This window comes from Vicugna pacos, unplaced genomic scaffold, assembly GCF_048564905.1.
Source record: "Vicugna pacos unplaced genomic scaffold, VicPac4 scaffold_19, whole genome shotgun sequence".
Classification (NCBI taxonomy): Eukaryota; Metazoa; Chordata; class Mammalia; order Artiodactyla; family Camelidae; genus Vicugna; species Vicugna pacos.
This window is the reverse complement of record NW_027328740.1, coordinates 37359910-37504088: the sequence shown is the minus strand read 5'-3', so window position 1 is coordinate 37504088 and position 144179 is coordinate 37359910. Positions and strand designations below refer to the sequence as shown.

Genomic DNA, 144179 nt, shown 5'->3' with positions numbered 1-144179 from the left:
TCGATGCCCAGTTGACAGAGAAGCAGTGCAACCTGCGCTCACTCGCTCCCATGAACACAGCAATGGAAACATCCACTCACCCAGCCCTTGGCCCAGGACACTTGCCGAAGAGAGGTCTGTTACTTCCAAAGACAGGATGAGGCCTCAGAACACCTGGAAGCAGGAGGAGGAAAAGCAGGGAATGGATACCAGTGCATGGTCTGAGCCCTGTTGATGGAGCAGTAAAGGTGAAACTCTCTTTAACTTGGACGCACACTCTCAAGCGGACAGGAGACATGGGACTGAAGGTGATGCGCTGAGTGTTAGAAGAGTGCACAGCAGATGCTTGGCTGACAGAACTCAAAGAATCCAGTGCAAATATCCCCACGGTTGATTCTGAGACCAAGCTCCGAGCTGCCAAATTTGAGGTAGCAGAGGCAGCGTTCAGGGAGGGATAGGGCTACGGATGGTGGCACACGCTGAGTCTCAGGGATCTGGAGTGCGTTGTGGGATGTGGTGGGTCCTATCAAGAGAGCAAACAGTCCTGGGACCCCAATGAGCAGGCAACCACCCTGGCGCGCGCAGTTGAAATTATCGATATGTCCCATGGCCACACCCAGTGCATCTGCAGGACCAGAGACCAATTTGGCATTTTGCCAATAGAGCATGTGTGGGGCTGAATCAGAGATATTGTGCATCGGGTCTGAGGGATCCAGGGGGCCTTGGGTTTGAATTCAGAATGAAAAGCCTTAGGATCTGCTACATTCATAACCTGGGCTGTGATTATGGTTTGGTTTGAGGCACAGGATGTGCAGCAATTCTGTGGTTGCCTTCGTGCACCCGTGCCACAAGGATGAGAGGACAAGGAAGTGTGGTCCAAGACCACAGCGTGAGAAGAGGAAGGATTTCCTTCAGTTTATCTCTCAAAAGCGGATGCTACATTTTGGATGGCACCGGCACGGTTCGGCAGCGAGGACACCAAGTTCGGGCTGCGGGATCATTCCAGCAGGCCCTGATGTGTGGCATCCATAGATATGCTTCCACTGGTGTTTCTGTAGACAGAGAAGCTCTTGGAAGAACTGGTTTCATTGGGACATTCCCGTGGCAATACAAAGCACAAGCGCACTCACACTCTGCTCTTCTGGAAACACTCCAAAATAACATAGAGTAGAATGCAGAGCTGAGAACCTTTAGAAGCTCCATTTCCACCAGAGGAAGTGTCCTGTGCTCTTTCAGATTTGTGAGATAAGCGTAATCAAAGTGAGGTTATCTAAATCGAAATAGTATGGGGTGTTCATCACAACAAAGGCACCACCAGCAATTGGAAATAGACCAGACAGCACACAAAGGAACAGGACATGGCATCAATGTCTAGGAAAATTTGTCCTCACAGAAATCCCATGCAATTGTGTAGAGCCAAGAGTCTAAAGATTTCACTTAACCAAGCCCTAGAAGTCTACATTAGATACCTGAAATTACCTGACCAGTAGAGATGAAGAAATACAGTAAAAGGAAAAGGAAGTACCATTTTCAGTTCCAAAGAGATTGAAGGCCCTAAAGATAAGCTTTCAGACAACTAGACTGCAAAACGCTCTCCAGAGCAAGTATTGAAAATGGAGGTGAGGGAAACACTGAACAACAACAGTCTCTCAGAATCACAAAAGGCAGAATACCAGAAAAGGGGAAGAGAAAGCCTAAAGACGAGCCAAATAATCTCAGAAAACTCAGTGGATGAGAAAATATCAGGGCTAACATTCCGTCCTAAGCAGACGAGATATTGCAGAGGGACGCGTGAATGACTTTGAAGACAGGGGAACAGAAATCCCTCGGTCAGAAGCACACATAGCAAAGCAAGTGCAAACCAATGAAAACATTGCTGTTGAATCCTGGTTGAAGACAAGGCATGAAAGACTAAAATTCGAAAGAGTCCCAGATGGAAAAGCAAGAGATAAAGAAACAAACAATGTTTGAAAAGTTATGTGTAGAAAAATCAGACTGAAACTTGCTGAAAGCCAAGATAGAATCATCTAGGCGAATTCAGGAAGTACACAGCGTCCAAAAGAGGTGGAATCCCAATAGACTTAGCAGCAGCTGTATGATCCAAATCAACAAAGTTCATGAGCATCCCAGTGATTTAAAATGCGCCTGGAGGAAAGCAACATAGTCACAAGAGAACCTCCAGAGGGGTTTCAGCTGCTATCTCAGCAGCAATATTGCAGGACAGGGAGGAGTGCCAGGACATAGACCATAGCTTGAATGGCAAAATGCTGCCATCTAGGGTAGCCTATGCCACAAGACCACCATTTCTAATAACAGCAGAGCTAGAGAATGCCACAGACCTGCAAATCTTAAAAGAATTCACCAGTTCGAAACTTATCCTAAAAGAAAGGTTGAGAATTCTCCCCTGAAGGGATAAGCAGCAAGATGAAATGGAAAGAAGAAAACCCTTATTGGAAATGCAAGAAGAGCATGAGTGGAAAAGAAGAAACAAGAAGAAAGCAAGGAGGACATCAAAACCCTAAAGATGGGAGAGGGAAGCAGGAAATCATAGGGGATTGGAAGCACTATCTTAAGGGAGTCAGCTTATATGACTCTCTGTTGGAAGCAAACGGAGAGATGCATGGCCTGACGTGTTTGCAAAGCAAACGAGAAGCAGACCAAGAAAGAATCAAACAAACAAACAACACCAAAAGGGTAGGGTAACATGAATATTCAAAAGAAATTACTCAAGGTGATGTCAAGGATCATTCAGTACGCATCGACCCAGTATCGCGGCTTGAATGTACTCAGCACACCTGTATTCGGAAATCAGAGGCGTGCATTTATATTCGTAAATATTGATTCATATGAGCATATCGTGACCTAACCCAAATGCCGATTTGGAATCCAATGGATTCCTAGTCCGTGATATAGACTTGCAAGTCTTCCAACAGGATGAATGAATGCCATCTTCTACACTACGTCGAGAAGAAATGGCACAAGCCTATAACAAGGAAAAGTAGCTCCGCAAAAGTGTACTAAGATCAAAAGAGACAGGCAGTAAAGTGCACATTGGGGATTGTATCATTCCTAGGAATTTCAGCCCCCTTGAAACAAATGGATAGATGTCCCGTGAATGCGGGTGTTTCAGCAGAAATCAACCGACGGCTATGTATTGCGGGTGTGCCCATATTACAGGAACAATAGTTTCCCTTAGTGGGTCTCTGCGTACTGTGAACTGTTAGAAAGTTTAAAGACGTGTGAAACATTCAACTGAAAATGGACACACTTCCCTCCGTTGCTACAGTGCATACAGATCTGAACAAAAGGAAAGAGGGAAGAACAAAGGCCCATGGGACGCTAGTGGGTAGAATCACTTTTACCTTAGGAACCTCTCGTCGGATGCAGCCCCTCCCCCAACACTGACAAGATGCAGCAGCCATTGGGGATGGCAGTTAGCGGTTGGATTCCAGGTGGAATGTTGGTGTGTACCGCGAGGCTTGTTGTGGCTGGTGGATCCTAGGTAACCGGGCAGAGTTCTGTGGGTGGATCAGTGCGATGGAGGGGCTGCCGCCCTCTGTGGAGCTTGGCTTAGGTCTTTGGTCCGGGAAGCTGTGTCAGTTCGAGATACTGCTGCTGCCCAAAGACCTGAGTTCACGGGTCAGTTTCCAGAACCTGAAAGGGCAGACAGTGGAAGATCTGCCTGTCTTCAGCTTACTGGAGAGGCTCCGAGGTCCTTTCAGACTTGCCCAGTCCTGTTGAAGTCGACTTTATGGGAGACACGAAGAGAAGCTGGCCGAAAACATGGCTGCACGGATTGAGGAGAGATGCGAACACATTGATGAGAGATGTTCTGCTACAATAGAGAATACTGGCCTGGAGACAGCTGTAGAGGATAGCAGGCTCGAAAGGCATTCATGAGACATATTGAACCTCGCTGATACTAGCAGAAACCTACGGAGGGCCACCGTGGACTGGAGGAAGTTCCTCAATTCTCTGCTCCAAGAACGGGTCCAAGATCCCTGACGTCTAAAGAGAAGAGATGGCAGAGATGATAAAAACGCTCATGTTCTTGAAAGAGGTCAGATAATCCACACGACCCAAGGGGCAATTCCAAGCCATTCAGATCAAAGTGCACCAAGCCCAGGTAAGCCTTTTCCCAGGTTTGGGCCTAGCTATCAAGCACTTGCTCTTCCCTCCCCTCCACTCAGGCATCCATTTTGAGGGATCAGTACCTGAGCTGCAATGAAGCCAGTAAGAGAAGAGCAAGCCCCTCCTAGAATCAGAGTTCCTCTAGCTTCATCCTCTGTGAACAACAGGGAACCCCATAAAGGTCAAATACTCTCGTATGAAATAGATAGGAATTGAATACTTAGCTCCCACAAAGAAACGATGGCCTTCCGCTAGATTCAGCAAATGCTGGGTTTATGTCTTCTCTGGGGTGAAGGGAGTGTGGTAAGTGAGGGGAATCTTTGACTGAACTTGAATCTGTATTAGGCCTCCGTTTTTCAAGACAGTCTAGGTAAATATTCGAAGTCAGATAGTGAACGGAACTGTAAAAGTCGCCAATGACATGAAAGACACAGCTTATGTGGACCGTCTTTCAATTGAGTCAAGCCCCCGGGGGCAATCTATCATGGGGGTGCAGACTTGGTTGCATTCAAGTGCTTTACCCAACATGATCGGATGATTAAGCGTTCTCATCACTGATAGAAGAACACCTGGTTCTCAGTAGCCTAGCATAGCTGCAGCAGGGTTCTCATAGCTATAATGCCTCTAGGTTCTTTGGATTCAAAGCTAAATGTATATATTTAGTTCGTTTCCTCTTGTATTTTCCTTGAGAGGGATGTTACACCTTGAAATGCCAACATTGAGCAGTAGGTGTCATCGGGAGTAAAGGGCACCACATGCACAAGTGAATCCAAGCTTGGGGGTTATTTCATGTTTTCATTAGTTATTTCATGGTTCCTGTTGGTTTCGGAGGCTTCAACAGTAAAGAGCTGACATGACCCCTTTAACAGTTCGGACTGCTACTTTGCATTCTATCTGTCTATGTTTTCCTTAGAGCTGACAAAATGTTACCAAAATTGACAAGTCTGGCTTCTAGGTCGATTTAGTATGTTTCAGAAACTAACTTCATTTTCGTATAACTCCCAAAACATTTCTATAAATTCTATTAAATTTTTCAAGACTGCAAATGAGATATCAACACAATGTCAAAACTGGAGTCTTCGGACAATCCCTCCCACCACGGCTGTATAGAAACAAAGAGATAAAAAAAAATCACATTTCTGTGAAATGTATCTGGAAAGTGTTGATTCATCGATGCCCAGTTGACAGAGAAGCAGTGCAACCTGCGCTCACTCGCTCCCATGAACACAGCAATGGAAACATCCACTCACCCAGCCCTTGGCACAGGACACTTGCCGAAGAGAGGTCTGTTACTTCCAAAGACAGGATGAGGCCTCAGAACACCTGGAAGCAGGAGAAGGAAAAGCAGGGAATGGATACCAGTGCATGGTCTGAGCCCTGTTGATGGAGCAGTAAAGGTGAAACTCTCTTTACCTTGGACGCACACTCTCAAGCGGACAGGAGACATGGGACTGAAGGTGATGTGCTGACTGTTAGAAGAGTGCACAGCAGATGCTTGGCTGACAGAACTCAAAGAATCCAGTGCAAATATCCCCACGGTTGATTCTGAGACCAAGCTCCGAGCTGCCAAATTTGAGGTAGCAGAGGCAGCGTTCAGGGAGGGATAGGGCTACGGATGGTGGCACACGCTGAGTCTCAGGGATCTGGAGTGCGTTGTGGGATGTGGTGGGTCCTATCAAGAGAGCAAACAGTCCTGGGACCCCAATGAGCAGGCAACCACCCTGGCGCGCGCAGTTGAAATTATCGATATGTCCCATGGCCACACCCAGTGCATCTGCAGGACCAGAGACCAATTTGGCATTTTGCCAATAGAGCATGTGTGGGGCTGAATCAGAGATATTGTGCATCGGGTCTGAGGGATCCAGGGGGCCTTGGGTTTGAATTCAGAATGAAAAGCCTTAGGATCTGCTACATTCATAACCTGGGCTGTGATTATGGTTTGGTTTGAGGCACAGGATGTGCAACAGCTCTGTGGTTGCCTTCGTGCACCCGTGCCACAAGGATGAGAGGACAAGGAAGTGTGGTCCAAGACCACAGCGTGAGAAGAGGAAGGATATCCTTCAGTTTATCTCTCAAAAGCGGATGCTACATTTTGGATGGCACCGGCACGGTTCGGCAGCGAGGACACCAAGTTCGGGCTGCGGGATCATTCCAGCAGGCCCTGATGTGTGACATCCATAGATATGCTTCCACTGGTGTTTCTGTAGACAGAGAAGCTCTTGGAAGAACTGGTTTCAGTGGGACATTCCCGTGGCACTACAAAGCACAAGCGCACTCACACTCTGCTCTTCTGGAAACACTCCAAAATAACATAGAGTAGAATGCAGAGCTGAGAAGCTTTAGAAGCTCCATTTCCACCAGAGGAAGTGTCCTGTGCTCTTTCAGATTTGTGAGATAAGCGTAATCAAAGTGAGGTTATCTAAATCGAAATAGTATGGGGTGTTCATCACAACAAAGGCACCACCAGCAATTGGAAATAGACCAGACAGCACACAAAGGAACAGGACATGGCATCAATGTCTAGGAAAATTTGTCCTCACAGAAATCCCATGCAATTGTGTAGAGCCAAGAGTCTAAAGATTTCACTTAACAAAGCCCTAGAAGTCTACATTAGATACCTGAAATTACCTGACCAGTAGAGATGAAGAAATACAGTAAAAGGAAAAGGAAGTACCATTTTCAGTTCCAAAGAGATTGAAGGCCCTAAAGATAAGCTTTCAGACAACTAGACTGCAAAACGCTCTCCAGAGCAAGTATTGAAAATGGAGGTGAGGGAAACACTGAAGAACAACAGTGTCTCAGAATCACAAAAGGCAGAATACCAGAAAAGGGGAAGAGAAAGCCTAAAGACGAGCCAAATAATATCAGAAAACTCAGTGGATGAGAAAATATCAGGGCTAACATTCCGTCCTAAGCAGACGAGATATTGCAGAGGGACGCGTGAATGACTTTGAAGACAGGGGAACAGAAATCCCTCGGTCAGAAGCACACATAGCAAAGCAAGTGCAAACCAATGAAAACATTGCTGTTGAATCCTGGTTGAAGACAAGGCATGAAAGACTAAAATTCGAAAGAGTCCCAGATGGAAAAGCAAGAGATAAAGAAACAAACAATGTTTGAAAAGTTATGTGTAGAAAAATCAGACTGAAACTTGCTGAAAGCCAAGATAGAATCATCTAGGCGAATTCAGGAAGTACACAGCGTCCAAAAGAGGTGGAATCCCAATAGACTTAGCAGCAGCTGTATGATCCAAATCAACAAAGTTCATGAGCATCCCAGTGATTTAAAATGCGCCTGGAGGAAAGCAACATAGTCACAAGAGAACCTCCAGAGGGGTTTCAGCTGCTATCTCAGCAGCAATATTGCAGGACAGGGAGGAGTGCCAGGACATAGACCATAGCTTGAATGGCAAAATGCTGCCATCTAGGGTAGCCTATGCCACATGACCACCATTTCTAATAACAGCAGAGCTAGAGAATGCCACAGACCTGCAAATCTTAAAAGAATTCAGCAGTTCGAAACTTATCCTAAAAGAAAGGTTGAGAATTCTCCCCTGAAGGGATAAGCAGCAAGATGAAATGGAAAGAAGAAAACCCTTATTGGAAATGCAAGAAGAGCATGAGTGGAAAAGAAGAAACAAGAAGAAAGCAAGGAGGACATCAAAACCCTAAAGATGGGAGAGGGAAGCAGGAAATCATAGGGGATTGGAAGCACTATCTTAAGGGAGTCAGCTTATATGACTCTCTGTTGGAAGCAAACGGAGAGATGCATGGCCTGACGTGTTTGCAAAGCAAACGAGAAGCAGACCAAGAAAGAATCAAACAAACAAACAACACCAAAAGGGTAGGGTAACATGAATATTCAAAAGAAATTACTCAAGGTGATGTCAAGGATCATTCAGTACGCATCGACCCAGTATCGCGGCTTGAATGTACTCAGCACACCTGTATTCGGAAATCAGAGGCGTGCATTTATATTCGTAAATATTGATTCATATGAGCATATCGTGACCTAACCCAAATGCCGATTTGGAATCCAATGGATTCCTAGTCCGTGATATAGACTTGCAAGTCTTCCAACAGGATGAATGAATGCCATCTTCTACACTACGTCGAGAAGAAATGGCACAAGCCTATAACAAGGAAAAGTAGCTCCGCAAAAGTGTACTAAGATCAAAAGAGACAGGCAGTAAAGTGCACATTGGGGATTGTATCATTCCTAGGAATTTCAGCCCCCTTGAAACAAATGGATAGATGTCCCGTGAATGCGGGTGTTTCAGCAGAAATCAACCGACGGCTATGTATTGCGGGTGTGCCCATATTACAGGAACAATAGTTTCCCTTAGTGGGTCTCTGCGTACTGTGAACTGTTAGAAAGTTTAAAGACGTGTGAAACATTCAACTGAAAATGGACACACTTCCCTCCGTTGCTACAGTGCATACAGATCTGAACAAAAGGAAAGAGGGAAGAACAAAGGCCCATGGGACGCTAGTGGGTAGAATCACTTTTACCTTAGGAACCTCTCGTCGGATGCAGCCCCTCCCCCAACACTGACAAGATGCAGCAGCCATTGGGGATGGCAGTTAGCGGTTGGATTCCAGGTGGAATGTTGGTGTGTACCGCGAGGCTTGTTGTGGCTGGTGGATCCTAGGTAACCGGGCAGAGTTCTGTGGGTGGATCAGTGCGATGGAGGGGCTGCCGCCCTCTGTGGAGCTTGGCTTAGGTCTTTGGTCCGGGAAGCTGTGTCAGTTCGAGATACTGCTGCTGCCCAAAGACCTGAGTTCACGGGTCAGTTTCCAGAACCTGAAAGGGCAGACAGTGGAAGATCTGCCTGTCTTCAGCTTACTGGAGAGGCTCCGAGGTCCTTTCAGACTTGCCCAGTCCTGTTGAAGTCGACTTTATGGGAGACACGAAGAGAAGCTGGCCGAAAACATGGCTGCACGGATTGAGGAGAGATGCGAACACATTGATGAGAGATGTTCTGCTACAATAGAGAATACTGGCCTGGAGACAGCTGTAGAGGATAGCAGGCTCGAAAGGCATTCATGAGACATATTGAACCTCGCTGATACTAGCAGAAACCTACGGAGGGCCACCGTGGACTGGAGGAAGTTCCTCAATTCTCTGCTCCAAGAACGGGTCCAAGATCCCTGACGTCTAAAGAGAAGAGATGGCAGAGATGATAAAAACGCTCATGTTCTTGAAAGAGGTCAGATAATCCACACGACCCAAGGGGCAATTCCAAGCCATTCAGATCAAAGTGCACCAAGCCCAGGTAAGCCTTTTCCCAGGTTTGGGCCTAGCTATCAAGCACTTGCTCTTCCCTCCCCTCCACTCAGGCATCCATTTTGAGGGATCAGTACCTGAGCTGCAATGAAGCCAGTAAGAGAAGAGCAAGCCCCTCCTAGAATCAGAGTTCCTCTAGCTTCATCCTCTGTGAACAACAGGGAACCCCATAAAGGTCAAATACTCTCGTATGAAATAGATAGGAATTGAATACTTAGCTCCCACAAAGAAACGATGGCCTTCCGCTAGATTCAGCAAATGCTGGGTTTATGTCTTCTCTGGGGTGAAGGGAGTGTGGTAAGTGAGGGGAATCTTTGACTCAACTTGAATCTGTATTAGGCCTCCGTTTTTCAAGACAGTCTAGGTAAATATTCGAAGTCAGATAGTGAACGGAACTGTAAAAGTCGCCAATGACATGAAAGACACAGCTTATGTGGACCGTCTTTCAATTGAGTCAAGCCCCCGGGGGCAATCTATCATGGGGGTGCAGACTTGGTTGCATTCAAGTGCTTTACCCAACATGATCGGATGATTAAGCGTTCTCATCACTGATAGAAGAACACCTGGTTCTCAGTAGCCTAGCATAGCTGCAGCAGGGTTCTCATAGCTATAATGCCTCTAGGTTCTTTGGATTCAAAGCTAAATGTATATATTTAGTTCGTTTCCTCTTGTATTTTCCTTGAGAGGGATGTTACACCTTGAAATGCCAACATTGAGCAGTAGGTGTCATCGGGAGTAAAGGGCACCACATGCACAAGTGAATCCAAGCTTGGGGGTTATTTCATGTTTTCATTAGTTATTTCATGGTTCCTGTTGGTTTCGGAGGCTTCAACAGTAAAGAGCTGACATGACCCCTTTAACAGTTCGGACTGCTACTTTGCATTCTATCTGTCTATGTTTTCCTTAGAGCTGACAAAATGTTACCAAAATTGACAAGTCTGGCTTCTAGGTCGATTTAGTATGTTTCAGAAACTAACTTCATTTTCGTATAACTCCCAAAACATTTCTATAAATTCTATTAAATTTTTCAAGACTGCAAATGAGATATCAACACAATGTCAAAACTGGAGTCTTCGGACAATCCCTCCCACCACGGCTGTATAGAAACAAAGAGATAAAAAAAAATCACATTTCTGTGAAATGTATCTGGAAAGTGTTGATTCATCGATGCCCAGTTGACAGAGAAGCAGTGCAACCTGCGCTCACTCGCTCCCATGAACACAGCAATGGAAACATCCACTCACCCAGCCCTTGGCACAGGACACTTGCCGAAGAGAGGTCTGTTACTTCCAAAGACAGGATGAGGCCTCAGAACACCTGGAAGCAGGAGAAGGAAAAGCAGGGAATGGATACCAGTGCATGGTCTGAGCCCTGTTGATGGAGCAGTAAAGGTGAAACTCTCTTTACCTTGGACGCACACTCTCAAGCGGACAGGAGACATGGGACTGAAGGTGATGTGCTGAGTGTTAGAAGAGTGCACAGCAGATGCTTGGCTGACAGAACTCAAAGAATCCAGTGCAAATATCCCCACGGTTGATTCTGAGACCAAGCTCCGAGCTGCCAAATTTGAGGTAGCAGAGGCAGCGTTCAGGGAGGGATAGGGCTACGGATGGTGGCACACGCTGAGTCTCAGGGATCTGGAGTGCGTTGTGGGATGTGGTGGGTCCTATCAAGAGAGCAAACAGTCCTGGGACCCCAATGAGCAGGCAACCACCCTGGCGCGCGCAGTTGAAATTATCGATATGTCCCATGGCCACACCCAGTGCATCTGCAGGACCAGAGACCAATTTGGCATTTTGCCAATAGAGCATGTGTGGGGCTGAATCAGAGATATTGTGCATCGGGTCTGAGGGATCCAGGGGGCCTTGGGTTTGAATTCAGAATGAAAAGCCTTAGGATCTGCTACATTCATAACCTGGGCTGTGATTATGGTTTGGTTTGAGGCACAGGATGTGCAACAGCTCTGTGGTTGCCTTCGTGCACCCGTGCCACAAGGATGAGAGGACAAGGAAGTGTGGTCCAAGACCACAGCGTGAGAAGAGGAAGGATTTCCTTCAGTTTATCTCTCAAAAGCGGATGCTACATTTTGGATGGCACCGGCACGGTTCGGCAGCGAGGACACCAAGTTCGGGCTGCGGGATCATTCCAGCAGGCCCTGATGTGTGACATCCATAGATATGCTTCCACTGGTGTTTCTGTAGACAGAGAAGCTCTTGGAAGAACTGGTTTCAGTGGGACATTCCCGTGGCACTACAAAGCACAAGCGCACTCACACTCTGCTCTTCTGGAAACACTCCAAAATAACATAGAGTAGAATGCAGAGCTGAGAACCTTTAGAAGCTCCATTTCCACCAGAGGAAGTGTCCTGTGCTCTTTCAGATTTGTGAGATAAGCGTAATCAAAGTGAGGTTATCTAAATCGAAATAGTATGGGGTGTTCATCACAACAAAGGCACCACCAGCAATTGGAAATAGACCAGACAGCACACAAAGGAACAGGACATGGCATCAATGTCTAGGAAAATTTGTCCTCACAGAAATCCCATGCAATTGTGTAGAGCCAAGAGTCTAAAGATTTCACTTAACAAAGCCCTAGAAGTCTACATTAGATACCTGAAATTACCTGACCAGTAGAGATGAAGAAATACAGTAAAAGGAAAAGGAAGTACCATTTTCAGTTCCAAAGAGATTGAAGGCCCTAAAGATAAGCTTTCAGACAACTAGACTGCAAAACGCTCTCCAGAGCAAGTATTGAAAATGGAGGTGAGGGAAACACTGAAGAACAACAGTGTCTCAGAATCACAAAAGGCAGAATACCAGAAAAGGGGAAGAGAAAGCCTAAAGACGAGCCAAATAATATCAGAAAACTCAGTGGATGAGAAAATATCAGGGCTAACATTCCGTCCTAAGCAGACGAGATATTGCAGAGGGACGCGTGAATGACTTTGAAGACAGGGGAACAGAAATCCCTCGGTCAGAAGCACACATAGCAAAGCAAGTGCAAACCAATGAAAACATTGCTGTTGAATCCTGGTTGAAGACAAGGCATGAAAGACTAAAATTCGAAAGAGTCCCAGATGGAAAAGCAAGAGATAAAGAAACAAACAATGTTTGAAAAGTTATGTGTAGAAAAATCAGACTGAAACTTGCTGAAAGCCAAGATAGAATCATCTAGGCGAATTCAGGAAGTACACAGCGTCCAAAAGAGGTGGAATCCCAATAGACTTAGCAGCAGCTGTATGATCCAAATCAACAAAGTTCATGAGCATCCCAGTGATTTAAAATGCGCCTGGAGGAAAGCAACATAGTCACAAGAGAACCTCCAGAGGGGTTTCAGCTGCTATCTCAGCAGCAATATTGCAGGACAGGGAGGAGTGCCAGGACATAGACCATAGCTTGAATGGCAAAATGCTGCCATCTAGGGTAGCCTATGCCACATGACCACCATTTCTAATAACAGCAGAGCTAGAGAATGCCACAGACCTGCAAATCTTAAAAGAATTCAGCAGTTCGAAACTTATCCTAAAAGAAAGGTTGAGAATTCTCCCCTGAAGGGATAAGCAGCAAGATGAAATGGAAAGAAGAAAACCCTTATTGGAAATGCAAGAAGAGCATGAGTGGAAAAGAAGAAACAAGAAGAAAGCAAGGAGGACATCAAAACCCTAAAGATGGGAGAGGGAAGCAGGAAATCATAGGGGATTGGAAGCACTATCTTAAGGGAGTCAGCTTATATGACTCTCTGTTGGAAGCAAACGGAGAGATGCATGGCCTGACGTGTTTGCAAAGCAAACGAGAAGCAGACCAAGAAAGAATCAAACAAACAAACAACACCAAAAGGGTAGGGTAACATGAATATTCAAAAGAAATTACTCAAGGTGATGTCAAGGATCATTCAGTACGCATCGACCCAGTATCGCGGCTAGAATGTACTCAGCACACCTGTATTCGGAAATCAGAGGCGTGCATTTATATTCGTAAATATTGATTCATATGAGCATATCGTGACCTAACCCAAATGCCGATTTGGAATCCAATGGATTCCTAGTCCGTGATATAGACTTGCAAGTCTTCCAACAGGATGAATGAATGCCATCTTCTACACTACGTCGAGAAGAAATGGCACAAGCCTATAACAAGGAAAAGTAGCTCCGCAAAAGTGTACTAAGATCAAAAGAGACAGGCAGTAAAGTGCACATTGGGGATTGTATCATTCCTAGGAATTTCAGCCCCCTTGAAACAAATGGATAGATGTCCCGTGAATGCGGGTGTTTCAGCAGAAATCAACCGACGGCTATGTATTGCGGGTGTGCCCATATTACAGGAACAATAGTTTCCCTTAGTGGGTCTCTGCGTACTGTGAACTGTTAGAAAGTTTAAAGACGTGTGAAACATTCAACTGAAAATGGACACACTTCCCTCTGTTGCTACAGTGCATACAGACCTGAACAAAAGGAAAGAGGGAAGAACAAAGGCCCATGGGACGCTAGTGGGTAGAATCACTTTTACCTTAGGAACCTCTCGTCGGATGCAGCCCCTCCCCCAACACTGACAAGATGCAGCAGCCATTGGGGATGGCAGTTAGCGGTTGGATTCCAGGTGGAATGTTGGTGTGTACCGCGAGGCTTGTTGTGGCTGGTGGATCCTAGGTAACCGGGCAGAGTTCTGTGGGTGGATGAGTGCGATGGCGGGGCTGCCGCCCACTGTGGAGCTTGGCTTAGGTCTTTGGTCCGGGAAGCTGTGTCAGTTCGAGATACTGCTGCTGCCCAAAGACCTGAGTTCACGGGTCAGTTTCCAGAACCTGAAAGGGCAGACAGTGGAAGATCTGCCTGTCTTCAGCTTACTGGAGAGGCTCCGAGGTCCTTTCAGACTTGCCCAGTCCTGTTGAAGTCGACTTTATGGGAGACACGAAGAGAAGCTGGCCGAAAACATGGCTGCACGGATTGAGGAGAGATGCGAACACATTGATGAGAGATGTTCTGCTACAATAGAGAATACTGGCCTGGAGACAGCTGTAGAGGATAGCAGGCTCGAAAGGCATTCATGAGACATATTGAACCTCGCTGATACTAGCAGAAACCTACGGAGGGCCACCGTGGACTGGAGGAAGTTCCTCAATTCTCTGCTCCAAGAACGGGTCCAAGATCCCTGACGTCTAAAGAGAAGAGATGGCAGAGATGATAAAAACGCTCATGTTCTTGAAGGAGGTCAGATAATCCACACGACCCAAGGGGCAATTCCAAGCCATTCAGATCAAAGTGCACCAAGCCCAGGTAAGCCTTTTCCCAGGTTTGGGCCTAGCTATCAAGCACTTGCTCTTCCCTCCCCTCCACTCAGGCATCCATTTTGAGGGATCAGTACCTGAGCTGCAATGAAGCCAGTAAGAGAAGAGCAAGCCCCTCCTAGAATCAGAGTTCCTCTAGCTTCATCCTCTGTGAACAACAGGGAACCCCATAAAGGTCAAATACTCTCGTATGAAATAGATAGGAATTGAATACTTAGCTCCCACAAAGAAAAGATGGCCTTCCGCTAGATTCAGCAAATGCTGGGTTTATGTCTTCTCTGGGGTGAAGGGAGTGTGGTAAGTGAGGGGAATCTTTGACTCAACTTGAATCTGTATTAGGCCTCCGTTTTTCAAGACAGTCTAGGTAAATATTCGAAGTCAGATAGTGAACGGAACTGTAAAAGTCGCCAATGACATGAAAGACACAGCTTATGTGGACCGTCTTTCAATTGAGTCAAGCCCCCGGGGGCAATCTATCATGGGGGTGCAGACTTGGTTGCATTCAAGTGCTTTACCCAACATGATCGGATGATTAAGCGTTCTCATCACTGATAGAAGAACACCTGGTTCTCAGTAGCCTAGCATAGCTGTAGCAGGGTTCTCATAGCTATAATGCCTCTAGGTTCTTTGGATTCAAAGCTAAATGTATATATTTAGTTCGTTTCCTCTTGTATTTTCCTTGAGAGGGATGTTACACCTTGAAATGCCAACATTGAGCAGTTGGTGTCATCGGGAGTAAAGGGCACCACATGCACAAGTGAATCCAAGCTTGGGGGTTATTTCATGTTTCCATTAGTTATTTCATGGTTCCTGTTGGTTTCGGAGGCTTCAACAGTAAAGAGCTGACATGACCCCTTTAACAGTTCGGACTGCTAGTTTGCATTCTATCTGTCTATGTTTTCCTTAGAGCTGACAAAATGTTACCGAAATTGACAAGTCTGGCTTCTAGGTCGATTTAGTATGTTTCAGAAACTAACTTCATTTTCGTATAACTCCCAAAACATTTCTATAAATTCTATTAAATTTTTCAAGACTGCAAATGAGATATCAACACAATGTCAAAACTGGAGTCTTCGGACAATCCCTCCCACCACGGCTGTATAGAAACAAAGAGATAAAAAAAAATCACATTTCTGTGAAATGTATCTGGAAAGTGTTGATTCATCGATGCCCAGTTGACAGAGAAGCAGTGCAACCTGCGCTCACTCGCTCCCATGAACACAGCAATGGAAACATCCACTCACCCAGCCCTTGGCCCAGGACACTTGCCGAAGAGAGGTCTGTTACTTCCAAAGACAGGATGAGGCCTCAGAACACCTGGAAGCAGGAGAAGGAAAAGCAGGGAATGGATACCAGTGCATGGTCTGAGCCCTGTTGATGGAGCAGTAAAGGTGAAACTCTCTTTAACTTGGACGCACACTCTCAAGCGGACAGGAGACATGGGATTGAAGGTGATGCGCTGAGTGTTAGAAGAGTGCACAGCAGATGCTTGGCTGACAGAACTCAAAGAATCCAGTGCAAATATCCCCACAGTTGATTCTGAGACCAAGCTCCGAGCTGCCAAATTTGAGGTAGCAGAGGCAGCGTTCAGGGAGGGATAGGGCTACGGATGGTGGCACACGCTGAGTCTCAGGGATCTGGAGTGCGTTGTGGGATGTGGTGGGTCCTATCAAGAGAGCAAACCGACCTGGGACCCCAATGAGCAGGCAACCACCCTGGCGCGCGCAGTTGAAATTATCGATATGTCCCATGGCCACACCCAGTGCATCTGCAGGACCAGAGACCAATTTGGCATTTTGCCAATAGAGCATGTGTGGGGCTGAATCAGAGATATTGTGCATCAGGTCTGAGGGATCCAGGGGGCCTTGGGTTTGAATTCAGAATGAAAAGCCTTAGGATCTGCTACATTCATAACCTGGGCTGTGATTATGGTTTGGTTTGAGGCACAGGATGTGCAACAGCTCTGTGGTTGCCTTCGTGCACCCGTGCCACAAGGATGAGAGGACAAGGAAGTGTGGTCCAAGACCACAGCGTGAGAAGAGGAAGGATTTCCTTCAGTTTATCTCTCAAAAGCGGATGCTACATTTTGGATGGCACCGGCACGGTTCGGCAGCGAGGACACCAAGTTAGGGCTGCGGGATCATTCCAGCAGGCCCTGATGTGTGGCATCCATAGATATGCTTCCACTGGTGTTTCTGTAGACAGAGAAGCTCTTGGAAGAACTGGTTTCAGTGGGACATTCCCGTGGCACTACAAAGCACAAGCGCACTCACACTCTGCTCTTCTGGAAACACTCCAAAATAACATAGAGTAGAATGCAGAGCTGAGAAGCTTTAGAAGCTCCATTTCCACCAGAGGAAGTGTCCTGTGCTCTTTCAGATTTGTGAGATAAGCGTAATCAAAGTGAGGTTATCTAAATCGAAATAGTATGGGGGGTTCATCACAACAAAGGCAACACCAGCAATTGGAGATAGACCAGACAGCACACACAGGAACAGGACATGGCATCAATGTCTGGGAAAATTTGTCCTCACAGAAATCCCATGCAATTGTGTAGAGCCAAGAGTCTAAAGTTTTCACTTAAGCAAGCCCTAGAAGTCTACATTAGATACCTGAAATTACCTGACCAGTAGAGATGAAGAAATACAGTAAAAGGAAAAGGAAGTACCATTTTCAGTTCCAAAGAGATTGAAGGCCCTAAAGATAAGCTTTCAGACAACTAGACTGCAAAACGCTCTCCAGAGCAAGTATTGAAAATGGAGGTGAGGGAAACACTGAAGAACAGCAGTGTCTCAGAATCACAAAAGGCAGAATACCAGAAAAGGGGAAGAGAAAGCCTAAAGACGAGCCAAATAATATCAGGAAACTCAGTGGATGAGAAAATATCAGGGCTAACATTCCGTCCTAAGCAGACGAGATATTGCAGAGGGACGCGTGAAAGACTTTGAAGACAGGGGAACAGAAATCCCTCGGTCAGAAGCACACATATTAAAGCAAGTGCAAACCAATGAAAACATTGCTGTTGAATCCTGGTTGAAGACAAGGCATGAAAGACTAAAATTCGAAAGAGTCCCAGATGGAAAAGCAAGAGATAAAGAAACAAACAATGTTTGAAAAGTTATGTGTAGAAAAATCAGACTGAAACTTGCTGAAAGCCAAGATAGAATCATCTAGGTGAATTCAGGAAGTACACAGCGTCCAAAAGAGGTGGAATCCCAATAGACTTAGCAGCAGCTGTATGATCCAAATCAACAAAGTTCATGAGCATCCCAGTGATTTAAAATGCGCCTGGAGGAAAGCAACATAGTCACAAGAGAACCTCCAGAGGGGTTTCAGCTGCTATCTCAGCAGCAATATTGCAGGACAGGGAGGAGTGCCAGGACATAGACCATAGCTTGAATGGCAAAATGCTGCCATCTAGGGTAGCCTATGCCACATGACCACCATTTCTAATAACAGCAGAACTAGAGAATGCCACAGACCTGCAAATCTTAAAAGAATTCAGCAGTTCGAAACTTATCCTAAAAGAAAGGTTGAGAATTCTCCCCTGAAGGGATAAGCAGCAAGATGAAATGGAAAGAAGAAAACCCTTATTGGAAATGCAAGAAGAGCATGAGTGGAAAAGAAGAAACAAGAAGAAAGCAAGGAGGACATCAAAACCCTAAAGATGGGAGAGGGAAGCAGGAAATCATAGGGGATTGGAAGCACTATCTTAAGGGAGTCAGCTTATATGACTCTCTGTTGGAAGCAAACGGAGAGATGCATGGCCTGACGTGTTTGCAAAGCAAACGAGAAGCAGACCAAGAAAGAATCAAACAAACAAACAACACCAAAAGGGTAGGGTAACATGAATATTCAAAAGAAATTACTCAAGGTGATGTCAAGGATCATTCAGTACGCATCGACCCAGTATCACGGCTTGAATGTACTCAGCACACCTGTATTCGGAAATCAGAGGCGTGCATTTATATTCGTAAATATTGATTCATATGAGCATATCGTGACCTAACCCAAATGCCGATTTGGAATCCAATGGATTCCTAGTCCGTGATATAGACTTGCAAGTCTTCCAACAGGATGAATGAATGCCATCTTCTACACTACGTCGAGAAGAAATGGCACAAGCCTATAACAAGGAAAAGTAGCTCCGCAAAAGTGTACTAAGATCAAAAGAGACAGGCAGTAAAGTGCACATTGGGGATTGTATCATTCCTAGGAATTTCAGCCCCCTTGAAACAAATGGATAGATGTCCCGTGAATGCGGGTGTTTCAGCAGAAATCAACCGACGGCTATGTATTGCGGGTGTGCCCATATTACAGGAACAATAGTTTCCCTTAGTGGGTCTCTGCGTACTGTGAACTGTTAGAAAGTTTAAAGACGTGTGAAACATTCAACTGAAAATGGACACACTTCCCTCCGTTGCTACAGTGCATACAGATCTGAACAAAAGGAAAGAGGGAAGAACAAAGGCCCATGGGACGCTAGTGGGTAGAATCACTTTTACCTTAGGAACCTCTCGTCGGATGCAGCCCCTCCCCCAACACTGACAAGATGCAGCAGCCATTGGGGATGGCAGTTAGCGGTTGGATTCCAGGTGGAATGTTGGTGTGTACCGCGAGGCTTGTTGTGGCTGGTGGATCCTAGGTAACCGGGCAGAGTTCTGTGGGTGGATCAGTGCGATGGAGGGGCTGCCGCCCTCTGTGGAGCTTGGCTTAGGTCTTTGGTACGGGAAGCTGTGTCAGTTCGAGATACTGCTGCTGCCCAAAGACCTGAGTTCACGGGTCAGTTTCCAGAACCTGAAAGGGCAGACAGTGGAAGATCTGCCTGTCTTCAGCTTACTGGAGAGGCTCCGAGGTCCTTTCAGACTTGCCCAGTCCTGTTGAAGTCGACTTTATGGGAGACACGAAGAGAAGCTGGCCGAAAACATGGCTGCACGGATTGAGGAGAGATGCGAACACATTGATGAGAGATGTTCTGCTACAATAGAGAATACTGGCCTGGAGACAGCTGTAGAGGATAGCAGGCTCGAAAGGCATTCATGAGACATATTGAACCTCGCTGATACTAGCAGAAACCTACGGAGGGCCACCGTGGACTGGAGGAAGTTCCTCAATTCTCTGCTCCAAGAACGGGTCCAAGATCCCTGACGACTAAAGAGAAGAGATGGCAGAGATGATAAAAACGCTCATGTTCTTGAAAGAGGTCAGATAATCCACACGACCCAAGGGGCAATTCCAAGCCATTCAGATCAAAGTGCACCAAGCCCAGGTAAGCCTTTTCCCTGGTTTGGGCCTAGCTATCAAGCACTTGCTCTTCCCTCCCCTCCACTCAGGCATCCATTTTGAGGGATCAGTACCTGAGCTGCAATGAAGCCAGTAAGAGAAGAGCAAGCCCCTCCTAGAATCAGAGTTCCTCTAGCTTCATCCTCTGTGAACAACAGGGAACCCCATAAAGGTCAAATACTCTCGTATGAAATAGATAGGAATTGAATACTTAGCTCCCACAAAGAAACGATGGCCTTCCGCTAGATTCAGCAAATGCTGGGTTTATGTCTTCTCTGGGGTGAAGGGAGTGTGGTAAGTGAGGGGAATCTTTGACTCAACTTGAATCTGTATTAGGCCTCCGTTTTTCAAGACAGTCTAGGTAAATATTAGAAGTCAGATAGTGAACGGAACAGTAAAAGTCGCCAATGACATGAAAGACACAGCTTATGTGGACCGTCTTTCAATTGAGTCAAGCCCCCGGGGGCAATCTATCATGGGGGTGCAGACTTGGTTGCATTCAAGTGCTTTACCCAACATGATCGGATGATTAAGCGTTCTCATCACTGATAGAAGAACACCTGGTTCTCAGTAGCCTAGCATAGCTGCAGCAGGGTTCTCATAGCTATAATGCCTCTAGGTTCTTTGGATTCAAAGCTAAATGTATATATTTAGTTCGTTTCCTCTTGTATTTTCCTTGAGAGGGATGTTACACCTTGAAATGCCAACATTGAGCAGTAGGTGTCATCGGGAGTAAAGGGCACCACATGCACAAGTGAATCCAAGCTTGGGGGTTATTTCATGTTTCCATTAGTTATTTCATGGTTCCTGTTGGTTTCGGAGGCTTCAACAGTAAAGAGCTGACATGACCCCTTTAACAGTTCGGACTGCTAGTTTGCATTCTATCTGTCTATGTTTCCCTTAGAGCTGACAAAATGTTACCGAAATTGACAAGTCTGGCTTCTAGGTCGATTTAGTATGTTTCAGAAACTAACTTCATTTTCGTATAACTCCCAAAACATTTCTATAAATTCTATTAAATTTTTCAAGACTGCAAATGAGATATCAACACAATGTCAAAACTGGAGTCTTCGGACAATCCCTCCCACCACGGCTGTATAGAAACAAAGAGATAAAAAAAAATCACATTTCTGTGAAATGTATCTGGAAAGTGTTGATTCATTGATGCCCAGTTGACAGAGAAGCAGTGCAACCTGCGCTCACTCGCTCCCATGAACACAGCAATGGAAACATCCACTCACCCAGCCCTTGGCACAGGACACTTGCCGAAGAGAGGTCTGTTACTTCCAAAGACAGGATGAGGCCTCAGAACACCTGGAAGCAGGAGAAGGAAAAGCAGGGAATGGATACCAGTGCATGGTCTGAGCCCTGTTGATGGAGCAGTAAGGGTGAAACTCTCTTTACCTTGGACGCACACTCTCAAGCGGACAGGAGACATGGGACTGAAGGTGATGCGCTGAGTGTTAGAAGAGTGCACAGCAGATGCTTGGCTGACAGAACTCAAAGAATCCAGTGCAAATATCCCCACGGTTGATTCTGAGACCAAGCTCCGAGCTGCCAAATTTGAGGTAGCAGAGGCAGCGTTCAGGGAGGGATAGGGCTACGGATGGTGGCACACGCTGAGTCTCAGGGATCTGGAGTGCGTTGTGGGATGTGGTGGGTCCTATCAAGAGAGCAAACAGTCCTGGGACCCCAATGAGCAGGCAACCACCCTGGCGCGCGCAGTTGAAATTATCGATATGTCCCATGGCCACACCCAGTGCATCTGCAGGACCAGAGACCAATTTGGCATTTTGCCAATAGAGCATGTGTGGGGCTGAATCAGAGATATTGTGCATCGGGTCTGAGGGATCCAGGGGGCCTTGGGTTTGAATTCAGAATGAAAAGCCTTAGGATCTGCTACATTCATAACCTGGGCTGTGATTATGGTTTGGTTTGAGGCACAGGATGTGCAACAGCTCTGTGGTTGCCTTCGTGCACCCGTGCCACAAGGATGAGAGGACAAGGAAGTGTGGTCCAAGACCACAGCGTGAGAAGAGGAAGGATTTCCTTCAGTTTATCTCTCAAAAGCGGATGCTACATTTTGGATGGCACCGGCACGGTTCGGCAGCGAGGACACCAAGTTCGGGCTGCGGGATCATTCCAGCAGGCCCTGATGTGTGACATCCATAGATATGCTTCCACTGGTGTTTCTGTAGACAGAGAAGCTCTTGGAAGAACTGGTTTCAGTGGGACATTCCCGTGGCACTACAAAGCACAAGCGCACTCACACTCTGCCCTTCTGGAAACACTCCAAAATAACATAGAGTAGAATGCAGAGCTGAGAACCTTTAGAAGCTCCATTTCCACCAGAGGAAGTGTCCTGTGCTCTTTCAGATTTGTGAGATAAGCGTAATCAAAGTGAGGTTATCTAAATCGAAATAGTATGGGGTGTTCATCACAACAAAGGCACCACCAGCAATTGGAAATAGACCAGACAGCACACAAAGGAACAGGACATGGCATCAATGTCTAGGAAAATTTGTCCTCACAGAAATCCCATGCAATTGTGTAGAGCCAAGAGTCTAAAGATTTCACTTAAGCAAGCCCTAGAAGTCTACATTAGATACCTGAAATTACCTGACCAGTAGAGATGAAGAAATACAGTAAAAGGAAAAGGAAGTACCATTTTCAGTTCCAAAGAGATTGAAGGCCCTAAAGATAAGCTTTCAGACAACTAGACTGCAAAACGCTCTCCAGAGCAAGTATTGAAAATGGAGGTGAGGGAAACACTGAAGAACAACAGTGTCTCAGAATCACAAAAGGCAGAATACCAGAAAAGGGGAAGAGAAAGCCTAAAGACGAGCCAAATAATATCAGAAAACTCAGTGGATGAGAAAATATCAGGGCTAACATTCCGTCCTAAGCAGACGAGATATTGCAGAGGGACGCGTGAATGACTTTGAAGACAGGGGAACAGAAATCCCTCGGTCAGAAGCACACATAGCAAAGCAAGTGCAAACCAATGAAAACATTGCTGTTGAATCCTGGTTGAAGACAAGGCATGAAAGACTAAAATTCGAAAGAGTCCCAGATGGAAAAGCAAGAGATAAAGAAACAAACAATGTTTGAAAAGTTATGTGTAGAAAAATCAGACTGAAACTTGCTGAAAGCCAAGATAGAATCATCTAGGCGAATTCAGGAAGTACACAGCGTCCAAAAGAGGTGGAATCCCAATAGACTTAGCAGCAGCTGTATGATCCAAATCAACAAAGTTCATGAGCATCCCAGTGATTTAAAATGCGCCTGGAGGAAAGCAACATAGTCACAAGAGAACCTCCAGAGGGGTTTCAGCTGCTATCTCAGCAGCAATATTGCAGGACAGGGAGGAGTGCCAGGACATAGACCATAGCTTGAATGGCAAAATGCTGCCATCTAGGGTAGCCTATGCCACATGACCACCATTTCTAATAACAGCAGAACTAGAGAATGCCACAGACCTGCAAATCTTAAAAGAATTCAGCAGTTCGAAACTTATCCTAAAAGAAAGGTTGAGAATTCTCCCCTGAAGGGATAAGCAGCAAGATGAAATGGAAAGAAGAAAACCCTTATTGGAAATGCAAGAAGAGCATGAGTGGAAAAGAAGAAACAAGAAGAAAGCAAGGAGGACATCAAAACCCTAAAGATGGGAGAGGGAAGCAGGAAATCATAGGGGATTGGAAGCACTATCTTAAGGGAGTCAGCTTATATGACTCTCTGTTGGAAGCAAACGGAGAGATGCATGGCCTGACGTGTTTGCAAAGCAAACGAGAAGCAGACCAAGAAAGAATCAAACAAACAAACAACACCAAAAGGGTAGGGTAACATGAATATTCAAAAGAAATTACTCAAGGTGATGTCAAGGATCATTCAGTACGCATCGACCCAGTATCGCGGCTTGAATGTACTCAGCACACCTGTATTCGGAAATCAGAGGCGTGCATTTATATTCGTAAATATTGATTCATATGAGCATATCGTGACCTAACCCAAATGCCGATTTGGAATCCAATGGATTCCTAGTCCGTGATATAGACTTGCAAGTCTTCCAACAGGATGAATGAATGCCATCTTCTACACTACGTCGAGAAGAAATGGCACAAGCCTATAACAAGGAAAAGTAGCTCCGCAAAAGTGTACTAAGATCAAAAGAGACAGGCAGTAAAGTGCACATTGGGGATTGTATCATTCCTAGGAATTTCAGCCCCCTTGAAACAAATGGATAGATGTCCCGTGAATGCGGGTGTTTCAGCAGAAATCAACCGACGGATATGTATTGCGGGTGTGCCCATATTACAGGAACAATAGTTTCCCTTAGTGGGTCTCTGCGTACTGTGAACTGTTAGAAAGTTTAAAGACGTGTGAAACATTCAACTGAAAATGGACACACTTCCCTCCGTTGCTACAGTGCATACAGATCTGAACAAAAGGAAAGAGGGAAGAACAAAGGCCCATGGGACGCTAGTGGGTAGAATCACTTTTACCTTAGGAACCTCTCGTCGGATGCAGCCCCTCCCCCAACACTGACAAGATGCAGCAGCCATTGGGGATGGCAGTTAGCGGTTGGATTCCAGGTGGAATGTTGGTGTGTACCGCGAGGCTTGTTGTGGCTGGTGGATCCTAGGTAACCGGGCAGAGTTCTGTGGGTGGATCAGTGCGATGGAGGGGCTGCCGCCCTCTGTGGAGCTTGGCTTAGGTCTTTGGTCCGGGAAGCTGTGTCAGTTCGAGATACTGCTGCTGCCCAAAGACCTGAGTTCACGGGTCAGTTTCCAGAACCTGAAAGGGCAGACAGTGGAAGATCTGCCTGTCTTCAGCTTACTGGAGAGGCTCCGAGGTCCTTTCAGACTTGCCCAGTCCTGTTGAAGTCGACTTTATGGGAGACACGAAGAGAAGCTGGCCGAAAACATGGCTGCACGGATTGAGGAGAGATGCGAACACATTGATGAGAGATGTTCTGCTACAATAGAGAATACTGGCCTGGAGACAGCTGTAGAGGATAGCAGGCTCGAAAGGCATTCATGAGACATATTGAACCTCGCTGATACTAGCAGAAACCTACGGAGGGCCACCGTGGACTGGAGGAAGTTCCTCAATTCTCTGCTCCAAGAACGGGTCCAAGATCCCTGACGTCTAAAGAGAAGAGATGGCAGAGATGATAAAAACGCTCATGTTCTTGAAGGAGGTCAGATAATCCACACGACCCAAGGGGCAATTCCAAGCCATTCAGATCAAAGTGCACCAAGCCCAGGTAAGCCTTTTCCCAGGTTTGGGCCTAGCTATCAAGCACTTGCTCTTCCCTCCCCTCCACTCAGGCATCCATTTTGAGGGATCAGTACCTGAGCTGCAATGAAGCCAGTAAGAGAAGAGCAAGCCCCTCCTAGAATCAGAGTTCCTCTAGCTTCATCCTCTGTGAACAACAGGGAACCCCATAAAGGTCAAATACTCTCGTATTAAATAGATAGGAACTGAATACTTAGCTCCCAAAAAGAAAAGATGGCCTTCCGCTAGATTCAGCAAATGCTGGGTTTATGTCTTCTCTGGGGTGAAGGGAGTGTGGTAAGTGAGGGGAATCTTTGACTCAACTTGAATCTGTATTAGGCCTCCGTTTTTCAAGACAGTCTAGGTAAATATTCGAAGTCAGATAGTGAACGGAACTGTAAAAGTCGCCAATGACATGAAAGACACAGCTTATGTGGACCGTCTTTCAATTGAGTCAAGCCCCCGGGGGCAATCTATCATGGGGGTGCAGACTTGGTTGCATTCAAGTGCTTTACCCAACATGATCGGATGATTAAGCGTTCTCATCACTGATAGAAGAACACCTGGTTCTCAGTAGCCTAGCATAGCTGCAGCAGGGTTCTCATAGCTATAATGCCTCTAGGTTCTTTGGATTCAAAGCTAAATGTATATATTTAGTTCGTTTCCTCTTGTATTTTCCTTGAGAGGGATGTTACACCTTGAAATGCCAACATTGAGCAGTAGGTGTCATCGGGAGTAAAGGGCACCACATGCACAAGTGAATCCAAGCTTGGGGGTTATTTCATGTTTCCATTAGTTATTTCATGGTTCCTGTTGGTTTCGGAGGCTTCAACAGTAAAGAGCTGACATGACCCCTTTAACAGTTCGGACTGCTAGTTTGCATTCTATCTGTCTATGTTTCCCTTAGAGCTGACAAAATGTTACCGAAATTGACAAGTCTGGCTTCTAGGTCGATTTAGTATGTTTCAGAAACTAACTTCATTTTCGTATAACTCCCAAAACATTTCTATAAATTCTATTAAATTTTTCAAGACTGCAAATGAGATATCAACACAATGTCAAAACTGGAGTCTTCGGACAATCCCTCCCACCACGGCTGTATAGAAACAAAGAGATAAAAAAAAATCACATTTCTGTGAAATGTATCTGGAAAGTGTTGATTCATTGATGCCCAGTTGACAGAGAAGCAGTGCAACCTGCGCTCACTCGCTCCCATGAACACAGCAATGGAAACATCCACTCACCCAGCCCTTGGCACAGGACACTTGCCGAAGAGAGGTCTGTTACTTCCAAAGACAGGATGAGGCCTCAGAACACCTGGAAGCAGGAGAAGGAAAAGCAGGGAATGGATACCAGTGCATGGTCTGAGCCCTGTTGATGGAGCAGTAAGGGTGAAACTCTCTTTACCTTGGACGCACACTCTCAAGCGGACAGGAGACATGGGACTGAAGGTGATGCGCTGAGTGTTAGAAGAGTGCACAGCAGATGCTTGGCTGACAGAACTCAAAGAATCCAGTGCAAATATCCCCACGGTTGATTCTGAGACCAAGCTCCGAGCTGCCAAATTTGAGGTAGCAGAGGCAGCGTTCAGGGAGGGATAGGGCTACGGATGGTGGCACACGCTGAGTCTCAGGGATCTGGAGTGCGTTGTGGGATGTGGTGGGTCCTATCAAGAGAGCAAACAGTCCTGGGACCCCAATGAGCAGGCAACCACCCTGGCGCGCGCAGTTGAAATTATCGATATGTCCCATGGCCACACCCAGTGCATCTGCAGGACCAGAGACCAATTTGGCATTTTGCCAATAGAGCATGTGTGGGGCTGAATCAGAGATATTGTGCATCGGGTCTGAGGGATCCAGGGGGCCTTGGGTTTGAATTCAGAATGAAAAGCCTTAGGATCTGCTACATTCATAACCTGGGCTGTGATTATGGTTTGGTTTGAGGCACAGGATGTGCAACAGCTCTGTGGTTGCCTTCGTGCACCCGTGCCACAAGGATGAGAGGACAAGGAAGTGTGGTCCAAGACCACAGCGTGAGAAGAGGAAGGATTTCCTTCAGTTTATCTCTCAAAAGCGGATGCTACATTTTGGATGGCACCGGCACGGTTCGGCAGCGAGGACACCAAGTTCGGGCTGCGGGATCATTCCAGCAGGCCCTGATGTGTGACATCCATAGATATGCTTCCACTGGTGTTTCTGTAGACAGAGAAGCTCTTGGAAGAACTGGTTTCAGTGGGACATTCCCGTGGCACTACAAAGCACAAGCGCACTCACACTCTGCCCTTCTGGAAACACTCCAAAATAACATAGAGTAGAATGCAGAGCTGAGAACCTTTAGAAGCTCCATTTCCACCAGAGGAAGTGTCCTGTGCTCTTTCAGATTTGTGAGATAAGCGTAATCAAAGTGAGGTTATCTAAATCGAAATAGTATGGGGTGTTCATCACAACAAAGGCACCACCAGCAATTGGAAATAGACCAGACAGCACACAAAGGAACAGGACATGGCATCAATGTCTAGGAAAATTTGTCCTCACAGAAATCCCATGCAATTGTGTAGAGCCAAGAGTCTAAAGATTTCACTTAAGCAAGCCCTAGAAGTCTACATTAGATACCTGAAATTACCTGACCAGTAGAGATGAAGAAATACAGTAAAAGGAAAAGGAAGTACCATTTTCAGTTCCAAAGAGATTGAAGGCCCTAAAGATAAGCTTTCAGACAACTAGACTGCAAAACGCTCTCCAGAGCAAGTATTGAAAATGGAGGTGAGGGAAACACTGAAGAACAACAGTGTCTCAGAATCACAAAAGGCAGAATACCAGAAAAGGGGAAGAGAAAGCCTAAAGACGAGCCAAATAATATCAGAAAACTCAGTGGATGAGAAAATATCAGGGCTAACATTCCGTCCTAAGCAGACGAGATATTGCAGAGGGACGCGTGAATGACTTTGAAGACAGGGGAACAGAAATCCCTCGGTCAGAAGCACACATAGCAAAGCAAGTGCAAACCAATGAAAACATTGCTGTTGAATCCTGGTTGAAGACAAGGCATGAAAGACTAAAATTCGAAAGAGTCCCAGATGGAAAAGCAAGAGATAAAGAAACAAACAATGTTTGAAAAGTTATGTGTAGAAAAATCAGACTGAAACTTGCTGAAAGCCAAGATAGAATCATCTAGGCGAATTCAGGAAGTACACAGCGTCCAAAAGAGGTGGAATCCCAATAGACTTAGCAGCAGCTGTATGATCCAAATCAACAAAGTTCATGAGCATCCCAGTGATTTAAAATGCGCCTGGAGGAAAGCAACATAGTCACAAGAGAACCTCCAGAGGGGTTTCAGCTGCTATCTCAGCAGCAATATTGCAGGACAGGGAGGAGTGCCAGGACATAGACCATAGCTTGAATGGCAAAATGCTGCCATCTAGGGTAGCCTATGCCACATGACCACCATTTCTAATAACAGCAGAACTAGAGAATGCCACAGACCTGCAAATCTTAAAAGAATTCAGCAGTTCGAAACTTATCCTAAAAGAAAGGTTGAGAATTCTCCCCTGAAGGGATAAGCAGCAAGATGAAATGGAAAGAAGAAAACCCTTATTGGAAATGCAAGAAGAGCATGAGTGGAAAAGAAGAAACAAGAAGAAAGCAAGGAGGACATCAAAACCCTAAAGATGGGAGAGGGAAGCAGGAAATCATAGGGGATTGGAAGCACTATCTTAAGGGAGTCAGCTTATATGACTCTCTGTTGGAAGCAAACGGAGAGATGCATGGCCTGACGTGTTTGCAAAGCAAACGAGAAGCAGACCAAGAAAGAATCAAACAAACAAACAACACCAAAAGGGTAGGGTAACATGAATATTCAAAAGAAATTACTCAAGGTGATGTCAAGGATCATTCAGTACGCATCGACCCAGTATCGCGGCTTGAATGTACTCAGCACACCTGTATTCGGAAATCAGAGGCGTGCATTTATATTCGTAAATATTGATTCATATGAGCATATCGTGACCTAACCCAAATGCCGATTTGGAATCCAATGGATTCCTAGTCCGTGATATAGACTTGCAAGTCTTCCAACAGGATGAATGAATGCCATCTTCTACACTACGTCGAGAAGAAATGGCACAAGCCTATAACAAGGAAAAGTAGCTCCGCAAAAGTGTACTAAGATCAAAAGAGACAGGCAGTAAAGTGCACATTGGGGATTGTATCATTCCTAGGAATTTCAGCCCCCTTGAAACAAATGGATAGATGTCCCGTGAATGCGGGTGTTTCAGCAGAAATCAACCGACGGCTATGTATTGCGGGTGTGCCCATATTACAGGAACAATAGTTTCCCTTAGTGGGTCTCTGCGTACTGTGAACTGTTAGAAAGTTTAAAGACGTGTGAAACATTCAACTGAAAATGGACACACTTCCCTCCGTTGCTACAGTGCATACAGATCTGAACAAAAGGAAAGAGGGAAGAACAAAGGCCCATGGGACGCTAGTGGGTAGAATCACTTTTACCTTAGGAACCTCTCGTCGGATGCAGCCCCTCCCCCAACACTGACAAGATGCAGCAGCCATTGGGGATGGCAGTTAGCGGTTGGATTCCAGGTGGAATGTTGGTGTGTACCGCGAGGCTTGTTGTGGCTGGTGGATCCTAGGTAACCGGGCAGAGTTCTGTGGGTGGATCAGTGCGATGGAGGGGCTGCCGCCCTCTGTGGAGCTTGGCTTAGGTCTTTGGTCCGGGAAGCTGTGTCAGTTCGAGATACTGCTGCTGCCCAAAGACCTGAGTTCACGGGTCAGTTTCCAGAACCTGAAAGGGCAGACAGTGGAAGATCTGCCTGTCTTCAGCTTACTGGAGAGGCTCCGAGGTCCTTTCAGACTTGCCCAGTCCTGTTGAAGTCGACTTTATGGGAGACACGAAGAGAAGCTGGCCGAAAACATGGCTGCACGGATTGAGGAGAGATGCGAACACATTGATGAGAGATGTTCTGCTACAATAGAGAATACTGGCCTGGAGACAGCTGTAGAGGATAGCAGGCTCGAAAGGCATTCATGAGACATATTGAACCTCGCTGATACTAGCAGAAACCTACGGAGGGCCACCGTGGACTGGAGGAAGTTCCTCAATTCTCTGCTCCAAGAACGGGTCCAAGATCCCTGACGTCTAAAGAGAAGAGATGGCAGAGATGATAAAAACGCTCATGTTCTTGAAGGAGGTCAGATAATCCACACGACCCAAGGGGCAATTCCAAGCCATTCAGATCAAAGTGCACCAAGCCCAGGTAAGCCTTTTCCCAGGTTTGGGCCTAGCTATCAAGCACTTGCTCTTCCCTCCCCTCCACTCAGGCATCCATTTTGAGGGATCAGTACCTGAGCTGCAATGAAGCCAGTAAGAGAAGAGCAAGCCCCTCCTAGAATCAGAGTTCCTCTAGCTTCATCCTCTGTGAACAACAGGGAACCCCATAAAGGTCAAATACTCTCGTATTAAATAGATAGGAACTGAATACTTAGCTCCCACAAAGAAACGATGGCCTTCCGCTAGATTCAGCAAATGCTGGGTTTATGTCTTCTCTGGGGTGAAGGGAGTGTGGTAAGTGAGGGGAATCTTTGACTCAACTTGAATCTGTATTAGGCCTCCGTTTTTCAAGACAGTCTAGGTAAATATTCGAAGTCAGATAGTGAACGGAACTGTAAAAGTCGCCAATGACATGAAAGACACAGCTTATGTGGACCGTCTTTCAATTGAGTCAAGCCCCCGGGGGCAATCTATCATGGGGGTGCAGACTTGGTTGCATTCAAGTGCTTTACCCAACATGATCGGATGATTAAGCGTTCTCATCACTGATAGAAGAACACCTGGTTCTCAGTAGCCTAGCATAGCTGCAGCAGGGTTCTCATAGCTATAATGCCTCTAGGTTCTTTGGATTCAAAGCTAAATGTATATATTTAGTTCGTTTCCTCTTGTATTTTCCTTGAGAGGGATGTTACACCTTGAAATGCCAACATTGAGCAGTAGGTGTCATCGGGAGTAAAGGGCACCACATGCACAAGTGAATCCAAGCTTGGGGGTTATTTCATGTTTCCATTAGTTATTTCATGGTTCCTGTTGGTTTCGGAGGCTTCAACAGTAAAGAGCTGACATGACCCCTTTAACAGTTCGGACTGCTAGTTTGCATTCTATCTGTCTATGTTTTCCTTAGAGCTGACAAAATGTTACCGAAATTGACAAGTCTGGCTTCTAGGTCGATTTAGTATGTTTCAGAAACTAACTTCATTTTCGTATAACTCCCAAAACATTTCTATAAATTCTATTAAATTTTTAAAGACTGCAAATGAGATATCAACACAATGTCAAAACTGGAGTCTTCGGACAATCCCTCCCACCACGGCTGTATAGAAACAAAGAGATAAAAAAAAATCACATTTCTGTGAAATGTATCTGGAAAGTGTTGATTCATCGATGCCCAGTTGACAGAGAAGCAGTGCAACCTGCGCTCACTCGCTCCCATGAACACAGCAATGGAAACATCCACTCACCCAGCCCTTGGCACAGGACACTTGCCGAAGAGAGGTCTGTTACTTCCAAAGACAGGATGAGGCCTCAGAACACCTGGAAGCAGGAGAAGGAAAAGCAGGGAATGGATACCAGTGCATGGTCTGAGCCCTGTTGATGGAGCAGTAAAGGTGAAACTCTCTTTAACTTGGACGCACACTCTCAAGCGGACAGGAGACATGGGATTGAAGGTGATGCGCTGAGTGTTAGAAGAGTGCACAGCAGATGCTTGGCTGACAGAACTCAAAGAATCCAGTGCAAATATCCCCACAGTTGATTCTGAGACCAAGCTCCGAGCTGCCAAATTTGAGGTAGCAGAGGCAGCGTTCAGGGAGGGATAGGGCTACGGATGGTGGCACACGCTGAGTCTCAGGGATCTGGAGTGCGTTGTGGGATGTGGTGGGTCCTATCAAGAGAGCAAACCGACCTGGGACCCCAATGAGCAGGCAACCACCCTGGCGCGCGCAGTTGAAATTATCGATATGTCCCATGGCCACACCCAGTGCATCTGCAGGACCAGAGACCAATTTGGCATTTTGCCAATAGAGCATGTGTGGGGCTGAATCAGAGATATTGTGCATCAGGTCTGAGGGATCCAGGGGGCCTTGGGTTTGAATTCAGAATGAAAAGCCTTAGGATCTGCTACATTCATAACCTGGGCTGTGATTATGGTTTGGTTTGAGGCACAGGATGTGCAACAGCTCTGTGGTTGCCTTCGTGCACCCGTGCCACAAGGATGAGAGGACAAGGAAGTGTGGTCCAAGACCACAGCGTGAGAAGAGGAAGGATTTCCTTCAGTTTATCTCTCAAAAGCGGATGCTACATTTTGGATGGCACCGGCACGGTTCGGCAGCGAGGACACCAAGTTCGGGCTGCGGGATCATTCCAGCAGGCCCTGATGTGTGGCATCCATAGATATGCTTCCACTGGTGTTTCTGTAGACAGAGAAGCTCTTGGAAGAACTGGTTTCAGTGGGACATTCCCGTGGCACTACAAAGCACAAGCGCACTCACACTCTGCTCTTCTGGAAACACTCCAAAATAACATAGAGTAGAATGCAGAGCTGAGAAGCTTTAGAAGCTCCATTTCCACCAGAGGAAGTGTCCTGTGCTCTTTCAGATTTGTGAGATAAGCGTAATCAAAGTGAGGTTATCTAAATCGAAATAGTATGGGGGGTTCATCACAACAAAGGCAACACCAGCAATTGGAGATAGACCAGACAGCACACACAGGAACAGGACATGGCATCAATGTCTGGGAAAATTTGTCCTCACAGAAATCCCATGCAATTGTGTAGAGCCAAGAGTCTAAAGATTTCACTTAAGCAAGCCCTAGAAGTCTACATTAGATACCTGAAATTACCTGACCAGTAGAGATGAAGAAATACAGTAAAAGGAAAAGGAAGTACCATTTTCAGTTCCAAAGAGATTGAAGGCCCTAAAGATAAGCTTTCAGACAACTAGACTGCAAAACGCTCTCCAGAGCAAGTATTGAAAATGGAGTTGAGGGAAACACTGAAGAACAACAGTGTCTCAGAATCACAAAAGGCAGAATACCAGAAAAGGGGAAGAGAAAGCCTAAAGACGAGCCAAATAATATCAGAAAACTCAGTGGATGAGAAAATATCAGGGCTAACATTCCGTCCTAAGCAGACGAGATATTGCAGAGGGACGCGTGAATGACTATGAAGACAGGGGAACAGAAATCCCTCGGTCAGAAGCACACATAGGAAAGCAAGTGCAAACCAATGAAAACATTGCTGTTGAATCCTGGTTGAAGACAAGGCATGAAAGACTAAAATTCGAAAGAGTCCCAGATGGAAAAGCACGAGATAAAGAAACAAACAATGTTTGAAAAGTTATGTGTAGAAAAATCAGACTGAAACTTGCTGAAAGCCAAGATAGAATCATCTAGGCGAATTCAGGAAGTACACAGCGTCCAAAAGAGGTGGAATCCCAATAGACTTAGCAGCAGCTGTATGATCCAAATCAACAAAGTTCATGAGCATCCCAGTGATTTAAAATGCTCCTGGAGGAAAGCAACATAGTCACAAGAGAACCTCCAGAGGGGTTTCAGCTGCTATCTCAGCAGCAATATTGCAGGACAGGGAGGAGTGCCAGGACATAGACCATAGCTTGAATGGCAAAATGCTGCCATCTAGGGTAGCCTATGCCACATGACCACCATTTCTAATAACAGCAGAGCTAGAGAATGCCACAGACCTGCAAATCTTAAAAGAATTCACCAGTTCGAAACTTATCCTAAAAGAAAGGTTGAGAATTCTCCCCTGAAGGGATAAGCAGCAAGATGTAATGGAAAGAAGAAAACCCTTATTGGAAATGCAAGAAGAGCATGAGTGGAAAAGAAGAAACAAGAAGAAAGCAAGGAGGACATCAAAACCCTAAAGATGGGAGAGGGAAGCAGGAAATCATAGGGGATTGGAAGCACTATCTTAAGGGAGTCAGCTTATATGACTCTCTGTTGGAAGCAAACGGAGAGATGCATGGCCTGACGTGTTTGCAAAGCAATGGAGAAGCAGACCAAGAAAGAATCAAACAAACAAACAACACAAAAAGTGTAGGGTAACATGAATATTCAAAAGAAATTACTCAAGGTGATGTCAAGGATCATTCAGTACGCATTGACCCAGTATCGCGGCTTGAATGTACTCAGCACACCTGTATTCGGAAATCAGAGGCGTGCATTTATATTCGTAAATATTGATTCATATGAGCATATCGTGACCTAACCCAAATGCCGATTTGGAATCCAATGGATTCCTAGTCCGTGATATAGACTTGCAAGTCTTCCAACAGGATGAATGAATGCCATCTTCTACACTACGTCGAGAAGAAATGGCACAAGCCTATAACAAGGAAAAGAAGCTCCACAAAAGTGTACTAAGATCAAAAGAGACAGGCAGTAAAGTGCACATTGGGGATTGTTTCATTCCTAGGAATTTCAGCCCCCTTGAAACAAATAGATAGATGTCCCGTGAATGCGGGTGTTTCAGCAGAAATCAACCGACGGCTATGTATTGCGGGTGTGCCCATATTACAGGAACAATAGTTTCCCTTAGTGGGTCTCTGCGTACTGTGAACTGTTAGAAAGTTTAAAGACGTGTGAAACATTCAACTGAAAATGGACACACTTCCCTCCGTTGCTACAGTGCATGCAGATCTGAACAAAAGGAAAGAGGGAAGAACAAAGGCCCATGGGACCCTAGTGTGTAGAATCACATTTAACTTAGGAACCTCTCGTCGGATGCAGCCCCTCCCCCAACACTGACAAGATGCAGCAGCCATTGGGGATGGCAGTTAGCCGTTGGATTCCAGGTGGAATGTTGGTGTGTACCGCGAGGCTTGTTGTGGCTGGTGGATCCTAGGTAACCGGGCAGAGTTCTGTTTGTGGATGAGTGCGATGGAGGGGCTGCCGCCCTCTGTGGAGCTTGGCTTATGTCTTTGGTCGGGGAAGCTTTGTCAGTTCGAGATACTGCTGCTGCCCAAAGACCTGAGTTCACGGGTCAGTTTCCAGAACCTGAAAGGGCAGACAGTGGAAGACCTGCCTGTCTTCAGCTTACTGGAGAGGTTCCGAGGTCCTTTCAGACTTGCCCAGTCCTGTTGAAGTCGACTTTATGGGAGACACGAAGAGAAGCTGGCCGAAAACATGGCTGCACGGATTGAGGAGAGATGCGAACACCTTGATGAGAGATGTTCTGCTACAATAGAGAATACTGGCCTGGAGACAGCTGTAGAGGATAGCAGGCTCGAAAGGCATTCATGAGACATATTGAACCTCGCTGATACTAGCAGAAACCTACGGAGGGCCACCGTGGACTGGAGGAAGTTCCTCAATTCTCTGCTCCAAGAACGGGTCCAAGATCCCTGACGTCTAAAGAGAAGAGATGGCAGAGATGATAAAAACGCTCATGTTCTTGAAAGAGGTCAGATAATCCACACGACCCAAGGGGCAATTCCAAGCCATTCAGATCAAAGTGCACCAAGCCCAGGTAAGCCTTTTCCCAGGTTTGGGCCTAGCTATCAAGCACTTGCTCTTCCCTCCCCTCCACTCAGGCATCCATTTTGAGGGATCAGTACCTGAGCTGCAATGAAGCCAGTAAGAGAAGAGCAAGCCCCTCCTAGAATCAGAGTTCCTCTAGCTTCATCCTCTGTGAACAACAGGGAACCCCATAAAGGTCAAATACTCTCGTATTAAATAGATAGGAACTGAATACTTAGCTCCCACAAAGAAAAGATGGCCTTCCGCTAGATTCAGCAAATGCTGGGTTTATGTCTTCTCTGGGGTGAAGGGAGTGTGGTAAGTGAGGGGAATCTTTGACTCAACTTGAATCTGTATTAGGCCTCCGTTTTTCAAGACAGTCTAGGTAAATATTCGAAGTCAGATAGTGAACGGAACTGTAAAAGTCGCCAATGACATGAAAGACACAGCTTATGTGGACCGTCTTTCAATTGAGTCAAGCCCCCGGGGGCAATCTATCATGGGGGTGCAGACTTGGTTGCATTCAAGTGCTTTACCCAACATGATCGGATGATTAAGCGTTCTCATCACTGATAGAAGAACACCTGGTTCTCAGTAGCCTAGCATAGCTGCAGCAGGGTTCTCATAGCTATAATGCCTCTAGGTTCTTTGGATTCAAAGCTAAATGTATATATTTAGTTCGTTTCCTCTTGTATTTTCCTTGAGAGGGATGTTACACCTTGAAATGCCAACATTGAGCAGTAGGTGTCATCGGGAGTAAAGGGCACCACATGCACAAGTGAATCCAAGCTTGGGGGTTATTTCATGTTTCCATTAGTTATTTCATGGTTCCTGTTGGTTTCGGAGGCTTCAACAGTAAAGAGCTGACATGACCCCTTTAACAGTTCGGACTGCTAGTTTGCATTCTATCTGTCTATGTTTTCCTTAGAGCTGACAAAATGTTACCGAAATTGACAAGTCTGGCTTCTAGGTCGATTTAGTATGTTTCAGAAACTAACTTCATTTTCGTATAACTCCCAAAACATTTCTATAAATTCTATTAAATTTTTAAAGACTGCAAATGAGATATCAACACAATGTCAAAACTGGAGTCTTCGGACAATCCCTCCCACCACGGCTGTATAGAAACAAAGAGATAAAAAAAAATCACATTTCTGTGAAATGTATCTGGAAAGTGTTGATTCATCGATGCCCAGTTGACAGAGAAGCAGTGCAACCTGCGCTCACTCGCTCCCATGAACACAGCAATGGAAACATCCACTCACCCAGCCCTTGGCACAGGACACTTGCCGAAGAGAGGTCTGTTACTTCCAAAGACAGGATGAGGCCTCAGAACACCTGGAAGCAGGAGAAGGAAAAGCAGGGAATGGATACCAGTGCATGGTCTGAGCCCTGTTGATGGAGCAGTAAAGGTGAAACTCTCTTTAACTTGGACGCACACTCTCAAGCGGACAGGAGACATGGGATTGAAGGTGATGCGCTGAGTGTTAGAAGAGTGCACAGCAGATGCTTGGCTGACAGAACTCAAAGAATCCAGTGCAAATATCCCCACAGTTGATTCTGAGACCAAGCTCCGAGCTGCCAAATTTGAGGTAGCAGAGGCAGCGTTCAGGGAGGGATAGGGCTACGGATGGTGGCACACGCTGAGTCTCAGGGATCTGGAGTGCGTTGTGGGATGTGGTGGGTCCTATCAAGAGAGCAAACCGACCTGGGACCCCAATGAGCAGGCAACCACCCTGGCGCGCGCAGTTGAAATTATCGATATGTCCCATGGCCACACCCAGTGCATCTGCAGGACCAGAGACCAATTTGGCATTTTGCCAATAGAGCATGTGTGGGGCTGAATCAGAGATATTGTGCATCAGGTCTGAGGGATCCAGGGGGCCTTGGGTTTGAATTCAGAATGAAAAGCCTTAGGATCTGCTACATTCATAACCTGGGCTGTGATTATGGTTTGGTTTGAGGCACAGGATGTGCAACAGCTCTGTGGTTGCCTTCGTGCACCCGTGCCACAAGGATGAGAGGACAAGGAAGTGTGGTCCAAGACCACAGCGTGAGAAGAGGAAGGATTTCCTTCAGTTTATCTCTCAAAAGCGGATGCTACATTTTGGATGGCACCGGCACGGTTCGGCAGCGAGGACACCAAGTTCGGGCTGCGGGATCATTCCAGCAGGCCCTGATGTGTGGCATCCATAGATATGCTTCCACTGGTGTTTCTGTAGACAGAGAAGCTCTTGGAAGAACTGGTTTCAGTGGGACATTCCCGTGGCACTACAAAGCACAAGCGCACTCACACTCTGCTCTTCTGGAAACACTCCAAAATAACATAGAGTAGAATGCAGAGCTGAGAAGCTTTAGAAGCTCCATTTCCACCAGAGGAAGTGTCCTGTGCTCTTTCAGATTTGTGAGATAAGCGTAATCAAAGTGAGGTTATCTAAATCGAAATAGTATGGGGGGTTCATCACAACAAAGGCAACACCAGCAATTGGAGATAGACCAGACAGCACACACAGGAACAGGACATGGCATCAATGTCTGGGAAAATTTGTCCTCACAGAAATCCCATGCAATTGTGTAGAGCCAAGAGTCTAAAGATTTCACTTAAGCAAGCCCTAGAAGTCTACATTAGATACCTGAAATTACCTGACCAGTAGAGATGAAGAAATACAGTAAAAGGAAAAGGAAGTACCATTTTCAGTTCCAAAGAGATTGAAGGCCCTAAAGATAAGCTTTCAGACAACTAGACTGCAAAACGCTCTCCAGAGCAAGTATTGAAAATGGAGTTGAGGGAAACACTGAAGAACAACAGTGTCTCAGAATCACAAAAGGCAGAATACCAGAAAAGGGGAAGAGAAAGCCTAAAGACGAGCCAAATAATATCAGAAAACTCAGTGGATGAGAAAATATCAGGGCTAACATTCCGTCCTAAGCAGACGAGATATTGCAGAGGGACGCGTGAATGACTATGAAGACAGGGGAACAGAAATCCCTCGGTCAGAAGCACACATAGGAAAGCAAGTGCAAACCAATGAAAACATTGCTGTTGAATCCTGGTTGAAGACAAGGCATGAAAGACTAAAATTCGAAAGAGTCCCAGATGGAAAAGCACGAGATAAAGAAACAAACAATGTTTGAAAAGTTATGTGTAGAAAAATCAGACTGAAACTTGCTGAAAGCCAAGATAGAATCATCTAGGCGAATTCAGGAAGTACACAGCGTCCAAAAGAGGTGGAATCCCAATGGACTTAGCAGCAGCTGTATGATCCAAATCAACAAAGTTCATGAGCATCCCAGTGATTTAAAATGCTCCTGGAGGAAAGCAACATAGTCACAAGAGAACCTCCAGAGGGGTTTCAGCTGCTATCTCAGCAGCAATATTGCAGGACAGGGAGGAGTGCCAGGACATAGACCATAGCTTGAATGGCAAAATGCTGCCATCTAGGGTAGCCTATGCCACATGACCACCATTTCTAATAACAGCAGAGCTAGAGAATGCCACAGACCTGCAAATCTTAAAAGAATTCACCAGTTCGAAACTTATCCTAAAAGAAAGGTTGAGAATTCTCCCCTGAAGGGATAAGCAGCAAGATGTAATGGAAAGAAGAAAACCCTTATTGGAAATGCAAGAAGAGCATGAGTGGAAAAGAAGAAACAAGAAGAAAGCAAGGAGGACATCAAAACCCTAAAGATGGGAGAGGGAAGCAGGAAATCATAGGGGATTGGAAGCACTATCTTAAGGGAGTCAGCTTATATGACTCTCTGTTGGAAGCAAACGGAGAGATGCATGGCCTGACGTGTTTGCAAAGCAATGGAGAAGCAGACCAAGAAAGAATCAAACAAACAAACAACACAAAAAGGGTAGGGTAACATGAATATTCAAAAGAAATTACTCAAGGTGATGTCAAGGATCATTCAGTACGCATTGACCCAGTATCGCGGCTTGAATGTACTCAGCACACCTGTATTCGGAAATCAGAGGCGTGCATTTATATTCGTAAATATTGATTCATATGAGCATATCGTGACCTAACCCAAATGCCGATTTGGAATCCAATGGATTCCTAGTCCGTGATATAGACTTGCAAGTCTTCCAACAGGATGAATGAATGCCATCTTCTACACTACGTCGAGAAGAAATGGCACAAGCCTATAACAAGGAAAAGTAGCTCCACAAAAGTGTACTAAGATCAGAAGAGACAGGCAGTAAAGTGCACATTGGGGATTGTTTCATTCCTAGGAATTTCAGCCCCCTTGAAACAAATAGATAGATGTCCCGTGAATGCGGGTGTTTCAGCAGAAATCAACCGACGGCTATGTATTGCGGGTGTGCCCATATTACAGGAACAATAGTTTCCCTTAGTGGGTCTCTGCGTACTGTGAACTGTTAGAAAGTTTAAAGACGTGTGAAACATTCAACTGAAAATGGACACACTTCCCTCCGTTGCTACAGTGCATGCAGATCTGAACAAAAGGAAAGAGGGAAGAACAAAGGCCCATGGGACCCTAGTGTGTAGAATCACATTTAACTTAGGAACCTCTCGTCGGATGCAGCCCCTCCCCCAACACTGACAAGATGCAGCAGCCATTGGGGATGGCAGTTAGCCGTTGGATTCCAGGTGGAATGTTGGTGTGTACCGCGAGGCTTGTTGTGGCTGGTGGATCCTAGGTAACCGGGCAGAGTTCTGTTTGTGGATGAGTGCGATGGAGGGGCTGCCGCCCTCTGTGGAGCTTGGCTTATGTCTTTGGTCGGGGAAGCTTTGTCAGTTCGAGATACTGCTGCTGCCCAAAGACCTGAGTTCACGGGTCAGTTTCCAGAACCTGAAAGGGCAGACAGTGGAAGACCTGCCTGTCTTCAGCTTACTGGAGAGGTTCCGAGGTCCTTTCAGACTTGCCCAGTCCTGTTGAAGTCGACTTTATGGGAGACACGAAGAGAAGCTGGCCGAAAACATGGCTGCACGGATTGAGGAGAGATGCGAACACCTTGATGAGAGATGTTCTGCTACAATAGAGAATACTGGCCTGGAGACAGCTGTAGAGGATAGCAGGCTCGAAAGGCATTCATGAGACATATTGAACCTCGCTGATACTAGCAGAAACCTACGGAGGGCCACCGTGGACTGGAGGAAGTTCCTCAATTCTCTGCTCCAAGAACGGGTCCAAGATCCCTGACGTCTAAAGAGAAGAGATGGCAGAGATGATAAAAACGCTCATGTTCTTGAAAGAGGTCAGATAATCCACACGACCCAAGGGGCAATTCCAAGCCATTCAGATCAAAGTGCACCAAGCCCAGGTAAGCCTTTTCCCAGGTTTGGGCCTAGCTATCAAGCACTTGCTCTTCCCTCCCTTCCACTCAGGCATCCATTTTGAGGGATCAGTACCTGAGCTGCAATGAAGCCAGTAAGAGAAGAGCAAGCCCCTCCTAGAATCAGAGTTCCTCTAGCTTCATCCTCTGTGAACAACAGGGAACCCCATAAAGGTCAAATACTCTCGTATGAAATAGATAGGAATTGAATACTTAGCTCCCACAAAGAAAAGATGGCCTTCCGCTAGATTCAGCAAATGCTGGGTTTATGTCTTCTCTGGGGTGAAGGGAGTGTGGTAAGTGAGGGGAATCTTTGACTCAACTTGAATCTGTATTAGGCCTCCGTTTTTCAAGACAGTCTAGGTAAATATTCGAAGTCAGATAGTGAACGGAACTGTAAAAGTCGCCAATGACATGAAAGACACAGCTTATGTGGACCGTCTTTCAATTGAGTCAAGCCCCCGGGGGCAATCTATCATGGGGGTGCAGACTTGGTTGCATTCAAGTGCTTTACCCAACATGATCGGATGATTAAGCGTTCTCATCACTGATAGAAGAACACCTGGTTCTCAGTAGCCTAGCATAGCTGCAGCAGGGTTCTCATAGCTATAATGCCTCTAGGTTCTTTGGATTCAAAGCTAAATGTATATATTTAGTTCGTTTCCTCTTGTATTTTCCTTGAGAGGGATGTTACACCTTGAAATGCCAACATTGAGCAGTAGGTGTCATCGGGAGTAAAGGCACCACATGCACAAGTGAATCCTAGCTTGGGGGTTATTTCATGTTTCCATTAGTTATTTCATGGTTCCTGTTGGTTTCGGAGGCTTCAACAGTAAAGAGCTGACATGACCCCTTTAACAGTTCGGACTGCTAGTTTGCATTCTATCTGTCTATGTTTTCCTTAGAGCTGACAAAATGTTACCGAAATTGACAAGTCTGGCTTCTAGGTCGATTTAGTATGTTTCAGAAACTAACTTCATTTTCGTATAACTCCCAAAACATTTCTATAAATTCTATTAAATTTTTCAAGACTGCAAATGAGATATCAACACAATGTCAAAACTGGAGTCTTCGGACAATCCCTCCCACCACGGCTGTATAGAAACAAAGAGATAAAAAAAAATCACATTTCTGTGAAATGTATCTGGAAAGTGTTGATTCATCGATGCCCAGTTGACAGAGAAGCAGTGCAACCTGCGCTCACTCGCTCCCATGAACACAGCAATGGAAACATCCACTCACCCAGCCCTTGGCCCAGGACACTTGCCGAAGAGAGGTCTGTTACTTCCAAAGACAGGATGAGGCCTCAGAACACCTGGAAGCAGGAGAAGGAAAAGCAGGGAATGGATACCAGTGCATGGTCTGAGCCCTGTTGATGGAGCAGTAAAGGTGAAACTCTCTTTAACTTGGACGCACACTCTCAAGCGGACAGGAGACATGGGACTGAAGGTGATGCGCTGAGTGTTAGAAGAGTGCACAGCAGATGCTTGGCTGACAGAACTCAAAGAATCCAGTGCAAAATATCCCCACAGTTGATTCTGAGACCAAGCTCCGAGCTGCCAAATTTGAGGTAGCAGAGGCAGCGTTCAGGGAGGGATAGGGCTACGGATGGTGGCACACGCTGAGTCTCAGGGATCTGGAGTGCGTTGTGGGATGTGGTCGGTCCTATCAAGAGAGCAAACAGACCTGGGACCCCAATGAGCAGGCAACCACCCTGGCGCGCGCAGTTGAAATTATCGATATGTCCCATGGCCACACCCAGTGCATCTGCAGGACCAGAGACCAATTTGGCATTTTGCCAATAGAGCATGTGTGGGGCTGAATCAGAGATATTGTGCATCGGGTCTGAGGGATCCAGGGGGCCTTGGGTTTGAATTCAGAATGAAAAGCCTTAGGATCTGCTACATTCATAACCTGGGCTGTGATTATGGTATGGTTTGAGGCACAGGATGTGCAACAGCTCTGTGGTTGCCTTCGTGCACCCGTGCCACAAGGATGAGAGGACAAGGAAGTGTGGTCCAAGACCACAGCGTGAGAAGAGGAAGGATTTCCTTCAGTTTATCTCTCAAAAGCGGATGCTACATTTTGGATGGCACCGGCATGGTTCGGCAGCGAGGACACCAAGTTCGGGCTGCGGGATCATTCCAGCAGGCCCTGATGTGTGACATCCATAGATATGCTTCCACTGGTGTTTCTGTAGACAGAGAAGCTCTTGGAAGAACTGGTTTCAGTGGGACATTCCCGTGGCACTACAAAGCACAAGCGCACTCACACTCTGCTCTTCTGGAAACACTCCAAAATAACATAGAGTAGAATGCAGAGCTGAGAACCTTTAGAAGCTCCATTTCCACCAGAGGAAGTGTCCTGTGCTCTTTCAGATTTGTGAGATAAGCGTAATCAAAGTGAGGTTATCCTAATCGAAATAGTATGGGGTGTTCATCACAACAAAGGCACCACCAGCAATTGGAGATAGACCAGACAACACACACAGGAACAGGACATGGCATCAATGTCTAAGAAAATTTGTCCTCACAGAAATCCCATGCAATTGTGTAGAGCCAAGAGTCTAAAGTTTTCACTTAAGCAAGCCCTAGAAGTCTACATTAGATACCTGAAATTACCTGACCAGTAGAGATGAAGAAATACAGTAAAAGGAAAAGGAAGTACCATTTTCAGTTCCAAAGAGATTGAAGGCCCTAAAGATAAGCTTTCAGACAACTAGACTGCAAAACGCTCTCCAGAGCAAGTATTGAAAATGGAGGTGAGGGAAACACTGAAGAACAGCAGTGTCTCAGAATCACAAAAGGCAGAATACCAGAAAAGGGGAAGAGAAAGCCTAAAGACGAGCCAAATAATATCAGGAAACTCAGTGGATGAGAAAATATCAGGGCTAACATTCCGTCCTAAGCAGACGAGATATTGCAGAGGGACGCGTGAAAGACTTTGAAGACAGGGGAACAGAAATCCCTCGGTCAGAAGCACACATATTAAAGCAAGTGCAAACCAATGAAAACATTGCTGTTGAATCCTGGTTGAAGACAAGGCATGAAAGACTAAAATTCGAAAGAGTCCCAGATGGAAAAGCAAGAGATAAAGAAACAAACAATGTTTGAAAAGTTATGTGTAGAAAAATCAGACTGAAACTTGCTGAAAGCCAAGATAGAATCATCTAGGCGAATTCAGGAAGTACACAGCGTCCAAAAGAGGTGGAATCCCAATAGACTTAGCAGCAGCTGTATGATCCAAATCAACAAAGTTCATGAGCATCCCAGTGATTTAAAATGCGCCTGGAGGAAAGCAACATAGTCACAAGAGAACCTCCAGAGGGGTTTCAGCTGCTATCTCAGCAGCAATATTGCAGGACAGGGAGGAGTGCCAGGACAGAGACCATAGCTTGAATGGCAAAATGCTGCCATCTAGGGTAGCCTATGCCACATGACCACCATTTCTAATAACAGCAGAGCTAGAGAATGCCACAGACCTGCAAATCTTAAAAGAATTCAGCAGTTCGAAACTTATCCTAAAAGAAAGGTTGAGAATTCTCCCCTGAAGGGATAAGCAGCAAGATGAAATGGAAAGAAGAAAACCCTTATTGGAAATGCAAGAAGAGCATGAGTGGAAAAGAAGAAACAAGAAGAAGGCAAGGAGGACATCAAAACCCTAAAGATGGGAGAGGGAAGCAGGAAATCATAGGGGATTGGAAGCACAATCTTAAGGGAGTCAGCTTATATGACTCTCTGTTGGAAGCAAACGGAGAGATGCATGGCCTGACGTGTTTGCAAAGCAAACGAGAAGCAGACCAAGAAAGAATCAAACAAACAAACAACACAAAAAGGGTAGGGTAACATGAATATTCAAAAGAAATTACTCAAGGTGATGTCAAGGATCATTCAGTACGCATTGACCCAGTATCGCGGCTTGAATGTACTCAGCACACCTGTATTCGGAAATCAGAGGCGTGCATTTATATTCGTAAATATTGATTCATATGAGCATATCGTGACCTAACCCAAATGCCGATTTGGAATCCAATGGATTCCTAGTCCGTGATATAGACATGCAAGTCTTCCAACAGGATGAATGAATGCCATATTCTACACTACGTCGAGATGAAATGGCACTAGCCTATAACAAGGAAAAGTAGCTCCACAAAAGTGTACTAAGATCAAAAGAGACAGGCAGCAAAGTGCACATTGGGGATTGTATCATTCCTAGGAATTTCAGCCCCCTTGAAACAAATGGATAGATGTACCGTGCATGCGGGTGTTTCAGCAGAAATCAACCGACGGCTATGTATTGCGGGTGTGCCCATTTTACAGGAACAATAGTTTCCCTTAGTGGGTCTCTGTGTACTGTGAACTGTTAGAAAGTTTAAAGACGTGTGAAACATTCAACTGAAAATGGACACACTTCCCTCCGTTGCTACAGTGCATACAGATCTGAACAAAAGGAAAGAGGGAAGAACAAAGGCCCATGGGACGCTAGTGGGTAGAATCACATTTACCTTAGGAACCTCTCGTCGGATGCAGCCCCTCCCCCAACACTGACAAGATGCAGCAGCCATTGGGGATGGCAGTTAGCCGTTGGATTCCAGGTGGAATGTTGGTGTGTACCGCGAGGCTTGTTGTGGCTGGTGGATCCTAGGTAACCGGGCAGAGTTCTGTTTGTGGATGAGTGCGATGGAGGGGCTGCCGCCCTCTGTGGAGCTTGGCTTAGGTCTTTGGTCCGGAAAGCTGTGTCAGTTCGAGATACTGCTGCTGCCCAAAGACCTGAGTTCACGGGTCAGTTTCCAGAACCTGAAAGGGCAGACAGTGGAAGACCTGCCTGTCTTCAGCTTACTGGAGAGGCTCCGAGGTCCTTTCAGACTTGCCCAGTCCTGTTGAAGTCGACTTTATGGGAGACACGAAGAGAAGCTGGCCGAAAACATGGCTGCACGGATTGAGGAGAGATGCGAACACATTGATGAGAGATGTTCTGCTACAATAGAGAATACTGGCCTGGAGACAGCTGTAGAGGATAGCAGGCTCGAAAGGCATTCATGAGACATATTGAACCTCGCTGATACTAGCAGAAACCTACTGAGGGCCACCGTGGACTGGAGGAAGTTCCTCAATTCTCTGCTCCAAGAACGGGTCCAAGATCCCTGACGTCTAAAGAGAAGAGATGGCAGAGATGATAAAAACGCTCATGTTCTTGAAAGAGGTCAGATAATCCACACGACCCAAGGGGCAATTCCAAGCCATTCAGATCAAAGTGCACCAAGCCCAGGTAAGCCTTTTCCCAGGTTTGGGCCTAGCTATCAAGCACTTGCTCTTCCCTCCCCTCCACTCAGGCATCCATTTTGAGGGATCAGTACCTGAGCTGCAATGAAGCCAGTAAGAGAAGAGCAAGCCCCTCCTAGAATCAGAGTTCCTCTAGCTTCCATCCTCTGTGAACAACAGGGAACCCCATAAAAGTCAAATACTCTCGTATGAAATAGATAGGAATTGAATACTTAGCTCCCACAAAGAAACGATGGCCTTCCGCTAGATTCAGCAAATGCTGGGTTTATGTCTTCTCTGGGGTGAAGGGAGTGTGGTAAGTGAGGGGAATCTTTGACTGAACTTGAATCTGTATTAGGCCTCCGTTTTTCAAGACAGTCTAGGTAAATATTAGAAGTCAGATAGTGAACGGAACTGTAAAAGTCGCCAATGACATGAAAGACACAGCTTATGTGGACCGTCTTTCAATTGAGTCAAGCCCCCGGGGGCAATCTATCATGGGGGTGCAGACTTGGTTGCATTCAAGTGCTTTACCCAACATGATCGGATGATTAAGCGTTCTCATCACTGATAGAAGAACACCTGGTTCTCAGTAGCCTAGCATAGCTTCAGCAGGGTTCTCATAGCTATAATGCCTCTAGGTTCTTTGGATTCAAAGCTAAATGTATATATTTAGTTCGTTTCCTCTTGTATTTTCCTTGAGAGGGATGTTACACCTTGAAATGCCAACATTGAGCAGTAGGTGTCATCGGGAGTAAAGGGCACCACATGCACAAGTGAATCCAAGCTTGGGGGTTATTTCATGTTTCCATTAGTTATTTCATGGTTCCTGTTGGTTTCGGAGGCTTCAACAGTAAAGAGCTGACATGACTCCTTTAACAGTTCGGACTGCTAGTTTGCATTCTATCTGTCTATGTTTTCCTTAGAGCTGACAAAATGTTACCGAAATTGACAAGTCTGGCTTCTAGGTCGATTTAGTATGTTTCAGAAACTAACTTCATTTTCGTATAACTCCCAAAACATTTCTATAAATTCTATTAAATTTTTCAAGACTGCAAATGAGATATCAACACAATGTCAAAACTGGAGTCTTCGGACAATCCCTCCCACCACGGCTGTATAGAAACAAAGAGATAAAAAAAAATCACATTTCTGTGAAATGTATCTGGAAAGTGTTGATTCATCGATGCCCAGTTGACAGAGAAGCAGTGCAACCTGCGCTCACTCGCTCCCATGAACACAGCAATGGAAACATCCACTCACCCAGCCCTTGGCCCAGGACACTTGCCGAAGAGAGGTCTGTTACTTCCAAAGACAGGATGAGGCCTCAGAACACCTGGAAGCAGGAGAAGGAAAAGCAGGGAATGGATACCAGTGCATGGTCTGAGCCCTGTTGATGGAGCAGTAAAGGTGAAACTCTCTTTAACTTGGACGCACACTCTCAAGCGGACAGGAGACATGGGACTGAAGGTGATGCGCTGAGTGTTAGAAGAGTGCACAGCAGATGCTTGGCTGACAGAACTCAAAGAATCCAGTGCAAAATATCCCCACAGTTGATTCTGAGACCAAGCTCCGAGCTGCCAAATTTGAGGTAGCAGAGGCAGCGTTCAGGGAGGGATAGGGCTACGGATGGTGGCACACGCTGAGTCTCAGGGATCTGGAGTGCGTTGTGGGATGTGGTCGGTCCTATCAAGAGAGCAAACAGACCTGGGACCCCAATGAGCAGGCAACCACCCTGGCGCGCGCAGTTGAAATTATCGATATGTCCCATGGCCACACCCAGTGCATCTGCAGGACCAGAGACCAATTTGGCATTTTGCCAATAGAGCATGTGTGGGGCTGAATCAGAGATATTGTGCATCGGGTCTGAGGGATCCAGGGGGCCTTGGGTTTGAATTCAGAATGAAAAGCCTTAGGATCTGCTACATTCATAACCTGGGCTGTGATTATGGTATGGTTTGAGGCACAGGATGTGCAACAGCTCTGTGGTTGCCTTCGTGCACCCGTGCCACAAGGATGAGAGGACAAGGAAGTGTGGTCCAAGACCACAGCGTGAGAAGAGGAAGGATTTCCTTCAGTTTATCTCTCAAAAGCGGATGCTACATTTTGGATGGCACCGGCACGGTTCAGCAGCGAGGACACCAAGTTCGGGCTGCGGGATCATTCCAGCAGGCCCTGATGTGTGACATCCATAGATATGCTTCCACTGGTGTTTCTGTAGACAGAGAAGCTCTTGGAAGAACTGGTTTCAGTGGGACATTCCCGTGGCACTACAAAGCACAAGCGCACTCACACTCTGCTCTTCTGGAAACACTCCAAAATAACATAGAGTAGAATGCAGAGCTGAGAACCTTTAGAAGCTCCATTTCCACCAGAGGAAGTGTCCTGTGCTCTTTCAGATTTGTGAGATAAGCGTAATCAAAGTGAGGTTATCCTAATCGAAATAGTATGGGGTGTTCATCACAACAAAGGCACCACCAGCAATTGGAGATAGACCAGACAACACACACAGGAACAGGACATGGCATCAATGTCTAAGAAAATTTGTCCTCACAGAAATCCCATGCAATTGTGTAGAGCCAAGAGTCTAAAGTTTTCACTTAAGCAAGCCCTAGAAGTCTACATTAGATACCTGAAATTACCTGACCAGTAGAGATGAAGAAATACAGTAAAAGGAAAAGGAAGTACCATTTTCAGTTCCAAAGAGATTGAAGGCCCTAAAGATAAGCTTTCAGACAACTAGACTGCAAAACGCTCTCCAGAGCAAGTATTGAAAATGGAGGTGAGGGAAACACTGAAGAACAGCAGTGTCTCAGAATCACAAAAGGCAGAATACCAGAAAAGGGGAAGAGAAAGCCTAAAGACGAGCCAAATAATATCAGGAAACTCAGTGGATGAGAAAATATCAGGGCTAACATTCCGTCCTAAGCAGACGAGATATTGCAGAGGGACGCGTGAAAGACTTTGAAGACAGGGGAACAGAAATCCCTCGGTCAGAAGCACACATATTAAAGCAAGTGCAAACCAATGAAAACATTGCTGTTGAATCCTGGTTGAAGACAAGGCATGAAAGACTAAAATTCGAAAGAGTCCCAGATGGAAAAGCAAGAGATAAAGAAACAAACAATGTTTGAAAAGTTATGTGTAGAAAAATCAGACTGAAACTTGCTGAAAGCCAAGATAGAATCATCTAGGCGAATTCAGGAAGTACACAGCGTCCAAAAGAGGTGGAATCCCAATAGACTTAGCAGCAGCTGTATGATCCAAATCAACAAAGTTCATGAGCATCCCAGTGATTTAAAATGCGCCTGGAGGAAAGCAACATAGTCACAAGAGAACCTCCAGAGGGGTTTCAGCTGCTATCTCAGCAGCAATATTGCAGGACAGGGAGGAGTGCCAGGACAGAGACCATAGCTTGAATGGCAAAATGCTGCCATCTAGGGTAGCCTATGCCACATGACCACCATTTCTAATAACAGCAGAGCTAGAGAATGCCACAGACCTGCAAATCTTAAAAGAATTCAGCAGTTCGAAACTTATCCTAAAAGAAAGGTTGAGAATTCTCCCCTGAAGGGATAAGCAGCAAGATGAAATGGAAAGAAGAAAACCCTTATTGGAAATGCAAGAAGAGCATGAGTGGAAAAGAAGAAACAAGAAGAAGGCAAGGAGGACATCAAAACCCTAAAGATGGGAGAGGGAAGCAGGAAATCATAGGGGATTGGAAGCACTATCTTAAGGGAGTCAGCTTATATGACTCTCTGTTGGAAGCAAACGGAGAGATGCATGGCCTGACGTATTTGCAAAGCAAACGAGAAGCAGACCAAGAAAGAATCAAACAAACAAACAACACAAAAAGGGTAGGGTAACATGAATATTCAAAAGAAATTACTCAAGGTGATGTCAAGGATCATTCAGTACGCATTGACCCAGTATCGCGGCTTGAATGTACTCAGCACACCTGTATTCGGAAATCAGAGGCGTGCATTTATATTCGTAAATATTGATTCATATGAGCATATCGTGACCTAACCCAAATGCCGATTTGGAATCCAATGGATTCCTAGTCCGTGATATAGACATGCAAGTCTTCCAACAGGATGAATGAATGCCATATTCTACACTACGTCGAGATGAAATGGCACTAGCCTATAACAAGGAAAAGTAGCTCCACAAAAGTGTACTAAGATCAAAAGAGACAGGCAGCAAAGTGCACATTGGGGATTGTATCATTCCTAGGAATTTCAGCCCCCTTGAAACAAATGGATAGATGTACCGTGCATGCGGGTGTTTCAGCAGAAATCAACCGACGGCTATGTATTGCGGGTGTGCCCATTTTACAGGAACAATAGTTTCCCTTAGTGGGTCTCTGTGTACTGTGAACTGTTAGAAAGTTTAAAGACGTGTGAAACATTCAACTGAAAATGGACACACTTCCCTCCGTTGCTACAGTGCATACAGATCTGAACAAAAGGAAAGAGGGAAGAACAAAGGCCCATGGGACGCTAGTGGGTAGAATCACATTTACCTTAGGAACCTCTCGTCGGATGCAGCCCCTCCCCCAACACTGACAAGATGCAGCAGCCATTGGGGATGGCAGTTAGCCGTTGGATTCCAGGTGGAATGTTGGTGTGTACCGCGAGGCTTGTTGTGGCTGGTGGATCCTAGGTAACCGGGCAGAGTTCTGTTTGTGGATGAGTGCGATGGAGGGGCTGCCGCCCTCTGTGGAGCTTGGCTTAGGTCTTTGGTCCGGAAAGCTGTGTCAGTTCGAGATACTGCTGCTGCCCAAAGACCTGAGTTCACGGGTCAGTTTCCAGAACCTGAAAGGGCAGACAGTGGAAGACCTGCCTGTCTTCAGCTTACTGGAGAGGCTCCGAGGTCCTTTCAGACTTGCCCAGTCCTGTTGAAGTCGACTTTATGGGAGACACGAAGAGAAGCTGGCCGAAAACATGGCTGCACGGATTGAGGAGAGATGCGAACACATTGATGAGAGATGTTCTGCTACAATAGAGAATACTGGCCTGGAGACAGCTGTAGAGGATAGCAGGCTCGAAAGGCATTCATGAGACATATTGAACCTCGCTGATACTAGCAGAAACCTACTGAGGGCCACCGTGGACTGGAGGAAGTTCCTCAATTCTCTGCTCCAAGAACGGGTCCAAGATCCCTGACGTCTAAAGAGAAGAGATGGCAGAGATGATAAAAACGCTCATGTTCTTGAAAGAGGTCAGATAATCCACACGACCCAAGGGGCAATTCCAAGCCATTCAGATCAAAGTGCACCAAGCCCAGGTAAGCCTTTTCCCAGGTTTGGGCCTAGCTATCAAGCACTTGCTCTTCCCTCCCCTCCACTCAGGCATCCATTTTGAGGGATCAGTACCTGAGCTGCAATGAAGCCAGTAACAGAAGAGCAAGCCCCTCCTAGAATCAGAGTTCCTCTAGCTTCCATCCTCTGTGAACAACAGGGAACCCCATAAAGGTCAAATACTCTCGTATGAAATAGATAGGAATTGAATACTTAGCTCCCACAAAGAAACGATGGCCTTCCGCTAGATTCAGCAAATGCTGGGTTTATGTCTTCTCTGGGGTGAAGGGAGTGTGGTAAGTGAGGGGAATCTTTGACTGAACTTGAATCTGTATTAGGCCTCCGTTTTTCAAGACAGTCTAGGTAAATATTAGAAGTCAGATAGTGAACGGAACTGTAAAAGTCGCCAATGACATGAAAGACACAGCTTATGTGGACCGTCTTTCAATTGAGTCAAGCCCCCGGGGGCAATCTATCATGGGGGTGCAGACTTGGTTGCATTCAAGTGCTTTACCCAACATGATCGGATGATTAAGCGTTCTCATCACTGATAGAAGAACACCTGGTTCTCAGTAGCCTAGCATAGCTGCAGCAGGGTTCTCATAGCTATAATGCCTCTAGGTTCTTTGGATTCAAAGCTAAATGTATATATTTAGTTCGTTTCCTCTTGTATTTTCCTTGAGAGGGATGTTACACCTTGAAATGCCAACATTGAGCAGTAGGTGTCATCGGGAGTAAAGGGCACCACATGCACAAGTGAATCCAAGCTTGGGGGTTATTTCATGTTTCCATTAGTTATTTCATGGTTCCTGTTGGTTTCGGAGGCTTCAACAGTAAAGAGCTGACATGACCCCTTTAACAGTTCGGACTGCTAGTTTGCATTCTATCTGTCTATGTTTTCCTTAGAGCTGACAAAATGTTACCGAAATTGACAAGTCTGGCTTCTAGGTCGATTTAGTATGTTTCAGAAACTAACTTCATTTTCGTATAACTCCCAAAACATTTCTATAAATTCTATTAAATTTTTCAAGACTGCAAATGAGATATCAACACAATGTCAAAACTGGAGTCTTCGGACAATCCCTCCCACCACGGCTGTATAGAAACAAAGAGATAAAAAAAAATCACATTTCTGTGAAATATATCTGGAAAGTGTTGATTCATCGATGCCCAGTTGACAGAGAAGCAGTGCAACCTGCGCTCACTCGCTCCCATGAACACAGCAATGGAAACATCCACTCACCCAGCCCTTGGCCCAGGACACTTGCCGAAGAGAGGTCTGTTACTTCCAAAGACAGGATGAGGCCTCAGAACACCTGGAAGCAGGAGAAGGAAAAGCAGGGAATGGATACCAGTGCATGGTCTGAGCCCTGTTGATGGAGCAGTAAAGGTGAAACTCTCTTTAACTTGGACGCACACTCTCAAGCGGACAGGAGACATGGGACTGAAGGTGATGCGCTGAGTGTTAGAAGAGTGCACAGCAGATGCTTGGCTGACAGAACTCAAAGAATCCAGTGCAAAATATCCCCACAGTTGATTCTGAGACCAAGCTCCGAGCTGCCAAATTTGAGGTAGCAGAGGCAGCGTTCAGGGAGGGATAGGGCTACGGATGGTGGCACACGCTGAGTCTCAGGGATCTGGAGTGCGTTGTGGGATGTGGTCGGTCCTATCAAGAGAGCAAACAGACCTGGGACCCCAATGAGCAGGCAACCACCCTGGCGCGCGCAGTTGAAATTATCGATATGTCCCATGGCCACACCCAGTGCATCTGCAGGACCAGAGACCAATTTGGCATTTTGCCAATAGAGCATGTGTGGGGCTGAATCAGAGATATTGTGCATCGGGTCTGAGGGATCCAGGGGGCCTTGGGTTTGAATTCAGAATGAAAAGCCTTAGGATCTGCTACATTCATAACCTGGGCTGTGATTATGGTATGGTTTGAGGCACAGGATGTGCAACAGCTCTGTGGTTGCCTTCGTGCACCCGTGCCACAAGGATGAGAGGACAAGGAAGTGTGGTCCAAGACCACAGCGTGAGAAGAGGAAGGATTTCCTTCAGTTTATCTCTCAAAAGCGGATGCTACATTTTGGATGGCACCGGCACGGTTCAGCAGCGAGGACACCAAGTTCGGGCTGCGGGATCATTCCAGCAGGCCCTGATGTGTGACATCCATAGATATGCTTCCACTGGTGTTTCTGTAGACAGAGAAGCTCTTGGAAGAACTGGTTTCAGTGGGACATTCCCGTGGCACTACAAAGCACAAGCGCACTCACACTCTGCTCTTCTGGAAACACTCCAAAATAACATAGAGTAGAATGCAGAGCTGAGAACCTTTAGAAGCTCCATTTCCACCAGAGGAAGTGTCCTGTGCTCTTTCAGATTTGTGAGATAAGCGTAATCAAAGTGAGGTTATCCTAATCGAAATAGTATGGGGTGTTCATCACAACAAAGGCACCACCAGCAATTGGAGATAGACCAGACAACACACACAGGAACAGGACATGGCATCAATGTCTAAGAAAATTTGTCCTCACAGAAATCCCATGCAATTGTGTAGAGCCAAGAGTCTAAAGTTTTCACTTAAGCAAGCCCTAGAAGTCTACATTAGATACCTGAAATTACCTGACCAGTAGAGATGAAGAAATACAGTAAAAGGAAAAGGAAGTACCATTTTCAGTTCCAAAGAGATTGAAGGCCCTAAAGATAAGCTTTCAGACAACTAGACTGCAAAACGCTCTCCAGAGCAAGTATTGAAAATGGAGGTGAGGGAAACACTGAAGAACAGCAGTGTCTCAGAATCACAAAAGGCAGAATACCAGAAAAGGGGAAGAGAAAGCCTAAAGACGAGCCAAATAATATCAGGAAACTCAGTGGATGAGAAAATATCAGGGCTAACATTCCGTCCTAAGCAGACGAGATATTGCAGAGGGACGCGTGAAAGACTTTGAAGACAGGGGAACAGAAATCCCTCGGTCAGAAGCACACATATTAAAGCAAGTGCAAACCAATGAAAACATTGCTGTTGAATCCTGGTTGAAGACAAGGCATGAAAGACTAAAATTCGAAAGAGTCCCAGATGGAAAAGCAAGAGATAAAGAAACAAACAATGTTTGAAAAGTTATGTGTAGAAAAATCAGACTGAAACTTGCTGAAAGCCAAGATAGAATCATCTAGGCGAATTCAGGAAGTACACAGCGTCCAAAAGAGGTGGAATCCCAATAGACTTAGCAGCAGCTGTATGATCCAAATCAACAAAGTTCATGAGCATCCCAGTGATTTAAAATGCGCCTGGAGGAAAGCAACATAGTCACAAGAGAACCTCCAGAGGGGTTTCAGCTGCTATCTCAGCAGCAATATTGCAGGACAGGGAGGAGTGCCAGGACAGAGACCATAGCTTGAATGGCAAAATGCTGCCATCTAGGGTAGCCTATGCCACATGACCACCATTTCTAATAACAGCAGAGCTAGAGAATGCCACAGACCTGCAAATCTTAAAAGAATTCAGCAGTTCGAAACTTATCCTAAAAGAAAGGTTGAGAATTCTCCCCTGAAGGGATAAGCAGCAAGATGAAATGGAAAGAAGAAAACCCTTATTGGAAATGCAAGAAGAGCATGAGTGGAAAAGAAGAAACAAGAAGAAGGCAAGGAGGACATCAAAACCCTAAAGATGGGAGAGGGAAGCAGGAAATCATAGGGGATTGGAAGCACTATCTTAAGGAAGTCAGCTTATATGACTCTCTGTTGGAAGCAAACGGAGAGATGCATGGCCTGACGTATTTGCAAAGCAAACGAGAAGCAGACCAAGAAAGAATCAAACAAACAAACAACACAAAAAGGGTAGGGTAACATGAATATTCAAAAGAAATTACTCAAGGTGATGTCAAGGATCATTCAGTACGCATTGACCCAGTATCGCGGCTTGAATGTACTCAGCACACCTGTATTCGGAAATCAGAGGCGTGCATTTATATTCGTAAATATTGATTCATATGAGCATATCGTGACCTAACCCAAATGCCGATTTGGAATCCAATGGATTCCTAGTCCGTGATATAGACATGCAATTCTTCCAACAGGATGAATGAATGCCATATTCTACACTACGTCGAGATGAAATGGCACTAGCCTATAACAAGGAAAAGTAGCTCCACAAAAGTGTACTAAGATCAAAAGAGACAGGCAGCAAAGTGCACATTGGGGATTGTATCATTCCTAGGAATTTCAGCCCCCTTGAAACAAATGGATAGATGTACCGTGCATGCGGGTGTTTCAGCAGAAATCAACCGACGGCTATGTATTGCGGGTGTGCCCATTTTACAGAAACAATAGTTTCCCTTAGTGGGTCTCTGTGTACTGTGAACTGTTAGAAAGTTTAAAGACGTGTGAAACATTCAACTGAAAATGGACACACTTCCCTCCGTTGCTACAGTGCATACAGATCTGAACAAAAGGAAAGAGGGAAGAACAAAGGCCCATGGGACGCTAGTGGGTAGAATCACATTTACCTTAGGAACCTCTCGTCGGATGCAGCCCCTCCCCCAACACTGACAAGATGCAGCAGCCATTGGGGATGGCAGTTAGCCGTTGGATTCCAGGTGGAATGTTGGTGTGTACCGCGAGGCTTGTTGTGGCTGGTGGATCCTAGGTAACCGGGCAGAGTTCTGTTTGTGGATGAGTGCGATGGAGGGGCTGCCGCCCTCTGTGGAGCTTGGCTTAGGTCTTTGGTCCGGAAAGCTGTGTCAGTTCGAGATACTGCTGCTGCCCAAAGACCTGAGTTCACGGGTCAGTTTCCAGAACCTGAAAGGGCAGACAGTGGAAGACCTGCCTGTCTTCAGCTTACTGGAGAGGCTCCGAGGTCCTTTCAGACTTGCCCAGTCCTGTTGAAGTCGACTTTATGGGAGACACGAAGAGAAGCTGGCCGAAAACATGGCTGCACGGATTGAGGAGAGATGCGAACACATTGATGAGAGATGTTCTGCTACAATAGAGAATACTGGCCTGGAGACAGCTGTAGAGGATAGCAGGCTCAAAAGGCATTCATGAGACATATTGAACCTCGCTGATACTAGCAGAAACCTACTGAGGGCCACCGTGGACTGGAGGAAGTTCCTCAATTCTCTGCTCCAAGAACGGGTCCAAGATCCCTGACGTCTAAAGAGAAGAGATGGCAGAGATGATAAAAACGCTCATGTTCTTGAAAGAGGTCAGATAATCCACACGACCCAAGGGGCAATTCCAAGCCATTCAGATCAAAGTGCACCAAGCCCAGGTAAGCCTTTTCCCAGGTTTGGGCCTAGCTATCAAGCACTTGCTCTTCCCTCCCCTCCACTCAGGCATCCATTTTGAGGGATCAGTACCTGAGCTGCAATGAAGCCAGTAAGAGAAGAGCAAGCCCCTCCTAGAATCAGAGTTCCTCTAGCTTCCATCCTCTGTGAACAACAGGGAACCCCATAAAAGTCAAATACTCTCGTATGAAATAGATAGGAATTGAATACTTAGCTCCCACAAAGAAACGATGGCCTTCCGCTAGATTCAGCAAATGCTGGGTTTATGTCTTCTCTGGGGTGAAGGGAGTGTGGTAAGTGAGGGGAATCTTTGACTGAACTTGAATCTGTATTAGGCCTCCGTTTTTCAAGACAGTCTAGGTAAATATTAGAAGTCAGATAGTGAACGGAACTGTAAAAGTCGCCAATGACATGAAAGACACAGCTTATGTGGACCGTCTTTCAATTGAGTCAAGCCCCCGGGGGCAATCTATCATGGGGGTGCAGACTTGGTTGCATTCAAGTGCTTTACCCAACATGATCGGATGATTAAGCGTTCTCATCACTGATAGAAGAACACCTGGTTCTCAGTAGCCTAGCATAGCTGCAGCAGGGTTCTCATAGCTATAATGCCTCTAGGTTCTTTGGATTCAAAGCTAAATGTATATATTTAGTTCGTTTCCTCTTGTATTTTCCTTGAGAGGGATGTTACACCTTGAAATGCCAACATTGAGCAGTAGGTGTCATCGGGAGTAAAGGGCACCACATGCACAAGTGAATCCAAGCTTGGGGGTTATTTCATGTTTCCATTAGTTATTTCATGGTTCCTGTTGGTTTCGGAGGCTTCAACAGTAAAGAGCTGACATGACCCCTTTAACAGTTCGGACTGCTAGTTTGCATTCTATCTGTCTATGTTTTCCTTAGAGCTGACAAAATGTTACCGAAATTGACAAGTCTGGCTTCTAGGTCGATTTAGTATGTTTCAGAAACTAACTTCATTTTCGTATAACTCCCAAAACATTTCTATAAATTCTATTAAATTTTTAAAGACTGCAAATGAGATATCAACACAATGTCAAAACTGGAGTCTTCGGACAATCCCTCCCACCACGGCTGTATAGAAACAAAGAGATAAAAAAAAATCACATTTCTGTGAAATGTATCTGGAAAGTGTTGATTCATCGATGCCCAGTTGACAGAGAAGCAGTGCAACCTGCGCTCACTCGCTCCCATGGACACAGCAATGGAAACATCCACTCACCCAGCCCTTGGCCCAGGACACTTGCCGAAGAGAGGTCTGTTACTTCCAAAGACAGGATGAGGCCTCAGAACACCTGGAAGCAGGAGAAGGAAAAGCAGGGAATGGATACCAGTGCATGGTCTGAGCCCTGTTGATGGAGCAGTAAAGGTGAAACTCTCTTTAACTTGGACGCACACTCTCAAGCGGACAGGAGACATGGGACTGAAGGTGATGCGCTGAGTGTTAGAAGAGTGCACAGAAGATGCTTGGCTGACAGAACTCAAAGAATCCAGTGCAAAATATCCCCACAGTTGATTCTGAGACCAAGCTCCGAGCTGCCAAATTTGAGGTAGCAGAGGCAGCGTTCAGGGAGGGATAGGGCTACGGATGGTGGCACACGCTGAGTCTCAGGGATCTGGAGTGCGTTGTGGGATGTGGTCGGTCCTATCAAGAGAGCAAACAGACCTGGGACCCCAATGAGCAGGCAACCACCCTGGCGCGCGCAGTTGAAATTATCGAAATGTCCCATGGCCACACCCAGTGCATCTGCAGGACCAGAGACCAATTTGGCATTTTGCCAATAGAGCATGTGTGGGGCTGAATCAGAGATATTGTGCATCGGGTCTGAGGGATCCAGGGGGCCTTGGGTTTGAATTCAGAATGAAAAGCCTTAGGATCTGCTACATTCATAACCTGGGCTGTGATTATGGTATGGTTTGAGGCACAGGATGTGCAACAGCTCTGTGGTTGCCTTCGTGCACCCGTGCCACAAGGATGAGAGGACAAGGAAGTGTGGTCCAAGACCACAGCGTGAGAAGAGGAAGGATTTCCTTCAGTTTATCTCTCAAAAGCGGATGCTACATTTTGGATGGCACCGGCACGGTTCGGCAGCGAGGACACCAAGTTCGGGCTGCGGGATCATTCCAGCAGGCCCTGATGTGTGACATCCATAGATATGCTTCCACTGGTGTTTCTGTAGACAGAGAAGCTCTTGGAAGAACTGGTTTCAGTGGGACATTCCCGTGGCACTACAAAGCACAAGCGCACTCACACTCTGCTCTTCTGGAAACACTCCAAAATAACATAGAGTAGAATGCAGAGCTGAGAACCTTTAGAAGCTCCATTTCCACCAGAGGAAGTGTCCTGTGCTCTTTCAGATTTGTGAGATAAGCGTAATCAAAGTGAGGTTATCCTAATCGAAATAGTATGGGGTGTTCATCACAACAAAGGCACCACCAGCAATTGGAGATAGACCAGACAACACACACAGGAACAGGACATGGCATCAATGTCTAAGAAAATTTGTCCTCACAGAAATCCCATGCAATTGTGTAGAGCCAAGAGTCTAAAGTTTTCACTTAAGCAAGCCCTAGAAGTCTACATTAGATACCTGAAATTACCTGACCAGTAGAGATGAAGAAATACAGTAAAAGGAAAAGGAAGTACCATTTTCAGTTCCAAAGAGATTGAAGGCCCTAAAGATAAGCTTTCAGACAACTAGACTGCAAAACGCTCTCCAGAGCAAGTATTGAAAATGGAGGTGAGGGAAACACTGAAGAACAACAGTGTCTCAGAATCACAAAAGGCAGAATACCAGAAAAGGGGAAGAGAAAGCCTAAAGACGAGCCAAATAATATCAGGAAACTCAGTGGATGAGAAAATATCAGGGCTAACATTCCGTCCTAAGCAGACGAGTTATTGCAGAGGGACGCATGAAAGACTTTGAAGACAGGGGAACAGAAATCCCTCGGTCAGAAGCACACATATTAAAGCAAGTGCAAACCAATGAAAACATTGCTGTTGAATCCTGGTTGAAGACAAGGCATGAAAGACTAAAATTCGAAAGAGTCCCAGATGGAAAAGCAAGAGATAAAGAAACAAACAATGTTTGAAAAGTTATGTGTAGAAAAATCAGACTGAAACTTGCTGAAAGCCAAGATAGAATCATCTAGGCGAATTCAGGAAGTACACAGCGTCCAAAAGAGGTGGAATCCCAATAGACTTAGCAGCAGCTGTATGATCCAAATCAACAAAGTTCATGAGCATCCCAGTGATTTAAAATGCGCCTGGAGGAAAGCAACATAGTCACAAGAGAACCTCCAGAGGGGTTTCAGCTGCTATCTCAGCAGCAATATTGCAGGACAGGGAGGAGTGCCAGGACATAGACCATAGCTTGAATGGCAAAATGCTGCCATCTAGGGTAGCCTATGCCACATGACCACCATTTCTAATAACAGCAGAGCTAGAGAATGCCACAGACCTGCAAATCTTAAAAGAATTCAGCAGTTCGAAACTTATCCTAAAAGAAAGGTTGAGAATTCTCCCCTGAAGGGATAAGCAGCAAGATGAAATGGAAAGAAGAAAACCCTTATTGGAAATGCAAGAAGAGCATGAGTGGAAAAGAAGAAACAAGAAGAAGGCAAGGAGGACATCAAAACCCTAAAGATGGGAGAGGGAAGCAGGAAATCATAGGGGATTGGAAGCACTATCTTAAGGGAGTCAGCTTATATGACTCTCTGTTGGAAGCAAACGGAGAGATGCATGGCCTGACGTGTTTGCAAAGCAAAGGAGAAGCAGACCAAGAAAGAATCAAACAAACAAACAACACAAAAAGGGTAGGGTAACATGAATATTCAAAAGAAATTACTCAAGGTGATGTCAAGGATCATTCAGTACGCATTGACCCAGTATCGCGGCTTGAATGTACTCAGCACACCTGTATTCGGAAATCAGAGGCGTGCATTTATATTCGTAAATATTGATTCATATGAGCATATCGTGACCTAACCCAAATGCCGATTTGGAATCCAATGGATTCCTAGTCCGTGATATAGACATGCAAGTCTTCCAACAGGATGAATGAATGCCATATTCTACACTACGTCGAGATGAAATGGCACTAGCCTATAACAAGGAAAAGTAGCTCCACAAAAGTGTACTAAGATCAAAAGAGACAGGCAGCAAAGTGCACATTGGGGATTGTATCATTCCTAGGAATTTCAGCCCCCTTGAAACAAATGGATAGATGTACCGTGCATGCGGGTGTTTCAGCAGAAATCAACCGACGGCTATGTATTGCGGGTGTGCCCATTTTACAGGAACAATAGTTTCCCTTAGTGGGTCTCTGTGTACTGTGAACTGTTAGAAAGTTTAAAGACGTGTGAAACATTCAACTGAAAATGGACACACTTCCCTCCGTTGCTACAGTGCATACAGATCTGAACAAAAGGAAAGAGGGAAGAACAAAGGCCCATGGGACGCTAGTGGGTAGAATCACATTTACCTTAGGAACCTCTCGTCGGATGCAGCCCCTCCCCCAACACTGACAAGATGCAGCAGCCATTGGGGATGGCAGTTAGCCGTTGGATTCCAGGTGGAATGTTGGTGTGTACCGCGAGGCTTGTTGTGGCTGGTGGATCCTAGGTAACCGGGCAGAGTTCTGTTTGTGGATGAGTGCGATGGAGGGGCTGCCGCCCTCTGTGGAGCTTGGCTTAAGTCTTTGGTCCGGAAAGCTGTGTCAGTTCGAGATACTGCTGCTGCCCAAAGACCTGAGTTCACGGGTCAGTTTCCAGAACCTGAAAGGGCAGACAGTGGAAGATCTGCCTGTCTTCAGCTTACTGGAGAGGCTCCGAGGCCCTTTCAGACTTGCCCAGTCGTGTTGAAGTCGACTTTATGGGAGACACGAAGAGAAGCTGGCCGAAAACATGGCTGCACGGATTGAGGAGAGATGCGAACACATTGATGAGAGATGTTCTGCTACAATAGAGAATACTGGCCTGGAGACAGCTGTAGAGGATAGCAGGCTCGAAAGGCATTCATGAGACATATTGAACCTCGCTGATACTAGCAGAAACCTACGGAGGGCCACCGTGGACTGGAGGAAGTTCCTCAATTCTCTGCTCCAAGAACGGGTCCAAGATCCCTGACGTCTAAAGAGAAGAGATGGCAGAGATGATAAAAACGCTCATGTTCTTGAAAGAGGTCAGATAATCCACACGACCCAAGGGGCAATTCCAAGCCATTCAGATCAAAGTGCACCAAGCCCAGGTAAGCCTTTTCCCAGGTTTGGGCCTAGCTATCAAGCACTTGCTCTTCCCTCCCCTCCACTCAGGCATCCATTTTGAGGGATCAGTACCTGAGCTGCAATGAAGCCAGTAACAGAAGAGCAAGCCCCTCCTAGAATCAGAGTTCCTCTAGCTTCCATCCTCTGTGAACAACAGGGAACCCCATAAAGGTCAAATACTCTCGTATGAAATAGATAGGAATTGAATACTTAGCTCCCACAAAGAAACGATGGCCTTCCGCTAGATTCAGCAAATGCTGGGTTTATGTCTTCTCTGGGGTGAAGGGAGTGTGGTAAGTGAGGGGAATCTTTGACTGAACTTGAATCTGTATTAGGCCTCCGTTTTTCAAGACAGTCTAGGTAAATATTAGAAGTCAGATAGTGAACGGAACTGTAAAAGTCGCCAATGACATGAAAGACACAGCTTATGTGGACCGTCTTTCAATTGAGTCAAGCCCCTGGGGGCAATCTATCATGGGGGTGCAGACTTGGTTGCATTCAAGTGCTTTACCCAACATGATCGGATGATTAAGCGTTCTCATCACTGATAGAAGAACACCTGGTTCTCAGTAGCCTAGCATAGCTGCAGCAGGGTTCTCATAGCTATAATGCCTCTAGGTTCTTTGGATTCAAAGCTAAATGTATATATTTAGTTCGTTTCCTCTTGTATTTTCCTTGAGAGGGATGTTACACCTTGAAATGCCAACATTGAGCAGTAGGTGTCATCGGGAGTAAAGGGCACCACATGCACAAGTGAATCCAAGCTTGGGGGTTATTTCATGTTTCCATTAGTTATTTCATGGTTCCTGTTGGTTTCGGAGGCTTCAACAGTAAAGAGCTGACATGACCCCTTTAACAGTTCGGACTGCTAGTTTGCATTCTATCTGTCTATGTTTTCCTTAGAGCTGACAAAATGTTACCGAAATTGACAAGTCTGGCTTCTAGGTCGATTTAGTATGTTTCAGAAACTAACTTCATTTTCGTATAACTCCCAAAACATTTCTATAAATTCTATTAAATTTTTCAAGACTGCAAATGAGATATCAACACAATGTCAAAACTGGAGTCTTCGGACAATCCCTCCCACCACGGCTGTATAGAAACAAAGAGATAAAAAAAAATCACATTTCTGTGAAATGTATCTGGAAAGTGTTGATTCATCGATGCCCAGTTGACAGAGAAGCAGTGCAACCTGCGCTCACTCGCTCCCATGAACACAGCAATGGAAACATCCACTCACCCAGCCCTTGGCCCAGGACACTTGCCGAAGAGAGGTCTGTTACTTCCAAAGACAGGATGAGGCCTCAGAACACCTGGAAGCAGGAGAAGGAAAAGCAGGGAATGGATACCAGTGCATGGTCTGAGCCCTGTTGATGGAGCAGTAAAGGTGAAACTCTCTTTAACTTGGACGCACACTCTCAAGCGGACAGGAGACATGGGACTGAAGGTGATGCGCTGAGTGTTAGAAGAGTGCACAGCAGATGCTTGGCTGACAGAACTCAAAGAATCCAGTGCAAAATATCCCCACAGTTGATTCTGAGACCAAGATCCAAGCTGCCAAATTTGAGGTAGCAGAGGCAGCGTTCAGGGAGGGATAGGGCTACGGATGGTGGCACACGCTGAGTCTCAGGGATCTGGAGTGCGTTGTGGGATGTGGTGGGTCCTATCAAGAGAGCAAACCGACCTGGGACCCCAATGAGCAAGCAACCACCCTGGCGCGCGCAGTTGAAGTTATCGATATGTCCCATGGCCACACCCAGTGCATCTGCAGGACCAGAGACCAATTTGGCATTTTGCCAATAGAGCATGTGTGGGGCTGAATCAGAGATATTGTGCATCGGGTCTGAGGGATCCAGGGGGCCTTGGGTTTGAATTCAGAATGAAAAGCCTTAGGATCTGCTACATTCATAACCTGGGCTGTGATTATGGTTTGGTTTGAGGCACAGGATGTGCAACAGCTCTGTGGTTGCCTTCGTGCACCCGTGCCACAAGGATGAGAGGACAAGGAAGTGTGGTCCAAGACCACAGCGTGAGAAGAGGAAGGATGTCCTTCAGTTTATCTCTCAAAAGCGGATGCTACATTTTGGATGTCACTGGCACGGTTCGGCAGCGAGGACACCAAGTTCGGGCTGCGGGATCATTCCAGAAGGCCCTGATGTGTGACATCCATAGATATGCTTCCACTGGTGTTTCTGTAGACAGAGAAGCTCTTGGAAGAACTGGTTTCAGTGGGACATTCCCGTGGCACTACAAAGCACAAGCGCACTCACACTCTGCTCTTCTGGAAACACTCCAAAATAACATAGAGTAGAATGCAGAGCTGAGAACCTTTAGAAGCTCCATTTCCACCAGAGGAAGTGTCCTGTGCTCTTTCAGATTTGTGAGATAAGCGTAATCAAAGTGAGGTTATCTAATTCGAAATAGTATGGGGTGTTCATCACAACAAAGGCACCACCAGCAATTGGAGATAGACCAGACAGCACACAAAGGAACAGGACATGGCATCAATGTCTAGGAAAATTTGTCCTCACAGAAATCCCATGCAATTGTGTAGAGCCAAGAGTCTAAAGTTTTCACTTAACCAAGCCCTAGAAGTCTACATTAGATACCTGAAATAACCTGACCAGTAGAGATGAAGAAATACAGTAAAAGGAAAAGGAAGTACCATTTTCAGTTCCAAAGAGATTGAAGGCCCTAAAGATAAGCTTTCAGACAACTAGACTGCAAAACGCTCTCCAGAGCAAGTATTGAAAATGGAGGTGAGGGAAACACTGAAGATCAACAGTGTCTCAGAATCACAAAAGGCAGAATACCAGAAAAGGGGAAGAGAAAGCCTAAAGACGAGCCAAATAATCTCAGAAATCTCAGTGGATGAGAAAATATCAGGGCTAACATTCCGTCCTAAGCAGACGAGATATTGCAGAGGGACGCGTGAATGACTTTGAAGACAGGGGAACAGAAATCCCTCGGTCAGAAGCACACATAGGAAAGCAAGTGCAAACCAATGAAAACATTGCTGTTGAATCCTGGTTGAAGACAAGGCATGAAAGACTAAAATTCGAAAGAGTCCCAGATGGAAAAGCAAGAGATAAAGAAACAAACAATGTTTGAAAAGTTATGTGTAGAAAAATCAGACTGAAACTTGCTGAAAGCCAAGATAGAATCATCTAGGCGAATTCAGGAAGTACACAGCGTCCAAAAGAGGTGGAATCCCAATAGACTTAGCAGCAGCTGTATGATCCAAATCAACAAAGTTCATGAGCATCCCAGTGATTTAAAATGCGCCTGGAGGAAAGCAACATAGTCACAAGAGAACCTCCAGAGGGGTTTCAGCTGCTATCTCAGCAGCAATATTGCAGGACAGGGAGGAGTGCCAGGACATAGACCATAGCTTGAATGGCAAAATGCTGCCATCTAGGGTAGCCTATGCCACATGACCACCATTTCTAATAACAGCAGAGCTAGAGAATGCCACAGACCTGCAAATCTTAAAAGAATTCACCAGTTCGAAACTTAACCTAAAAGAAAGGTTGAGAATTCTCCCCTGAAGGGATAAGCAGCAAGATGAAATGGAAAGAAGAAAACCCTTATTGGAAATGCAAGAAGAGCATGAGTGGAAAAGAAGAAACAAGGAGAAAGCAAGGAGGACATCAAAACCCTAAAGATGGGAGAGGGAAGCAGGAAATCATAGGGGATTGGAAGCACTATCTTAAGGGAGTCAGCTTATATGACTCTCTGTTGGAAGCAAACGGAGAGATGCATGGCCTGACGTGTATGCAAAGCAAACGAGAAGCAGACCAAGAAAGAATCAAACAAACAAACAACACAAAAAGTGTAGGGTAACATGAATATTCAAAAGAAATTACTCAAGGTGATGTCAAGGATCATTCAGTACGCATCGACCCAGTATCGCGGCTTGAATGTACTCAGCACACCTGTATTCGGAAATCAGAGGCGTGCATTTATATTCGTAAATATTGATTCATATGAGCATATCGTGACCTAACCCAAGTGCCGATTTGGAATCCAATGGATTCCTAGTCCGTGATATAGACATGCAAGTCTTCCAACAGGATGAATGAATGCCATATTCTACACAACGTCGAGAAGAAATGGCACTAGCCTATAACAAGGAAATGTAGCTCCACAAAAGTGTACTAAGTTCAAAAGAGACAGGCAGCAAAGTGCACATTGGGGATTGTATCATTCCTAGGAATTTCAGCCCCCTTGAAACAAATGGATAGATGTACCGTGCATGCGGGTGTTTCAGCAGAAATCAACCGACGGCTATGTATTGCGGGTGTGCCCATTTTACAGGAACAATAGTTTCCCTTAGTGGGTCTCTGTGTACTGTGAACTGTTAGAAAGTTTAAAGACGTGTGAAACATTCAACTGAAAATGGACACACTTCCCTCCGTTGCTACAATGCATACAGATCTGAACAAAAGGAAAGAGGGAAGAACAAAGGCCCATGGGACGCTAGTGGGTAGAATCACATTTACCATAAGAACCTCTCGTCGGATGCAGCCCCTCCCCCAACACTGACAAGATGCAGCAGCCATTGGGGATGGCAGTTAGCCGTTGGATTCCAGGTGGAATGTTGGTGTGTACCGCGAGGCTTGCTGTGGCTGGTGGATCCTAGGTAACCGGGCAGAGTTCTGTGGGTGGATGAGTGCGATGGAGGGGCTGCCGCCCTCTGTGGAGCTTGGCTTAGGTCTTTGGTCCGGGAAGCTGTGTCAGTTCGAGATACTGCTGCTGCCCAAAGACCTGAGTTCACGGGTCAGTTTCCAGAACCTAAAAGGGCAGACAGTGGAAGATCTGCCTGTCTTCATCTTACTGGAGAGGCTCCGAGGTCCTTTCAGACTTGCCCAGTCCTGTTGAAGTCGACTTTATGGGAGACACGAAGAGAAGCTGGCCGAAAACATGGCTGCACGGATTGAGGAGAGATGCGAACACATTGATGAGAGATGTTCTGCTACAATAGAGAATACTGGCCTGGAGACAGCTGTAGAGGATAGCAGGCTCGAAAGGCATTCATGAGACATATTGAACCTCGCTGATACTAGCAGAAACCTACGGAGGGCCACCGTGGACTGGAGGAAGTTCCTCAATTCTCTGCTCCAAGAACGGGTCCAAGATCCCTGACGTCTAAAGAGAAGAGATGGCAGAGATGATAAAAACGCTCATGTTCTTGAAAGAGGTCAGATAATCCACACGACCCAAGGGGCAATTCCAAGCCATTCAGATCAAAGTGCACCAAGCCCAGGTAAGCCTTTTCCCAGGTTTGGGCCTAGCTATCAAGCACTTGCTCTTCCCTCCCCTCCACTCAGGCATCCATTTTGAGGGATCAGTACCTGAGCTGCAATGAAGCCAGTAACAGAAGAGCAAGCCCCTCCTAGAATCAGAGTTCCTCTAGCTTCCATCCTCTGTGAACAACAGGGAACCCCATAAAGGTCAAATACTCTCGTATGAAATAGATAGGAATTGAATACTTAGCTCCCACAAAGAAACGATGGCCTTCCGCTAGATTCAGCAAATGCTGGGTTTATGTCTTCTCTGGGGTGAAGGGAGTGTGGTAAGTGAGGGGAATCTTTGACTGAACTTGAATCTGTATTAGGCCTCCGTTTTTCAAGACAGTCTAGGTAAATATTAGAAGTCAGATAGTGAACGGAACTGTAAAAGTCGCCAATGACATGAAAGACACAGCTTATCTGGACCGTCTTTCAATTGAGTCAAGCCCCCGGGGGCAATCTATCATGGGGGTGCAGACTTGGTTGCATTCAAGTGCTTTACCCAACATGATCGGATGATTAAGCGTTCTCATCACTGATAGAAGAACACCTGGTTCTCAGTAGCCTAGCATAGCTGCAGCAGGGTTCTCATAGCTATAATGCCTCTAGGTTCTTTGGATTCAAAGCTAAATGTATATATTTAGTTCGTTTCCTCTTGTATTTTCCTTGAGAGGGATGTTACACCTTGAAATGCCAACATTGAGCAGTAGGTGTCATCGGGAGTAAAGGGCACCACATGCACAAGTGAATCCAAGCTTGGGGGTTATTTCATGTTTCCATTAGTTATTTCATGGTTCCTGTTGGTTTCGGAGGCTTCAACAGTAAAGAGCTGACATGACCCCTTTAACAGTTCGGACTGCTAGTTTGCATTCTATCTGTCTATGTTTTCCTTAGAGCTGACAAAATGTTACCGAAATTGACAAGTCTGGCTTCTAGGTCGATTTAGTATGTTTCAGAAACTAACTTCATTTTCGTATAACTCCCAAAACATTTCTATAAATTCTATTAAATTTTTCAAGACTGCAAATGAGATATCAACACAATGTCAAAACTGGAGTCTTCGGACAATCCCTCCCACCACGGCTGTATAGAAACAAAGAGATAAAAAAAAATCACATTTCTGTGAAATGTATCTGGAAAGTGTTGATTCATCGATGCCCAGTTGACAGAGAAGCAGTGCAACCTGCGCTCACTCGCTCCCATGGACACAGCAATGGAAACATCCACTCACCCAGCCCTTGGCCCAGGACACTTGCCGAAGAGAGGTCTGTTACTTCCAAAGACAGGATGAGGCCTCAGAACACCTGGAAGCAGGAGAAGGAAAAGCAGGGAATGGATACCAGTGCATGGTCTGAGCCCTGTTGATGGAGCAGTAAAGGTGAAACTCTCTTTAACTTGGACGCACACTCTCAAGCGGACAGGAGACATGGGACTGAAGGTGATGCGCTGAGTGTTAGAAGAGTGCACAGCAGATGCTTGGCTGACAGAACTCAAAGAATCCAGTGCAAAATATCCCCACAGTTGATTCTGAGACCAAGATCAAAGCTGCCAAATTTGAGGTAGCAGAGGCAGCGTTCAGGGGGGGATACGGCTACGGATGGTGGCACACGCTGAGTCTCAGGGATCTGGAGTGCGTTGTGGGATGTGGTGGGTCCTATCAAGAGAGCAAACCGACCTGGGACCCCAATGACCAAGCAACCACCCTGGCGCGCGCAATTGAAGTTATCGATATGTCCCATGGCCACACCCAGTGCATCTGCAGGACCAGAGACCAATTTGGCATTTTACCAATAGAGCATGTGTGGGGCTGAATCAGAGATATTGTGCATCGGGTCTGAGGGATCCAGGGGGCCTTGGGTTTGAATACAGAATGAAAAGCCTTAGGATCTGCTACATTCATAACCTGGGCTGTGATTATGGTTTGGTTTGAGGCACAGGATGTACAACAGCTCTGTGGTTGCCTTCGTGCACCCGTGCCACAAGGATGAGAGGACAAGGAAGTGTGGTCCAAGATCACAGCGTGAGAAGAGGAAGGATGTCCTTCAGTTTATCTCTCAAAAGCGGATGCTACATTTTGGATGGCATCGGCACGGTTCGGCAGCGAGGACACCAAGTTCGGGCTGCGGGATCATTCCAGCAGGCCCTGATGTGTGACATCCATAGATATGCTTCCACTGGTGTTTCTGTAGACAGAGAAGCTCTTGGAAGAACTGGTTTCAGTGGGACATTCCCGTGGCACTACAAAGCACAAGCGCACTCACACTCTGCTCTTCTGGAAACACTCCAAAATAACATAGAGTAGAATGCAGAGCTGAGAACCTTTAGAAGCTCCATTTCCACCAGAGGAAGTGTCCTGTGCTCTTTCAGATTTGTGAGATAAGCGTAATCAAAGTGAGGTTATCCTAATCGAAATAGTATGGGGTGTTCATCACAACAAAGGCAACACCAGCAATTGGAGATAGACCAGACAGCACACACAGGAACAGGACATGGCATCAATGTCTAAGAAAATTTGTCCTCACAGAAGTCCCATGCAATTGTGTAGAGCCAAGAGTCTAAAGATTTCACTTAAGCAAGCCCTAGAAGTCTACATTAGATACCTGAAATTACCTGACCAGTAGAGATGAAGAAATACAGTAAAAGGAAAAGGAAGTACCATTTTCAGTTCCAAAGAGATTGAAGGCCCTAAAGATAAGCTTTCAGACAACTAGACTGCAAAACGCTCTCCAGAGCAAGTATTGAAAATGGAGGTGAGGGAAACACTGAAGAACAACAGTGTCTCAGAATCACAAAAGGCAGAATACCAGAAAAGGGGAAGAGAAAGCCTAAAGACAAGCCAAATAATATCAGAAAACTCAGTGGATGAGAAAATATCAGGGCTAACATTCCGTCCTAAGCAGACGAGATATTGCAGAGGGACGCGTGAAAGACTTTGAAGACAGGGGAACAGAAATCCCTCGTTCAGAAGCACACATATTAAAGCAAGTGCAAACCAATGAAAACATTGCTGTTGAATCCTGGTTGAAGACAAGGCATGAAAGACTAAAATTCGAAAGAGTCCCAGATGGAAAAGCAAGAGATAAAGAAACAAACAATGTTTGAAAAGTTATGTGTAGAAAAATCAGACTGAAACTTGCTGAAAGCCAAGATAGAATCATCTAGGCGAATTCAGGAAGTACACAGCGTCCAAAAGAGGTGGAATCCCAATAGACTTAGCAGCAGCTGTATGATCCAAATCAACAAAGTTCATGAGCATCCCAGTGATTTAAAATGCGCCTGGAGGAAAGCAACATAGTCACAAGAGAACCTCCAGAGGGGTTTCAGCTGCTATCTCAGCAGCAATATTGCAGGACAGGGAGGAGTGCCAGGACATAGACCATAGCTTGAATGGCAAAATGCTGCCATCTAGGGTAGCCTATGCCACATGACCACCATTTCTAATAACAGCAGAGCTAGAGAATGCCACAGACCTGCAAATCTTAAAAGAATTCAGCAGTTCGAAACTTATCCTAAAAGAAAGGTTGAGAATTCTCCCCTGAAGGGATAAGCAGCAAGATGAAATGGAAAGAAGAAAACCCTTATTGGAAATGCAAGAAGAGCATGAGGGGAAAAGAAGAAACAAGAAGAAGGCAAGGAGGACATCAAAACCCTAAAGATGGGAGAGGGAAGCAGGAAATCATAGGGGATTGGAAGTACTATCTTAAGGGAGTCAGCTTATATGACTCTCTGTTGGAAGCAAACGGAGAGATGCATGGCCTGACGTGTATGCAAAGCAAACGAGAAGCAGACCAAGAAAGAATCAAACAAACAAACAACACAAAAAGGGTAGGGTAACATGAATATTCAAAAGAAATTACTCAAGGTGATGTCAAGGATCATTCAGTACGCATCGACCCAGTATCGCGGCTTGAATGTACTCAGCTCACCTGTATTCGGAAATCAGAGGCGTGCATTTATATTCGTAAATATTGATTCATATGAGCATATCATGACCTAACCCAAATGCCGATTTGGAATCCAATGGATTCCTAGTCCGTGATATATACATGCAAGTCTTCCAACAGGATGAATGAATGCCATATTCTACACTACGTCGAGAAGAAATGGCACTAGCCTATAACAAGGAAAAGTAGCTCCACAAAAGTGTACTAAGATCAAAAGAGACAGGCAGCAAAGTGCACATTGGGGATTGTATCATTCCTAGGAATTTCAGCCCCCTTGAAACAAATGGATAGATGTACCGTGCATGCGGGTGTTTCAGCAGAAATCAACCGACGGCTATGTATTGCGGGTGTGCCAATTTTACAGGAACAATAGTTTCCCTTAGTGGGTCTCTGTGTACTGTGAACTGTTAGAAAGTTTAAAGACGTGTGAAACATTCAACTGAAAATGGACACACTTCCCTCCGTTGCTACAGTGCATACAGATCTGAACAAAAGGAAAGAGGGAAGAACAAAGGCCCATGGGATGCTAGTGGTAGAATCACATTTACCTTAGGACCCTCTCGTCGGGTGCAGCCCCTCCCCCAACACTGACAAGATGCAGCAGCCATTGGGGATGGCAGTTAGCCGTTGGATTCCAGGTGGAAAGTTGGTGTGTACCGCGAGGCTTGTTTTGGCTGGTGGATCCTAGGTAACCGGGCAGAGTTCTGTGGGTGGATGAGTGCGATGGAGGGGCTGCCGCCCTCTGTGGAGCTTGGCTTAGGTCTTTGGTCCGGGAAGCTTTGTCAGTTCGAGATACTGCTGCTGCCCAAAGACCTGAGTTCACGGGTCAGTTTCCAGAACCTGAAAGGCAGACAGTGGAAGATCTGCCTGTCTTCAGCTTACTGGAGAGGCTCCGAGTTCCTTTCAGACTTGCCCAGTCCTGTTGAAGTCGACTTTATGGGAGACACGAAGAGAAGCTGGCCGAAAACATGGCTGCACGGATTGAGGAGAGATGCGAACACATTGATGAGAGATGTTCTGCTACAATAGAGAATACTGGCCTGGAGACAGCTGTAGAGGATAGCAGGCTCGAAAGGCATTCATGAGACATATTGAACCTCGCTGATACTAGCAGAAACCTACGGAGGGCCACCGTGGACTGGAGGAAGTTCCTCAATTCTCTGCTCCAAGAACGGGTCCAAGATCCCTGACGTCTAAAGAGAAGAGATGGCAGAGATGATAAAAACGCTCATGTTCTTGAAAGAGGTCAGATAATCCACACGACCCAAGGGGCAATTCCAAGCCATTCAGATCAAAGTGCACCAAGCCCAGGTAAGCCTTTTCCCAGGTTTGGGCCTAGCTATCAAGCACTTGCTCTTCCCTCCCCTCCACTCAGGCATCCATTTTGAGGGATCAGTACCTGAGCTGCAATGAAGCCAGTAAGAGAAGAGCAAGCCCCTCCTAGAATCAGAGTTCCTCTAGCTTCATCCTCTGTGAACAACAGGGAACCCCATAAAGGTCAAATACTCTCGTATTAAATAGATAGGAACTGAATACTTAGCTCCCACAAAGAAACGATGGCCTTCCGCTAGATTCAGCAAATGCTGGGTTTATGTCTTCTCTGGGGTGAAGGGAGTGTGGTAAGTGAGGGGAATCTTTGACTCAACTTGAATCTGTATTAGGCCTCCGTTTTTCAAGACAGTCTAGGTAAATATTCGAAGTCAGATAGTGAACGGAACTGTAAAAGTCGCCAATGACATGAAAGACACAGCTTATGTGGACCGTCTTTCAATTGAGTCAAGCCCCCGGGGGCAATCTATCATGGGGGTGCAGACTTGGTTGCATTCAAGTGCTTTACCCAACATGATCGGATGATTAAGCGTTCTCATCACTGATAGAAGAACACCTGGTTCTCAGTAGCCTAGCATAGCTGCAGCAGGGTTCTCATAGCTATAATGCCTCTAGGTTCTTTGGATTCAAAGCTAAATGTATATATTTAGTTCGTTTCCTCTTGTATTTTCCTTGAGAGGGATGTTACACCTTGAAATGCCAACATTGAGCAGTAGGTGTCATCGGGAGTAAAGGGCACCACATGCACAAGTGAATCCAAGCTTGGGGGTTATTTCATGTTTCCATTAGTTATTTCATGGTTCCTGTTGGTTTCGGAGGCTTCAACAGTAAAGAGCTGACATGACCCCTTTAACAGTTCGGACTGCTAGTTTGCATTCTATCTGTCTATGTTTTCCTTAGAGCTGACAAAATGTTACCGAAATTGACAAGTCTGGCTTCTAGGTCGATTTAGTATGTTTCAGAAACTAACTTCATTTTCGTATAACTCCCAAAACATTTCTATAAATTCTATTAAATTTTTCAAGACTGCAAATGAGATATCAACACAATGTCAAAACTGGAGTCTTCGGACAATCCCTCCCACCACGGCTGTATAGAAACAAAGAGATAAAAAAAAATCACATTTCTGTGAAATGTATCTGGAAAGTGTTGATTCATCGATGCCCAGTTGACAGAGAAGCAGTGCAACCTGCGCTCACTCGCTCCCATGGACACAGCAATGGAAACATCCACTCACCCAGCCCTTGGCCCAGGACACTTGCCGAAGAGAGGTCTGTTACTTCCAAAGACAGGATGAGGCCTCAGAACACCTGGAAGCAGGAGAAGGAAAAGCAGGGAATGGATACCAGTGCATGGTCTGAGCCCTGTTGATGGAGCAGTAAAGGTGAAACTCTCTTTAACTTGGACGCACACTCTCAAGCGGACAGGAGACATGGGACTGAAGGTGATGCGCTGAGTGTTAGAAGAGTGCACAGCAGATGCTTGGCTGACAGAACTCAAAGAATCCAGTGCAAAATATCCCCACAGTTGATTCTGAGACCAAGATCCAAGCTGCCAAATTTGAGGTAGCAGAGGCAGCGTTCAGGGAGGGATACGGCTACGGATGGTGGCACACGCTGAGTCTCAGGGATCTGGAGTGCGTTGTGGGATGTGGTGGGTCCTATCAAGAGAGCAAACCGACCTGGGACCCCAATGAGCAAGCAACCACCCTGGCGCGCGCAATTGAAGTTATCGATATGTCCCATGGCCACACCCAGTGCATCTGCAGGACCAGAGACCAATTTGGCATTTTACCAATGGAGCATGTGTGGGGCTGAATCAGAGATATTGTGCATCGGGTCTGAGGGATCCAGGGGGCCTTGGGTTTGAATACAGAATGAAAAGCCTTAGGATCTGCTACATTCATAACCTGGGCTGTGATTATGGTTTGGTTTGAGGCACAGGATGTACAACAGCTCTGTGGTTGCCTTCGTGCACCCGTGCCACAAGGATGAGAGGACAAGGAAGTGTGGTCCAAGATCACAGCGTGAGAAGAGGAAGGATGTCCTTCAGTTTATCTCTCAAAAGCGGATGCTACATTTTGGATGGCACCGGCACGGTTCGGCAGCGAGGACACCAAGTTCGGGCTGCGGGATCATTCCAGCAGGCCCTGATGTGTGACATCCATAGATATGCTTCCACTGGTGTTTCTGTAGACAGAGAAGCTCTTGGAAGAACTGGTTTCAGTGGGACATTCCCGTGGCACTACAAAGCACAAGCGCACTCACACTCTGCTCTTCTGGAAACACTCCAAAATAACATAGAGTAGAATGCAGAGCTGAGAACCTTTAGAAGCTCCATTTCCACCAGAGGAAGTGTCCTGTGCTCTTTCAGATTTGTGAGATAAGCGTAATCAAAGTGAGGTTATCTAATTCGAAATAGTATGGGGTGTTCATCACAACAAAGGCACCACCAGCAATTGGAGATAGACCAGAGAGCACACAAAGGAACAGGACATGGCATCAATGTCTAGGAAAATTTGTCCTCACAGAAATCCCATGCAATTGTGTAGAGCCAAGAGTCTAAAGTTTTCACTTAAGCAAGCCCTAGAAGTCTACATTAGATACCTGAAATTACCTGACCAGTAGAGATGAAGAAATACAGTAAAAGGAAAAGGAAGTACCATTTTCAGTTCCAAAGAGATTGAAGGCCCTAAAGATAAGCTTTCAGACAACTAGACTGCAAAACGCTCTCCAGAGCAAGTATTGAAAATGGAGGTGAGGGAAACACTGAAGAACAACAGTGTCTCAGAATCACAAAAGGCAGAATACCAGAAAAGGGGAAGAGAAAGCCTAAAGTCGAGCCAAATAATCTCAGAAAACGCAGTGGATGAGAAAATATCAGGGCTAACATTCCGTCCTAAGCAGACGAGATATTGCAGAGGGACGCGTGAATGACTTTGAAGACAGGGGAACAGAAATCCCTCGGTCAGAAGCACACATAGGAAAGCAAGTGCAAACCAATGAAAACATTGCTGTTGAATCCTGGTTGAAGACAAGGCATGAAAGACTAAAATTCGAAAGAGTCCCAGATGGAAAAGCAAGAGATAAAGAAACAAACAATGTTTGAAAAGTTATGTGTAGAAAAATCAGACTGAAACTTGCTGAAAGCCAAGATAGAATCATCTAGGCGAATTCAGGAAGTACACAGCGTCCAAAAGAGGTGGAATCCCAATAGACTTAGCAGCAGCTGTATGATCCAAATCAACAAAGTTCATGAGCATCCCAGTGATTTAAAATGCGCCTGGAGGAAAGCAACATAGTCACAAGAGAACCTCCAGAGGGGTTTCAGCTGCTATCTCAGCAGCAATATTGCAGGACAGGGAGGAGTGCCAGGACATAGACCATAGCTTGAATGGCAAAATGCTGATATCTAGGGTAGCCTATGCCACATGACCACCATTTCTAATAACAGCAGAGCTAGAGAATGCCACAGACCTGCAAATCTTAAAAGAATTCACCAGTTCGAAACTTAACCTAAAAGAAAGGTTGAGAATTCTTCCCTGAAGGGATAAGCAGCAAGATGAAATGGAAAGAAGAAAACCCTTATTGGAAATGCAAGAAGAGCATGAGTGGAAAAGAAGAAACAAGAAGAAAGCAAGGAGGACATCAAAACCCTAAAGATGGGAGAGGGAAGCAGGAAATCATAGGGGATTGGAAGCACTATCTTAAGGGAGTCAGCTTATATGACTCTCTGTTGGAAGCAAACGGAGAGATGCATGGCCTGACGTGTATGCAAAGCAAACGAGAAGCAGACCAAGAAAGAATCAAACAAACAAACAACACAAAAAGGGTAGGGTAACATGAATATTCAAAAGAAATTACTCAAGGTGATGTCAAGGATCATTCAGTACGCATCGACCCAGTATCGCGGCTTGAATGTACTCAGCACACCTGTATTCGGAAATCAGAGGCGTGCATTTATATTCGTAAATATTGATTCATATGAGCATATCGTGACCTAACCCAAGTGCCGATTTGGAATCCAATGGATTCCTAGTCCGTGATATAGACTTGCAAGTCTTCCAAAAGGATGAATGAATGCCATCTTCTACACTACGTCGAGAAGAAATGGCACAAGCCTAAAACAAGGAAAAGTAGCTCCGCAAAAGTGTACTAAGATCAAAAGAGACAGGCAGTAAAGTGCACATTGGGGATTGTATCAGTCCTAGGAATTTCAGCCCCCTTGAAACAAATGGATAGATGTCCCGTGCATGCGGGTGTTTCAGCAGAAATCAACCGACGGCTATGTATTGCGGGTGTGCCCATATTACAGGAACAATAGTTTCCCTTAGTGGGTCTCTGCGTACTGTGAACTGTTAGAAAGTTTAAAGACGTGTGAAACATTCAACTGAAAATGGACACACTTCCCTCCGTTGCTACAGTGCATACAGATCTGAACAAAAGGAAAGAGGGAAGAACAAAGGCCCATGGGACGCTAGTGGGTAGAATCACTTTTACCTTAGGAACCTCTCGTCGGATGCAGCCCCTCCCCCAACACTGACAAGATGCAGCAGCCATTGGGGATGGCAGTTAGCCGTTGGATTCCAGGTGGAATGTTGGTGTGTACCGCGAGGCTTGTTGTGGCTGGTGGATCCTAGGTAACCGGGCAGAGTTCTGTGGGTGGATGAGTGCGATGGAGGGGCTGCCGCCCTCTGTGGAGCTTGGCTTAGGTCTTTGGTCCGGGAAGCTGTGTCAGTTCGAGATACTGCTGCTGCCCAAAGACCTGAGTTCACGGGTCAGTTTCCAGAACCTGAAAGGGCAGACAGTGGAAGATCTGCCTGTCTTCAGCTTACTGGAGAGGCTCCGAGGTCCTTTCAGACTTGCCCAGTCCTGTTGAAGTCGACTTTATGGGAGACACGAAGAGAAGCTGGCCGAAAACATGGCTGCACGGATTGAGGAGAGATGCGAACACATTGATGAAAGATGTTCTGCTACAATAGAGAATCCTGGCCTGGAGACAGCTGTAGAGGATAGCAGGCTCGAAAGGCATTCATGAGACATATTGAACCTCGCTGATACTAGCAGAAACCTACGGAGGGCCACCGTGGACTGGAGGAAGTTCCTCAATTCTCTGCTCCAAGAACGGGTCCAAGATCCCTGACGTCTAAAGAGAAGAGATGGCAGAGATGATAAAAACGCTCATGTTCTTGAAAGAGGTCAGATAATCCACACGACCCAAGGGGCAATTCCAAGCCATTCAGATCAAAGTGCACCAAGCCCAGGTAAGCCTTTTCCCAGGTTTGGGCCTAGCTATCAAGCACTTGCTCTTCCCTCCCCTCCACTCAGGCATCCATTTTGAGGGATCAGTACCTGAGCTGCAATGAAGCCAGTAAGAGAAGAGTAAGCCCCTCCTAGAATCAGAGTTCCTCTAGCTTCATCCTCTGTGAACAACAGGGAACCCCATAAAGGTCAAATACTCTCGTATGAAATAGATAGGAATTGAATACTTAGCTCCCACAAAGAAACGATGGCCTTCCGCTAGATTCAGCAAATGCTGGGTTTGTTTTCTCTGGGGTGAAGGGAGTGTGGTAAGTGAGGGGAATCTTTGACTCAACTTGAATCTGTATTAGGCCTCCGTTTTTCAAGACAGTCTAGGTAAATATTAGAAGTCAGATAGTGAACGGAACTGTAAAAGTCGCCAATGACATGAAAGACACAGCTTATGTGGACCGTCTTTCAATTGAGTCAAGCCCCCGGGGGCAATCTATCATGGGGGTGCAGACTTGGTTGCATTCAAGTGCTTTACCCAACATGATCGGATGATTAAGCGTTCTCATCACTGATAGAAGAACACCTGGTTCTCAGTAGCCTAGCATAGCTGCAGCAGGGTTCTCATAGCTATAATGCCTCTAGGTTCTTTGGATTCAAAGCTAAATGTATATATTTAGTTCGTTTCCTCTTGTATTTTCCTTGAGAGGGATGTTACACCTTGAAATGCCAACATTGAGCAGTAGGTGTCATCGGGAGTAAAGGGCACCACATGCACAAGTGAATCCAACCTTGGGGGTTATTTCATGTTTCCATTAGTTATTTCATGGTTCCTGTTGGTTTCGGAGGCTTCAACAGTAAAGAGCTGACATGACCCCTTTAACAGTTCGGACTGCTACTTTGCATTCTATCTGTCTATGTTTTCCTTAGAGCTGACAAAATGTTACCGAAATTGACAAGTCTGGCTTCTAGGTCGATTTAGTATGTTTCAGAAACTAACTTCATTTTCGTATAACTCCCAAAACATTTCTATAAATTCTATTAAATTTTTCAAGACTGCAAATGAGATATCAACACAATGTCAAAACTGGAGTCTTCGGACAATCCCTCCCACCACGGCTGTATAGAAACAAAGAGATAAAAAAAAATCACATTTCTGTGAAATGTATCTGGAAAGTGTTGATTCATCGATGCCCAGTTGACAGAGAAGCAGTGCAACCTGCGCTCACTCGCTCCCATGAACACAGCAATGGAAACATCCACTCACCCAGCCCTTGGCACAGGACACTTGCCGAAGAGAGGTCTGTTATTTCCAAAGACAGGATGAGGCCTCAGAACACCTGGAAGCAGGAGAAGGAAAAGCAGGGAATGGATACCAGTGCATGGTCTGAGCCCTGTTGATGGAGCAGTAAAGGTGAAACTCTCTTTAACTTGGACGCACACTCTCAAGCGGACAGGAGACATGGGATTGAAGGTGATGCGCTGAGTGTTAGAAGAGTGCACAGCAGATGCTTGGCTGACAGAACTCAAAGAATCCAGTGCAAAATATCCCCACAGTTGATTCTGAGACCAAGCTCCGAGCTGCCAAATTTGAGGTAGCAGAGGCAGCGTTCAGGGAGGGATAGGGCTACGGATGGTGGCACACGCTGAGTCTCAGGGATCTGGAGTGCGTTGTGGGATTTGGTGGGTCCTATCAAGAGAGCAAACCGACCTGGGACCCCAATGAGCAGGCAACCACCCTGGCGCGCGCAGTTGAAATTATCGATATGTCCCATGGCCACACCCAGTGCATCTGCAGGACCAGAGACCAATTTGGCATTTTGCCAATAGAGCATGTGTGGGGCTGAATCAGAGATATTGTGCATCGGGTCTGAGGGATCCAGGGGGCCTTGGGTTTGAATTCAGAATGAAAAGCCTTAGGATCTGCTACATTCATAACCTGGGCTGTGATTATGGTTTGGTTTGAGGCACAGGATGTGCAACAGCTCTGTGGTTGCCTTCGTGCACCCGTGCCACAAGGATGAGAGGACAAGGAAGTGTGGTCCAAGATCACAGCGTGAGAAGAGGAAGGATGTCCTTCAGTTTATCTCTCAAAAGCGGATGCTACATTTTGGATGGCACTGGCACGGTTCGGCAGCGAGGACACCAAGTTCGGGCTGTGGGATCATTCCAGCAGGCCCTGATGTGTGACATCCATAGATATGCTTCCACTGGTGTTTCTGTAGACAGAGAAGCTCTTGGAAGAACTGGTTTCAGTGGGACATTCCCGTGGCACTACAAAGCACAAGCGCACTCACACTCTGCTCTTCTGGAAACACTCCAAAATAACATAGAGTAGAATGCAGAGCTGAGAACCTTTAGAAGCTCCATTTCCACCAGAGGAAGTGTCCTGTGCTCTTTCAGATTTGTGAGATAAGCGTAATCAAAGTGAGGTTATCCTAATCGAAATAGTATGGGGTGTTCATCACAACAAAGGCAACACCAGCAATTGGAGATAGACCAGACAACACACACAGGAACAGAATATGGCATCAATGTCTAGGAGAAATTGTCCTCACAGAAATCCCATGGAATTGCGTAGAGACAAGTGTCTAAAATTTTCACTTATCAAAGCCCTAGAAGACTACATTATATACCTGATATTACGTGATCAGTAGAGTTGAAGTAGTACAGTAAAATAAGCAATATGTACCATTTTCAGTTCCAAAGATATTAAAGGCCCAAAAGATAAGCTTTCAAACAACTAGACTGCAAAACGCTATCCAGACCAAGTGTTGAAAATGGAGGTCAGGAAATCACTGAGGAACAACAGAGTCTCAGAATCACAAAAGGCATATTACAAGAAAAGGGGGAAGATAATGTCTGAAGACGAGCCAAAGTATATCAGAAAACTCAATGGATGTGAATATATCAGGGCTAAAATTCAGTCCTTAGCAGACTAGATAATGCAGAGGGACGCGTGAATGACTGTGAAGACAGGGGAACAGAAATCCCTCGGTCAGAAGCAGACATAGGACAGCAAGTGCAAACCAATGAAAACATTGGTGTTGAATCCTGGGTTAAGACAGGGCATGAAAGACTAGAATTCATTAGAGTCCCAGATGGAAAAGCAAGAGATAAAAAACAAAAAATATCTGAGAACTTATCTGTTGGAATATCAGACTGAAACTTGCTGAAAGCCAAGAAAGAGTCATCTATGCAAATTCAGGAAGTACACAGCGTCCAAAGTAGGTGAAATCCCTATAGACCTTCCAGCAGCGGTATGATTCAAATCAACAAAGTTCACGAATATCCCATTGATTTAAAATGCACCTGGAGGAAACAACATAGTCACAATGGAACCTCCAGAGAGGTTTCAGCTGATATCTCGGCAGCAATATTGCAGGACATTGAGGAGTGCCAGGACATAATTCACATCCTGAATGGGAAAATGCTGCCATCTAGGGTAGCCTATGACACATGACCGCCATTTCTGATAACGGCAAAACTGGAGAATTCCACAGACCGGCAAATCTTAAAAGAATTCAGCAGTTCAAATCTTATCCTACAAAAATGGTTGAGAAATCTACCCTGAATAAAAAATCAGCAAGGTGAAGTGGAAAGAAGAGACCTTTATTGGAAATGCAAGAAGAGCATGAGTAGCAAAGAAGAAACAAGAAGAATGTAAGGAGGACATCAAAACCCTAATGTTGGGAGAGGGAAACAGGAAATCATTGGTGATTGGAAGCACTATCTTAAGTAAATCAGCTTATATGACTCTCTGAAGCGAACCGAGAAATTCATGGCCTGATGTTTTTGCAAAACTAACGGTATGCAGACCAACAAAGATTCAAACAAACAAACAAACAAGCACCAACTGTGTATGGTTGGCTGACATATACCAAAGGAACAATGATTATTCAAAAGAAAATACTCAAGGTGATGTCAAGGATCATTCAGCACGCATCGACCCAGTATAGCGGCTTGCATGTACTCAACACACTTGTATTTGGAAATCAGAGGCGTGCATTCATATTCGTAAATATTGATACTTAAGAGCATATCGTGACCTAACCCAAATGCCGATTTGGAAGAAAATAGAGTCCTAGTCCGTGATATAGACTTGCAAGTCTTCCAACAGGATGAATGAATGCCATATTCTTCCCTACGTAGAGAAGAAATGGCATAAGCCTATAACAAAAACAATTAGCTCTGCAATAGTGTACTAAGGGCAAAAAAGACAGACAGTAAAGTGCACATTGGGGTTGGTTTCATTTCTAGGAATTTCAGCCCCCATGAAACAAATGGATCCATGTCCTGAGAGTGCGGGTGTTTCAGCAGAAATCAACCGACGGATATGTGTTCCGGGTGTACGGATATTATAGGAACATAAATTTCCTTTATTGGGTCTCTGTGTGCTGTGAACTGTTAGAAAGTTTAAAGACGTGTGAAACCATTAACTGAAAATGGACACACTTCCCTCCGTTGGTACTGTGCATACAGATCTGGACCAAAGAAAGAGGGAAGAAGAAAGGCCCATGGGATGCTAGTGGGTAGAATCACATTTACATTAGGAACCTCTCGTCGGATGCAGCCCCTCCCCCAACACTGACACGATGCAGCAGCCATTGGGGATGGCAGTTAGCGGTTGGATTCCAGGTGGAATGTTGGTGTGTACCGCGAGGCTTGTTGTGGCTGGTGGATCCTAGGTAACCGGGCAGAGTTCTGTGGGTGGATCAGTGTGATGGAGGGTCTGCCTCCCTCTGTGGAGCTTGGCTTAAGTCTTTGGTCCGGGAAGCTGTGTAAGTTCGAGATACTGTTGCTGCCCTATGGCCTGTGTTCACGGGTCAGTTTCAGAAACTTTAAGAGCAGACAGTGGAAGAAATGCCTGTCATCATCTCACTGGTGATTCTCCGAGGTACTTTCAGAATTGCCCAATCCTTTAGAATTTGACTTTATAGGAGACACGAAGTGAATCTGGCAGAAAAGATATATGCACGGATTGAGGAGAGATGCGATCTCATTGATGAGATTTGTTTTGCTACAATGAATAATACTGGCATGGAAACAGCTGTAGAGAATACCAAGCTTGGAAGACATTCATGGACATATTGAGCCTCGTTGATACTGTCATTAACATGTGGAATGTGAACGTGCACTTGAGGAAGGTACTTATTTCTCTGCTCCAAGTACGTGTCCAAGATTTCTTCCATCCAAAACATAAGAGAAGATAGAAATGATAGAAGCTCTCATGTTCTTCGAAGTTGTCTTGAAATTCCAAACGTTCCACGGGGCATTTACAAACCACTCAGACGACCAAGCACCAAGCCCTGCTAAGCCTTTTCCCAGGGTTGTTCCTTGCTCTCAAGCACTTGCTTTTCCCTCCCCTTCACTCAGTTATACATTTCAGAGAATCAGCCCTTGAACTGCATTGAAGCCAGTAGGAGCACAGGAAGACCCTCCTAGATTCAGAGTTCCTCCACCTTCACATTCTGTGCACAACAGTGAACTCCTCCATGGTCAACTACTCTGGACTAAAATAGGTTGGTTTGAATTCTTAGCTCACACTGTGAAATGATGACCCTCCCCCAGGTTCAGATCATGCTGGGGTTATATCTACTTTGGTGTGAACGGTGTTTTGTAAGTGAGTGGATTCTTTGCCTGAATTTGAATATTTATTTATCCTCAGTTTTTCAAAATAGTATTTGTAACTATTATAATTCTGTTATTGAAATGAAGTGTAATTGTTGGCATAGATATGTAGTGACACATTTTTTGTGGACCATTTTTCCCTTCAGGCATGTACCGGGTGCAAATATGTGGTTGCCATATTTGTCAGGTTTAATTGTGTTTCTCAACATAATTGGATGATTAAACATTCTCATCTTTCATAGAAGAGCAGATGATACTCAATAGCCTAGCAAAACTTTTGCAGTGTTCTCGTATCTATAATGTCTCTAAGTGCTATTGAAACCAAGCCTATATAAAAATACATTGTTTGGATTTCTTTGTGCTTTCCTAAATAGTAATGTTGCCCCTTGAATCGCCAACATTGACCAGTATGTGCCATTATTAGGAAAGGGCACCACATGAACAATGGAAACCCATGGTTGTGGTTGTTAATGATTCTAAGAATTATTTCATTTTTTTTCTTAGTGTTGGAAGCACCAAGAGAAAAGTGTTGACCTGCCTCCTTCATGACTTTTGGCTGCTAATTTATATTTTCTGTGTATTTTTCTTATTTGGGTATTTCAAGCTGATACCTAAATATGGCAACTCTGTCTTGTAGTTAGATTTAGTATATTTCTAAAATTATCTTTATTTTGATACACTTCCCATAGTATGTAATTCAATTCTGTTAACTATTTGAAAGTCTGCAATGGAGGTATGTACACATTGTCAGACTTGGAATCTTCGAAAACATCCTTCCACAATTGATATAGAGAAAAATATCTAAACAAGGATCAAGTGTCTGTGAGTTATGTCTAAATTGTGTTAATTTATCTATGCCAAACTGGCAGAGTACCAGTGCAAACTTCGCTCACTCTCTCCCATATATACAGCAAGATAAACATCCACTCTCCCAGCCCTTGGCTCAGGATCCCTGCTGAATAATGGCCAAACATCTCTTACTTCAAAAGTCAGAAAGAATTCTCACATAACCTGGAAAGAGTAGAAGGCAAAGTAGAGATTGGAAATCAGTACAGGTCCTGACCTTTGGTGAAGGAACAGTAAAGGGGAAACTGTGTTTTACTGGGATGCACACTCTAAAGTGGACAGGTCATTTAAGATGGAAGACGATGCGCAGAGGGTTAAAAGAGTGCATAGTGGACGTTTGATTGACATAACTGAAAGCAATAATCACAAAATTTCTCTGCAATTGATTCCCAGACCAAGACTGCATCTGCCAGTTTTGAGCTAGGAGTGCCTGTGGAATCTGTGTGTTAGGGGTGTGGCTGATGTCACAAATTTATTCCCAGGGGTTTGGAGTTTGTTTTGGGCTGTGGTTGGTACTATCTAGAGAACAGATCTGCCTGGGTCCTCTCTTAATATTAAATCTGCTGGCATACGTGTTGTGGATTAGCTTAGTAACCCAGGGACTTTGTCACAGTCTTTTCACATCCACAGTATAATTGCTCATTTTCTCCATAAAGGAGAAATGGTCTCAATCAGAGCCATCTTTATCTGGTTTCTAGAATCCAGGGCAATTTAGTGTTGAAATAAGATTCTATAGCCAAAAGATCTGCAACTTTCATAGGCAGGATTGAAATTTCTTATTGTCCAAAGCAGAGGTTTTTGAAATGCTCCATGCTTGCCTTTGAGTTCCCATGCCTTATTGACAAAAGTTCTTGGAGCAGAGATCTGATGAAAAATAGGAGAATTTGAAACCTTTCCATCAACCTTGCCTACCACATGCTAATGAAACTATAGTTGTGGTGCTGACCCAGTACTACACTAAGGACCCAATTGTGGCACTGCAGGATTGTTTCAGCAGGTTCTAATGCGTGACATCATTAGATTTGTTTCCACTTTTATTTTTGTTTGCAGAGAACCTGAGGGAACCCACTATAAAATTTTGACTTTTCCGTGGCAACAGTGAGGACGAATGCACTTTCATGAGTGTGTATTGGAACAATTCCCTCTCCACATATCCAGCCTGCAGCCCAGAAACCATTTGGAAACCTCTATTCCAGCAAAAATTAGTAGTCCCAGCACTGTCAGAGCTATGATAAACATTTAACCAAAATGACACTCTGCTAACTTTACTAGAATAGGTTATATTCACCACAACAAAAACCGCAGTACCAATCATAGATATAACAGGCAACAGACACAGAAGGAATGCATGGCATCATTACATACCAAAAACAATCCTCACAGCATTAAAACTAAATGTGCACAGAAATGATTTCACTTACAAAAGCTGTTCAAGTCTATAATAGATAACTGATAATCCTTAACCCATAGCGATAGAGAGATATAATAAAGTTAAAAGAACTATTCCAAATTTTCAAAAAACAGGAGTCTCCTGAAAGAACATCCAATGTATTAGACCCCCAAAATTTAATAGAACATGACTTGAAAAGGGAGGACATAAAAACATTGAAGGAAATCTTGAGTCTATGAATACAAATGCAGGCTAGTATAAATGGAAAGAGAAACACTTTAGATGAGCCAAATATAATCAGAAAACTCAATGGTGAGAATAGCTAAGCTAAAGACAGTCCAAATCGGACTAGATAATGCACAGGAACAAATAAATGACTTAGAAAACAGGATAACCGCAATCACTCAGTCAGAACACGACATAGAAAAGCTAGTGAAAACCAATGCAAGCAATGCAAATGAAATCTGGGATAAGAGAAAACATACCAGTGTATGACTCATAGGGATCCCACATGGAAAAGAATAAAGACAAATGGTTTGAAAAGGTATTTGAAGAAATCAGACTGAAATTTTCTTAAACCAAATATAGAACCGGCTATCTCAACACAACAAGCACAGAGCGTCCAAGCATAACGAACCCCAGTAGGCCTACAACAATATATATTCTAATTTAAATGGCAAAAATTGATAATAAGGAAATGATTCTAATTGCACCAAAATAGAAACAAGTGTATTGCAAGAGAACTTTTTAATGTCTTCAGCTGATTTCTCAACAGATAGATTGGTATTTTTTTCTTCCCTCTTTCCTTTTGTGTTGATCTCTATTCCAAGAACTGATGAAAGGCAGATTCCTTCAGTCTAAACAAGATGAATGGGCAGATTCTAAAAGTGTTCAAGTTCTTGGAAGAGGTCATCAGAATCAACACATCTCAAGGGGCTTTTTCAGACAATACAAGAGACCATGCACCAAGCCCTGTTTATCCTTTTCCCAGGAGTGGGCCAATGTATTAAGACTTGCTGTTCCTTCACACTAAACCAGCCATGCAGGTATACCCTCAGTCTGCTACTGCAGGAGAATTAGATCCAGGTCCAATTTTACCAATACTGTAGGGAGAACCTGAGCCTGCTACTGCAGGAGACACAGCACTGTGTCCCATTTCACCAATCTTTCAAGGAGACCCTAAGCCTACTCCTGCAGGAGACTGAGAGCCGAATCACATTCCACCAGCTGCATAGGAAGAACATCATGCCTTCACTTGCAATGGATCCAGGAATGTGTCCAATTACACTAGCCTTGTAGGGAGACCTTGAGCCTGTTTCTGCAGGAGAAACAGATCTCTGTCATTTTCCACCATCCCTCCAGGAAGATGCAGGGCCTCCTCCTGCAGGAGACTCAGGAATTGGTCCAATTTCACCAGTCCTGCAGGAAGACTCTGAGCCAATTCCTGCAGGAGACCCAGGACTGGGTCCCATTCCATCAATCATGCACTAAGACCTTGAAGTGGGTCCAATTCCACTAGCCTTGCTGGGTGACCCACAAGCCTGATCCTGCAGGAAAATTAGAGATATGTCATATTCCAGAAGCCCTGCAGGAAGACTGAAAGCCTGCTTCTGCAGGAGACCCAGGAATAGGTCCAAATACGCCAGCCTTGCTGGGAGAGCACAAACCTTATCCTGCAGGTGATACACAGTGAGGTACAATTCCAACAGCCCTGCAGGGATATCCTGAGGCCACTTCGGCAGGAAACACATGACTGGGTCACATTCCAATACCCCAGAAGGGAGACCGTGAGCCTGCTACTCCAGGAAACCCAGAACTTAGTCCCATTCCACCAAACCTGCAGTCAAACACTAAGACTGTATCTGCAGAAAACACAGTGCGGGTCACATAACACCAGCCCTGTAGTGAGACTGCAAACCTGCTCCTGGGGGAGACCAAGCCATTCACAGAGAATATGAGCCAGCTCCTGCAGAAGAACAAGAGTTGTGTGACATTCTACCAGCTCTGCAGGTAATCCATAGGCTTGCTCCTGCAGGAGACAGACATCCCAGTCCAATTCCATCAGCCTCTCCAGGGAGAACCCCAGCCTCCTCCTGCAGGAGAGCCAGAACTAGATCCCATTCCACCAACCCTGCATGGAAACACTGAGCTTGCTCCTGCAGCATACCCACAGCCAAGTCATATTCAACAAACCCTCCAGGGAGACACTGAGCCTGCAATTGTAAGAGACCCAGGACTGGGACCAATTCCAACAGCTCTCCAGGGAATCCCTCACCTGCTCCCATAGGAGACTAAGAGCCATCAGTTCTGGTGGGGTCCCTGAGCCTGCATCTGCAGAAGAACCACAGGGTGGAGTCACATTCCACCAGCCCTGCAAAGAGAACAGAACCTGCTACTGCAGGAGACACAGGACTAGGTCCCATCCCACCAACCTTGCAGGGATACCCTGAGCCTTGGACCAAGGAATGGGACAAATTCTGCTAACCTTCTAGGGAGACCATGAGCTTCTCCTGCAAGAGAACCAGAGATGGGTCATATTACAGTATTCTTCCAGGAAGACCCAAGACCTGCTCCTGCAGGAGATGCAAGAACAGGCCCAATTCCACCAACCTGAAGGCAGAGTCCAAATCTGTTCTGGCAGGTGACCTAGAGAAGGGGCCCATTCCACCAGCCCTGCAGGGAGACTCTGAGCCTACTACTACAGGAGACCCAGGAATGGGTCCCACTAAACCAACCCTGAAGGGAGACACAGAATCTAAACTTGCAGGAACCACAGAGCCAGGACACATTTAATCAGCCCTGTAGTGATCCCTGAGCTGGGACCAATTACACTATCCTTGCAAGGAGACTCTGTGCCTACTCCTGAAGCAGAACCAGTGATGGGTCATGTTCCAACAGCCCTGCAGGAAGACCTGGAGCTGCTTCTGCAGAAGACTCAGGATAGGGTCTGATTCCACCATCCCAGCAGTGAGAAAACTAGCCTGCTCCTGCAAGTGACCAAGGTCTGAGTCATATTCAACTAGCCATGCAGGAAGGACATAAGCCTGCTGTTGCAGGAAACTCAGAAACATGTGCCATTCCAGCAACACTGCAAGGAGACTCTGAGCCTGCCCCTGCAGGAAACAGAAACCCAGTCACATTCCACAAGCCCTACAGGGATACCAGAGCCTGCACATGCAGGAGACCCAGGCCTGGGACCAATTCTACCAACCCTGTGGAAAGACCCTGAATCAGCTCTAGCATTAGACTAAGAGCCATGTCACATTCCACCAGCCCTACAGGTAATTTATCAGCCTGCAACCTACACCTTCAAAAGACCCAAGAATTGGACCAATTCCAATGGCACTGCAGGGAGACCATGAGCCATGTCCAATTCCAGTAGCCCTTCAGGAAGGTCCCAAGCCTACTCCTGCAGGAGAACCTGAGATTCGTCATGTTGCAACATGAGCCTGCTCCTCCAGGAGACCCAGGACTATGTCCCATCCACCAGCCCTGCAGGGAAACCCTGAGTCTGTCCCTTCAGGAGAACCACAACTGGGTCACATTTCACTAGCAATGCAGGGAGACTTAGAGCCTACACCTTCAAGACACCCAAGAATTGCAACAATTCCAGCAGCACTGCAGGGACACCATTAGCCAGGTCCAATTCCACTAGCCCTGCATGTAGACCCCGAGCATGCTCCTGTAGGAGACCCAGCACTGGGTCTCATTCCACAAGGCTTGCAGGGAGAAACTCTTCCTGTTTCTGCAAGAGACCAACAGCTGAGTCACATTTCACCAGCCCTGAAGGGAGACCCCAGTACTGCACCTGCAAAGGACCTAAGACTGGAACAAAATCGACTAGCCCTGTAGGGGGACCCTGAGCCTGCTTCTGAAAGAGAATCAGAGATGGGTCATATTCCAATAACCCAGCAGGGACAGTCCAAGCCTGCTTCTGCAGGAGTTATAGAGCAGGGTGAAATTGCAAAACCTTGCAGGGACACCCTGAATCTGCTGCTGCAGGAGAAAAATGATGGGGTCTCATTCCACAAGCCTTACAAGGATACCCTGAGCCTGGTCTTGCATGAGATCCTGAGATGGCTCCTTCAGGAGACCCAGGACTGTGTCCCATTCTAACAACCCTGCTGGGGAACCCGAGCCTGCACCTGCAATACACACAGGACCGTGTCACATCCCACCAGCTCTGCAGACTGTAGGACTAGCCCTACAGGTGACCTAGAGCCAGGTTACATTACCAGTCCTGCAGGGAGACCCTGAGCCTGATTTTGTAGCTCCTCCTGCACCAACACACATACTTCTATGAGGCCCAGAGCCAATTCAGGCATCACCACCCCTACAGGCTGAGATGTCTCTGCAACCACCAACACTGTCATCTAATTCTAAGAATCAACCCACTCCCAGACCCGAACTTTACGTCCCTTCTCCTGGCATCATTTTTGTTTCTTTTTTCTGTCATTTCCTTGTTTTCTTTCATGTCATTTAGAGTACCATCTATTTTTATATTTTAAGCTTACCATAATAAAATTTAGATGTTTTTTCCATTTTAAATTGTGCAATTCAGGAGCAGTAAGTGCATTCACAATGCTGTGTAACCATCGTCACTGTCTAGTTTCAGACTGTTTCTTTCCTCAAAATAAAACCCCGTATCTAAAGCACACATTCTCTTTTCTCCCTCCCCCAACCCCTGACAAGCTCTAATCCTCTTTCTCTCTGTGTGTCTTTCCCTACACTGGATGTTCCCTATCAATGAAATCATACAAAAGATGGCTGTTTGTGTCTGCTCTCATATTTTAACAAGGGATTGGTGTTTTTTTTTCACTTGAAGTAGCATTTTGGTTATTTCAAAGGGAAATACAGGTGGATTAAAGATGAGATGTACAAAATGAATATTTTTAGTAACTATGTGCATAATCTCGAGATAGGCACTGCTATTCTTTGTGTGAAACCAGAGCCAGGAGGGAGATGCTTAGCTCTTCCTGTGGCAAAACATAACCTAACAAAATAAAAAAATAATAATAATAATCAAAATCCATGAAAGACAAACCACAACATGGAAATATCATTTTTCATAACCTAAAGTCAGAGAAAGGTTTCACATCCCTGTGGTCCAAAAGTATCTTGAAACACTGTGTTCTAAACAGAAACAGAACAAACACATGCAATTCCAACAAGAGGCAATGCAGGTGGCCAGTGTATATTAGAGATGCTCGACCTCGCAAGTGAGAATGCAAGATGTTCACACTTCGGAGACAGCATTGGTCAATATCACACTGGCAGGCCTTTAGCCTGGTGACAACCAGCTCTAGTGACAACATGAGGAGACAGAGGCCACAGTAGATCCCCTGGAGGGAAGAGTGAGCAGACTATCCTCTCTGGGAGAACAGTATGCAGGATGCATCACAGATCCACAAGTGCACCACTTTTCGAGCAGTGCTAATGCTTACCGTTGATCATACTAAAATTCTTGCACAATTTTTCAAAGATGTCTTTTCAAGGATGTTCATCACAGTCCTGTTTAAACTACTAGGGAAATGGAAGCAACACTAATGTTCATGGAGAGGGGGTAGGATTCATCAGTTCTGGTTCAGATGGAGGAATGATTGTTGTGCAGCTGGAAAAATGAGTGCTAGGTCTTTACCTGATGTCAAGGAAGCCCTCAGTTTGGATGCCTGTTAATCCATCATCTACATCCAAGATGCCATCTCTATGACCACATATGTGTCAAATCATCATAGATGTAAATGAATCTTGTGGTGTGTGAGAGACAGAGGCAGAGAGAATGAGAGAGATAGAGACTGAGAGATGGTCACCAAACCATTAATGACGGTCACTTCTGGGAGTGGGATTTGCAAATCTCTGCACTTTTCCTTTAGGCAACATTTCAAGCGTTTATAATGTATCTATGTTGCTTTACTAATTCTAAGGTATTAAAAGCATATGTTACTTGAGATTCATTCATATTTCACCTATAGAATAAAGTTTATTATTTTTATTTTAAAATATTTGTTACAAGTACAATCAGCATTTATGAGAGTAAAATGATAAATTCTAAAGAATTAAGAATCAGATAAAGAACAAAACCTTTTGGTGACTCAGACACAGGCCAGCTATTTGGCAGTAAATGGCAGGGTGGGACAGGTTTCTCCAGAAGGTTGTGTATGTTCTGAATCAGCATCCAATAGAGGCAAGGAAAAATTACAAGACATGTACGCTGAAAACTACAACAGCTTGTTAAGAGTAATTAAGAAAGACCTAGCCCTATTTTAAAATTTGAAGGAGCCAAAATGGCAGAGTAGACAGACTCACAGCTTGACCTCTCCCACAAATACGCAAAGAATTACATCTACAAAAACATTGAATTGCACAGAAACCTCCTGAACTCTGGTAGAGTGTCTCTTATTTTGAAATACAGGAAGATTCTCACAAAATATGGCAAGGAGTAAAAAGAGAAAAGAAAAATTCAGTGCAGAACTGATCCTGCAGGGAAAGAGTAGCATAGGAAGAAAGGCACACTCACACTGGGACACAACCTCTCTAGCTGGGAGATCAGCTAGGAAAGAAGCAGAGCTTCCAAGGTTTGGAGGAGACAGTGGCAACTGCATGGCAGGCAGACCTGGGGAAAACTGACACAGAGGGTCCCTGTGATGACCAGCCCTAGACATGAGCTAGCAGGGATGAGCCAGAACTGGCTACTGGAGTCAGTGAAGAGCCCAGGCAGAGGGCTGGGTCACACTGCAGAGAGGCAGCCTCAGGAAACTAGAGGGCAGTGTGAGCTCTGGCTGTGTGTGTGTGTGTGGAACAGAACAGACTGAAACTCTCATAAAAAAGCACCAATGTTGGTATAATGGGGGAGGAATGAAACACAGCTGTGCCAAAGTCACTTTCTCCACTTGGCTCCATTGTTGGTGTGTTCTCATGAGAAGAGAAATGGGGCTTGGTGATAGCCAACACTGCTGCACAAAGGCAGAGCTGAATGTTGACTCCATACCCTGTGCCATTGCAACTTCACAGGCAGGACTGAGATTTGTTTACAGCCCCAGGCAGAGAGGGTGGATTTGCTGTATCTGGTCACTTTGTGGATCCACACCTCTGAGACTTACAAGCAGTGAGTGGAGTTCTGACTCAAGAAGGGTGGCCAGTGAGGGTATTTACAACAGGGTGGTGTATGGTTCCATATGTGGGTGCGGGATTGGGGTTTGAGGTGAACCTGTAGTGGACCACAAATTCATGTGTGTGACTGCACACTTGCTAAGGCAGGTCCAAGGGACTGACACTGCTGGATCTGCACTGATGTTTCCTGGGGCTCAGAACCTGAGGGGCACCAGAGTAGGTGGCTGACATTCCCATAGCTAAGGCAGGGATAAAGCCAACATCAACAAATAGTACTTTGTAAGTCTGCATAACAAGTGACAGGCAACACCACAGAGAGAACTCCCCAGTGAACATCTTCTGCCTATTCTTCTTCACAACTGAATTGCTCCAACCCTGCCTACTACATATCACAGCTCAGAAACGGGTCTAAAAGAAATACATAGAGCCAGAGAAATATAAGTAAAATAAAGAAGCCGAGGAACCACTTTCAATTAAAAGAACAAGAGAAATCCCCTGAAAGAACAATCAGTAAAATAGACTTTGATAGTCTACTAGATTTCAAAAAGGAAATGATCAACTCACTGAAAGAACTAAAAGAGACTATCAATAGAGACAGAAAACTTTAAAAAGAAAATTTAAACTATAAAGAAGAGCTAGTTAAAAATAGAAAATTCAACTACAGGCAATCAAAAGAAGACTAGATAATGCAGAGGAATGAATAAATGACTTAGGAGACAAGATAAAAGAAATAACCCAAAAAGAACAGCAGACAGAAAAGTCAATAAAAACCAATTAAAGCAAGATAATATAAAGTGTGCCAGCCTATGCATAATGGTGAGTCCCAGAAGGAGAAGAAAGAGAAAGTGGGATTGAAAAGATAGTTAAAGAAATCATGACTGAAAACTTTCCAAACCTTAAGAAGGAAAGAATTATCCAAGTACAGGAGGCACAGAGGGTCCCAAACAAGGAGAAACCAAACAGACCTACACCAAGACATACTATAGTTAAAATGGTTAAAGTAAAATAAAATATTCTAAAGGCAGTGAGAGAAAAACAAAGTGTTTGTTACAAGGGAGTCCCATAAGCATTCAGCTGATTTCACTACCTAAAATCTTCTGGCCAGAAGGGAGTGGCAAGATGTATTCAAAGTCCTGAATAAGAAAAAGGCTGCAAACTAGGATATTCTATCTAGAAAGACTATCCTTTAGAACAGAAAGAGAGAAAGATTTTCACAGACAAGCAAAAACTAAAAGAATTCAGCAGTACTAAATCTATGCTAAAAAACAATTTGAAAGTTCTAATCTAAATAAAAAATAAACAGGAAGCTATAGAAATTAAGAAACCATAATTGGAAATGCGATAAATACAGTGAGTTGCAAGGGAAAACATGAGGATATAAATAAGTCAGTAAGTCAATAAAGAAAACAAGAAGGCAAACAAGAAAGAGAGAATAGCAAAATCATGAAAGGTGGAAGAGGAGAGCAAGAGAATATATATTTTTTTCTCTTTTTTTTCCTTTTTTCTCTTTGTCTTCTTTCTTTTTAGGATGCACTTGAGCCCACATGACTATCAACTAAAACCAAACAGATGAAGTAAGGGGTTACCATACTTGAATGACAAAGTAACCACAAATCAGAAGTATATATTAGAGTCATAAAACCCAAAAAGAAACCAAGCTAATAGAAAAGGAATTTATCAAACCACAAAAAAAAAATAATTAAAAGAAAGAAACAAATAATTACCAAAATCAACTGGAAAACAAATTTCAAAATGGCAATAAACCCACATCTATAAAATAGCTACTATAAATGTCAATGGACTAAATGTTCCAATCAAAAGAAAAAGAGTGAAGGAGGAGGAAAGATGGTGGAATAAAAAGGATGCTCAGAGCTCACCCTCTCCCACAAATTCACCAAGAGTGACATCAACAGACACACCCACCACCCAGAACACCTGCTGAACTTTGACAGAATATTGACTTCTTCAAAAGATAAAATTTTCCACAAATCTGGTGGGAGAACAGGAGAAAAGAAGAAAAAGGAAAATAGTTCTGGACCATTCCAATGGGGAGGGAGCTGCAAAGGAGGAATAGCATTAATACACTGGGTCTCTCCAACTCCATTGGCCAGTTCAGCAGGATGGAGATGGAACCTCACAGGCTCAGATCTGTATAGAATAGACTTTGACTGACAGAAATAAGTTAATGGGGCACAAAGGGTCCCAACGATCCCCAGCCCTAGATGCGAACCAGCAGGTGTGGGATGGGACAGGCTGTCTGAGTTGAGCAGAGGACTTGGGCTGACTCTACAGAGGAAAACTTGGGGGACTGCAATGTTCTGTGTGCCATGGCTGGGAGAGTATACAGAATAGCCTGGGTCCCCCATAAAATACAAAAAAAAAAAAGGCAGAAAACACTGCTGGTGTGCCCTGGGAGGAAGGGTAGCCATAGCCTTTGTGTCCGCAGACCCACAGTGCCATTATTGGAGACTTCTTGGGAGAAGAGAGTCAAGGCTCAGCCATAGCCACTATATTTTCTGGTGCATGGTTCCCAGGTAGAGGAGGGGTCAAAACCCAAATCCCTACCTAGGGGCTCCACAATCTCATAGGTGGGAATGAGATTTGTTTACAGTCCCAAGAAGAAGGGACCATTACACACCGATGCCTCTCTGAGTTGGCTCTTCTAAGACAAATGCACAAGAAGCAGTGTTCTGGAACAGAGCAGGGGTGAGGGCTAGTGCAGCTGTTTCCTCTGAGTCCACCTACAAAGCATGGACCTAATGCGGCAGGGGAGCTACCTGCCAACTACCTTGCACAAGTGTGGTCCTGGGACCAGGCATCTGGTGGGGGGTGCAGACCACCCATTTACAGATGCTGGGACACAGACCAGGGGCACGACTAGACGGCCTCTGGAACCAGCAAGTGGAGTTTTCACAGCAGGATATGGGCAGGAGTGTGACAACCACAGGAAAAAAAGGAGCTCCTGCTCAATAGCCAGGGCAGATTCAGGCCACCAGAACACCAGCCACACCACCAACAAAGGGGATAACAGGCAAAAGGCGTGGAAGGAAGACTTGGCAACCACCCATAGTTAAAAATAACCTTATGACAAAATTATTAAGAGTGTATATTCTTGCAGAAAGGCCAAGATAGTGGAGTAGAAGGATGCTTGTATCTTATCCTCTCCAATAAATTCACCAAGACTGACATTCACAGACACACCCATCCACTCAGGACATCTGCTGAGCTTTGATAAAACATTGCCATCTTCAAAAGACAAAATGTGCCACCAATCTGGTAGGAGAAAAGGCAAAAAGAAGGAAGAAAATGCAAAATGGCTTGGGGTTGGTCCTTTGAAGAGGGAGCAGCAAAGGAGGGATAGTGCTGGTTGACTGGGTCTCCCTCTTTCCAACGGAGAGGTCAGCAGGATGGACAGGGAACCTCTGAGGCCCAGATGTGTACAGAACCACCCTTGACTGACAGAATTAAGTTAAATGGGCACAAAGTGTGACAACAACCCCCAAACCTAGAAGTGAATCAGGGATGGGAAGGGACAGGCTGCTGGATCCAGGCAGACTCTGGATGACTGTACATAGGTAACCCTGGGGGACTGCAGTGTGCTGTGGACATCTGCTTGGATTGTATACAGGTCAGAACAGCCTGGGCCTCCCATAAAATAAGAAAAAAAATAAAGCAAAGCAATATTGCTGGCTTGCCTGAGGGAAGGGGTGTTTCGTCCTTTGTTTCTGCTGACTCATGGCAACATAACTGGTGATTTCTCAGAATAAGAGAGATGAGGCTCAGCCACAGCCATCATACCCACCCAGGCAGACATGGGGTTGAAACCTGAATATGTACCTGGCAGTTCTGCAACCTCATAGGTGGGACTGAGACTTGTTTACATCCCCAGACATATAGGAAGTTTCTGTCCTGGTGCCTCTACGAACTCACACCTCTAAGACAAATGAACAAGGAGCAAACTTCTGGCAAAGAGCAGGGACTAGGGCTGGTGTGGCCATTTGCCTCAAGCCCACCCACAGAGTGTGGAACAGATGTGGAGTGGGGACTTGCACTGAATATGGGAGCAACCAACCCAACTATTGTGGAGGACTGCTGCACCTGGACACGGCATTGGGAAGGGGCACAACCTGCCCACCTACCATGCAGGAGTGCAGCACCAAGATGCAGCACTGGGAGGAGATGTGACATGTCTACCTACAGGCACTGGGAGCAGCACAGACCAAGGGTGTGACCAGAGGGTCTCTGTAAACAATGAGCTGAGTTCATGAAGCAAGGCAAGGGCAGGAGCTGTGACAACCACAAAACAAAGAGGAGTCCCCATTCAATAGCCAGGGTAGGCTCTGGTTAACAGGTTAATGGCCACATCATTAACCAAAGGGATAACAGAGAAAAGGCACAGAAGTAAGACTTGGTAACCACACATATTTAAGAAGGACCTCTTGATAAAATTACTAAGGGCACACAGTCTCCACGGGAACATACTCTTTTCTTTTTCTGTTCCATTTTCTTTTACTTTTTAAATGTTACTTCTTAAATAATTTTTATATTTCTATTTTTAATCCCTTTTAAAATTTTCTTTTAAAATACTTTTATTATTATCTTTCAATTTGTCTAATTTCATTTTTATCCTTGTTTTTTTCTTCTGTTGTGATTATACTCTGTTGTCAAATATTTTTTCTTCCTTTAATATTTTAAAAATTCATCCCAACTCAATTGTTATCTTGTTTCAATATGTTCTTCTGTTATTGATTATACTGCTTTTAAAACTAATTTCTTTGTGCTTAGTTTTATTTCTGCATCCATTTTATATAAATAAGTAAACTCTTAAAAGACCACAGTAGATAACTGATACTCCATAAGCCATAGTGCCAGAGAGATATAAGCAAGATAAAAAAGCAGAGCAACCTGTCTCAATTAAAAGAACAAGATAAACCCCCTGAAAGAACAATCAATGAAATAGACATTGATAGTCTACTAGATGATTTCAAAAAAGGAGTGATCAAAGTACTGAAGAAACTAAAAGAGATTGTGTATAGAGACAGAGAATATGTCAAATAACGAAATTGAAACTCTAAAGAGGAGCCAGTGAAAATTGGAAAACTCATTTGCTGAGATGAGAGTTGAGGTAAAGGATGTAAAATGTAGGCTGGATAATTGAGAGGAATGAATATGTGACTTAGAAGACAGGACAACAAAACAGCTGAGAGACAACAAATAAAAACCAATGAAAGCAATATAAGGGACCTATGGAATAACATAAAGCATGCCAACCTACTCATAATGGGGGTCTCAGAAGGAGAAGAAAGAACAAAGGAGATTGAAAAGATATTTGAAGGAATCATGACTGAAAACTTCCCAAACCTAAAGAAGGAATCAGATATCCAAGTACCGGAAACACAGAGCGTCCCAAACAAGGAGGACCCAAACAGACCCACACCAAGACATATTACAATCAGGATGACCAGGGTTGAGAATGGGAAATGATTCTAAAGGCAGCAAGAGAAAAACAAAGAATGAGATACAAGGGAACCCCCATAAGACTTTCAGCTGATTTCTCTACAAAAACAGTAAAGGCCAGAAGGGAGAAGCAAGGTATATTCAAAGTCCTGAATGAAAAAATGATGCAGCCTAGGATACTTTATCCAGCAAGGGTATCCTTTAGAATAGAAGGAGAGATAAAGAACTTCACAGACAAGCAAAAACTAAAAGAAGTTAGCAACACTAAACCTATGCTAAAGGAAATATTGAAAGACCTACTCTAAATAGAAAAGAAGCAGGATGCTGCAAAAAGGAGAAAACCATAATTGGAAAGGTGATTGCTACAATGAATTACAACAGAATAAACATGAAATCATAAAAGAGGGCATCTAAATCATTAAGGGTGGGAGAGGCGAGCAAGAAAATATACAGGTTTCTCTCTCTCTCTCTTTCTCTCTGTCTCTCTCTCTTTTTTGTTCTTGGTAGGATGGGTTTGAGCTTATATTACTATCTGTTTAAAACAAACAGATATAGTAATGGGTTTATATATGTACAAAGTAGGTTAACCACAAGCCAAAAAGTTACAATAGAGTCACAAAACTAAAAAGACACCAAGATAATAAAAAGGAAAATTATCAAACCACAAAAAGAAAAAGTAAGGAACAAAGAGGAAATACAAAATGAACTGCAAAACAAAGTTCAAAGTGTAATAAACACATTTCTATCAATAATTAATATAAATGTCAGTGGACTAAATGCTTTAATCAAAGGACATAGAGTGCAGAGTGGATAATAAAGCAAGTATCTACAATACGCTGTATAGAAGAAACCCACGTTAGGGAGAAGGACACACATAGATTGAAAGTGAGAGGATTGAAAAAGATATTCCACACAAATGGAAATGACCAGAAAGCAGGAATATCAACAGTGATTTCAAATAAAATAGACTTTAAAACAAAGATTATAAAGAAAGATTAAGAAGGACATTTTATAATGATTACAGGAGTCATAGATGAAGATATTTCACTCATTAACATATATGAACACAACATAGGAGCACCTAAATACATAACAGATAACAAGAAAATACTAACAGATAAAAAGGGAAAATTTGATCGGAACACAATCACAGTAGAAGACTTTAACAATCCATTAACATCACTGGACAGATATTCCATACATAAAATTAATAAGACAACATAGAAATTAAATGATACAATAGAACAATTTGTCTTGGGTAATATTTTCAGAACATTATATTTCCCTAAAATAGAACATACATTCTTCTCAAGTGCACATACCACATTTTCTAGGATAGATAATATACTTTGTCACAAAAGAAGTATTAACAATTTGAAGAAGATAGAAAATATTTGAAGCAACTTTTTCTGACCACAATACCATGAAACTAGAAATGAACTACAGAAAAATAAAGGAGAAATAAATGACAGTATGGAGGCTAAACAACATACTACTTTAAAAAAAAAATGGGTGGATGGTGAAATCAAAGAAGAAATAAAAAACACATTCAGACAAATGATGATGAAAACACAACCATACAGAACCTATGGGATCCAGAAAAGGCAGTGTTTAGAGGGAAGTTTATAGCGAGAGAATCAGGTCTACCTCAAAAACGAGGAACAACTGCAATAAACAATCAAACTTACCACCTAAAAGAATTAGAAAAAGAAGAGCAAAAATAACAAAAGTAAGCAGAAGGAAGGAAATAATAAAGATCAGGGAGGAAATAAATAAAATAGAGATATAAGAAACATTTGAAAAAAATCAAGCCAAGAGATGGTTTCTTGAAAGAGTAAACACAATTGACAAAATTATGTTCTATGCTGGAAATTGACACAACAATGCAAACTGACTATAACTCAATAAAATAAAAATTAAAAAAATAAATATATTAACAAAAGAAAAAAGAAAAGGTAGTTTCTACTCACCAGACTGGAGGAGGGGACTGCAACCCATGCGGGGTCACACCCCATGGGAAAGCCTGGGGTCAGGATCGGAGGAGCAGGGTGCTGTGGACATGATCTGTCACAGGGTTTCTGCAGGAGGGGAGTGTGAGGCATGTGAGCAGGCTGAGGACTGGCCATTTGAGTAAGTTCATGGGCTCTGTGGTGGAGGGGCTCCCCCAAGTTTCTGGACTTGACTCTGGGTGAGTTGGGCAGGTGGACAGTGGCTCAGTGTGAGTCCAAGTCCAGTGGAGGAGGTAGTGAGTTAGATCTAGAAGGACTCCTTCTGGGGTGGGAGGGCCCACAAGGGAGGCAGGAGGCCAAGTCCAGGTGACTGAGAACAGGGTGTGTCCTGCACAGGGCTGCAGGGCAGATGAAAGCATCCAGTCTACAGAAGGTGGAAACACGGTCCATACAAGGGCTCAGCTCAGATGTCACCTCCTCAGAGGAGCCTTCTCTGCCTGCACAGTCTACAGGGACAGCCTCCTCCAAGCACATCTCCCCAGCAGACACCTGCTCCATTTCCTGCATAGCATTCAGGACACGGGCCCCTGCTCCGTACCCAGCCATGGTTCCGCTGCCCTGAGGAAAAGCCCTCACAGGAGCCATAAAGCCCTACACGACCTGGGCCCCACCTCTCTGTCTCCTCTGGCACCACTGTCTCCACCTGGCCCTCTTCTCCTCCACTCCTGCACTCCTGACTTCCCCCAGCCTTATGTGCTCTCCAGAGCACAGGTCCCTCCTAACATGCTGTGTGTGCTCACTGTGTCTAATCCACTGCATGCCTCCCACCCAGGTCAGTAACCAGCACACAGTAGGGCTCAGTAAGTAGAGTATGAATGACTCTTACCATGACTGCTGGGAAGGCTTTTGTCTGTGGCCTACAGTGATCACACACCCGTCACACAATCTCTGAGGTCCTACTGTGTTGGGTGGGTTCCAGATACCGGGCACAGCAGGTATTGAAGCAGTCAGGTCTCCATCCTCATGCAGCAGACAGCCTGGTGGGGGACACAGAGAAAATTAAGTAAAATATATACAATGTCCGGAGGTGATATGTTCCATGGAGAAAAATAAGGTCAGGGAGGACATTTGAGCAGATTCCTGGAGGTGTTTAAGAAGCAGGGGGAGAGAGAGCCTGGCTGAAAGAGCAGCCATCCCAAAGGCCCTAAGGGCAAAGTGGGATGTATGTGGAGGGTCTTAGTTATCCGTGTGAGTTCTTAGTCCTGCCTTGAGTATGTATGTTGCTTTCATTTGTAAACCTTGATTTCACCTTAATAGCAAATTAACCTGCAACATCAGTCTGCATAATTTAGTCAACTCTGTTTCAGGTGTTGTGGGCACAATGGCAGGCTAATTACTTGGGTTGGTAAAGAATTACCAGCGTCTGAGAAGGGTTTAGGAAAGTTCAATAGGGACACTGCTATAGGCAACATCAGGCCACACAGGCAAGAGGTGCCTACACGAGAGCCAATGTTGAGTGTGTGGGGTCTGTTATTGGGGGGGTGCTGTGCACACAAGGAGGAGGGGGCTGCATGATCAATTCATGCACAGGTACCTTGTTGGTTGTGAGATCTGTCAGGGGCTTCTCTGAACAAAAGGCTTTACCAATTTAATAAAGGAAGGATGTGAGTTCTCTCTTCCTGGGGCAATGAGGTTTCATAGGGTAAACACACAGCAAGAGAAGATGTTTTATAGCTTGTGGAAATGCAGGTGTGCAAAGGGTCCTGCAGTGGGGAGTGGGAGGTAAGGGGCCACTGGGCTCTAGGCACAGAGAGCCCATGGGTGAGGGTGTATGACTCTGAAGAGTGCCTGCTGGCTTCACACCAGGGACTTTATGTGGAAAGAGGAGAATCTAGGTTATCGGCACGTGTCTACTCAGTGACCTCCCTAAGCCTAACTCTGTCAGGCACCAGGTGGCTATGAAATGAACATGAAGGTCCCCACCCTGAGGACCCCAATGAATGAACATCTTGATATCCTCAAGCCCCTTCCCCTGCACCACCGCCCCACCACATCTGGGTCTCAGGCTTTGACCCTGACATCAGTGGCATCTTCGTTCCCTACATCCAGCTCCTCTGGACATCTCTGTGATGAGCTGTTCCATGTCAGCAAGCCCCAAACTGAGCTCTGCCTTTACCCCATGTTTGCTTCCTTCCTGTGAAGCCCCTCGTGAAGGAGCCACCACTAGCAGGATCCTACAGCTCTGAGGCTCTGCCTTCCCCACCCCTCCGATGTCTCCCAGCCCATGATCCCCTATGGAGGTCCCTATTATCCTCTCCCTCCCACTTCATTCTTGGGATGCACACCAAATCCCTCTTCACAATCTCCCACAAGACAGGTCCAGGTCCACTTGGGGACACTGAGGTGACACAGGCGGATGTTGCTGGGAATGAAGAGCAGGATACTTTAGCAGAGGAGAGGAAAGGTCTCTAAATCCACCAGAACACACGCTAAAGTGGTGGCAAGACACCCATAAAGGGTGAGGCAGGCATCACACTGCAGCCCCGCCCTCTGCTCCCCCAGGGTGCCCTGTGTTTCCTGCTTTGGCCTAGGGGACTCCCCCCTCACTCTCTGTTAGAGGGGTGCCCATCCATTCATTCACACCCTCATTAACCATGTACATGGGTCCTGCTCAATGCCAGGCCTCAGCTAGATGACAGCTCATCCTTGGGGAGACAGCTCAGATCTTACCTCCTCCATGAAGCAGTTCTGGATTCCCATCCCCCCTGAAGCTCCTCTGGCCTCAATTGAGACCACTAGGGCTGTGACCACACTCTGATTACATCCCAAGTCTGTGATCTCTGTGAAAGCCCTGGGCCCAATGTAGAAAGAGACTCAGAAAAATGGGGCCAAAACGGGCTAAGAAAAATGTTACTAGTTCTCTATTACAGAGAAGGGCACTGAGCAGAGAGAGGGCAGTGTCCAACCAAAGCCACAGAGGAGGGTCTCAGTGAGCCCTCCCATGGCCCTGTTACTAGTTCTCTGTTACAGATGAGGACACTGAGCCACAGAGAGGGAGCAGAGCCCTGCTATAGCCTTGGCCCCACGACCTGTGTCCTTTATGACTAGCTCCATGCTGACAGCAGGGGTGTGGGCCTGGAATGGACGTTGAAAGAAGCCTGACCCCCAGGCCCCCTTCATACACAAAGTCAGTCTCAGGAACACCCCTCAAGACCTACCCTATACCCCTGGGATTGGGACCTGATTGCTGTTCCTGGAAGCTGTCTGGGCTTCCCTGTGAATTGCCCCAGGAGGTGCTTGGGACAGCCACAGGGCCCCTGAGGCTTCCTGTCCCCAGCTGAGCAGCTCTGGTCCCCTTGACTGTCCCTGGCCCAGGCCTGATTACACAACGTTTTGGCCGGGTAGCCAGCTGTGGAGATGAGGAAATGGGGGCAACATGCAGATACACGCAGAGGTTCAGGTATTCACTCAACAATCACTGATTCAGGCTTTGCAGTGTGGCTGGCCTGGGCCCAGGCCTGGGTGTCCAGTAGTGAATACAGTCAACCCCTTGAGCCTTCTGGGAAAGCAGTCCTCAGAGAAACGGGCCCTCAGTGCAACCACCCTGCTCCCCATGAACAATCACACTGAGATGAGGCTGCGGCCATGGGTCCCAGTGGAGGATGAAGGGAGGAGGAAAACCCAGAATGGGCACTTACCATGAGCCTGGACACTGGAACCAGATGACCTGGGCTCTGTAATCTGGGGTGGTCACCTCAGCTGTTCTCTCTGCGCCTCAGTTACTTCTGCAGAAATGGGTGATAATGCCTGTCCCTGCCCCACAGATTTTCATGAGGAGTCAGTAAGCTTCTCTAAGGTGTGTAGGACAGTGCCTGGCTATGGGTCAGGATCCTGCTCACCTCACAAGAGTCTGTCCCACTTTAAAGATGATAAAGTCAAATCTAAGGGGGTTATGAGACCAGCCTGGGCTAGCCCCCTTCTCATGGTCTGCTGTCCATGTCTCCTGCTTTTACATCATACCTCTGCCCCCATATCCACCCAGCAAAGTAGGTGCTGAGAATCTGAGCAAATCAGAGTATGAATGGAGGCACACCCTCTCCCCATCTTGGGCACCTGGTGTGGTGGGCAGGTTGGGGATATCGGGCTCCTCCAGACTGTCCAGGAGGCCCAGCATGTCGGTCACCTCATTTCCACTCAACACGGAGTAGGTGTGTGGCCAAGGGCCAGAGGGCGCTGGAGTAACCCAGGGTGGGTGGATGCTAGGTAGGTGTGGGAGGCACAGAGTGGCCCCTGGAAGACAGTGTCCAGGCAGCCAAGGTGCAATGAATGAGGGTCACCAAAAGGGGCAGAGGACAGAGTCCAGCCTGGACACCACCCCCTGCTGGACCCTGATCTGGGGTGAGAATTGGGACAAGCCAGGGCCCCTCTGGGACTCTACATCCAGCAAAGAGGTGAGGAAAAGTTAAGGAGACCGTGCTCCCTGTGTGAGGGCGCTGCTTCCAGGATCCTGGAGGTTCCATAGACCCTTGTGAAGTGGCTGCTGTTTGCAGCCCCATGTGGGCAGAAGAACTGAGGCAGGGAGGACAGAGTGACTCAGGACAGAGCTAGGATTCATCCAGGAGTGTGTGCTGAGCCTCTTGCTAAGAGCAGCCTCTGGGCATCATGGACTCAGGAAGTGTCTTGTCGTCCCTCTTAAGGCTCCTGGCATGTTAGGCAGGAAAGGTCCCAGTGCCCATACCTGGGCCTCTCTGGGTGATTCTGACATGCGGGATCATGATGGTCCTGAGAAAGGAGAGAGAATGTGGGCTGGGCGTCAGGTCTGCATCAGACCCTAATGATGCCCCTAATGTTGTGTGACTTGGAAACTCCCTGACCTCTCTGTGCCTGGCTTTCCAGCCCTGACTCAGAGGACTGCTGTGATTGGCACACAGTAGGACCTCAATCAGAGGAAAAAGCCAGCCCTTCCCCAGGAACCTCTCCTCTTACATTCCCAAAGCTAAGCCCATGTTCCACACATCACCAGAGCTGAAACTTGACAAACAGGGCAAGTGAAATCCAGCAACTCCTCCCTCCTGCCTGAGGCCCTTCCCTCCTCAGTGACAGTGGCTCTGAGCAGGTCTCTGCATCCCAGAAGTCTGAACTGAGCCTTGTGACCTGGAGGAGTCCCTGTTCCACACAAACTCCAGGTCCTTCCAACAAGACACAAGATCACCTGGTCAGTGTCTTAGCTACAAGGTCCTCCCTTTGCAAATTGCCCCATCACACCCGGGCTAGATGATGTGAGTTCCAGAGCACATGACCATCCAAATGATGACTTCAGGGAAACATCCCTGCCCACACTGCACTCTTCAGAGCCCACCTTCTAAACTAAGGGGTAGTGACCCACGGTTGTGCACACTTTTATCAGAACACAGCCCTCACCCACCCACCATTGGAAACACGTGAGAAGCAGAGATTCCCAAGTGCCTGGACCCCTGTCATCCAGAAAGCAGAGGGTAGGATAACAGACAGAAGGGGAGAAAGTACTTTCAGACTATATATCTGATAAGGGGTTAACACCCAAAACATATAAAAAACTCTTACAATTCAACAGCAAAAAACAAGCAATCTGATTTAAAAAGTGGGCAGAGGAACTGAATAGACATTTTTCCAAAGAAGGCACACAGATGTCTAACAGGTACATGAAAAGGTGCTCAACATCACTCACCATCAGGGAAATGCAAATCAAAACCACAATGAGATACCCCCTCTCACCTGTCAGGGTGGGTGTCATCAAAATACAAGAGATAACAAGTGATGGTGGTGGTGTGAAGTAAAGGGAAACTTGTGCAATGTTGGTGGGAATGTAAATTGGTGCTATCACTCGGGAAAAGAGTAAGAAGGCTCCCCCAAAATTTAAAATTAGAACTTCCATATGATCCAGCAAGTCCACTGCAGGAAATATATCCAAAGGAAATGAAATCACTATGTCAATGAGACAACTGCACCCTCATGTTCACTGTATCATTATTTACAATAACCAAGATATGTAAACAACCTAAGTGTCCATCAGCAGATGAATGGGTACAGAAAACGTGATGCATATATATGTATATAAAATGGAATCTTATTCAGACATTAAAAAAGTGAAATACTGCCATTTGTGACAACTTGGGTGGACCTTCAGGGTATTATGCTAAGTGAAATAAATAAGACAGAAAGACAAATACCTATGATCTCATTTATATGTGGAATCTACAAAATAAACCGAAACACATAGGAACAGAGATCAGGTTGGTGGTTGCCAGAGGTGAGTCAGGGGGTGATTGAAATTCGGGAAGATAATCAAAATGTACAAACTTCCAGTTAGAAGATAAACAAGTCCTGGGGACATAATGTACTGCAAGGTGACTGTAGTTAACAGCACTGCGTTGTGCATTTGTTAGTTAAGAGAGTACCTCTTAAAATTTCTCATCACAAGGAAAATAGTGTGTCACTATGGGTGATGACAGACGTCAAGTAAAGTTAATGAACTGATCATTTCACAATATGCACATGTAAGAAGTCATTATGCTGCACACCTAAAGCCAACAAAGTTATGTGAAAATTGTATCTCAGGAATACTTATGTCAGGAAGCGGGGGTGCGAGCCTGGACTACCTACTGCAGGAGCTGCCTTTGCCCTCCAACAGCAGAGGGTGGTAGTTGTGACACAGACTGTAGGTCCCTCAAAGCCTAGAATGTTTACTGTCTGGACCTTCACAGGGAACGAGTGCAGACCCTGCCCTGGAAGACAGTGGTCATGGCAGCAACAAAGGCCTGCCTGTATGCAGGCTCAGCCCAGACAGCTCCTGTGCTCTGCTGTCACCGCATTTACTTCCCTCCACACCCTCAGAGGGAGAGGCTTCAAAGTTCTCATTTTACACGTGAGAAAACTGAGGCTGATTTGCTCTGAATTATTGACAAAGTGGTGGGGGAAGCTTTGAATTCCAGTGTTCTGATTTCAAAGCCACATCTCAGTCCTGATTTTTAGAAGTTGGAGGTCCAGGCACTGGGGACCCTCCACCTTCCTCACTTGTAGTCGTACTCCAGGGCTGCCACTCCCAAGGCGTCTGGGTGAACACATTTAATCCGCTTACTCTGCACCAGCTGAGCCCTTGGCTGCCAGTCTGTGGTCACTGCCTGAAACCAGCTGAGGTTTTACAAGTGAACCATCACCCCCTGCCAGCCCACCTGCCCTGCCATGTGGAGAAGACCCCTCCTAGCCTGGACATTCTAAACCCTTAGCTCGCACATTTGCACAACTGCATCAAAAGGACCCTACTCCCTGTGTGGAGATATCGACAAGGGGAAGGGAGGGGAGTTTGGGGTGGCCGCTTACTGTGAAGGTGACACATGACAGGGACATGTTCATGTCCATAATGGCACTCAATTTGAAGCTTAGAACATGGTCACAGCGAGGGGTAAAAGCTGAGAGGCTACAAGGCTGCCTAGAAAGGGGCTTGACTATTGAATTGTAAATGTGTAATTTAATTTAAAAATTAGCCCCCTGGGTGATAAGAATTTGCCCCTAAGGCCAGAATTGGCCACCTGACCCCTGGGAACCCCTCAATTCCAGGATGTAATCATCTGAGCATGGAGGGGGCTTAAATTGGAGTGCTGTCCTCTCAGTCATGGTGCACCTGCCCACGTGTGCACCCATGATCTGCAGTGCTCACACATCAAGGAGGTCCAGGTCATAAGGAAGGGATGACAGACTGTGAGGTCACACGTGTGCCCCTGCAGGGGTGAATGTTGTATAGAGAAGAGCCCCCCACTCTCACCTCCAGGAGGGGTGATGGAGGGAACAGGACTCCTGAGCCCCGAGGCTTAGCAAGCATCCTGGCTGAGGGTGGGGAGGCTGTCCACTCCGAAGTCATAGGTCAGATGGTAGATTGGGGTCCCACCCCCACATCTCACCAGTGAGAACGTCTAGTCTGTTTTCTCTGTAAACTGGAACCCAGTCACCCTCACCCTCAGAACTGGGGGCAGCCTGTGTAAATTACTACACAAAGCCCTGGGCTGTTTCAGGTGCCCGGGGGTGTCCAGCCCCCCCTAGGCCTGGCAGGTGGGAGAGGAGAGTTGTGGGTTAGCAGGTGTGACAGCAGAGCTGAGACTTGGCTGAGTGCATGCACTCTAATATCCAGGAACTGGGAGCTACCAGTAGCAAATCTGTTCACTGAGGCCATGTGTACTCTCCCCTGTCATTTACAATCCCCTGTTTGAACAGAGGCCTCTGGAGTCTATTTGCCATTGTTGCCACATTGTTACCTCACTGTTGCAGTTCCAGGGTCTCCATTTAGCCAGCTTGAAGGAATAGTCAAACTTTTTCTTAAAACCAGTGACAGAAAACCAAAGTGGCTTTAAGAAGCAAACAGGGCAGGAGAGAATGACTTACCTAACTGAGACGTCCACAGGGAGATAGCTTCAGGCAGGTCTGTACCTGGTGCTCAGTGACATCAACAAAAGTCATCCTTCCCCACCTCTGGGCTCTGCCACTGGTGTCATCTTCACATGGCTCTGCCTTTATAAAGCAAGATAGTCACCAACTGCCACAGGCTGACATCACCACCCCTCAACTCCCAACTGAAATAGAACTTCTCTGCTCCCAGGATTCCAGCAACTAGGCCTGACCTCCGTGGAGCCTGATTGGGCTGGTGCCCAGCCTTGAGCCAATCACAGTGTCCAGGGAGGATGGAAAATGCTGATCGGCCAGATCAAGGCCATGTGACCATCCTCTTCAGGAAACCTGTGAGCTGTTCACCTGTTTCCAGCTTGGGAGAGTGTGATGTCTCCCAGAGGATTCTGCTTCTAGCACAACCTGCTGGTGGCACAATGAGCTGGAATGAGCCTGTCTGCTTGGTGACAAGTGACAGGTCACTTAGTGGTTCCTTGCTCCGGGGAGGGAGGCATGTCCACACAGTATTGGGGCTTCAGAGCCAGAATGTAGTAGAAAAGCCTCCTGGTCTCCCAAAAGGTGGGAAAGTGAGCAGTGACACTGGAAAGGCACTCCTCTCTGTGGCCCTTGGCTTTCTCCTTGTTACAGTGGAGAGTGCAGTGCTGCCCCTGACAGCCCACTTTCCTGCTTGGAGGCCTTTGCAACAGGTGGAGAGTGCTTGGAAAAGCCCATTTATTCTGAGGAACTGTTATTGCTCCTGGTGGGATTATTATTTTCATGTCACTTGTGAGGTGGGCCCTGAGGGTTCCCTGATCTGGGGGCACAGACACCCACAGAAACTTGGCCCAGTATTGCTGTTCATTCAACAATGTCTTACCAAGCACCTACTGTGTGCCAGATTCCCAGGGTAGAGCAGTGATGTTGACAGCACAGGTCCCTGCCTCACCTCATCTCTGCATCCCAGGTGGGGTCACCAGAGTGGGAGTTCAGGAAGCAGAGGATGTGGCCGAAGCCTTGTGGGAACCCCTGGGTTTTTCTCTGTGCTGAGGACCCAAGCAGCACACCGATTGTGGGACTCAGTACCCGCAGGACCCAGCATTGATGGGTAAAGGAGAGGGGCATTTCTACAAGCCCATCCTCACTAACCCCAGGCTCTGGAGGGCAGCTCCAGTCTGCTCAAACCCAGGGGGCATCTTCCTCCATCCTGATCACCCTCTGGTATTACTCCCCGCTCAGATGCAATTTTCCCTGTGGTAGCTACACTCAGAATATGTGTTTGTTTCTCTCCCATGTGGTTAAGTGGACTTCAGATGCATGATAGTGATGGAGTGGCTAAGCCTCTGGGCAGATTGCTGGGTGACCCGTGGAACTTGCTGCACATGGTGAGCTCCCTTCTGTCAACCAATGGGCCAGGCCCCACCACTGTTCTGTCTGTTCTACCTCACTTAATCTGCACAGACACTCTGTGCGGGACATCCTGTTATCCCCCATCTCTGCTAACCGTGGGTGGACAAAGCTTGGGTTTGAGAAAGTTGCCCAGGTCACATGGTTGACAAGTGCGGAGCTGGGGATTTGCACCCTGGTCCCAGGAGTCTGGATCATGGAAAGGGCTGGGTGGGGGCAGCTTATTGCAAAGGGAAGTCCTGCCCAAGCCCCTCCCATGAGAGCCCACCCAACAGCACATCACGGAGAGTCAGCATTTCCTGGACCAGATGGACAGAACCTCAAAACTTCTTTGCAGATAGTTTCCATGTTCTTTTGCAAGCACAGAAAGGCCGCAGACCAGGGAAGGATAAGGCCAAGAGTGTTTTCACTGGGGAGAGTGAAGGACAAGTGTGAAGACACACAGCACTCCCAGCAGCCCTCTCGGCAGAGCCTGCCACTGGGTGAGCAGCTACCGTGACTACCTACCATAACCCTGTGAGGTTCATGCCTGTACAACTCTGCCTATGAGAAGAGCAAAGTGAAGCTCAGAGAGGTGTGGGGACATTCCAAAAAGAAACAGATAAGGTGGGATCATCACCACCATGCTGTGCAGGTGTCACACTGTCACACTGCTCATGCATGGCCTGCTGGGAATAGTGAAGGCCTGATAGAAGCACAGGAACACTGTGGTGAAGGTGACGTTTCTACCTGGGACAGCTGGTACCGGGGACTCTAGCTGGTTCTTCATTGTGCCTGCTTTGAGTGTCAGCGTGTTGCAGCCTCATGTAGGGGAAGGGCTGTCTCCTTTCCACACCGGTGCAAAAGGAAGAGCATGTACACACTGGCATCACCATAGACCACCGGCAGGATCAGGATCTGGAGCTCAGAGCAGAAACTGCCAACACCTCAGGAACTGGTGCAAGAGGAGGACTTGAGTGCCCCCTGAAATATTTCTAGTTTTAAAAACATACTTCATTAGGGGGAAGTGATAAACAGTTGATCCCTTCAAAATATTCTGTTATCCAAGGAACAATAGCACCTCAGCATTGTAAGAGGTTTAACTCAGTCATCAATAACCATCACTATAGGTATGAGAAAACAGAGTGTTAGGAGTTACAAAAGGGTCTCAAGATCATGCAGGTCAGAACTGAGAACCATCCAAAGCATGTGCTGCATGATAGCCTCTCTAAGCTACCTGAGGCTTGGTCTGCTCCTGACACAGGGCAGATGGTTCTGAGAAAACCACACTCCTCAGGGGACCCCAGGGAGTTGACAGAGTTGAGTTTGGGTTCCTGGTCATCTTCTAAGTCTGGAATTTTGAGATTCTTCTGCACCTGTCCTTCCTCCAGAACAGAATCTGATTCAGGCGGGATTCCAAGGACTGAGGCATGTGCCAGGCAAGAGAGCAGGCATGGCTGGATGAGAGCATCACCAGTGCCATTAAAAAAGAGGCCAGGGCACTGAGATTTCCATTGATTTAGCATCATGGCTGGGAGGGGTCATGTGTTCTACAGTGAGTTCCGAGTATCCTGCACCGCCCTCGTGGACCTGCAGGGGGCGAACGAAGCCAGCGTGTCTTAGGTGGCGGTGCGCATGCGCAGTCCGCGTCAGCAGCCAGCGTCTACCCTGGGGGCGGAGCTTGCTTTCCTCAGGGCTGAGAGGGCGGCGCCAAGGAGGCTCCGGGACAGCGCTGCCTGCGTGTCTGCGGGAGGATGCTCCCCGCTCTCTGTCTGAAGTTACGCCGGTTTCCCACGGCCTGAGCCCGCTTCCTGCCGGGGTGTGTGTGGACCTGACCGAGCTGGGGCCCCGGCCAGCAGGGCAGGAGGGGACGGGTGCGCTGGCGGGCCCGCTTCGACTATTCTCCTTGCCCGCCGGGAGCGGGTGAGTGTCCGTGTCCATCGGGGCCGCGGGGGTGTCCGCGCCCCTGGTCCTCACCGCCCGGGTCCCCCCTTTCTCCGTGTGAACGGAGGTGTGTACACCAAAGGTCAGGAGCGGGGACGCGGGTGTAATGGGAAAGGGGCTGAGAAAGTACTGAGAGTTAAAGAGAAGTGTGTAAAATTACATTATGTTAATTTTTATATTTTAAGTGTGTCAAAGTCAGAGTTTATCATGCTTTTACTTTCTTGTCTTTAAAGGAATGCAATCATTTAGTTTATACTTAAAATATGCTTCTCAGCTTATCTCATTTTCAAGTCAAAATACTGCCACGGTTGACATTTTCTCATAATACACTGACAATCTTAAACATGTGTGAATATAAACTCATTGAAAAAATCTTGCAGTATTCCATGGTGAGTTGTCTTCTTAAAAATAATATCCAGGCCATTGCTAAATTATTACAAAAATATAAATTTTTTGAAGCACTTTAAAAGTTCCACACTCAGTGGTATTTTTTAAACACCAACCACTGCATAGTGCTTAAGATCATTTAAGATGAAATATATTCAGACCTAAAACTTTAGAATAATCAAAAGGCAGGGTAATGGCTGCTTTTTCATTGCAAATACATTTTTTTCTTCATAAGTGCAAAATACGAAGGTATTCAGCTAAATTTTGTATATCTTAATTCAAAAGGTGAAATTAGAATATAATCTCCTTATTTTTTATTTTAAGGCTATTTCCCATAAAAATTGGTATTTTTATCTGTAGGACCTTAATTGTCTATTCATTTGTTTTTTTCTTTTCGTTTATTTTCTTTAACAGAGAGTGCATTCTTGTGTCTTGTTAGAGTTTTTAATTCTCCTAACTTATTCCAAGACTTTCTGACACTGATAGTAAATAATGGGAAAGGCCTTATAGTAACTGCATCTTTTCATGTAGTCAGGATTTTTTTTTTTTGGATAACTTTTTCTACAATTTCCACTTGGTTCACAATATTATCCCATTATGACAACTCAATAAAAAATTGTAATCTGTTTACACCAAGACACTTATGTCAGCACAGTGCTTTTGCTGATATGATTTTACATTAGATTATAATATAATATTTGATTTGATTTACATATAGACTAATACCTATTTTCTATATTTACACACATATATGAATATCTGCTAAATGTCATTAATTTGCATGGGGTGGTAGCTGATAACATGTGATCTTTCTGACCATTGGCTATTCTTATGTGTGTCTAACGTACTTCTTAGAACAGATACTAGAACATCACACCTCTCATTATACAGTATTTTAAAGGTTATATTTTATTTTATTTATTTTTAAACATTTTTTATTGAGTAATAGTCATTTTACAATGTTATGACAAATTCCAGTGTAGAGCACAATTTTTCAGTTATACATGAACGTACATATATTCATTGTCACTTTTTTTTTTTGCTGTGAGTTACCACAAGATCTTGCATATATTTAAGATTCCACACATGAGTGATCTCACATGGTATTTCTCTTTCTCTTTCTGTACTGCTCCACCATGAATAACATTCTTCAGGAGCATCCATATCTCTGCAAATGGCGTTATGTAGTCAGTTTTTGTGGCTGAATAGTATCCCATCATATAAATATCCCACATCTTTATCCAGTCATCTTTTGATGGACATTTTAGGCTGTTTCCATGTCTTAGCTGTTGTAAATAGTGTAGAAAAATCAGCTGAAAACCTTATGGGGGTTCCCTTGTACCTCACTCTTTGTTTTTCTCTTGCTACCTTTAGGATCATTTCTTTATCCTTGAATCTGGCTATCTTGATTAGGATATGCCTTGGTGTGGGTCTGTTTCGGTTCTTCCTGCTTGGGACCCTCTGAGCCTCCTGTGCTTGGATATGATTCCTTCTTTAGGTTTGGGAAATTTTCAGTCATGAGTCCTTCCCATACCTTTTCAATCCGCTTTGTTCTTTTTCCCCTTCTGGAACTCCTATTATGCATACATTGGCACAGTTTATATTACCCCATAGGTCCCGTATATTGTTTTGTTTTTCATTTGTTTTTCTCTCAGCTGTTCTGATTGGGTGCTTTCTGTTGTCCTGTCTTCTAGGTCACTTATTTATTCTTCTGTATTTTCTTGTCTGCTTTGCACAGCCTTTAGGTCAGCTCTCATCTCAGCCAATGAGTTTACTAATCCTACCTAGTTCTTCTTTATAGTTTCTATTTCATTTTTGATACATTTTATATACCTAAACACTATTTCTTTTAGTTCCTTCAGTACTTTGATCACTCTTTTTTGAAATCTTGATTTAATAGACCATCAATGTCTATTTCTTTGTTCATGCTTTCAGGGGATTTCTCTTGATCTTTTCATTGGGAGTGGTTTCTCTCCTTCTTCACATTGCTCATATCTCTCTGGCACCGTGGCTTAAGGAGTAGCAGTTACCTACTTATCCTGGAGATGGTGTGCCCTTAATGATTTTATCGAGAGGTCTTTGTGTCTTTGCCCTGCTTCATGAACTCAGCTTGCTGTTTCATAGGCCTTCTGTTGGCACCCTCATCTGTGCTGCTCTCAGTGGCTGTTGGCCAGCAGATTGTGCCCCCTCCTAACACTAGGTCAGGAGCTGAACTCTTATCCAGTGGGTGGGCAGGTCACTCCCCCTCCTGATGCCACAGTCAGATGCTGTGCTTAGGGGGAAGCAGGTGGGCAGATCACACCCTGTCCCAGCACTGTGGTCAGGTGCTGTGTTCCTGCCAGGAAGGTGGGTGGCTGCCCACCTGCCCTCTCCTGGTGCTGGTCGCTCCGCTGCTCTGTGCAGCTGCCTGCTCTGCCTCGGGTAGGCGGTCTGTAGGTGGGCTCAGGGAAGACCACGGAACAGCCCCACCTACGCTCTGTGCCAAATCTGAGCTCCTTGTTTCCCTTGGCGGCACAAGTTCTCTGAGGTGTCAGGGTAGAAAAATCCTCTCTGCCTCAGGCTATAAACAAGTCTCAGTCCTGCCTAAAAGGTTGTGGGGCCCCCACGTGCAGATTCAGGTCTCAGCCCTGCCCCCGCCCTGGCAATATGCACAGGAGGAGATGGTAGCTGTGGCTGAGCCCTGCCTCTCTTCTTGCGAGATGTGCCAGTAATGGCACAGGTCTGAGGAGACAAAGGCTTCAGCACCCCTCCCCCTAGGGCACATGCCTGCTTATAGTTTTGTTTACCTTCTGAGTTAAAATTTACCTGACAATGAAATGTATAAATTAGGCTTTTGAGGTTCATCCTTGTATCAGTAGTTGATTCTTTTTTATTGTTGAATTTATTCCATTGTTTGAATATACTATCATTTGTTTTATCCATTCTCCTACTGATAAATACTTAGGCTTTGGATATCTTTTTTTGCAAGCAAACATTTTTTTTAAAAAATGCAAATATAATATACATGCTTACATGTGAACATATCTTAAGTATACAGCTCAGTGATTTTTCACAAAGTAAACACATCTATGTAACCTTCATCCAGTCAAGAAACAGAACATTGCTGTTCCACTTTGGGTTTCTTCCCAGATACTATGGCACCCCTTTGATGGATTCACCATCCTAAATTCAGCCACCATGGATTGGTTTTTTTGCTTTTGAAATTTTTAGTCCCGTACATTCCACTCAACATTATGTAAGATTCATCCACTAGTGTTTTCTGTAAACTAGTATATTTATTTTTATTGCTTTAAAGTATACAACTTGTATGCATGTGCCACCACTTATGGTTATGTATTTATTGTTGACAGGTGTTTGGGTCATTTTCTATTTGGGGCTATAACAAATAGTGATTATGAGAATTTTCTGGATGTCCTTTTGTGCTCTGATGTAGAAGCTTCTGAAGGGTACACAGGGAGTGTGTGTTTGTATGTATGTATATGTGTGTGTGTGTACATATATACACACACACACATATACATGTATAACTTTCATTCAAAAAGCCTACTTTCAAATTATTTGTAAGAATTTATATTCCCACTGGCCATGTGTAAGAGTCCCCATTGCATGTTACCCTCACCAATGCTTCATATCACTTAACAACTAACTATTCTAGTGGATGTCTAATGGTGTTCCAAGTGTGGTTTTAGTACGTATTTTTATTATTACTAAAGAGCTCAGCCACTTTTCATAGCTTATTTGGATTTTTCTTTTTGTGTGTGAAGCACCTGTTCAATTTTTTTGCACATTTTAATATTGAGGTTTTGCCTTTTTCTCCACTGGTTTTTGTTCTCTATATGCCCTAGATACAAGTCTTTTGGTGGATATAGATATAGCAAATATATTTTCGCACCATGTGGCTTTTCACTTTCTTAATGGTATCTCTTGATAAAAATAATTTTTAATTTTACTGAAGTCCAACTTAAAACTCTTCTTTTATGTTTAGTGCTGTGTCCTGTTTAAGAACTCTTTGCCGCTTCAAAGTCATTAAAATATCTCCTACACTATTTTCTAGATGCTTTATTTTGGTGGAGGATTAGGTTATTTATTTTAATGGAGGTACTGGGAGTTGAACCCAAGACCTTATGCATCCTAAGCACACATTCCAACTGAGCTTTACCCTCCCCCAGATGCTTTGCTTTTTGTTTCAAATTTATTAGATTTATAATCTATCTAAAATTACTGTTCATGTATGGTACAGGGTTTAATTCAATACTGTTCCATTGGTCTATATGTCTAACTTTAGGTAGTTATCACATAGACTTAATATTGTTTTATAATAAGTTCTTTAACATTGTTCTTTAATATCATCTTGGCTATTGTTGGCTCTTCAAGCTTCTCTATGTATTTAGAATCAGCTTGTCAAGTTCTACAAAGAAACAGTAACAACAATTAAGTTTTGGGGATTTTGATGTGCACATATAAATCTTTGAATCAGTTGAAGGGGAACTGACATCTTTAAAATGTTGAACCCTCCAATCCATAAATTTGGATTACCTCCCCTATACTTATTTTTATCACTGCTGTTACAAATTATCACAAATTTTGCAGCTTAAAGCAACACAAACTTATTATTTTATGATTCTGTAGGTCAAGTCAGGAACAGGTATCACTTGGCTAAAAATCAAGATGTCAGCAGGTCTGTATGCCCTTCTGTAAGTCAAAGGAAGAATATATTTCCTTGTCTTTTCCGGCTTCTAGTGTTCACCCACATTTCTTTACCCATGACCCTTCCTCTATCTTCAAAGCTAACAGCTTTACAGCTTTCTAATCCTTCTTCCAAAGTCATATCTTTCTGACCACATCTGGGAAAGATTTTCAATTTTTAAGGACTCCTGTTGTTAGACTAGGCCCATGTAGATAATCCAGGCTAATCTCCCTGTCTCAGAGTCCTTAACCTGATACATCTGCAAAATACCCTTTGCCATGTAAAATAACATATTCACAGATTTCAGGATTAGAACATGGATATAGGTAGCGGTCAGTGTGGTGCACTATTCTGTTTATCAAACTGTTTAACATTTGATACTTTCTAACAAACGTATAAGATAGAAGATCCTGGTCATGTTTAGAATGCTTCCTCTGCAAAATATTGGGCACTGAGTTTATTTGAAAGGACTGAAAATAATATTACCACAGGAATGGTTTCCTAATTCTACTGACATTTACTTACTTTATACTTAAATACCCAAAATGGTCAGCCAGGAGTGGGATCTTGGCAAATAAAATAAAAGTATAATTCAAGCTTTTATCACTGAATTTATTAGCTAATTCTATTTTAGAAAAAGACAGAAAATAAAACAATTTAGAGTAAGCCTGCTTGCTTATATATTAAGTGAAAATAAAGTTTTAAAAGCATGTCTGAATATGGGATAAAGTGAGCATCATAAAATGTAATGTTAATATTTAGTACCTGGAAATCTCAAACTCCCAATTTATAAACAAGTTCATACTGTATAGCACAGGGAACTATATCCAATAATGTTTTGTAGTAACTTATGGTGAAAAAGAGTATGAAAATGAATATATGTATGTTCATGTATGACTGAAGCATTGTGCTGCACACCAGAAATTGACACAAAATTGAAAACTGACTACATATATATATATATATATATATATATATATATATATATATATATATTTGAAAGGACTGAAAGGACTATATATGCCAAGAAAAAAATTAGATTGCTAACCAATAAAAAATCTGTCAGTAATATAATGCTAGAAACCCTGAGACACAATGAAAATTTCAGGCATACATCTGTTTATAGAGTCATAGAAAAAATAGTGCCTATGCAAGTCCCTGATAAGCATGAGAAAATAGGAAAGGCAATATAAAAGTTCAAAATGCTTTGCTATGTAAGAGCTGCAACATGACTCAGACACAAACTTCAGTGGTCAAAATATCTATATAATTAATGATAACTTTAAGTAATTGAGGGCATCATTTTAAATGAGATAAAAATAGCTGCTCAATTTTCATATTACTAACCAAGTCATTTCTGTTTATAGTAGGTTTATATTATTTTTATATGTATTTATATTTTATAAAGACATATCAACTTAGATCCTGGCAGATAACTGACAGTGGAGCAACTGATTGATTTAAATGGGCATCACAGGCTTATCAGATTTCATATGCTTTAAATGTACATTAGATATTAGCTGTCAGGAAGAGTTCAATTTTCATTTATTCTAACATAGCTGTGCCACAGGCAGGTTACTCTGTATTCACAATGGAGGATCATGATAGATATGAAGATATCAAGCCTTATTGATCTTCATAGGGGTGCTTTTATAAGAAAAGGAGAATAAAATAAAAAAAATCTAAAATACTACTTTTTTTTATAGTGTTCTAACAGTTATATCTTTTATTTTTTAACTGAGTTATAGTCCATTTACAATGTTGTGTCAATTTCTGGTGTACAGCACAATTTTTCAGTCCTTTATGAATATACGTATATTTGTTTTCATATTTTTTCACCATGAGCTACTACAAATTCTTGAATATATTTCCCTGTGCTATACAGTATAAGCTTGTTTATCTATTCTATATATACCTGTTAGTATTTACAAATCTTGAACTTCCAGTCTGTCCCTACTCACACCCTTCCCCCCTGTAAAATACTATTAAATCAACATATATTTTTGAAGAATTATGAAAAATGGGAAACTATAAGTTGTTTCTTTAAATTGGAGCAAAGAGAACTACTTTAACTGGAAAAATACTTAAAATCTGGCAAGTTTTATGATTTCATATTCACCCCTGACAGCTTTTCTTTCCTCCTTTCTCCTTCAATCTTTATTGGACCTTCTAAAGAATTAAATTACAAAAAAGAAAAAAAGAAAGAAAGAAAGAAAATTAAGAAACAGCTCTGCATCTAAAATAACCTCCTAACTGGAAAGATGGTATACTTTGTGAAAAATTTACAGCTGCCAACTTATGATCTATGTCTCTGTCCACACTGCCTTACTTGTTAGGGAGGGTCTTAAAAAAAAAGTAAAGAAAAATAGCAAATTATAATGGCTTTTACATTTTAAATGCTTTTCTATGTGTCTACAATCTGCTCTATCATGAGTTATTAAGATAAACATTATCAGCTATACTCTACTTTCCTATCATGCACATTGTGACTCTAACAAGCACGCACGCTCTAACTTACCATCTGCTGGTGGTGTACAGGTTAATGCAGTTCTTTTGACAATATATGGTTTTGTAGTCTAGTTGTCTAACTACTACATAATGGAAAAGATGTAGAACTACTGGTACCACTGCCCTCGGTCTCTGTCATTTACCTTAAACATACCTGGAAAAGTAGATTCAAAAACTCATTGGCAAGAACATTTTTCACACTCCAGATCTGATATTCTTCTAGAGTTAAGATGGCCATTCTGAAAGAGAAACAATATTTAAGAATATCTTAAATCTTCATTTTCTTATATTATTTGAATTAAATTTGTTTTATTAAACTTGCAATGGTCATTTGTCTGAAAGAAAACTAATGATTTAATGTAGATGCTGTGTATTCATCCGAAAGTAGGCCAGCAAGAATAAGTTCAAAAGTAACCAAATTCTGAAGTAGTCACTCATAAGGTGGGCAATTTATCACCAAAAATCTTCCTCCAGTAAGACCTGGGAAATAACTCACAGTATCTTCTGGTTCAAGGTGAAGTTTACTAACAGAACCCACAAAAGGTTCTGGGTAGAGAAAAAGGACTATTTACTAACTTTGAAAGCATTTTTCCAAACTCTTTGGATTATGCCCTTTGACCCTAACAATTTTCTAAGATCTTTAAAACATCTGGCAATATTATTAGACTTCTTAAGAGATTTAAAAGAACTAATATATATAATAAATGAGTATCTATATTAACATTTCCTCAAAATAAAATGTAACATTACTTTCACAAGTTGAGTAAAGCAGTATTTTTTTTTTTTTTGGTGTCAAAGTGTACCAAAAATTACATTTATATACAGTAGACAATATTTCTTGGCAGGCAAAAATATAACCAAATGCTTCTTACTTCATGTTTTGAACAATCACCTTAACAATCCTAGATGAATAATAATGTTCTTAGCGTTTATTACTTAATTATATTTTTATTATCTAATGATTTATTATTTAAAGATATTTAATAATATTTACTATTAATGATATTCATGTATTCATTCAATATATATTACCATTTATTACAAGAAAAGATTTTAAAGCACTGTGATGGTAATTAATGGCTTTCATGATGCAACTTCCATTGAAGTATATTAACACCAATGTAATGGTACAAAATAATGGGTAATATTGTCACCGTCTAGTCACCAGTGAATATGGGTAATAGGTTTGGTTGAAAGGTCCAAAATCTATTCTAAATTTTTACCATTTCATTATTATGGTTACACGGAGATGGAGCAGCTAAATGATCTTTTTTTTTAATGTTCAAAAGTACAGCCATAAGAAGAAACTCGGTCTTATATAAAAATAGACAGCAATGATAACCTCCATACTTATCAAACACCCAGAAGAAAGGCGATGGAAATTGTATCTCTACATAAGGTATTTCCTAATAGAAACTTTCCTGTGTTTCTGTTTTCATATATACCAAATAGAAATGGCTACCTTAGTTTTGGGCAGAAAAGTAAATGAAGACGGTTATCTGAATTGCCAAACAAAGATCAAGCCCTGAAAAATTCATTTCTATTATTTATTTCTATTGAGTGTCAGTTAATAAGACTATGATGATTTCTTCTGGATTTGTGATTGAAAAAAATGTTACTTATTTTTCTAAGCCTATGTAAGGCCACTATGGTCTACATCCTACCATTTGCAACTTGGTACATGTCAACATTTGAATAGAAACGGTCAAATTAACTCATATGTGTCTCACATATATGGATTATCTTCAGTTTCACAGGGATACATAGACATTAAGGCAAACCTATTATAATATCTTTAATAAATGTTTTCAAACTAAAAAAATTCAAGGCTTTATTCTTTGTAAAGTACATGCTTGTTTCTGCTATTATACACTTATTCTGGCTGCTATTAAAGAACTTAGGACAGACCCTCACCAATATTATTGAAAAAAAAATTTAAAAACTATATACACCACCCAGATTGAGATGAAAAATAATTTCCATCATCCCAGATATCCTATGCTCCTTCTCAGTTAACTCACCCATCTCCAAAATCACTATTGTAACACTTATTAACATTAGTTCTGTCTCTGTTCTAGAACTTCATATAAATTAAATTGTACAATGTGTTCTTTTATTGTGGCTTCTTTTGCTCAATATAAGTTTTGTCTTACCATAATGTATTAAACTGGGAGAAGTAAAGATTATAAACTACAGATGGCAAGGGCTGTCTCTACTTAATTTTTACAAAATGCCTTGCTTATAAAATATAATGTTTTTATGTAAATAACACTTAATGGAGTTGTTTAAAGGTCGAATGGGCTTTCCTTAGGGACAACTTGGAGTTATTGTAACCACAGGTCCAAATAAGCATTTAGCAGGGACGATGCAGAAGAGATTCAAGTATGTATATGTAACGTATGTATACCAATTCAGAATATAATGTATTTTTAGAAAAGAATAAATTAGTCTCTGCTAGACTCACCTTTGTGGTGTCATGTGCATTCTATGTGTCTCTACAATGTTGGATAGATCCACAAGTAATTCCTTTAAAACCAGAAACCCAAATCAGTAGTTAGGAAAGAGAAGGTATCATTTTTATTAGACAGTAGCTGAAGTATAAAATATTTTTTCGGTCAAGTTTTGTTTTTTTTTAATTCCAGAAATAGATTGCTTGTTTACCTTAAAAATTTATGACAATTTTCCAGTGGTTTCATTTTTTTTTTTACATAATACATTCAGTTTATTAAATTTTCTAAGGTAAATTCTCTTCCCAATTTTGCATCTTTGGCTATGAATATTTTGAGTAGCATAATATAGAACCTAGAAGTAGTAAGAAATCTTTTTCTCAACCTCTTTTAAAAAATTCTTCACTCTATGTTCCTGTTGGAAGTTTACATGCAAGATGTATACAATCAGACTTTACCAGGGTATCATCGGTGCAGTTGTCCTTCCAGACCTCTGTGCAACCACGTGTCTCTCAGTTCAACCCTACAGAGAACTCCATCACCATCAACATCAAATACCTTGAAGCAAACTAAAGAAAAGAAACTCTTATGGAGGAAAATTACTTTTATATTCTGAAGTATAATACATTTTATTACAACCTGCCCTAGTGAAATTACTTAGTTCCTCAAACAACTACATTCTGGATTAAGTTCTTATTTGGAGGAGATTGTGTCATTAAAGTCCTTTGAACTTGTAGGAATTCCTGTACACTTCACAAGTCTCTCTCCTTATATAATTAGCCAGCTTAGAGAACTCTATCCTTCATCTAAATCTAAAGTTAAATTTCTTGCAAACTGAAAAAGAAGGGCCAAGTTACTATACAATATCTCACAGATTTTGAGAAGGTAATTCAAGCTTTTAAATTAATTTCTAATATTTATAACTGATCACTTCAGAGTTGATTCTTACAATGCTGAAAATATTCCATCTACATTAAGAATCAACAAAAAGCTGGTACAGTCAGCTCCCCATATCCATTGGTTCTGCATTCACAGGTATAAACAATAGATCAAAAGTATATATGTATATATATATATATATATATATATATATATATAAATTTTCCCAGAAAGTTCTCAAAAGCAAAACTTGAATTTGCTATGCACTGACAACTATTCACATATCATTTACATTGTATTTACAAATAATTACATTGTATTAGGTACTAAAAGTAATCTAGAGATGATTTAAAGTATACAAGAGGATGTGCATAGATTATATGCAAATACTATGCCATTTTACATAAGGACATGAGCATCCATGGACTTGGTATCTGAGGGGGTCTCAGAACCAATCCTCAGCAGATAATGAGAGATGACTGTATAAAGATTTTGCCTCTCCAATGTAATTAATGTGCACCCAATATTTTTGCCTAAGAACAATTTCAATTCTTCAATGAAGTTTATATACAACAAGCTAAAAATCCAAAATATCAGCACTTTGCTAATTAACATCAATATCAGCAAAATTGCTAGTTAGTCTATTTGGTTAACTTCCACTAGTCCACTGGCAAAAAAATAAATTAAAAAAAAATTTAAGGCAACAACCTCAATTGAGAAACAAAGACTTCAGCCTCTTTAATACCAGAACTTTAATGTGAACAAATAATCTATCACAAAGCCAGGTTAGAGTAATGGTATACTATCAGGGAAGATAAAAGAAATCTAAATTTTTAAGATTAAATAATTATCTACTTCACACACCCATGTAATAATTATGCTATTAAGTTAACTGAGTGCATCACAGTACAACATTACTAAAGAATATTGAACTATTAAGTATCATACCCAAAATATGCAGTATTTGTGAAGCTGTATTTTAGAAAGATGCAGAGATAATGACCCTAGTGAATATGTAAGAATTAGGTTCCAATTAAATGTAAACTGCTGCATTTTCCTAAACAAATATGGTTAAGATTTAGGAATGTAATATGCTTATAAATTATGCCATAATATTTTAGATAGGTTTAAAAGATAAATTTAGTATTTAATAAAATTGTTTTATCATAAATTTAATTTTGCTAATAAAATATCAATATACACAGTGATAGAAAATAAGTTGAAATTCAAGTTAAGCAAGACAAATTTTCTATATAGACTACCAGAAAATATTTTCTATATGCTTAACATTTTCAAACACATCATGACTGATGTAGTTCATTTATCATGAATTGTACATTTATCTGGAAAATCAACCATTATTAATAACAAAGATCTTAAATTACTCCACAGTAAAAAAGAATAGATGATTGAACCTTTACACTGACTTCAGTAAAACCTTAGCAAGAGATTGCTATTTGCAAAAGGGATGAAAATTCAAGCCTTAATCAGATGATTTTTTACATGAATGGATGCTAATTTTTTTCTCTGTATAGCTTCCAAATTTTGTGATGTTTAACACACTTACATTTCTGTCTTTCAGCCAGAGGTCCTCTGCAACAAGCTGATAGCCCACAGGATATCTCCTTAAAATCTATGTGGCTGTCATGATTTTCACCAAAAGCATTAAATAAACCTGTAAAATAGGAACACAGACAGAATAAATCACAGCCAACAAACTTTCTGTTAATAATGACATGCCTATGAAAGGAGGCATGACTCGCATAAACTGATTTAGTTTTTAAAAGTTATCAGTAGTTTCCACTGTCTTAGGAAGTTTTTCCCCCACCCCCTGGCATAATTATAACCAACATTTAACTTCCTAGAAGAAAATACTATCATTTAGTGTTTGGTTTTGTCTGCATACCTGTCTCTATCTTATATTAATTCCAAAAGTCAAAAGTGATTGTAGAATGTAAAAAATAAAAATGTATTTTAAAAATTTAACTGGAAAAATGTCAGAGACCACAATTATCCTAATTTGGAAAGACTAAGAAGAAAAAGGAAAAAAGAAGAAGAAAAGTTGAACTCTATCAAAGATATACTGTGTTGTTATTAATGAGATTCATACAGCTCCTTCATGAAGCAAAGAAAACTAACACACTATATTATAAGAGACAGAAATTCTGTACTGCAGTCTTCATTGTACCACTTAATCTGTATAACTAAATATATTAAATTTCAGAAATAAAGGGCAATTTATAATCTAATCCTGTGGTTTTTAAACTTTTCCTAAAAAATAAATGGAATCATTTTATTTTCAAATGAAATGATTTCTCAATCTCTAATTATAAAAAGGTAAAAACATAACTGCACTGCTGAAGTGGAAACCCTGTCTGTTCTAGCTCCCCTAACAAATAAATATTTCTAAAACACACTAGAAACCTGAAGAATACAGACTGTCTATTTCAAGAATCTAATTCTGTGCCCTCAAAGAGCAGAAAATTGACGCTAAGAAGTAGTTAAATGACTTGCTAAAAGTAAGAAATTTTTTTTAAAAAGGTCTGAATCAGAAGAAGAACCCAAGCTTTCAGATTTCAAATACAGTTTTTGTGATTATCACCCACAACTGCTCCTTGTAAACCTCATTTAAAATATATATATATATATATAGTAGTGAAAAGTTTAGAGCTAAGTGGGGACCTTAGAGATGGTCTAGTGGTTTCTTAATTTTTTAAGGGTGGGGGAAGTATACAGCAGTGGAACCTTCTTCTATATAAAAGAAATACAGTAGACACTCCTCAGCTGAGGAAGAGCTGGGGTCATGTGTGGAAGCTAGAGCTTTGCCTATTCAGTGTCCACCACCCTGACCCTGCACCAGATGCTGAGGCACCACACTGGAGCACACTTTCATAATGATTGTCTTGGTCAAACTGATTTTATATATGAGAATATTCAAGTGCAGAAAGGTAAACCGACTTACACAAGGCTCCAAAGGTGGAACAAGGCTCAGGTGTTTAGCAAAGAACATTTGTAGAAAATAGAAGGATTCCCACCTTCACTCAGAGATGGACGAATTGGTGGTGAAGCCAATGGGCCAAATGTCTCTAAATCAAATCATCCAGTTCAGGATTGAGCCCTCAGCAACCAATAGCATTTCTCCAGATGAATGATGTCTGATTCTTCCACTGACAATCAAATCAAACAAGATTATAAAATCACACTCTTCTCTTCTGGACAATTAATTAGTTCATCCTGATAATGTAACTTCTAAATACACATTTTAATTTCCCAGTTAAACTGTTAAAAAACTACCTAAAACAAAAACTCTGAAAGTCAAATATATTGTATCTAAAGTGGCATGAAAATTAAATTCAAATTAATGTAAAAGAGGCTTTAGAATGGGAAAAAATTTGCAATTTCCCATTAAGCAGGCTGTTTAATTCCAACATGTAAAATAATCAACTAAGATACTTATTTTTTGCTTCCCACACTTTTATCTGTATACCCTTTGGTGATTTTAATCTCTATCTTGGATTTGAAAATTCTTGATCATAGTCTCTCCTGGCTACACAGGTAACACACTAATAGCAGAAACTATGTTTGATTTATCCTGTCACTATGGTAACCACTTACACATTTAATACTTATTAAATAAATGTACAAAGGGGATAGACCTAAGCTTCTCCTTCTTGGCCCTAAAATTCTTACTACCCCTCCTATAAAGGCAGGAGCCTCCTCTGTAGGACAGAGAGTAAATGTATCTCATGAGAAGGATTCCCCAACAAGGGCTGTCTTTTCAGCGTGCTTTTAGATGTTTTTATGGGACATTTCAATAAAAGGATCAAGGACCTAAGCTTCCCAGTATGGTGGGCGTTGTGATGGGCATGGGAGGATGCTCACTTGGGAGGATGAGATGTTAAAGACACTAACAGTGAAAAGGACAGGGCAAGATGAAGGGCGATTGGGAAACAGGACCACAGAGATGTGACATCTACTTCCCACTGTCATCTAAGTGATACCTACTTGAAAGAAACATTTCTACAGTTAAATTCTATAATGGGGGTTATTTAAATGAAGCACACATATACTCAATGAGTAGATCACATAATTTTTAGAGATTCAGAGTGCAGTAGCATTTTCAGAGTACTTTTTACATCAATAACTAGTATTTATAAATTCCTGTGTACTAAATAAGTATGTGGAATTATTTCCATTTTGCTTTTAGACTTACTACAGCTTAACGTATTCACTGCACTGATACAGAGTAATTTTTCTAGTGAATAAAAATGATAATGTACAACCTTGTTAAAGATTCTTTAATTTCACCATCACCAGATTTATGAACATTTAGGCCTATGTGTCAGGCCCCGTTTCTTACCAGCTTTTTCACCAACACCTTACATTGAGGTTATATTGCATTACCCAGAGGTCAGGAAATGTTCTTTCACACATCCACATCTTTATTAGGTCCTGTGTCCTCTGAGGAGAAACATTCTCCCCACTTTCACATCCTTCCATTTTACAGCCTAACCACTAATCCTTCTCTAAACACCTTCTAATGCTTTCCAACCTCACCAGCTACCCTAGGATTTTAACTTCTCTCTTCTGCAACTGTCCTCCACTGTATATAGTATCCAATATTCAAGTGAAGCATGAGTCCTCATTTACAGGTCTGTGGCCTCTCTAGATTACAAAGTATTTGGATTCAGTAACCTTGTCCTTTTATCACTTTTGCTGCTAGAGTTCCTTTCATAGGACCTGATACATAGTAACCACACAATAAATACTTCCTGAATGAATAAATGAATGAATGAATGAATAGCCAAGGCAATCTTCACAGCCAAGGCTTCCCCAACCCAGCTCAGTATTCTTTCTGTTATATCAAAGAGACTCTGCCCCATGAAACAATAGACCCTGCACATTTTAACAAATGTATACAATTATTAGGAACTATTATTAGAACAGAGACTAGCACTACTGTTCTCATAGTTATGTCACATAAGTAGTGTATTAAAGCTCGTTCTGATTTCTTGTTTATACAAATCAGCTATGTCTGTCACCAGTTTAAATATTAGTAATTTAGAAAACAAAAGTTATTGATTTATCTACTGATCAGAAATCATTACAACAGATCTATTTACATACCTCTTCTGTCAGTTTATATACCAACTGGAAAAGAAGGGGTGTACAGTCAACTCTGAGAGTATAATTGCCTGCAAAATAAATAAGAGAGAATTTTAATACCTCCAAATGGACTACAAACCTGTATTTAATTCTAACTTTATTTTCTAATTATAAACAATATATAACAGATTTCAAATTCAAGGCATCATTCCTGGAGAATTAAAAATAGGGTGGACCTTACAGATTATCATATTCATTGAAGTATGTCAGACAGAGAAAGGCAAATATCACATTCTATCACTTATATGTGGAATGTAAACAAACAAAAAAATGATACAAATGAACTCATTTACAAACCAGAAATAGACTCATGACATAGAAAAGAAACTATGGTTACCCAAGGGGAAAGGGGGAAGGGAAGAGATATGTTAGGAGTTCAGGATTAACAGATATACACTATTATATATGAAACAGATAACCAACAAGGACCTACTGTATAGTACAGGGAATTATATTCAGTATCTTATAATAACCTATAATGGAAAAGAATCTAAAAACAATGTATATGTATATGTATATGTATATGTATATGTATATGTATATGTATATGTATATGTATATAACTGAGTAACTTTGCTGTACACCTGAAACTAATATTACAAATCAAATGTACTTCAGTAAAAAGAAATAAATAAAATTTTAGAATAGACAGATAGGTAGGGAGATAAATAGACAGGCAGACAGTCTGGCTAAAACTAAAACACAAGGTGGAAATAACTCTTCAGGAGCCAGAGAGGCTGCAGCACACACTCAGGATAGGAGACTGCAGAGGCGGACTCTGCTGCTAAGGCTGCAGCTCCTGCAGTAAAAGTAAGGGTCATTGCTCATTACGGCAGCAGTACCTAGGGGTCTTTGGCAAAGGAAGTGGTAAGGCCATAATCATGTTTTTATTCATTTATTCAATTCAATATGAAGACTTTAGACTAGAGCATGTCAGTAACTAACATGTGTCCTGTGACACTTACCTAGAAATAACCATAATACGATGAAAGCCTACAGATGCACATGCCACATGTCAGGGTCAAAAGGAAGTTTGTAGTGGGTGCTTATTTCAGAGTTGTTCCAATACATACAGGAACTATTTCTGTATGAAATATTTTAGCCCAACTTTTAAAAATAGCTCCACAGGAAGAATGTCAAAAGTACTAAAGTTTTAAGTAGTAATCCAAGATAGGCAAATGGTAAATATACTAAAGAAATTAGGATCAATAGCTTAGTTATGAATCATATTGATTCATTTGAATCATAATAATGTTCTCTCTGGTAAAATGGAGAAATGGAGTTATTATTGAGGCATCTCATAGAAAGAGGATAATCCTAGTTTATGAGTTGGAGTTGATAGACTTAAATACTGGTATACTATTTAATGACAATCTGAAATAAAATTTACCTTCTGTGTATGAGTCTGCATTGATATATGCAACCTCTCTCTCCTGGAGTGTTTTCACATTCTCCTGTAGTTGAAGCAAAGCAGTCACTTAACTCACAGCATTTACAATTTTGGAAATACAAGCAAAACAAATTAATTCAGTAAAAGAGTGGTTTGCAGATACCATTATAAATCAAACACCTATGCTTTTGACCATAATTTTAAGAAAATGCTATTAACTGGTTGATAATATTAATGCAATTAAAACAAGAAAGAAAAACATTAGTGATGCTGTAGCCACTGTTAATAGCAACAGCAGGGAGACCCAGAGGAAAACTGCCCCTGATCCCCTGCACCATAATATGAAGGGGGAAGGCTCGGAGATGCTCAGCCTCACCCTGGATCTACTGGAAGAGGACTGCTCAAAGTAAGGCCTGGAAATCTGTATTTTTAAAAGGTGTCTCTGGAAATCCTTACAGACATTAAAGTATGAGATCCCTTGATGTTGGGGATCCAAGTAACTTTACCATATTAAAAGTGAGGAAGTTGGAAATTTGATTTATCAAGAATTTTTTGAAAGAGAAGATATTGATGAAAAAGAAAAATATAGGAGGGGAGGATAGAGAAAAAAACTCGAGGGAGAGAAGAGTGGCTATTAGGACAAAGACAAGACATTTCTCACACATACATGCACACACGCACACACATTCTAGAAAAATACAGCAGAAGAAGACTAATGCCATCACACAACATGGGAATATGCAGAGAGAACTCTTTTCTTCTCTCTGTTTCTCTCTCTCTCTCTAGCTTGCTACCTTATAAAAGCAGTTACAGTAAAAACATTTAAAGCTGTGAGTGGTCATCCCACAAATGAGAATTCTCACCTCTGCGCTTGACCACATGGGATAGATGACAGCTGATTCTGCGGCAGAGTATCCATTATGACAGAGCTACAGTAGAAATAAAAAAGATTCCTTAATTATATGTAAAGGTAAATGTGCTGCTGAATATGATCAAGAAGCTAGTAGAAAATGGGAAACAATATTCAAATTGTCTTTTAACTCACATGAATTTAAATTAATGCAAGGCATATTATCTTGTGTCTTGGATTTATTTTATCTGTATTTTAAGCTGCTTAAATTATAAAAAGACACATGTATTTCTATATACATGTGTTCACAAGAAATTACATATTTCTAAAAGTAAATGACCTTAATGAATAAGCTCTGATTCATCTAAATAAGTGTATTATGAAATGCATGTTCATAACAACAACATAATAATAAGACTTTGCCATATAAATGGAATCAAATGTGATACAAGTAAATGTGATTTTATTCCCATACTTATTTGATTCATATTATTATTTTAAAGTATGCAGAAATGAGTCAGAAGGAAAGCATTTTAAAAACCATTCATAATAATAAGAAAGATATGACATTCTTTAAACCAATTCTATAAAATTTGGACTCATAAATGAACAAAACAGAGGATAGTCACAGGAAAGTGCTTTTTGGTGCGCCTGCCTTTAAAAAAATACACAAGCCTACCTTGAACATGTAAGAACTTAGAGTTACTGGACAGAGAGCATAAGGGAAGAAGATGAAAGAAGGGGGTCTATGAGAGACACTTTAAAATAAAGCATTAAGAGCCAGTGACAAATGAAAATTAATCATAATTGAATTAAAAATAAATCCTTGAAATTTTAGAGTAATTCAATTTACAAAATCATTGTATTACACTTCCCAACCAGGCACTTTTGTAAATGGTAAAATATACCTATGGTTACAATTTAGTGTTGAATCCATAAAGGAGAGACTATAATCAGAGTATAGTCATCTAAATAGAGCATGTTGTTTTCCTGGATAGAAGAAATCCAAGGAAACTGTAAAAACTTGAAAATTAATGCCAAGGATCTAAATCAGATTTTCAATAGGCTAATTCACTTGTCAGAAGTAGTTTCCTAGGTTTGACTATTTTCTGAGCTTACAGATTTTACTTACTTATCACAAAACCAATATAAATAGAAACTAAAATATTTTAAAAATAATGAAAAAATTGGTTTGTGCTTAGTAATTAAGAGGTTGTTCTGTTTTGCCAAACTGATGTAAAAGCAAAAACAAACTCTATTTCTTAAATTTTCTTGTTTTTATCCAATTTAAAACAGTATCAGGTAATGGAACACATCTGTGATTACCCTGAGATACATGTTGACCAAGAAGATATGTTTACTGTCTTAGTTACCTCAGCCCATTTGTGGAACCCAGAAGTCCAAATTTTTCTGCATCCCAGCTGGCAAAAATGGCAGTTCTTCTCAGTCTCCAGCTTGAAATCATTGTTAACATACATGGTTAGGTACATCTGCCTAAAAACAAAGGAAAATTCACTGAAGTCACTTTCTGTCATCACTTGCCATGGAAACATTATTTACCTCTACTAATCAGTTTTCCAAAATTCTGGACAACTTCTTATAAATCAGCAGTTCCACTGGTTAGGTCAATACCTCCAAATACCCAGAAGTCCTGATGATCTCCCAGAATAACACATCTGTCTGGAAAGGAAGGCATTCAAAAGAATGACAACTTAGAATGTATTATAAAGAGCAGTAATTTATGTTTTTAAATTAAACTTCCTCCTGCTTGAGTTTCCTCCATAGAAAACCATCAAGGTACTGTCTCCTTTTAGAATTTACCTTTTTTTCCCCACATTTAATTATATCACATCAACCAGGAAAAAAATATTAAGAGTTGATTAAGATTTACCTTCTCTTACTCCTGTAATCTTTGTAAAAACAAAATGTTTTAAGACATTTTAAAAAATTCACCAACTCACCAAGTTTCACAGATCCTCAGGTAGTTCTGATTACATCATAAATGCTTGTGACTTTCTTGAAGTTATGAACATGCATTTTAACCTTCCTAGAATTTCACAAAGGGAACAAATTACTTCACATAGAGCATTATGTCTAACAGGTTCCTTCCAATGTTTTATTATAAGTCTCAGAAGTACAGAAAACTGTTTAATAAGATGATAAATTCCCATATGCCCACCACCTAAATTCAATCATTGTTAATACTGTTGAACTATTTGCAAGCGAGTTGTGCAAATCATGACAGTTGTCTCCTATGTATTTAAGAATGCACCTTACGGTGAAATCAAATAAAAAAATCAGTATTTTATATTTTTCCCCCCTCATAGCTCTATTGTTGGTATTTATTTAAACTCCAAAATTATTACTCAACATGAAAAAGAATCTTGTTCTTAGCAATTTTTTTTTAAAAAAATGTGTATTTGTCCATTTAGAGCTCAAATCAATTAAGGGATATAAGCCCCAGGTGCTTTTTTTGGTATTTTGACCAGGGAAGATTTCTGTTTCTGACTTTTCTCTTAAACTGTTACTGAAGCTACATGCTCTGTTTTCCTTGTGTCTGTATGTATCTGTTTATAAATCACATTTTTCATTGTGTACCTCTAGAGGGTATTAATACATGAGATAATAAAGTCTCCTATGTTAAAGGAACTCTGTTCTAATTGAGTTAAATAAACACTTTTTAAAAATTCTTATAAAATAAAACTGAACTTCTAATACCTTAAGAGTTCTGAAATTTTAAAACAAGCTTCTTACAGAACTTATAAAATACTTGCAGAATCCAAATTCAAATTGCTAAGGCAAATCATTAATCAACAAGGCTCATTCAACCATTTTAGTTTAATAAAAAACAGCTATCTCCTCTCTGATTCATCAGTGTGAAGTTTCCCTTTCCCTCTACATTTCAAGCCAGTCAAACTAAAGTTCTGATCATGCCATGCTCTTTCCCAGCCCTGCACAAGCTGTCCTCTGCAGCTGGCGTTTACTGCCTGTCTTGATTCCGTGGAAAACTTACTGTTTGTGTAAAATTAAGCTCAATGAGCACATGTTCTGTGGTCATGCCTCCTTAATACCAGAACTGTCTGGGGTTAGTAACGGTAACGACTATGATGGTAAGCGCACTGGGCCATGTAGCAGTTACGCGTTCACCACTGTGACCACTTAACCCTACCCCGCAGAAGTGACCGGTGAACTTCGCTCCTTTCCCCCTTCTCTCCTACTCCTTCCCTTAAGTTAACCTAGTATTTTGCATGTACAGTGTTTTGACAGTTATCTGAAACACTGTTTTAAACCGTCAGTTGAAAAGGGAAGACAAAATGTTACACCTGGCCCAGAGGAGGAGAGGGGTGGGGAGTGGCTCAGAGGAAGCCGAACAGGACGCGCGGCCCCCGATCACAACACAGCCCTGTTCCTTCCCGAGTTTCGCAGCCGGGAAAGCAGAGGCGTGGGGCCCGGACCGCTTCGGGGCCTTCGTGGGAGGCCGAGGGAGGGACGGAGACCCGCGCAGGGCTGGGGAGGGGCCCGCAGGGACTCACCGTCTGTGCAGCGGCTCCTGACCCACAGCTGGGCGGGCGGCGGTGGCGGTTGAGGGGGCTGAGGGGGCTGAGGCGGCATCGGCGGCGGTACCGGCTGAAGCGGCGGCGGCTGCGGTGCCAGCTGAGGGGGCTGGGCGGGCGGCGGTGGCGGTAGAGGCTGCGGTGCCGGCTGAAGGGGCCGAGGCGGCGGCGGCTGCGGTGCCGGCTGAAGGGGCTGAGGCGGCATCGGCGGCGGTACCGGCTGAGGCGGCTGTTCCGGCTGAGGGGGCCGAGGCGGCGGCGGCTGCGGTGCCGGCTGAGGGGGCTGGGCGGGCGGCGGTGCCGGCTGAGGGGGCTGGGCGGGCGGCGGTGCCGGCTGAGGGGGCTGGGAGGGCGGCGATGGCGGTTGAGGCTGCGATGCCGGCTGAAGGGGCTGAGACGGCGTCGGCGTCCGTGCCTGCTGAGGCGGCATCGGCGCCGGTACCGGCTGAAGCGGTGGCGGCTGCGGTGCCGGGTGAGGGGGCTGGAGGTTCGGCGGCTGCGGTGCAGGCTGAGGGGTCCGAGGCGGCGGCGGCTGCGGTGCCGGCTGAGGGGGCTGGGCGGGCGGCGGTGCCGGTAGAGGCTTCGGTGCCGGCTGAAGGGGCTGAGGCGGCATCGGCGGCGGTACCGGCTGAGGCGGCTGTTCCGGCTGAGGGGGCCGAGGCGGCGGCGGCTGCGGTGCCGGCTGAAGGGGCTGAGGCGGCGGCAGCTGCAGTGCCGGCTGAAGGGGCTGAAGCGGCGGCGTTTGCGGTGCCGGCTGAGGGGCCTGGGCGGGCGGCGGTGGCGGTAGAGGCTGCGGTGCCGGCTGAGGCGGCTGTTCCGGCTGAGGGGGCCGAGGCGGCGGCGGCTGCGATGCCGGCTGAAGGGCCTGAGACGGCGTCGGCTGCCGTGCCTGCTGAGGCGGCATCGGCGCCGGTACCGGCTGAAGCGGTGGCGGCTGCGGTGCCGGGTGAGGGGGCTGGGGTTTCGGCGGCTGCGTTGCCGGCTGAGGGGTCCGAGGCGGCGGCGGCTGCGGTGCCGGCTGAGGGGGCTGAGGCGGCGGCGGCGGCTGCTGGAAGGACTTGAGGGACTCGAAGGCCTTCACCATCTTTTCCAGGGTCGCCATGGCGGCCTCCTGCCACGCGGGGACAGCCCCCGGAGCCGCCGATCCGACCGGCGTCTCTGGTCAGCAGCGGTGGCAGTGAACGGGTTCGGGGCCGCCAGCAGTTGCGGACCCCAAGCGCGCGGCCATCTTGGAGCCGTTCAGACAGTCCCCGCGTCCCTGCGTCCTGCCACACTAGGCCGGTGGGGCGAGGCCGGTCCGCGGGATTCACAGCCGGAGGCAGAGGCTTCCGCCAATGGCTGCCTCGCTCGCCCCTTGGGCTCAAAGAGCCGCCACGGCTGCTGGAGTTACTGCCGTTCTTCCCGGCGATGGACGGGGGGTACTGCACGGGGATCGGGAGGGCGGTTCGGGGGCGGGGTTGCAAGGCACGGCGAGGAGGGTGGGGAGGGCGGGTGACTTGTGATTGAGGGTCTCTCTTGGCGAGGGGCGTCCCCGGATGACGCATAGCATGTGGCAGGGAGGCCGGGCAGTGGGCTGGGAGCCCGAGACTCCTGCGGGGCGCTTGCCCACCCCGCGGCGCGGGCGGAGGGCCGGCTCGCCGGACAGCCTGCTATAATATGTTGACTGTTACATATTTGGCCTTACCCTTGTTAGTAGCCTCAAATCACTCCTTGTTCACCTTCAGGATCATTATCATAGATATACTTCTGACAATCCTCGTACTTAACTATGTTCCCTCATGCTACAGGGGCATGCACATGCTATTCTCACTCTTAGAAATAATCTTTTACAGATCAATCCCCTACTCCCCTCAAGGGATTTGCCTATCTAATTCCAATCACTCTCATTGCTCAGCTAATTTGTGAATTCATAAAGCCCATTACATTAACATAATTCCTTAACACCATGTAATTCTCCTTTATCACAATTATTAAAGTATACTTTATAATAACATAAAAACTCTTCCATGCATGAAGGTTGATATTCAACAATTAAGTTCACTGTATGAAGTTGTAAGTACATATACTGTATATTATGAAAAATGTTAAGGAATTACATACTATAGTTAAATTCATTCATATTTTTTCATAGAAATATGGAAATATTTATTCCAAGTTGGATCATCACTATATGTGTGTGTGTATATATGTATATATCTTTCATCCTTCATTCACATTATAAGTTCTGATAAAATATTGCCAACAATTAACTTTTATACCAAGGAAGGAAAGAGGAAGGAAGGAAAGAAGGAAATGGAGGGGTTTTAGAACTCTTGAGATTGAGACATATTAGATAAAAACTCAGATCTGTACATTTGTATATGATAATTATTTTCCTGAAATTATATAGAAACGCATAAAGAAAACTGAAAGCTAAATATAAAATTATTTACAACCCAAATTTGAGGTTAATTTATATCTTCAAATGATATGCATTTTTTTAAATTTAATACTACACTGTTCCATTGCTATAATCAAATTCATAAACAGAAAACTATATATGATATATAATCCTCTCACCATTTATAACATCTCTGAAAGCATTTTTGAAGTAGAATATTTTATATTTAAAGTTTTTATCATTAGAAAGGCTTTGAATATTTTAACACTATTAGATTTAATTTACATCATCGTATTATTTTTTCCAATACATGTGAAATAATATCTTATATGGTTTTGATTCATTCTTTAAGTAGTTTGTTAATATTGTGTAATAAGTGAATTCATGGAATATTGTTATAGAGTTAGACATTTTTATTTGAAGATGTCATCTTTTGTAGTATAATAATAAGGCCATTATTGTAGGAATGTGAAGGAGTTAGACATTGCTTTTAGTAAAATCATCACTCTAACGGGCATATTGGCAATAGCAGCATGCGGTTAAGATCATGTCAATTTTTTGTAAATCTTTAACAAATTCTGAAATCACTCTGGTTGCTTGCAAATTTATAAAACACAATTACTTAGTGGAAGAACAAGGCTGTAGTCAGTGCATGACAAAGGAATGCTGCTTAATAAATAAGTGAGAAGAATTAAGTTTAATTCAAGGAAAGCAGCATTCTTAAAATATTTTGAATTGATTCGAGAAACAGATTTTATGATTATTTAGCAGAGCTTATATAGACATTTATGTGTGTGTATGTATCCTTCATCTCTGTATCAATTCAAATAAGATTTTGCCAAAAAAATAAATTTTAGAGCCAAAAATACCAATCAAAAAGAAAGAAAAGAAGAGGGAAGGAAAGCAGGAAGGCAACTTAACATCAAAAAATTTCATCATTATTTAGAGTAAAGATCTATATCAACTAAACATTTGTATTGTGACCTCCACATTCCACTAAAACTTATGCCATTTACCTACAAATATAAGCTTTTATTTGCTTCTACAATAAATAATACATAAATTTAATGAAACTGCAGCTCAAAAGACGGAAATAGCATTAGAAATTCAGTCATCCAGTGCAGTAGCTAAAGCATGGGTATGACCTGACTCTAAGCAATCAGAGAACAACCAAGAAAATGTGCCAAACTGTTGGATATCCAGATTTGTTCCCAGGGCAGGGAAATAGGCATATCAAGATAAGTAAAAGAATATACCATGTTTAAAGCTTAATTATAATGCAAAATAGATATATATCTATATCTATTTCAAAATGTTAAATTTAAAAGTGGACCAGAAAAAAAACAAAAAACAAAATTACTTCTATAGAGAAAACAAAGAATAGCCTTGTCTTCTTCTATTAAAGACTGACTAGCCACCAAATATTATGGAAATAGCTATAAAGCTTTAAGAAAAAATATTATAATTCTATAATTGTGTTACCACTAATGTTGTTATGTTTGTAGTTAAGCCAAAGTAATACCAAGACATTCAAAGAATCAGAAGGAATGGTAACTATATATTTATCCTAAAAAATAAATATAAATACTAAGAAAAGGATACATTTTTTAAAATTTAAGAAGTACGATATGATTATATAAATGCTATGTTAAAGGGTATTGAATCTACAGGTAGACAAAATAAGGATCACGTCTATTTTGAAAATATTTCAAAATAAATGCCAATAAATAAAAGTAATTCTTAAAATGATACTTCCGTCTAACTTGTTTGATTTTGTAAATGCATGTTACTTTATATCAATTTGCATTATTGATTATTATATGGTTAATAACACAGATACAATTAAAAGAAAATTATAAAAAAGTTGAGATAGCAAAAATAACTTTCTTTTCTAATATTTACAAATAAAAGATTTAACAGTGAATTTTTATCAATCATAAGTCTTTATATTTTAAGTATAATATAAAATTATAATGGAGAAAAAAGTAAGCAAAAAATGATTCAAATAAAAATGTTAAGGGGAATAATCGTTTATAACATTTGCCATCTACCTCTGCTTGGTACTATAACCAATCACAAGCCACTGTAGCCGCTGACCTCCAACACTCCCTAAAAGTTCACAGTGGAGATCAGGAATGGAGCACTTTGTGCTGTGGGAAAACTGACAAAATAGAGCTTCAGATAGATGTTTTCAGGAGAAGATTTTATAAGCCCCAATTCTTGCATCTCCTTATATCTAGAAGAGCACAAAATTCATTAATGGTGACGTCTGCTCCTCATAACTGGCAAAAGAACTCAATGTGTGTTTGATTGCACGTAATCCCCTTCACTAAAATTACATATATAATATTGAATTTCCCCCTGCCTCTTCAGAAAAGGTCCTCAGAGCCATCTGAGGTGCTGTCTCCTAGATTATAGTCCTCATTTTGCCCCAAATAAAACTTAATCCACAACTCTCATGTTATACAATTTTATTTTAGTAAACAGCATGTATATTAAAATAGTTCAAAACATTGATGTAACAATTGGTGAAAAGATACCTCTGCCTATATAATTTCAAATTGAAATAAAAAAAAAAACTGGGCCACCATGATAATGAATCTGTGTAAGGAGAGACATTTTCAGCATGATGAAAGGCAGATAAATCACTCTAAGCTTAAAACTATGCATCTGGACAAATTAGCAGTTGTGAGAGTAATAACCAAATATACTTCTAGAAATAAAAAGGATGAAAAAAAATTTACACCCAGACATCTTCACAGAGAGAATTTCTGGAGGATGTACTTCAGCCCAGTCTGCTTGATGATCCATGAACTGGTCCAACACAGACGGGAAGGAGACCATAGAAAGAAGCAGAGCCCTGCAGCTTAGTGGGCAGCAGGTTTTATCAGCAAGATAACTTAATTATGAGACTTGTCTTGAGCAGCCACAAGAGTCTCCCTGCAACCCCACCAGAATCTTAAAAGTTTATATAGAAGCCTTAAAATACTGTCCGATGGTCTCGGCAACAAGCACATTACTGTCGCAAGGCTGAGTACTTGGTGGGACTTCTGCAGGGAAGGCAAGCGAAACACATTCCAGTAGTCATGTCCTCTTGATGATCCCTTCAAGACTGATCCCTATCAGGTATAAGTAGTGGGGAAAAAGAAGAAAAGGAAAACAGAGTTAATGACTTCTTGGATATGTAAAACATTTTAAAATTTCTGTGCAAAATTTATAATTAAAATAATGAGTATATTTTTAATGATAGCATTCTGGAATTCTCTATATCAAAGATTAAATTTAGTTAATTATGGGCTTGTGAGTAATATTTTTTCTGTTTCTATATTTCATAATCTATATTATTCACTAAAGATTTTTAATAATTTAATTACAAAGTTAAAATCATTTCAAATGTATAAATAAAGAGATATTAGAATGGTTATTTTAAAAGAAAAATTACAGTGTGAAGCATTAAAAAAAAATGTAACAACATCAGTAAAGCTGAGTAATTATATTTCTTATGGTTTTCACAAATAAAATGTTACTTTGTTATTAATAATTATATTTACAGTCTTTGAAAACAATCAGGGATTCTCAATATAGAATGTCTAATGTTCATAAAGCAAAATTGTGTGCATAATTTGATTCTAGGACAAAAATATACATATATATAATATACACACACATAATACCCAGGAATTACATACAAAAAAGAATGTTTAATTCTTTATTTGTTACATTACAGTAAGATTTGATTATATTTTTTATTTGCATTTCTAAATTATGAAACATTTGATACATACAGGTTATGATTATAAAATATTTATCCATTACTCTACCACCCAAACTGAGAAATAAAACATGACATTTCCAATATATTTACCCTTGCTCATTTATGTTGCTTAAAACTAAAACTGATATAACTACATTTTATAGTAATAGGTATTTCTTTCTGGTGTTTCTTTTTCTATATTTTTATTTTCAATAATTTTTGCAGCATGTTTAAGTGTTCCTCTTGCAAATATCCTAGAGATTCCCCCCAAATATCTGAGAATTTATGCATTTTAATGTCTTTTAATAGGGAAATTGACTTAATTTAGGCTTATCCATATGTATTATTGACTAATTTATTTATGACTTTATTTTGTTTTCCACATATAACTTTGTTCATTAATTTTCTTTTTTTTGAGTGACTTTCTTTTGTTTTTCCTTCAGATGTGTTTTTCAGGCATTAAACACCTCATTCATTATACCACTGAAGATAATTTCATTTATTTCATACTTGTATAATATTTTGGCCTTTTCTAGATTTTAAAATTCAGGATGACTTTTCTACAAAACATACATTTCAAGAAGCTGTCTTTTAATCCAGTTTTGCCAATATTATATAAAAAACAACCTGTTTATTGTTATTTTCTGATAGTTATTATTCTATCCTACACAAGGATAGTTAAATTTTTTCTAATTATATATTTTTATATATATTTTCTACTTTATATCAAGAAAATAGTCATGTTAACTGTTTTTTATATTATAAGTTCATTATGGTATTTTGCTCCATCTTTGGAAATTAGTTTCTGCTATTTAAAGGATTATCTAGTCCATATTTTGACTTTGTTCACTTTACTTTTTGATATACCATCAAAGGCATGATCAATGAAAGGAATAATTTCTAAGCTGAACTTTAAAAAAATTACAATTTGTTTTCTTTGCAAAAGACATTGTCAAAAGAATGATAAGACGCCACAGATTGGGAGGATGCATATTCAAAAGTTATATCTGATAAAAGGCTATTAGCCAAAATATACAAAGAATTCTAAAAAGCTCAACAATAGAACATTAAACAACCTGATTTAAAAAATGAGCAAATTACCTGAGCAGATACCTCACCAAGGATGATGACAGATAACAAACATACGAAAATATGTTCAGCATTGTATGCCATTAGGAAACTACAAATTAAAACAAGAAGATACTACTACATACCTATTAGACTAACCAAATGTAGAACACTGACAACACCAAACATCCTGCCAAGATGTAGAGCAACAGGAACTCTTACTTATTGCTGATGGAAATACAAAATGATTAAAACAGTTTGGAAAGTAGTTTGGCAGTTTCTTACAAAACTAAATGTGCTCTTACCATAAAATCCTTCAAGTCTACTCTTTACAGTTTACCTAAAGGAGCTGAAAACTATGTCCACATGAGAACCTACACAAGGATATTTACATCAGATTTGTTTGTAATTATCAAAACATGGAAGCAACAAAAATATCCTTCAGTAGGAGAATGGATAAACCATAGAACAATCAGACAATGGATTATTATTCAGTGCTGAAAATAAATGAGCTATTAAGCCATAAAAAGATAATATAGATCCTTAAATGTATAATGATAAGTGAAAGAAGCCAATCTACAAAGGCTATGTATTATATGATTCCAACCTCATGATATTCTGGAAAAAACAATACTATGGAGATAATAAAAAGATGAAAAGTTGCTAAGTGTTATGAGAAAGGGAAGATTGATTAGGTAAAGCATAGAGGATTTTTAGGGCAGTGAAACAATTGTGTGTGGTACTGTAACAGTGGATAAATACCATTGTACACTTGTCCAGACACATAGAGTATTCAACACCAAGAGTGAGTCCAAAGGTAATTATGAGTGATTATAATGTGCCAGTGTAGATAAGTATATATTTATATATGCTGCTGGGTCCTATAGATCCCAGGACATGGGCTTTCTCTGGGAAGAATGATTGTTGCATCAGGGTCTTGGTCCTCTCACATATGTAGATATAGGGTAGACTGACAAAAAAAGAATGTCTGGATACTGAGAAACTCAAAATTAAAGTGAGAAGATTTACAATAATAAAAACCAACTAATCCCTTGAAGATTTCTAGATTAATTAGACAAAAAAGAACAGGGAGGACTTTCTTATAGAGTTTCCAACCTTTGTCTAACAATTTGTACACCTCACAGAATATATATTTTTAAATGTACATATAAAAATGACAAAAAATAACTATATAGTAAGTCAGAAAGGAAGTGTCCACAAATTTCATGATGCTAAAGTTGTACTATTTTCATAAAAATAAGTAAGATAAAATTTAAACAACAAAAATGGCTAATTGTCTGGCTAACTGAAATTTATCAACCTTCTTTTTGAAATTAACTAAAACATGTACTTTATTATTAAAGCCCTTAATGTGCTTTTATTTTATCCTATTTACCTCTCTTTCTTCACTACGGAGTATCCTGAGATTTTAAAATGCATTCTCCTGCTTTTCTTTATAATTTCTTGAACACACTTATATATCAATAAAATGATATCATTTAGTTTAAGTTGCCATTTATATTTATTAAATGTTATATTGTTGTTCAATTTCCCCTGAAACATTCTCTTTACTGCAATTTTTATATTTAGAATTATTAATTTTTATAAAACTGAAATTTTTAGAATGCAACTTAAAAATTACTCCATTAATCCATTTTCCAAAAAGTGGATGTTTGAGTTATTTACGATGTTTGATTACTATAAGCAATGATGTTATAAACATACTTGTATATTTATCTTGGTGCACACTGAACACAGGCAGAAGGTTGAAGGTAACTTAGGAAAGAAATTGCTAGAGTTTGTGTGTTGAAACCTTTAATTTAAAAGGATATTATAATTTTCTGAAGTTAATGTAATAGAGGAGAAAAAATCTGACTCTATATTAGATCTGTTCCTTTAGCTTTGACCACTGTGCCCTGTTTCCTAGGCTTGGTCTTGCTAGCTTTGCACTCACATAAAGATAACAAGCTGTAGAATAGAGAATAACATTTGTTTTTTGGAGGTTTACAGGGACACCATGAACTGCCCCTCATGGACAGCTGCAAGAACAAAGAATTTCTACAGCAAGATGTTTGCAACAACCTACCATACACCTTCCCTTGTTTTTTATTTGTTTGTTGTTGTTGTTTGTTTTTGTTTTTGTTTTGTATAAAAGAAGCCTGTATTGTGACTGGACCTGGATGGTTCTCCAAGACATTATTCAGCCATCCTCTCGGTCTGCCAGCTTTCCAAATAAAGTCGCTATTCCTTGCCCCAACACCACATCTCTTGTACTTAAAGTTTAAAGTTTAAACTTAAAGTTTCAAGTTTGGGTAAGTGTTTTTCTAACTTTTCTGCTAAGTGTTACTGTCTAATATTTATGGCTGGAATTTACACTCACCTAAATTTCTTCAAGAATAACTTGACTATCATTGGCTGTGTCTTTTTCCATATAAATTTTAGAGTAAGTTTGTTGAGTACCATTCAAACCTCTGCCAGCATTTAATCATAGAGATTAAATCTGTGAATCACTTTGGTAAGATTTTATATGGTTAAAATATAGGCTTTCCATATTCATGAAGAAGCTATATTTCTCCATTTACTTTTGTATCTTTAATGCATTTCCACACAGTCATATTTTTTTTCTGATGGCTCACAAGACATTTACTTGGTGAATTCCTTTTCTTCATATTTTCTGTGGTTAAAATTGTATCTGTTTATTGTATTTCTAACATTTTGTTTCTAGGCATAGAAATACACCTGATATTTAGTCCCTGAAAACTACTCTTTTATATTTATTTTTTTAAACATAAACAGTTTAGATTATTTCTTTCAGATTCTAGTAAATAATACATTTGATTCTGTTTCTTACTAAGTTCTTATGTACCTCCCTTACAATGATGAATGGAAGAGGTCATAGAGGATATTGTTATCTTGTTTCTAATTTTGAATTTAATGTTTTTACCTTTTTTGTATTAATCACAA

General features: G+C 43.4%; 2 long non-coding RNA genes across 3 annotated transcripts; both read right to left on the bottom strand.

Annotated features, from left to right (window-relative positions):
- Nucleotides 1-67079: 67079 nt before the first annotated feature.
- LOC140693392 (uncharacterized) lies at nucleotides 67080-72130 on the bottom strand. Its single transcript, XR_012069128.1, has 3 exons — nucleotides 71991-72130; nucleotides 68730-68802; nucleotides 67080-67355 (listed from the first exon to the last, which is right to left on the bottom strand). It is a non-coding gene; the product is annotated as an uncharacterized lncRNA (long non-coding RNA).
- Nucleotides 72131-72365: 235 nt separating this feature from the next.
- Nucleotides 72366-134042, bottom strand: LOC140693382 (uncharacterized). 2 transcript variants are annotated; one of them, XR_012069117.1, is made up of 16 exons: nucleotides 133473-133522; nucleotides 132421-132506; nucleotides 132092-132139; nucleotides 131833-131953; nucleotides 130473-130538; nucleotides 129610-129673; nucleotides 128181-128248; nucleotides 126089-126220; nucleotides 124621-124728; nucleotides 122633-122743; nucleotides 122192-122253; nucleotides 119882-119966; nucleotides 108819-108944; nucleotides 101290-101440; nucleotides 100425-100532; nucleotides 72366-72635 (listed from the first exon to the last, which is right to left on the bottom strand). It is a non-coding gene; the product is annotated as an uncharacterized lncRNA (long non-coding RNA). The 2 variants fall into 2 exon arrangements; XR_012069118.1 differs by lacking the exons at nucleotides 72366-72635; nucleotides 100425-100532; nucleotides 101290-101440; ... (1 more) ...; nucleotides 132092-132139; nucleotides 133473-133522 and adding exons at nucleotides 116697-116940; nucleotides 133993-134042.
- Nucleotides 134043-144179: the final 10137 nt, after the last annotated feature.